This window comes from Panicum virgatum, chromosome 3N (assembly GCF_016808335.1).
Source record: "Panicum virgatum strain AP13 chromosome 3N, P.virgatum_v5, whole genome shotgun sequence".
NCBI classification, from domain to species: domain Eukaryota; kingdom Viridiplantae; phylum Streptophyta; class Magnoliopsida; order Poales; family Poaceae; genus Panicum; species Panicum virgatum.
Genome location: NC_053147.1, coordinates 15,136,115 through 15,274,282, shown reverse-complemented (window position 1 = coordinate 15,274,282; position 138,168 = coordinate 15,136,115). Strand labels below are relative to the sequence as shown.

Genomic DNA, 138,168 nt, shown 5'->3' with positions numbered 1-138,168 from the left:
AAGATCTCCAATTGTTGTAGTCACATAGACATAGTGCATATGGAAAAGATAATATGCTTAAAAGAAATTGGCTGGGAGACCCAGCTTGTTACTTTTGCTCTTCTCCTGAGTCTCGAGATCATCTGTTTTTTCAGTGCCCAATCTCCAAAGTGGTTTGGGGTGTGATTGGCACATTCTTGGGTGCCTATAATATTCCACGAGATATAACTCAATATGATGGCTAGATTAAGAAATGGTTACCTGGAGGTGCTTCTGTTCACACCTTTGGCCTAGCAGCAATTTGCTGGGCCATATGGAAAAGCAGAAACAGAGCATGCTTTGATAAGAAAATGATTAAGAGTCCGATTGACATTCTAATACAAGCTTGTGCATTTATGAAACACTGGGCAGGTCTTTACAAAGCAGAGTTCCTGGAGAAACTATTGGAGGGTGTGCAGATGCTGCTTTCCTGCGCTCACAGAGTCATGCAGCAAGGCCCGGTGGCTCCGGTGCTTCAACTTCCTGCTCCTTTAGAAGATCCTAATGACAGCGAGGAGGCAGAAGACTGAATGAAGAAGCTGGGTCTGATCCATCGTAGATGTTGCTTTCTGGAGCTCGTTTGTTGAACTTGTCTAATGGTTCTCTTTTCTATTTAGCTGTTCAGTCCTTAGACTTGTCTTGTGGCTGCGGACAAACTATGTTGGCTCTCTGGGTCCTGGGAATCCCGGGTCCTTGTCTGTTCTTAGGCTCGCAGGCGTGGCCAAGGCCAGTTTCGATCTAGAACTCCTGTTCGTTTCGTTTGGCTTTTCTGCCCCCTCTTCTCATGTATCCCCTTCTGGGAGTGAACGTTTGTATTTCCGTTTTGCTAATGGAAATGGGGTAAAGCCTCGATTCGAAAAAAAAACATAGACATAGTGCATGACGTTCGTATGGTTTTTCTTCCCCAAAGCTCTACATAAATTTTTCAACCCAATCCAGTATCTGGTTCTGACCCTCCCAGACTAACAGTCTCCACAACAAAATCTCAAGTTTAACATAATTTTCTAGAGAGATATGGAGCCATCAACCCGTCCTTCAAAAACGTCTCGCACTCTCGCTGCTCAGGCCCCTGCGAGCGTGTTTCGCCGAACCAATCGAATCAACAGCAGAGTGAAAAAAAAACGTTGGGAAGGAATTGGGGGCAGATCGCCATCGGAAGCGGGCAGCTCACCTGCGCATTGGGATCGGCGGTTAGGATTTGGTCCAGGATGGGGATTTGGTCGTGCCGCGTGCCAAGGGTTCGGATCTGGAGGGGGTGAGTTTTTTTTATTTTTATATTATTTATTTTTTGATTTTTTAAAAATATATATCTCAACTTTTTTTTACAGATCGGGCCTCCTGTCGCCAGTTCAACGGGTGGTAAGAGCATACCGCCGGATGAACCGGTGGCAGGGGCATTGTAGCGATGTTACCGCCGGTTCATCCGGTGGAATTTTTCTGACCTTGACAGCTTATTTTTAAAAAATCATAGTTAATTTATATGAATTTGGATGGAGATAAATTTTATATGAAAATTGTAGATCTCGACAAGATCTACAACTTTGTAGTTCAAACTTTTTTCATTTGGAGCCATCTTGGTGCTCAAATAATCGATAAATGCTCCAGATCTAAAATTTAATTTTGGATCTGAAGCTTGTGATAATTATTTGAGCACCAAGATGGCTTCTAATGAAATAATTTTGAACTACAAAGTTGTACATCTTGTTGATTTCTACAATTTCTATATAAAGTTTATCTCCATATGAGTTCATATAAATTAATTATAATTTTTTAATGGTGTGCTGTTCAGACCAAAATTTAAATTTTAGATCTGAAATTTGTATCGATTATTTGAGCATCAAGATGGCTCCAAATGGAAAAAGTTTGAACTACAAAGTTGTAGATCTCGTCGATATATACAATTTTTATATAAAGTTTATCTCCATCCAAATTTGTATAAATTAGTTATGATTTTTTAAAGAGCTGCCCAGGTCAGAAAAATTCCGTCAAATGAACCGGCGGTAACATCGCTACAGTGCCCCTACCGCCGGTTCATCCGGCGGTATGCTCTTACCGCCAGTTGAACTGGCGACAGGAGGCCAGATCTGCAAAAAAAAAATCTTGAGGTATATATTTTTGAAAAATCAAAAAATAAATAATATAAAAATAAAAATAAACTCGGAGGGGGTGGGAGCAGGAGCGGAGCCGCCCGGATGTAGGCCCCCCTTGCAAGTTGCAACGAGGGGAAAATGAAGAGATTTTAGATGATTCTTTCGAAAATTGCAAGAAAGGATTATAGACCTGTTCATAGATAGAATAATAAGGCTATGTGTGGATCCACCCAATTAAAATTTAGTCCTCCATTTTAGTCATTTTTTATACCAAATGTGTTTAGTTTCTTCGCTAAAATCTTTTTGAAAGGGAATCTTGTTATTAACGAGTATTAAATAAAAGCTGTTTACAAAGTTTTTTTGCACGGATGGGTTGTAAATCACGAGATGAATCTTATGAGTCTAATTAATACATGATTAGCGGATGGTTACTGTAGCATCAATGTTGCAAATCATCAATTAAGTAGGCTTATTGGATTCGTATCGCGATTTACAATTCATCCATGCAATAAAAAATTGTAAACAGATTTTATTTAATACTCCTAAATAGAAAGATTCCCTTTGATGTGATGTGTGTAAAATTTTTAGGAAGGGAACTAAGCATAAGGGGACTAAAAGCCTCACTTTTCCATCTCCTACCCCTTTTAGTGCATTAAATATGGGCAATATGGTATTTGTGCAGCTATAGTAATGATCTTTAATCCCTTCCAAACAGAATAGGAGTTTAGTCCCTAGACTAAAATTTAGTCTAAGGGCTAAAGGCATCCAAATTTAGTCTAAGGACTAAAGACATCCAAAGCCAGCCAGCACACTCGTAGTCTCATACCATATGAGTCCCATGCATAAGATACTCATTAGGCTGGTTGATTCATTTTCATGTAACTCATTGCAGTTGCTAGTTAAATTATCATCATAGATGAGGTACTTAATTATGTAACTACAAGAGCATGATGACAGTGCTATATTATAGCTGTTTCATCTATCGAATCTCAATCTCACAACTGCGTTTTTTTCTCCGGTATTTCGTGAAGTAGTTTGACTATTGGTCTGTGTAGAGTTTTGTCTAGCTTAGTGGACGAGAATTTTGTTGGGAAAATAGGGGAAACATGTTAATTGTGTGGAAATGCAAGCAAAACTGTTGATGACCATCACATTGTTGTAAATCAACTCATAATAAAAAGGACACGTTGTTTCATATCAAACTTAACCCCGTTGTATTTAGATTAGGACTGTATATAAATGAGAGAGGAGCGCACTTACATGGTAAAAGGACACATGGTAGCGGATGTGATCTTTGTTTTAATAAAGAAAAAAAAAGTTTTCTCTACACCTTGTGTTTGTGGTTGTTGAAACGTACTAGAAAATAATATATATATATATATATAGTTTCTAGTTGCAAACTAACGTGCAAGGGTCATAGCTCAGTGGTAGAGCAATTGACTGCAGATCAATAGGTCTCCGGTTCGAACCCGGATGGGCCCTTCAACTGTATTGATATTTTTTGCACATAGTTCAGGTGCACAAATGGGCTTATTGCTACTTGGAGCCAGCCGTTTTTACACATACATCCTTTACTACCCTTTGCATTTCTCAACTATCCTGAGAGCGAGGTCAACTTTGAAGTATAAATTAACGTAAAAGAACATTTCACCATCTTTCCAAGAACAACAAAGAAAAAGGAGAAAAGAACAGTTCACCGAAGGAAACTATCACGGCATCAGGAGTTTTATGTTATTGTGGCAATTATCCAAACACTTGTGAGGAAGCGATCACATATATGCCCATGCTAGTTGCTACCCTGTAAAAATGCTCTTCGACATCAACACTTGTAGTAATTGATCAGCAAAGAAAAAAAAGGTAACTGGTAAAGTCAAAATAGCACTAAGACAGAACACGCACATGATGCATTCTTCGAGAATACCAAATTTAGGATGATGAAAAAACAAACAAGCCTGAAAAAAAAACACATACAACACATGAGTTACTTTCAATTTCAATTAACTTAAAAAGTACAAAATGGAAATGAATAAAAAAAGGTGGTCTTCCAGCTAAACACTAACTGACCATCCCAAGCCTTTCTTGTTCTCGGGGAAAACGCCGGGAGCCGATAGTTGGCGGAAATGTCCGTAATTTGCGGAGCGACGGTTTTGGCGACTCCAAAGGCGATCTCGACCCCGACCTCGTCCTAGACTGCCGCCGCCGGTGATCTGGACAGCATACGCCATCGGCCATCCGGCCTCGGTGTCCAAGCCCCGTCACCAACACTGCAGTTGGTGCCGGCCACCGCAACCGTCTGTTAGCTGTTCCTGGCGCCGCCGGCCACAGATTGCCCCTAGGGTTTTGCCGCTTAGGGTCCTAGGTCGGGTTTTCTCTGGTGGCTGTGTGAGTTGAGGCACAGAGCATCATGTTGTTTCCCCCTGTTGGTCTGCCATGGCGACGACAGGTGCTGGCAATGAGGGGGACGGGTCTGCGAGCCCTAACCCGAGTGTTGTGGAGATGCTCCGGAACCTCAACCTCACGGCGGAGGAAGGAGCGGTGATGGATTTTGCCGACGATGAGGAGGAGGAAGCCCTAGCACCAACTGAGTGGCGCTGGTTGGTAAAATTCTTTCTCCATCGCCGGTTCATATTGACTCCATGCGATCGGCGATGCGACCTACTTGGGGGAATCCAGTAGGACTTAAGTTCTGATCAATTGGACAGAAAGGCGATAATCTGTTTGTAGCAAAGTTCGGTAGTGGCCGTGACAAGTAGAGGGTTCTGTTAGGCACTCCGTGGCTTTTTGGGAAGTATGTTGTTCTAATTAAGGAGTATAATGAAACCCTCAGCACCTCGGAGATTGTATTTGATCGTTTGGAATTGTGGGTTCAAATTCTCAACCTTCCCCTAGGGTGGATGAACCGCACAAAGGGTGCCAAAGCCATGGGTTTAATTGGGAATGTTTTGAAGATGGATGTTGATTCTGATGGTAAAGCCAGTGGTGCTTTCATGAGGGCGCGTGTTGCTATTGAGGTGGAAAAGCCAATCCGGCGAGGGGTTCTCCTGCGCATGAATAAACATGAAGAACCGAGGTGGTTCCATGCTTAGTATGAGAAACTTCCATACATTTGTTTTGCGTGTGGCAAGATGGGGCATTCGGAACTAGAGTGCCCGACTCCGGTGGGACGGGATGATAAAGGTAAACTCCCATACGACATTCAGCTTAGAGCACCAGATGAGCGCCGGCGAAGGATTCCGTCTTTTGCTGCTGCAGCTACTGAGTCGTTTGGCAGCGGGTCTTCTTCGGTACCAAATCCTCCAAGGCACAGCAGCCGTTCGGAGGAGAAGGGATCTAAATCCGGTTCTCGTCGGTCTGATAATCTTGTTGACGAATCGGAGGAACCGGAGGTGCAGTCCCCTCTCAAGCAGAACCTGAAGGATGATGGGATGAATATTGAGGTGATAAAGGTTCCGGGTGCAAGCAGATGTCTTAATCTTGATGGTGAGAGCGCTGGCTCTCGACAACAAGCGAGGAAAAGGAAATCAAAGGGGGCATCCCTAACCACGCAGACTCCAGACCTCAACATTCCTGTGGGGGAATCAAACGCTATCGTTCCCTCGGGCCTAGTGAGTGCTCGAGTAAATCAGCTTGGTGCAGGGGCTGAAAGCGGTGGGAAAAGTCTGAGTGAGCTCTTGAAGAAACAAAAGAGGGGCAACTCTCAAAATGACAGATCGGCGGCGGCTGCGGATGGCAGTCCCCGCCGGACACCATGAATCTCCTCAGTGTGAACTATCGGGGCTGCGGGCGTCCCGAGACAGTTCAGGAACTCCGCCACCTGGTGGAGGAGAGGAGACCCAGCGTGTTGTTCTTGATGGAAACAAAGATGGGGGAGGAACGTGCTCTTGGCTTGAAGCGTGACCTTGGTTTTCCGAATGCCATCATCGTCAAGTCGGAAGGCTTAAGTGGTGGTCTAGCGCTGTTGTGGCGCCATGATGTCACGGTGGCTGAGGTAAGCAAGTCGAGGTCGCACATTGACGTCATGTTGTTGTGTGACTGGTTGAGAATTTCGCAGCTGAGGCTTACAAGTTTCTATGGGGAACCTAGACGCGAACGGCGAAAAGAAAGTTGGTACTTGATGAGATTCCTCCAAGCACAATCGTCGGTCCCTTGGCTTTGTGTAGGGGACTTTAACGAGGTGCTGTCGGTTGAAGAACAATTTGGTGTCAATGAGAGAGAACAGTGGCAAGTGGCTGCTTTCCAGGATGCAGTAAATGATTGTGGTTTCACTGACCTAGGTTTCCATGGCCTCCCTTTCACTTGGGATAATCGCCAGGAAGGAGACCGAAATGTTAAGGTCCGGTTGGACCGTGCTCTGGGAGACAGTAGGTTCATGGCCGAGCTGGGGGACTCTGAAGTGTTCCATCTACCGCTCGCGGAATCGGACCATGTTGGTCTTCTCGTGGAGGTGAGATAGCGGGAGACGTCTGACCGCTGGAGTCGGAAACGACCCAAACCATTCAGGTATGAGAACATGTGGAAATCCCATGGTGAGTATACCGATTTTGTTAATAGTTCCTGGGATCCGGGTCCTGGACCTGCTGATCTCTCTGCAGCTGCGAGAGCCCTTACTTCTTTGCAAGCATCCTTAAAATCTTGGGATCGTGAGGTTTTTGGATCGGTTAAGAAGCAAATCATGCAGCTCAGGATGGAACTAGAGGAGGAGAGGGGGAGTACTCTGTACCGGGGGCCTACAGTCAAGGAGAGGGAGATTATGGCAACGTTGTCAGATGTCCTTGCTAGAGAAGAAACAATGGAATGGCAACGTTCGCGTATTTCTTGGCTGAGAGAGGGTGATCGGAATACATAATTTTTCCAGGCCAAAGCGAGGGCAAGAGGAAGAACCAACCGCATCAAATAGCTAACAGCTGATGATGGCTGGGTATTTACTGAACAAGAAGATTTGGAGAGGTTAACGTGTGACTTCTATCAACACTTGTTCACAGCGCAAGATGCTCTACAACCGGAGCTTATTTGTGCTCATGTGCCGAGGAAGGTCACACCTGAAATGTGTGATTCGCTCACAAGGCTGTTTACTGAAGAGGAGGTGGAGACTGCTCTCTTCCAGATGGCACCGAGCAAGGCTCCGGGGGTCGATGGTTTTAACGCCGGGTTTTTTCAGACACATTGGAACTTGGTGAGGCCTAATGTGGTGGCGGCGGTGTTGGGTTTCCTGAATGGGGGCGAGCTTCCTGAGGAGGTGAACAAGACTCTACTTGTTCTCATTCCGAAGGTGTGCAACCCACAGAACTTATCACAATACCGCCCTATTTCTTTATGTAATGTCCTCTATAAATTGTGTTCCAAGACTATGGCAAATCGTCTTCAGTTAGTATTGGATGAGGTGATATCAGCTGAACAAAGTGCCTTTGTACCTGGTCGGCTGATTACTAATAATGTATTGATTGCGTATGAATGCATCCACTACCTGAGGAACAAGAAAGGAAAAACTGGAGGATGTGCAGTTAAGCTAGATATGGCAAAAGCCTATGACCGAGTGGAATGGCGCTATTTGGAGAGTATCATGAGGGCGCTGGGGTTCCCTGAGTCTTGGTGCTCGCTTGTGATGAAGTGTGTAACTTCCATCTCCTTCTCGGTCCGGGTAAATAGTGTTTTTTCAGAGGAATTTAAACCATCGCGTGGTATTCGGCAAGGTGACCCCATATCGCCGTACTTGTTCTTGCTTTGTTCGGAGGGCTTGTCTTGTATGCTCAAGAGCATTGGTCCTCTGTATGTTTCAAGGGGCGTGCAGGTCAGTAGATACTCGCCTTGGATATCACATCTTTTGTTTGCTGATGACTGCTTGATCTTCACACAGGCTTCGAAGAGGGGTGCTGACAGGGTGGCGACTATCCTTGAGAACTATAATCGGGGGTCGGGCCAACTTGTCAACAAAGCTAAATCAGCCGTCTTCTTCAGTCCGAATTGTGATCAGCAGTGTAAAGAGCAAGTGCATGGAAGCCTTGGTATTACTACTGAAGCTTTGGGTGAGCGCTATTTGGGTCTACCCACAGCTGCTGAGGGCAATTATGTGCCGGCAAGAGTGCACGGTATGGTGGGGGGGTTGAAAAGAGCTTGAGCTGTGCAGCAAGAGAGGTTTTACTAAAGGCCAATGCGCAGTCGGTGCCCACATACCCTATGTCCTGTTTCAAGTTGCCTCCCGCGGTATGCAAGAAACTTACTTCGGCAGTGTCAAATTATTGGTGGGGAAGCTCTCTGACAATCACAAGATCCACTGGATCCGCTGGGAGAAGCTAACCAGGTCAAAGAGGGATGGAGGAATGGGTTTCCGAGATTTTGCTCTTTTCAACAATGCAATGCTCGTGGAAGCAGGGTTGGAGGTTGATCATGAGGCCGGACTCGCTATGTGCCCAGGTGCTGAAGGGGAAATATTTTCCAAACTGTGATTTCCTCTCGGCTACCAAGAAAAGGCGTTGCTCGGCCACATGGAGATCGATTTTGTTGGGGAGATATGTTCTTGCCCAGGGGCTGATCAAAAGGGTTGGACCGGGTGATATCAGTGTATGGAAGGATAACTGGATTCCTGGTGTGCGGACTCTTAAGCCCTTGGTTCGGTTATAGGGGGCAAGGGTAGAGAGCGTGCATGAGTTGTTCTTGACGGGTACTCGGATGTGGAATACAGAAGAAGTCTACAAATCATTCTTATCTCTGGAGGCTAGGGAGGTGCTAAAAGTCAAACCTAGTTCCTTCTCAGAGACGGATGTCCTGGCATGGGCTTTTGAGAAACATGGTGTATACTCGGTTAGATCGGCCTACAGTTTGTTGAAACAAGAGCAGATGGAGAAGACACTGAACACAACCAAGGAGGCCTCAGGATTAGAGGACAATCATGCCTGGAGCTCTCTTTGGAAACTTGAGGTGCCACCTAAGATACGAGTTTTCTGGTGGCGAGTCCTGAACAATTCATTGCCCTCGAAGTCGGAATTGAAGAGGAGACATGTGGCTAGGGAGAGTCACTGTGAGATGTGTGGAGGTGAAGATGAATCGTTATTTCACATTTTCTTTGATTGCCCGTTTGCGAAGTGCTTTTGGAGAGAGGTCAAGAGGATTATGGGAGTTAATGTCCCTGATTTGCACCCGGCCTCATGGGCCTCAGATATTCTCCATCCAGGTGTGTGCCCAATATCAACCGTGGCAACGGTCATCTCTAGAGCTTGGGCGCTATGGACAGGCCGCAACACTCGTCGTCACGGAAGGAGGGTGTGGGAACCGGGTGCTGCTGCTCGGTTTATCTCTTCTTTGATGGAGGATCTTATCTCGCTGAAGCAGCCGGCAACGCCGAAGGCACAGGTGTTTTTTTCGCGAACGTGCCTTAGCACGTATTTCATTAAGAGGGAAGCAGATTACAAACATAACTTGATGCTAGCCAAACAGTAGTTGACCGGCACAAGCACACAAAGGAGTAACAACAGAGAAAAAATTGAAAAGAGGCCAACGAAAACAAACAGCCACAGCACTAGCAGAACGACGACCACAGAGCAGAAGACCTCACCAACCCGCCAAGACCCATGAAACAAACTAACACAGATGAACCTACAAGAAGAACAACATCACCGAGGCCGCCAACAGACCACGAACACAACCAATGGGTGGCCAAGCATCCACCAGAAAAAGCAGCTCCACAGTGGCGAATCATCCGCCAGAGACGACCAATCAGCAGCGCAAACACGGCGGCAAAGCATCCGCCAGAGAGTAAAAAGGGCGGCAAAGTATCCGCCGGACCAAGCGAAATATGGGCGGCAAAGCATCCGCCATCACAACGATGGCAAAGCATCCGTCAAGGTAGCTGCAGCGTAAGCAGACCAAGGTGATGAAGCATCAATGGAGCACGGTAGGTAACATAAAAAAGCCGACCACCCTGAGCGTGAAAAAGTCCCAAGACGATGCCCTCAACAGGGACCATGACGCGCAAGACACCAACGTTGTCCGTCCGAGCACCGGACATGGTTTTCACCAGGGAACCAATCTCAAAGCCAGGGCGGATCGCCGCGACCGTAGCCCAAGGCATACCCGAGGACGGCAGCCGAGATGCGAAGACCAGCAGAGGAGGCATAGGAGGTGTCCATGGCGACGCCCCCAACAGGGACATGACGCACTAGGCGCCATCGTCGCCTGTCCGCAGCACGGACATGGTTTTCACCAGGAGCAAACCTCCATGCCATGCCGAGCCGGCATCCAGGCTCCACAAGGGCGGCGCAACCCCGGTCCACCAACCACCAGTGGGGCGGCGGCGGGGACACAGGCCCCCGGCCTCCCAAGCGCCAGGGGGGCGGTGGCAGCGAAAGCCGCAGGGCGGCGGCGTGGCAGCGCCCCTCGGCGCGGCCCCCTGCGGCGGCGGCGTGACCACGGGCGACCATGGGCCCCGGCGGCGGCGGCGCGACCACAGGCCGACCACCCGAGGCAGCGGCGACGCGGCACGGCCACGGGCCGGCCACCCGAGGCGGCGGCGACGCGGCGCGGCCACGGGCCGACCACCCGAGGCGGCGGAGGCGGTGCGGCCAAGGGCCCCCGCTCCGGCGACGGCGCGGCCACCGCACCCCGCCCGGCAGCAGATCCGGCCATGGAGGGCCCGGATCCGGCAAGGAGGAAGCCGGGACCAGCCCCGGCGGCGGCGAGGTCGGCGAAGTCCGGGCAGCGGGGTGAAGAAGGTAGCGGGAGAGAGAGGAGAGAGCGTGGGGGCCGAAGCCGACTTCGGCTAGGGCACGGGCCGCCGCCGCCGCCCGGACGGAAGCCGGCGGCGGCGGCGGCCACCGGAGGCGGCCGGGGGGGTGGGTGGACGGCGGCGCTCGGAGCCCCCCGAGTCGCCCAGCAGGAGCGACTCGTGGGGTTTGGATCATCCAGTCTTTGTTGTTTCAGTCCGAAGGCACAGGTGTTGAAGGCGAAGTGGGAGAGACCGGAACCGAATTGGTTTAAAGTTAACACAGATGCGAGCTTTGATCAAAGTTCATGTACGGGCAGTGTTGGTATAGTCATCCGTGACCATTCGGGCAGGGTGATTGGAGGAGCGGCAAGGTGGTTTGATGATGTGCCTGATGCCTTGACGGCGGAAACCTTGGCGGCGAAGGAGGGGCTTGAGCTTGCGGCAGAGCTTGGGCTGAACAAGATCCTTCTGGAAGTTGATTGTCAAGCTCTGTCAAATTTTCTACAGGGGCCGCAGCCGTTTACATCCTCTATTGGGGGTCTGTGCTTCGACATATTAGGGCTAGGCAAGAGTTTTGCTAGTTTCAGTAATAGATGGATTCGTAGAGATGCGAATTCGGTGGCGCACGCTTGTGCGCCTTTAGTCTCGGCCGCCGAACGAGCTTTCTTTTGGATTGATTGTATCCCGAACTGGCTAGTCATGCTAGCAGCTTCGGATTGTACTCTTGCTGGAAATTAATGAAAGCTCTGTTCTAAAAAAAAAAAAGCATTTCTTGTTCTCCCAGCGATAGAACATCTTTCCCAGTTTGGAATAGAATCCCACCTCTCTTTCTAGAAGATAGACCAGCCGGACATTATCCAGAATTTTCTCCAGGTGATCATCCAGCAGGACAGAAGCACTAGACTTGTTACCAGTATTACCATAGAGGCATACAGTTTCCAGTTATCAAGACAAATAAGAAAATAATTTGATACTTTTGACAAGTTGACCTAGCTAGCTAGTTATAATATTGTTCAGACACATAGTTCTTTATTATTCAACAGGCAGACATTTCAAAAAGTAAATGGCGCCTGCCAGATTTGTGTACTGAAAGAACTTTCAACTCTGCTTCCTCCCTTGAGAGAGGGTATATGACCCAGGCTGGTGTACAGTGGCGGAACCAGGATTGAGTTGAACCCCGGGCCGAGTTTTAAATATAGTTGTGACAAAAACCAGACGTCGACAAACTCATAGTTCAAAAGATACACGAGAACATAATGGAAGTTCAAAAGATACACGAGAACATAATGGAAAGATAGAAAACATACAACAAGTGTCATCGCGAAGTAGTATATTTATTCTTCTTCAGCAATTTTTTGGGCTTCTTCAGCAATTTTTTGGGCCGAACCCCGGGCCATGGCACGAGTGGCCCGGGGTGTACATCCGCCACTGCTGGTGTACGAATGCTGAGGAACATGAAACATTCCTTCTGAGGGCTTGGTAAGTCAAGGTACATGAAACATGTCACTACAAGTTCGCTGCTGAGCAGAATACAAATAAAGGTCACTTGTAGGAAGAGGTGTACCAGTCAGCAGAAGGCTTTTCCCTGGCACCAAATTGCATGAAAAATTGCTGGCCAACAGCTTCTGTGATGGTATTATAATGTCCACTTCATTAAAATGATTAAATTTCTTCCGAAGCTGCTATTCGAAAGGCAGGTTCAGAATAGAAAACTAAACTCTTCAAAAAAAAAAACTGCATAGCATTAGTTTATTTAGAGCACTAGAGCAGGACAGAAAGGTAACAGTGCAGCATTTCAGAAGTGCCAAACTCTACCAATAACGTGCCAGAGCAGGATGTCTTATGGTAAACAAGCTGTACAAAACTGCCAAAATATTGTTGTAGAGCAAAAATTGATGCAAACCAAGGTCAACAACTATATTTTTTTTTCGTTTTCTGCATACATAATTTCAGATAAAAAAACAATTAGCACGATAGTTATGTTATTTAAGTCCGAACCAATTGACTTACTCCTTTAAGCAGCATGTAGAAAATCCTCAAGCTCGAAGATCTGGTTAATCCCACCAGAGAGTCCAAGGAATTTCTTATGTTGCTCAAGAATGTCACCGAAGGCTATGAAGCTCTGTGACACCACTGCAGCCAAGAACCGCAAAGCATGTGCCAGCTCTCCTGTTGCACAAACTGAAGGAAACTCAGACTTCTGGGTATTCAAGATTAAAAAAATGGTTTGGATAGTAGAAGAGTTCTGATGATTAGTAACCTTGACTTGAAGTCAAAGCTCTGTCTCCCTTGTGCTCCAGAGCATATAACAGACTCGGACTCGATGTCACATTGTGAGGAAGTTGCTTTGTCACAAAATCATCAACAATACAATAAAGCCACTTTTTCCATAAAAGAATCTTTGAGTGGTCTAGTAACTTCATGAATTTAGCCTCAACCATCTGATATATGAGAAGAAATATCATAAGCAGAAAAGTCAAGTTCATTTAATCTGACAAAATGATTGTACTATAAGCTACTGGAAACATAACAAAAATTCTTGCTGAGTTCGAATTTGCAAACATAACATGCACATTGGAACAGAAAATGCAACTGGCCATGTTGAGTAGTGGCTGCATTGCTAAGAGCTAGGATATATGATCTAAGTAGTAGGCTGAAGTTTGTCAATAAGAAACAGACACAAAGGATTTCTCTCAAAGAAACAGCATCATTATAAACTAAAAAGAAAAGGCTATTTAGAGTTATGAAGCATGGAATTGGACATAATAGGAAGAACACACAGGCTTATAGCAAAAATAAATAGCAGAAAAAGGAGAATAGAGATTTATTAATTGCAAACACACAGGTAGATTCAATGGACAGAAATGAGTTAGAAAGTAAAACAGCACCTTCGTACATTGTCAATATATACCAACGGGTTACCAGAGGCGAGGGAGCAGAAGGGAGAGGCAGGTCTCGGTACATCTGGAGTGACCCAGAGAATGTCGGAGATCGGATCAAAGGCTTGCAGGAGATAGGGCATGGAATTCAGCACAGCGGAGAGAAGAGGAGGGGGCGGCGAACGCGTGCGAGCAGTGAATGCATTGGAGACTCCAGAGAATTCTAGAAGGGCTGCTTTTGTGGTAGGGTCCGCATGTCAGTGACTTAACTTAACTGTAGCCATAGGGACCCGATTGTAACACCCCTGTGTTAATCGTACTCGCTAACCACGTGTTTAATCGATAATCCTGGCTTAAGCGCGTCATTAGCGATAATCGAGTCCGCGTTTTAATCTTTGTCTTAGCCGTTTTCGATCTCGTTTTTCTCACCGATCTGAGTTCCAAATCAACTTTCGCCCGAAACGAAAGTTGTAGATCTTTTAATCCTCTACAATTTCTATTTTGACCAAATTTCATGTTCCCATATGAAATTTGAAGTTTCAACTGGTCAAACTCGAGCTAAAATCATTTAAACGAGTGAACAGAGGAACTCCTGCTCGGCACTGTGCACGCCCACGCCCATACCGGCGTCTGAACGCCGGCGAGCCACTCCACGCGTCGTTCATCCCGGCGATCCTCGTCGTCCGAGCGCCGCTCATCTCCTCGCTAGGCCGAGAAGCTTCCAGTGCAATCCATTCCGTTCCCCTTCCTCGCACCGCAGCGGAGCCGTGCAACCCTAGCACCGCCGCTCGCCGCGCCGGCGTTCGCGCCGACCATCCATCGTCACCATGCCCCGATTCCTCGCGCTCTGAGCTGCGCGACCTCGCCCCGAAGCTCCTCCATCCCTCCACGAACGCGGCCGTGCCCTACCCCCGCCGAAATCGAGCCGCAGGCGACGTCCGCCATTGCCGATCTCCGTCGAGCTTCGCCCCCACGTCGAGCTCCCCCTCCAGGCCATCCTCCGCCTCAAATCGAACCGCGGTGAGCTCCCCTACAACCTCCTCTCGCTCCCCGACCCTTTCCCTGCCGGAATCCGCCACCATCGCCGCCGATTGGTCGCCACGCCGCCGCGAACGCGCTGCTCGCCGCGCGCACCGGCCGCGAGGCAGCTCTGCTCCAGCCCGCGGGCCAACACCGCGCGCCCCACCGCCGCTTGACCTCCCTGGTGCTCGCCCCGCCGCCTGCCGGGCTGGAACGGCCGCGCGCCTCCGTTGCCATGCCTCTGCGCCGCCGCTAGCCGCGCTGCGCGCGTGCCCCCCTGCACTGCCACGGGCGCCGGCCCCGCCGGGCTGCCTGGGCCGCGGGCGGGCCAGGCCGCGCCGCCGGCGAGCCGCTGCCCGGCCAGGACGCGCCGCCGCGGCGGTGCCTGGGCGCCTCGCCGGCCACGGCCTTGGCGCGGGGCAGAGCAGAGGATGGGGGCAGCTGGGCCGGCGCCACTGGCAAGTGGGGCCCGGCTGTCAGCGCCCCCCCTTATTATCTTTTGTTTTCTTTTAATTATTTCGGCTGGTGATTCTAAATTATGTAATAAATCACAGAAAAATGCGAAAAATGCCAAACAAATTTTGTTAGGTTTATAAAATCAAGATCTTTAGAAGAAAAATAACCATGCTTGTCAAATGTCAGTTTTAGCCCTGCTAGAATTTACTTTGTGTTTGAGCTTGTCTATTTTATATCTGCAGTTCTGTTGATCTAAAAAAAATCTGAAAATAATTTAGTAGCCTCCTACTATCATGTGTAGTCCGCTGTAAAATTTTCAGGTGCTGTGTTGTGCACTTTTGTGTAGATCTAATTATGTTTCGGTTACCTTGCTAGGGTTGTTTTAATGCTTTGTTAGCAGCAATAAATGTTGGAAAATTTCTGTGGCATGCTTTATCGTTATCACGTTAAGCTGGTAAATTTCTGTTGCTAGAGCATGTATGCAAGTTAGGGTTTTGCTTAGATCTTGCCCTTAGCTATGCTCTTTTCTTTTTATAAATGTTGTTAGTTGTTTATTTCATGTATGTGTAATCTCATCAAAGCAAGAGTCTGTCCTAATCCCTGCTACCGTATAGCATTGCATCGTTTTGAATTGCATCGCATCATAAGCACTCATGCATTGCTCGGTGTCCTAATCATTGCATGGCATTCTTTCATACGTGTAGACGCCGCGAACGAAGTCGCCTACGAGTTGATCGCTGAGCCGGTCCAGGAGCCACGAGCAGAAGAGCCGCAGAAGGACGCCGTTGAGCCCGCTCCAGAAGGCCTCGTTAACCCCGCTGACCTGCAAGGCAAGCCCCGGAGCATAACCATAATTTAAATTATTCAATGTTTATTTAAGTATTTGTGCATTTATGTCTAGGAGTTGTATGGAACCATAGATGCATGTTTTCCCTAGGTACCATGAGTCCATACTAGTGTGCAGGTATCGTTAGCAATGCTCTGCTAAGTAGGATTTCGGTAGAAGTCGAGTGATCGCTGTCACTCGCGAGTTTTAGGATCTTGTTTCCTTAGCTATAGCTTTGAAATGAGTTGTTGAGTAAAGAGAAATGGAGACCGGGCGGAAATGAGTTGGATTAATGGTATAGAATGGATGAAAAGAAATCTCCGCCTGTGTCGATTGAGGACCGTTCCGTTGTTGGCAGTGCTGATCGAGGATTGAACAGTACTAACCACATACCGGAAGTAGGAGGTAGTCGAAACCGGTAAGCTGTGTACCACTTTACAACGGTGATTTGAATTCCGTCATGCTACGCTGGGCGTGGGAGTTGGCGGGTGTTGGATAGGATGCCGCCTCCGGGTTCTCCGGGAGTTCACCGCGAGGGGCCCATCACCTGGGTTTTAGCAGGCGTAGTTCAGATGCCGTGGTAATGATGGAAACAGTTGACGCGCGTGGCCCGACGGGGTTTACATGTGTCGTGTGAGTTAGGTCCACCTTGCAAGGTTAAATCGGATCGATTCGCCGTGACTCGCGGATATGAGAGCCTTGGTCACTTTGTCACATCGTAGTAAGCAAGTGGAATGAAAACGGTTTGGAAAAGGTTGGTTTGGTAGTTACTGAAAGATAAACTGTTCCACCATGTGTGCTCTAGATGATTAGGCGAATTTAGTTAATACTTGGTATACTAAATGGAGCTAAAATATTGAAAGTAAGAATTCACTTCTAGCAGCCTTTCAGCAAAAGAACTCCAGAGCCAAAAAGCTTTGCATGTCTAGGTAATGGGCTAAGTATACCCAAAGTCGGGTAAGTCTTGCTGAGTATTAGTATACTCAGGGTTGTTGTTGTAACCCTTCTAAGCAGGTTGCGTTCCCGCTGACTTCGAAGAGGTATGTGCGTCCTGGATTGGACAGCCGCTTCCTCCTGGGTGGACCGTCGAGTGGGCCCCGTCTTCCCCGTGAAGATTGGGCAGATTGGCATCACATCGGTGGGCAGGATGTGGAGCTCACCTTATATCATCGTCGTGGTTACCGTATTGTATTTCGCACTCAATTTTAAACTTCCGCTGTGCTTTTGAACTCTATCGTTTGTATTCGAACCTTTTATGTAAAACCTGTGTTGTAAATTAATTTGAAGATTTCTGTTTGCTGGTATCACCTGTGCTCGTCTTCGTACGGGTCTAAGTGCAATTGTGATCCTGGAGTACAGTAGTTTAATCGGGATTTTACCCGACAGCCTGTCAGGTTACACCGTTTTAAGTGCACAGTAACTTGATTAAGTATTAAGATGATGGTTAGTGCATTTAAGCCGGTTTAATTTGGACGGTGCTGCTACACCGATCCCCTTAGCTTTCGCCGATTCTTGGAGCTATAGTGTAGGATAGTTAAAACTAAGTGAGAATACTAAGGAATTTGAGCACAAGTGTGGCTACTGTCGTGCTTCACCAACCTAACTCAACGGGCACATGTTATCAAGACAGTTGTACCACAAATCACCAATAATCATCACATGAGCAAACCCCACCATCTATACAATGAAATCGAACGGCATCCCTTACAACTATTTTTCTGCCAGTGACAACTGATATGAGTTTGATAGCAACATGACAATCATCACATATCCTGAGGTTTTTCATAATATGGATCGTTGCTCCCTTAGGTGTGTGAATAAGACCGAAGGCTAGAGCCAATTTCTCACTGTGATACATAAGGTGCTCCTCTTTTTGTTCATCCTCAATATCATGTAGGACCACAGCAAAGTTTGGAACATATCCAATCGCTTTTATCTGGTCGATCAGCTCTTCAAGTTTTATGGCGATCTGGTCCATCTGTGGATGTACCTTGTCTTCCGATGTGACAAAATGAACATCACTTCCCACTTGAATCCAACTAACACCAGGTTCCTTCCTAACACCCATCTCTCTCATCTGCTTCCGAACCTTCACAACGCCATCCCATCGGTTCGCTTTTGCATACATGTTAGAAAGCAAAACATAGGTTCCAATATCGTTGGGCTTCCATTGAAGAATCTGTTCAGCTACGCGATGACCCAAGCCATAATTTCTATATACCTGGCATGAACTTAGCAGCGATCGCCATGCAACAACATCTGTGCCAATGCAATTATTCACTATGAACCGCTCAGCCTCATCTAGACGTCCAGCTCTGCATAACAAACCAACCATACAAGTATAATGTTCCTTTCCAGGTGTAACTCCAACTTGTTTCATCATAGTATTCAAGTAGTAGAATCCTTCATCAACAAGACCCAATTGAGCACAAGCTGACAACACTCCAATGAAAGTTACATAAGATGGAACTTCTCCTGCAGAGAGCATACAATGAAATGCTTCCATTGCTTCACTTGCAAGGCCATGATGCGCATAGCCTGTGATGATCAAATTCCAAGAGACTACATCACGTAATGGCATGGAAACGAAGACTCTCCATGCATCTTCGATGCTGCCACTCTTTGAGTACATGTTCATGAGGGCATTACAAACAACCAAATGAACCCAGTGCCCAGTCTTCAAAGCACAGGCACTAAGGGCATTACCATTTCTCAAGGCTGCAAGACCAGCACAGCTATGGAGAGCCACAGCATAAGTGAATTCGTTTGGCTTAACTTCTTCCATTTCCATGTCCAAGAACAATTGCAATGCATCTTCATACAGCTCATTTCGAGTGTAAGCAGTCATAACAGCTGTCCAAGAAACAACATTCTTTTCTGGCAAGACATCGAATGCGCATTGAGCATCATGGGCACGGTCACATTTCCCATACATATCAACAAGTGCACTCCCCACAAACACATTCAGTTCAAGCCTCCTCTTCAAAGTTTGGGCATGCACCTGACCACCAAATACCAAGTCCTTCATGCTAGCACAATGCCCAAGAACTGCAACATACGACACATGATCCCATTTCTCAACTTCTCCCACCATAGCTGTCACAATCCTAACCGAACCATCCAATTTCCCCTGATCAAGAAACCCATTTATCATTGAGTTGAACGCGAATGCATCAAAACCAGACACATTCTGGAATACCTTCACTGCATCCTCCATATGAGCACACTGACAGTACATATGCAGCACTGCGTTGCAGACATAAGCTTGTTCTGCCAGACCAGCCTTAACAGCATACCCATGGCACTGCCTCCCCATATCATAGCTCCGGACATGGGTGCTTGCAGCCACCGCTGCTGATAGAACATACTCATTCAGGCCAAAGTCAACCACCCTGAGCAGAGCAAGCGAATCCTTATGGTGCCCTGATGAAGCATAACCGGACATGAGGAGATTTCCGGACACGGCGTTCCGGAAGGGCATTGCGTCGAACACTCTGCGAGCGAGCCCGACCTGGCCGCACTTGGCGTAGAAGGAGATGAGGTTGTTGTGCAGGACGATGTGGAAATGAGCGGCTCTGATTATCTGGGCGTGGAGTGCCTTTCCCTTGGATAGGTCTCCAGCGGCGGCTGCCGCGCGAAGGACGGCCACGGCTGCGTGCCGCTGGAGCGCGGCGCCGCCGGGGCTAGCCATGGGGATTGGGCGCAGGGCTCTAGGGAGGTTTAGAGGAATTGTAAAAGGACACTACAATGGAGTAGGAGCCAGAGTTATATTCTCAATGGTTCGAGGCCGAGATGGAGGCCTAGGGCCCATGTAAGTTCGGCCAGAGTTATATTTTCAATTGTTCGAGGCCCAGCGCCCATGTAAGTCTGGAGGTTCAGCCGCATCCCTTCACTTCGTCAACTTTGTACTTATGGGCTAAAGCATAGATGGGCCGTCACCCGCAGCTACCACATTTTTTGTCGCAGCCCTCCACAAAGAAGCGGTTTTTTCTTTTTTATATTTAAAAAAAATTAGAATTTCAAAAATATATGTCCGTTTTGGAAAATTTCAAAAATATACCCCGGTCGCCCTCCCATAGGGCGACAGGCCCAAAGTGTAATTTTTTTTTTCAAATTCGCAATGAGGTCCCTGGAAAAAAAAATGCCATGTCGCCCCCCCAACGGACGACAGGGGCCTGTCGCCCAGCCCACGGGCGACCGCCGCTGGGCCCAGCCCACGGGCGCGGCAGGGGGGACCTGTCGCCCCCCCCCCCCCCCCGCGGGCGACCGGGGTATCCCCCCTTAAAAGCTCCAGCCCTCCCCTTCCCTCCTCATTTGAGCCCGAAAATTCCACCAAAAATCCAGAAAAAAAGAGAGGAGTGAGGAGAAGGAAAGCGGCGAAGCCCTGTCGGATTCAGCACTTGTGATCTGCAGGTTAGTACATTTAGATTATATATTTTTTCATTTAAGTACTCCGTATTTAAATATGAGTAATTTAAGTAGGGGTAAGTAATTTAATTTAATTAGTGCTATAGTAGAACCATTTAAGTAGGAGCTCAATGATACTTTAGTTTGTAGTTACGTATTAGTAAATTAGTTTAGAAAATTAGTTCTACGCATTTATTATTACAATTGCAGTACTATTAGAAACGTGTTTATAAATTAATTATGATTTAGAATAGAATTTGGCATATGCAGTATAGAATTTGAGTGTCATCACGTAGTTATGAATACTTATACGTTGTAGTTGAATTTCATACTTAGTTTTTACGGATTATTGAATAAGGTAGTGAAGTAAAGAGTATAACTCGATAAGTATTATGTGATATATAGATATGTCGAGGAAGATGCAGTTTCAAGTATTTTATGGTGAATACAATGTTATGTATGGGCCAAATGGAGTAGATCTTTCTGCCTTTAAGCGCACATCTAGCGGCATAGATAAACCTCTGGAAATGAGTTTTGGTTCCATATGTAAGTGGCTACAGCGTGGGTTCCATGTTGATCCGTTGACACATGTAATCACTGTCCAGTCTCTTGTTAATTGGGAGGTACAAAGTGAATTATGGGAATTGATGATGATACACAGCACTGATGACTGGCAGAAGTACATGCAAGCAGCTCTAGAGCGTGGGTGGCCTCTGGCCATTCTTGTTCAAATCCGGGAGAAGACATAAAATGAAATCCAACATTGTGCAGATCAAGGAACTCCGAGTATTCAAAGAGAGACCAATTATGTTGAGCAAGATGAGTCAGAAGAGACAGAGAACCAAAACATGGGACCATAGGGCCTTGCTGATGAGGGAGAGAGGATACATAGCATTGTGGACGAGATGGAGGCAGAAGACCAAACCGCAATAGAGATGGAAGAATATGAGGACTCATCTGATGACGAGCAGTACTCATTGCCAAAAGAGTGGAAAAAGCATGGTTTTGACAGTCATGTCGCAGAAGATGTACGAAATCAGGAGTGGGAGTACAGAGGGAACGAGGTAATGCAAGGTGCAACATATCCAAACATTGAAGCCGTAAAAGATGCTGTGAGACTATGGGCAATCTCATTGAAACGAGAATTCAGAGTCGTAAAGTCTGGCAGTAAAGAATATGAGGTGAAGTGTGTGAATGCTGGATGTCCATGGCGAGTACATGCATTCAAGGGAAAATGGAAGTCAAACTAGAAATGTTCCATTGTCACAGAGCACACTTGTTTGCTGTCAGAAGTTCTTCCCTCGCATCGCAATATATCATGCGACTTTGTTGCAAAGCAAATGTATGGGTTTATTATGAACAACCTAAATTATGAGCCAAAAATGATTGTTCGACACATTGAGCAGACTTACCAGTACACTATCAGTTATTTGAAGGCATGGCGGGCTAAACAAATGGTGTTCGAGATGCGGTTCGGCACATACAAGGCATCATATGATAACCTACCTCGTATGTTATCCCAGGTTGCTGCTAGAAATCCTGGAAGCTTTTATGACACATACCTTGTACCAGCCGTGACTAGGGGACAAAAAATTATGCAACGAGCCTTCTTTTGCATAGGTGCTTGTGTTAGAGCATTTCAGTTTTGAATTCCGGTGATCTGCATTGATGGCACATTTTTGACTGGAAGGTATAAAGGTCAGATACTCACCGCAATCGGTGTAGATTGCAACAACCAAATTGTTCCGCTCGCATTTGCATTTGTTGAGAATGAGAACATAGACAGTTGGTATTGGTTCCTTGAACGAGTGAAGATTCATGTTGTTGCTGCACGTCCAGATGTGTGCCTTATTAGTGATAGGCAGGCAGTTATCCTGCAATCAATACTGAAATTGCAACGTGGAACTGCGACAACGCCTCCATTATGGCCTGATGTCCAAAACAGGTGGTGCATTAGGCATATGGGTGCAAACTTCTATGAACCTAGAGGTGCTACGTCCTCGTCCACCCGGCGAGTCGATCTCTATACACCACGATTGGTGTGACCGGTATGTAATGAAATATTATTGTTTATCACTTTTGTATTCGTCGGTATTCCTTTGTTTCGACATTTTTTGTTTTTTTGCAGGTTACGTGAGGCCGGCCTACTGACTCTGAGCCGTCTTGTCGAGGTTGGGCCTATTCAGCTCGACCGATCCCTCCTGACGGCGCTCGTTGACAGATGGAGGCCGGAGACACACACGTTCCACCTCCCGTGTGGGGAGATGACTCCTACGCTGCAGGACGTGGCCTACCTCATCGGCCTCCCTTACCAGTTAAAACCATTAATCTTAATTGTTTATGCAGCCTGCCTTGTTGGCTGGGGATGCCGACGAATACAGTGTGACCAGATCGCTGGAGGCGTACCTACTTTGGTTGTTTGGTTACATCATGTTCAACAACACTTATGGCAACTCGGTCGATAGGATTCTCCTTCCGTATGCACGGGAGATTGCGGATGGGGACGAGAACGTACCGCCCTACAGCTGGGGTGAGGCGGTACTTGCAGCCACTTACCGTGGACTCTGCGATGGGTGCATGAAGACACATGGGAACGCTATCCTGTCAGGGTGCCCACTACTGCTACAGCTTTGGTCATACGAGAGGCTAGCCGTTGGTCGCCCCTTGGTCAGCCACGAGCCTTACCACGGGGGCATGTACGGCGACGAGGAGGACGAGAGGCCCACTATGGGAACTATCTGGATCTGGCGTCAGGTATGTTCGCAAACCTAATTTTGTTATTCATTGTTACATGATGTATTAGCGCACTTTTAATTTTACTTATTCGGAATGCAGAGGTCCTGGGCACATGCGCGGGTTAGACGCGCATATCCTGAGTTTGTTTCGGAGCTCGACATGCTGACGCCCGAGGACGTTGTCTGGGAGCCTTACAACCCAGAGGCTGTGGCTACCCGTGCACCAGCAGGCCTGTCTTCGCACTGCTCCGCGAATGCGAGCCTGTGGCTTACTTCCGCCGTCCTGGTTTATGACATCGCGGTTGAGGCATATTGCCCCTGGAGAGTCAGGAGACAGTTTGGGCAGCGCCAGGAGTTTCCGGTGCCCACCGCGTTGGAGCGTGTCAGTCGCCAGGACCACAGGTAATTATGAATGAACTTGGCTCATACATTCGTGTCGAATCTAACGATTCTTCGTGGTCCACTTTGTAGGTTGTCAAGGAGTGGCTTGCCGTGCTCTGATGATTGGCTCACCAAGATCTAGCCGTGGGTGGACCAATGGGAACAGGCAGACGACCACTTGGTCCATCCAACAGGACCACACACAGATAGCTCCTTTAGGGCTTACCTCACCTGGTACTTACCCCGGACTCGGGCTCGTCTGGTTTTTGTTGACACTCACCCGCAGCCACACCAGGCGAGGCCTCAGGATGGCTATGCCCGGCACCACGTGGAGGCACTAGCTGGCGCGGTGAGTCTCTTGATCATATTTGCATATATATATATAATCATATTCATAAGATAATTCATGTGTTTCTAACTGTACCTTTACTGAATTGATGCAGCTTCGTCTTTGCAACATGATGGAGACGGACTGCTCGACTTACTTGACGAGGGTACGTGCCGGATCCCCAATGACCCAATTTGAGCAGACAGAGGCATGGTCGAGGCAGCGTGATCAGTTGCGTCAGGTAGCGCACAACTTCGGAACCCGTGTGCAGTACGAAGACAGCCACGGGTCGTCTCAGGCCTCGTCGTCGTTCCCGTGTCCGTCGACCGTGCACGGGCCGACGTCGCAGTTCTTCCCAAGTGCAGGTAACGTACATATCTCTTTAAAATTACATCAAGTGTTCCTACATATTTACTAATATCACATACAGGATACGATCCAGCTACTGCGTTCGGCCATACTGGAATGTTTAGAGGGACAGCACCAGTTGGCGGACCGTATCCAGGGATGGTATCGGGGCCACAGATACCGGCCTACACAGGTTAGTTTATGTTTCGTATTTCGGTTTCTACATGTCATGACAAAATATACGAGCGTACGCTAACATCCACATTTTTTGCGTAGGATTCTACCCCGATGCGGGCGCCGGACCTTCTTCTTCCTCCTTTCGACCAGATAACGAGACCTTCACCTTAGACGACTTCGACAGCTTGTCTCCAGAAGAGCCTGCCGCGCAAGGTGACCCCGATGTCTTGGGGTATTCACAGCTAGGAGGAGCACCACTTGGGATCTTTCAGCAGCAGACACCGCAGCCCCTTGCGCGTCCTGAGCGACAGGTGAGGTCTCCGGATGTTCTCACCTACTCCGAGGGCCATGTCCGTGCCCAGCAGAGGGCTAAGAGGGTCCGACGCCCTAGGGGTGGTTAGATATATCTGATATTTATTTGTAATGAGATAGTTGTGGACCTCTTATTTGTATCCGATGTTTATGATTGTGCTAGTTTACTTGTCATTTATTTCTATAGATACTATTGATGTGAACTTGTTATGTTTGGGGGTTCCATAATGCTCGTTAAATAAGGGAAGTTCTTGCGATTTTTTTCCGTGATTTAATGAAGGACAAGTTAGATGCGGTAGGAGTTAGCGGCCGAGATCCCGCCGACGATGAGGACGACTACACGTTCGAATAGCTCAAAATAGGAACTATAGTGTATCTAGCTGCGAGTACGAGATCACAAGTTGCCACTGCTCAGCACGGCGATCACGGAATTCCCAAATATCGCATTCTTTGCCCAGACATATGTGACCCAATAGCAGTGCACTTCCACCATTTCAAAAAGATATGAAAACACGGCAACCACTCCAGTTTTTTTTTTTCATAATGGCGGCTAGGGCTGGTTTTTTTTCTGAATTTTTAGGCTCAAATCACAAAGGGAATGGTGTCATACGGCGGGGGAGGGGGCCCTGTCGCCCCCCCCCCCCCAACGGGCGACAGCCCCTGTCGCCCCAGGGGTGGGCGACAGGCCCCTGTCGCCCGTTGGGGGGGCGACAGGGCTTTTTTTTTCCCAGGGACCTCATTGCAAATTTGAAAAAAAAAATTACACTTTGGGCCTGTCGCCCTATGGGAGGGCGACCGGGGTATATTTTTGAAATTTTCCAAAACGGACATATATTTTTGAAATTCTAATTTTTTTTAAATATAAAAAAGAAAAAACCGCCACAAAGAACCACAAGTCTAAAACGTAGAAGTTTCACCAGAACTTTGTAGAATTTCCGTAAGTTTTGTGAAATCTTGCAATACAACTAGAACCTCAGAGAAGAATAGAAGTGCACCTGAGAAAAACTATATTCACCAGTAACTTAATCGGCACAAGAACTTTTACAAAATTTTCTGCGTGGCATCGATGTAATGCAGTCTCCGTCTCTCTGATATAGTACCCTCCATATATCTAATCAGAAGGAAAACAAAACAAGGTCCTTCAAAGGAAGACAAAAATACAGTATAGCCTATAGGCATTGGAACTATTTCCACAATGCTCATCTTTTTGTTAACTAATCTTTCCAGCCATCTTTTGTAGATCTCCTTGGAGCGAGACCTTTGGATGATGGGTTTGGGATAGGTTTGGATGTTGTCATCGGTGCTTCCTCATCATCCCAGTCATCTCCCCAGTTGTCGTCCCACTTATTGGATTGATTGGGCTCTTTCTTGCCTCCAATGGAAACCGGTAGCTCTGCTATGTCGAGCTTCTGGTATGGAAGGACACCATCTTGCTTGCGCATCCTCCGAAGCTTGACGCACACTCCCACCAAAGCAAGGAGAAGAAAGACAGGCACCAGCGTGTATGTTGAGGTAAGTGGAACTCTTATGACTCTGCCAGCTTCCCTTGCGATTGCACTGTGAATGTTAACAGCACAGGATTCTCCTGCAACTTTGAGGACTATTGCCGTGTTGTTTGCAGCGTCACTGATGGAGACGCTCACCTGTGTCTAAATAAAAACGATAAAAAGGAACACAAGATAAAGGCTTAGCAGACCATTTGAAGAAACTTGAACCAACAGCATGTGTTACTAAAAGTTGATAGCAAAACAATAGCTTCATAAAAATACATAAGCTGGTGCAACTAAATATGTATTGTTGACAACATATGGACATATTAAGACCAGAAAGTCCAATGGTATAGTTGAAAGGATAATTACTCTTATACCCCATGATGATCATTTGCTTCGACATGGACAGTATCTTCAGCTAAAGTCACATAATCTGGAGCTGTGATACTAACATCAAGTGGGTCCGTGCCTTTGTTGTCCATCAGAAGTGATAGAGATAGTGAATCTGGTTCCAACAATAAAAAGTCGAGCATAGTCAGAGTTTTAAAGGAACACAACCAGACTAAAATATGAAACAAACACCAGAACCCATATATAGAATAAATATGTTTTTTTAATCCTACTGGGGGTAAATAAGGTGACGAGTGTCGTAAATGAAACATGAATTTGTAAATTCGTTCAAAAGTTATTGGCAGCAAACTCAACTATAATGGTTCAAATACTGCTTGGATGCTAAATTTTAGCTGGACATAAGTATTTGGCCTTTAGATTTGATGCCTCTTTGGGAATTTGTTTGCAATGCCTGAATTGGAAATATTTCTCCTAGGGTCTTGCATATGAGTTCTTGGACAGATGCAAGTGCAAAGTGGAAATGACAGCTTTAGAACATCAAGTTCTGTATAATGGAAACGGTATTAGTAACTGAGATAACACAATACCAACCAGCCCTAAGATAAAGAAGTTTCAGTTAAGAAGATTAGTTCGCAATGACAAATAAGGGAGAATGCTAAACATCTGGGGGGGGGGGGAGTCACCTTCTCCAGGAACTTTTAAGCAGGCAATGAATTTCTTATTTTCAATGATACATCTATGTGATGGATCACACTCCATGATAAGAGGATCTTGCAGGAAATCTTTTGCTTGTGAAGATTTTATTGTGCTGCTATCTTTGTCCTTTGGCTGCTGTACTGAGTCATCTCTTCTGATGCTGATTTCTTCTGTTGAATTATCCTTCTTATTGTTCTCACTTGTATCATTCTTGACTCCTCCATTCTCGTCGGTCACATGCTCTTCGTTAGGATTTGTCTCATCATGGTGTTCTGAATTCTTAACACCAGACTGTGCAGTAGAGCCATCACCATTTGTTTCGACTGGTAGTGTATCAGTATTTTCCTGGATCCAAAGGGAAAACGTGTCACATTGAAAACCAATAATTGCAGCATAGTCAAATGGACCTCTGAGTCACGCGTGTACTGTGCCTATCTGAAACTTTGTGCGGTGTAGCAAGTGTTTCAGCATTGGACACACAGCACCTGAAGCTATCAGTATTCTCAGTGGCTATTTGAATTTGCAGAATCGTGCCGAGAATTGGGGAACTTATTTGGGATCGGTGAAAGCAAAAGCAATGGCTATTTATCTGGACACATAGATTTGGAACACCAACCTCGTCTACATGGTGTATTTGTGTTTGATGAAAACGCTAGATCAAAGTTAGTCCACCTCAGTGCCAAATCACGCGCGGTCTACATACGCGCTTCAAAACCATTAAAATCCGATTAAGCAGAAGTCTCCTCAGAGACAAGCACCTAAGGCAACTGGAACTGCGGTGATTAGCGCATGCCCCAGATCGCGTGAGCAGCAGTGCAGCTCACCATCCGGCCAGACAACGCGGGAGGGAAAGGGGGGCAGACCGTAGAACAGAGAAATCCGGGTCCGGGCTCACCTTTGCTACGGCGGCCACGGCGAGGACGGCCACCAGGAGCAGCGCGCCGCCCCACCGCATCACCGCGGACACCTACGCTCGCCCCAAGCGCGACGACCGAGTCCAACAGAGCCGGCCCGCGCGCCGGCGGCCGGAGATCTGGAGGGGAGCGGGCGTGGCGTCCGCCCGGCGGAAGGTGGGCGTGGGTGAATTGAAACGGAGGCGGCGGGCGACGAACGCGCAGGCAAAGTAGAGAGGCCCGGCGGAGCACGAGAGGGGGGAGTCGGGGAGACCCGAGGAGCTGGGAGGGCTGGGTGTTCCCGCTCGTGTCGTGCGACTCGTAGCCCCGCCCCCCGAGGACAGGAAGGAAGGATACACGCGAGCCAAGGGGAAGGCAGGGAAATTGAAAGAGAAACCAAACACGGGGCACGGGAAGGGTCAGGGGTTTGGCTGGGTGGCGGCGGCGGCGTATTTTATCGGCGGCCGGCTTTTGGATCCCGAATTCCAGACGTTGCAGTCGGGTGATCGGATCACCACGTGGATGTCATTGACGTCTTTTGTTTTTTGGGCTTTGTGCCTATCGATGATTCGAGGTTGCGAGTGACCTTCAAGTTTCTATCGTTGTTGGCCTCAGCTTTAGCTGCTGCCAGGGCGAAGCCAGCTCAAAACTAACCCTGGTGCAAAACGAATTTTGCACGTCGCACGAAAGTTTAGCTATCTGTTTTTAGTGGAAAAGTTTAGCTAGCTTGATTTTCGAGATTTTGCTGCGATGGCTATATATCGTCCACGTTACAAAATGCGAATCCATCGTCTGAAGGTCCAATGTAGCTCGAATTCGGCTCAATTTGATTTTCACAGCCCACGACACTGCTCTTATTCCTCCTTCGGTCTTGCACCGCCACTGCCGATTTGGGTTCGGGGTTGGGGGCTAGGGGCGGGGTCTTGCACCACCACTGCCGATTTGGGTTCGGGGTTGGGGGCTAGGGGCGGGAGGTGGGGGAGTGGCCGGCGGCAAGGTGCACCAGCTGGGGTGGTGGTTGAGGCCGACAACGAGGTTAGGGTTCCGGGGTTGCCAGGATTCGGAAGCTCCAATGACTGTTGGCGTTAGAAGAGAAGGTGGGGGAGAGAGGAGGAATCGACAAGCGGTGATGCGTGGCTAGCAGCGCGGCGGAACGCTGCCGGGCGGGGTGGTGGGTGCCGACGGCTGGGCTAGATTCCGAGTGGGGGTGTGGTGTTTGAGAGGTTAGGAGAGAGTGGGGATGGGATGACAGTGGATGGTGGGCGGACGGCGTGGTGGCAAGAGCCACCGGCCATGATGGAGGACGAGGGGGCGGAGGAGGACGGCGGTGCCGTCAGACATTGAGAACCATCAGCTGAAGAGATTTATAGACCCTGTTTGGGGTAGCCGGAGCTTTTCCAAAAGCTATTGGTCTGAGAAGCTCACCTGCTGGTCCGAAAAGCTGCTGGTCTGAGAATCTGCTGATCTGATAAGCTGGCTTGTTTGGCAACCTAGCTTTTGGATGGCTGGCTGCTGAGCTGAGGAGTGGAAAGTCTAAAATACCCTCTAGTATAACGAATACTTGATTACTTGTGAACTGTAATGATTCGTCTGAACAGCTTGGTTAATAAATATTTTGTATTATTTTTTGATAGCTTAATATTTAAGATGGCCTATTAAATCATACTATTTCAATTATTTCATTGAGTTTACACAAAAGCACATCCGAAGCATGACTAACATTTTTCAAGCCATACAAAATACCAAAGGGCTACTATTTACAAACAAAATGAGTTGTGCACCATCACAACTTGTCTACTATCTATCTGCCATCAAGGAGTTCGCAATGAAATTACGAAATGCACATATATCAACATCATCTGATGATGGACCACTATTATGCACTTCTTCTTCTTCTTCTTCTTCTTCTGATGAATCAACCTCTGGCATGTATTCTTCATCCTCATCGCACATTTGAAATAGCTCATCACTCAAAGCGCTGTCATGAATAAAGTTATGAAGTGCCATGCATGCAATGATGATCTTCTTTTGCTTCTCAACCGGGAAACTTGGCATATGAAATAAATAGGGTACCATTACATAAATGCAACTGAAATAAATAGGGTAGCATTACATAAATACAACTGAAATAAATAGGGTAGCATTACATAAACGCAGCTGAAATAAAAAAGGTAGCATTACATAAACGCAGCTGAAATAAAAAGGATATAGCACATTAGTGAGACTACTCTATTTATTTTTCCTCTCTTCATACATCTTCAGCCAAGCCACCTTTCCTTCATTTGTTTTGATGGAACGAAACACTGCACGGTTTTCACGCTTCACAAAGAGTTGGGTGGCCATAAAATGTTCTTCACTCCCTTCACTAGCCCCTGCATTGACAGCTTGATCCATGAGCTCTATGATGTCATCTTCAACCTTTTGTTCATTTTTGCTCTTACTAGTAGCCAACACATCGATAAGTCGTGACACTTGCTTAACCATAGGATTCCTACCCTTCTTCTTTGGACTAAAAGTATGGTCAACATCTCTAGCTTTGCGTTTTCCTTTTTTTTTTGCATCATGTGAAATGTATCTGTTCTCTTCATTCTCATTACTATAATCACCAACATCAATGGGAGCTGTAGTTTTTTGAACTCCCGGAATGACCGAAGATAAACCTGTGACATTGATGTGTTGAAACATAACTTCAAGCTCATCTAGGTTGTCCATAGGTGCTTCACGAAAGGCTGCATATTTCTTGTTTTGCTGAAAAAGAAGTCATATGTGTTAGTTATCAGAACTTTGTTTTCAAGGATAAAAAAATAAACAACTTTCAATTTTACTTACCGCTATCTTGTCCTCCCACCATTCATCACTTGCTGTAATTATCCCCTTTGTAACATCGAAACCAAGACCGGTTGCAGCCCTCTTCAAATCCAACCACAATTTGTACTGTGGCTTCAAAGCATCCCATTTGTTCTTCAATTTTCCATGTGGGTAGTGTCGTTTGGTGATAGCAAAAAAAATTTCCTCAAGGTTCTTGTACCCAATCGAACTCATGGTAGTCCCTGGCCTATTCCCAGCTAGAGTTTCTTCCTCACATATCTGGCAAAATATTTTGGTTGCATATGCATCCCATACTGCTTTTGGTGCCTTCACCTTTGTTTTATCCACCTATACTATCAAAATTACTCCAACAATAAGCAACATACAAGTACTCAGACCTATGCATCTACCTATGCTCATCCAAATTTCAGCCATGAACAAATCAAATCAATCTTACAAACCCTATGCAGAAATCCCTAAACTAGTGTGGGAAGGGACACGAACTAGTGTGGGAATGGAGATGTGCTTACTGTGAGCACGGGTGCAAGGCCACCGGCTACTGCCGCTTCTCTGGACCCCCTCCTCCGGCCGCGGATGGGCGAGTAGGGCGCGGGTGTAGGACCGCCGGCCGCCGCCACCGCTTCCACTAGCACCCACTCCTCCGGCTGCGGATCTGCTACGGTGGAGGCATGGCGCGCAGGGCACCGACGGATCCAGCCGGGAGTCGGGCGGATCTGCTGTGGTGGAGTCGGGCGGCGCCAGACAGGAGGGCCCAAGGGGCGCGACGAGTGGCCGCTCGGGAGGAGCCGGCGCGAGACAGGAGGGGTTGAGGGAAGCGGGCGTTCGGGAGGGGCGGCGCGAGACAGGAGGGAGGGGGGCGCGACACAGGAAGGGAGGTGGGGAACGGTAGGTTTTCGCTATATATACCAGTGGCAACAGCGGGTAAATATATGGACATTTCGTGGGGAGGTTCATGACCCTCGAGCGTAAAAGCTCAGGAAGCTCCTATCGCCGAGTTTTTCGCACCCAGGCAAAAACTGGCTTTTGCATCTCGTCGCTGGTGGGGAAAGCAACACTGTTTGGGATAGTTTCTAGCTTTTCCACCTAGTTGGAGTAGCAAAAGCTGTAGAAAGCTACCCAAACAGGGCCGTCGGGCTGCTGCTGCAAATAGGTTTGCAGCAATGGGCCGAGATGACTGCTCAATGGGCTCTGCAACAATCGGATGGGCTCGTCTGATTGATCCTCTCCACAAGCCCATCAGCGGCGAAAGCCCAAGAGCGCTTCCAGAGGAAGAAGATTCGCACGTGAGGGCGGCCGCCGGCCAGCTGCCCGCTCCCGTCGTCGTTTATCGCCGGAGTTGGTGAGCAACGAAACGACAGGTGAGGTGAGAAAGTTACACCTACCGCCTGCCGCTCTCTATTATTTATCTTTTAAAAAAGCATAAATTTTGAATATATTAAGGCTGGATGAGGCACATCGTGCCGTAAATTCGTACAGTTGGGTATCAGCATCCGTACCTAAACCCATATCCTTTTAGGTAGAATATACGCATGTAATATCCATTTCAACCATACCCATTCGTTTATACGCAGCTGCGACGCAGCGAGTGGTGTCCTCGTCGACCTTGTCGTTGCCGGCATCACCTAAGATTCGGTGGTGGAATCGGAGAGAAAATTAAATAGGGCTAGACGAATATATAGAATTTCAATTTCATTCTTAAATTTTCAGATGAAGCTCAACTTCATCCCTAGACAGTCATTTCAGTTCTCAAATTTTTCCATCCAACTCAATCTAATCCTTCATCCGACATAGCATGCCATGTTGGCACGCTAGCTTTGTCATATCTAGTCAGCTATCTTTCATAAATAAAGTTTAATATTTCTATAAATTTAATCATTATAAAAGGTTAATCTTCACTAAACTAAAATAATGCACAATTTTTAGGGAAGGGAGTTGATCTGAAATATTGATGTACAAAAGTTCCATTCGTGGTAAAATTCATATAAACACAAGTAAAAATTTTATTATCTAATCTTTTAGTATATGTGATTCAATATATGTTACTGCTAAAAAACAGAAACACTTGAATGCTGTCATAATATGCCAACCTAGAAAGCTACGTATTAGAACGAAAAACTAAATTGAGCAAAAGTTTAGAGATGGAAACTCTCAAATAAAATTTTAAGGACGAAATAGACTATTCTGCCGCGATTCAGGCCTCGCTTTTTACATTGTGCATCAACATCTAGTTTCGCTTCGAGACTACCTGCTCGTTTAAGTGGTTGCGGTTTGGTGAATGAATATTATTTTTTTGCGGGTAATGGATATTAGATTTACATCCCTGACATTATTTTTTATGTTCAGGCTATTAGTATAGGAGGTGGTGTCATCACTTACCATCTCAAGAGTAAAGCACAGCGGCATAAACACAGAAATAATGTTGAGTTTGTTAGAAATATCCCCGTTCAGAATAAAGATAAATCCTCTGCACACATCTGCAAGTTTTTTGATCTAGGGTGTGTTTAGTTGGTGAAAAAGTTTGGGTTTTGATACTGTAGCACATTTCGTTGTTATTTGACAAATAATGTCCAATTATGGGCTAATTAGACTTAAAAAATTCAGCTCGTGCTAATCAATTAGAATGTGTAATTATTATTTTTTTTAAACTGCATTTAATGCTTCATACATATGTCCGAAGATTCGATGTGATGAGTACTGTGTAAATTTTTTTTTGAAACTAAACAGAGCCCTAGTCCACCACAGTATGTGATCCTCAAAACCCACTGTTCTTGGTGTGTTTAGATCCAAAAAATTTACACAAAAAAACATCACATCGAATGTTTGGACACATATATGGAGTATTAAATAAAATCTATTTATAAATTTTTTGCACAAATGGGTTGTAAATCGTGAGATGAATCTAATAAACCTATTTAATCCATGATTGCAACAGTGATACTACAGTAACCATCCACTAATTATGGATTAATTATGAATTAATTAAACTCATTAGATTCATCTCACGATTTACAAACTCATCCATTAATTTTTTTAAATGTATTTATTTAACACTTCTAAATAGCAAGATTCTCTTTCAAAAAAAAATTACTAAAAATTTTGATGATTATGACTGGGAAAAAAATCTCCACGTCGTGCCTGTGGGTCCCACTCCGTGCCTCCATTCAAACCCTCCCATCGATCCCCCGGTCCACCTCCGTCATCTTCCTCTCCAAGACAGTCACCAATCCTACCGCGCTACCTGTCTCGCCGGCTCGCCGCCCCCGTCCCGCCCCCCTCCAGGCCGGCCATGGCGTTCAACAAGATCAAGGTCGCCAACCCCGTCGTCGAAATGGACGGTAAGCAGGGCCCCCTCACCTGTCCCCGCAACAGATCTGCTGGTCTGCGTTGCCTTGTGCAGTTGTGCTGCTCGTCCTCTCTTCCTATCGTTCTGAGCTGGCTTTAGTTGAAGCGTCGCCGGAAATATCGTAGATCTGCTAGATGTGGATCCTTCGTCCTTGGATCAGACGCTGAGCTCGCTTAGTGTCCGGGATTTGGTCCACACCGCGTACTAATTCAACTAGTCTGCTTTCGGGAACATGGCGCTCACGTTTTTGATTTGCTGAACTTGGTGGGCAGGCGATGAGATGACCAGAGTGTTCTGGAAATCTATCAAGGACAAGGTAATCGAAACACATCTGACTCCGTATTCGTTGCCCTCCGATTTGCTTCGAGCGCTGTTGGTCTTTGAGAAGACTCCCCCCTCCCCCTCCCCCTTACACTGGTTGTTGCGGATATTAATTGCGTGCAGCTGATCTTCCCGTTCTTGGACTTGGACATCAAATACTTTGACCTTGGACTTCCACACCGTGATGCTACTGATGACAAAGTCACAGTGGAAGCTGCGGAGGCCACACTCAAGTAAGATATAGAATTCCACATTACTGTCACTTAGATTTAAAAAAAAAGCGGGGAGACATGGAAACCAAAGAAAAAGCCTTTGTGCTACTCATACAATCCAGCAATCGTTTTTGGTGTTGTCAAACAAGTTAGCTTTGCATGGTGGAATATACATATTCGATTCGACCTTTTAATCTTTTTCAGCAGCCATCTAATGATTTAAGCTCTGGAAAGGAACTTCCATGAGAAAATGACGTGTTTAAGTGTTTTACTTCTACTCAGTCAGTTACTTGTCGGCTGTTACTTCAGTCCTTGGCTGTTGCGGGTGCTGACCATTTTGCTTCATAGGGCACCTATGTTTTCTATTGCTCATGCTCCTCAATTTCTGTGTAGGTACAATGTGGCTATCAAGTGTGCCACGATTACACCAGGTACATTTGGGTTATTGTTCTGCTGACACGTGCTAACCATGGTTCTTAGACTTCCTGGTTTACTGACGTTGCATCAAATCCATGACAGACGAAGCAAGGGTAAAAGAGTTTGGCTTGAAGGCCATGTGGAAGAGCCCGAATGGCACAATTAGGAACATTCTGAATGGTAAGATGCTGGTGCAGCCTGTGAATGTAATCTTTTCCAGAATCCTTGTGACTGACAGTTCTATTCCTGTGTTTACTACCTTTAGGCACTGTGTTCAGAGAACCAATCATCTGCAAAAACATCCCAAGGCTTGTTCCAGGTATCAGACAAAGACAAAAGTATTGCTACTCATTTATCTAATTTAGTCTTCTAAAACCAAACTGCTGCCAAATTCAGGGTGGACAAAACCTATTTGCATTGGAAGGCATGCATTCGGTGATCAGTACCGGGCAACTGATGCTGTTATCAAGGGACCCGGCAAGCTTAAATTAGTTTTTGGTATGTCTACAGCTACTTTCATTTGAGAACCAATGAAATGCTTTCCCTATTAAAGCTTCCTAATTGCTATTGTAATTCGTACGTGATATGACAACTTTTTAAATTTTGTTGTGCGATTTCTGTGAAGAATCTGAACGTTGTCCTTTGTTTTTCCTATTGATAGAGGGAAAAGAAGAGCAAGTCGAGCTGGAGGTGTTCAACTTTACTGGTGCTGGAGGAGTTGCATTGTCCATGTACAATACTGACGAGGTACAGTTGGTGAATCATCATCTTAGCATCTGTATAATTATGTAGTCCATCCATGCCTTTGCTGAGGCTTCCATGGCCACTGCTTATGAGAAGAAATGGCCATTGTACCTTAGCACTAAGAATACAATTTTGAAGAAATATGATGGCAGGTATGGGTGTTGTTAACCTGTTTCTCAGATTATTTTCAGTTCTTACTGATTGTGCCTTTTCCTTAGCACAGCATGCTTATTTGTACGAAGCTGTTTACAGGTTCAAGGACATTTTCCAGGAGGTGTATGAAGCTGGATGGAAATCAAAATTTGAGGCTGCCGGCATATGGTATAATTCCGGCTTCCATCTTTCTTCTAACATTGTCTGAAGCCTGAGAGCTTTTCCCTCCTTTTTGTCTTTGATGCTGTTAGGTATGAGCACCGCCTTATCGATGACATGGTAGCATACGCTCTTAAGAGTGAAGGAGGGTATGTCTGGGCTTGCAAGAATTATGATGGAGATGTGCAGAGCGATTTCTTAGCTCAAGGTTATAATTTGCCTTCTGCCAGCTTTTACAATCTGGACTCAAGTTTTGTGTAGTGCATTGCTTGCTACATGCTTGTTCTTAGTTAACATGTGTTGTATTAACCCCATGATTTTTTGCAGGTTTTGGCTCATTGGGTTTGATGACATCAGTTTTGGTAGGTCACCAAATTTGCTTTTGGTACATTGTTTCTGATAAATTCCCCTTCACTCATCAGGCATACTGTTTCTGATTTATTCAGAAGAAGAAAATGAGTGTATTTTACGTTGATGCTTCTATATGATCGAAGAGCACTGTAACTTTTGTAAACACAAGGTGCTAACCTGGTTCATGAAACCTTATCTCAGGTGTGCCCTGATGGAAAGACGATCGAAGCTGAAGCTGCCCATGGTACTGTTACCCGCCATTACCGTGTTCACCAGAAAGGGGGTGAAACCAGTACTAACAGCATTGCTTCAATCTTTGCGTGGACAAGAGGACTAGCACACAGGTATGGCTGTTAGCTACAGCTCTAGTATTGCTTTGGGAGGCATCAGTTCAGGATTCACACACAATTTGGGCCTTCAAATTCTGCACATTCCACATTCTTCAATCGTCGCTGTAACCTTCCCCTTGTGTTGTTTAGGGCAAAGCTCGATGACAATGCTAGACTGCTTGACTTCACTCAGAAGCTTGAGGCTGCCTGCATTGGAGCTGTTGAATCTGGGAAGATGACCAAGGACCTTGCCCTTCTTGTTCATGGATCTTCAAAGTATGTGGTTGCATTATCTGTCTCACAACCCCATTCACATGCATCTTCAGCCTACATTCATTTCTGGAATTTATACTCACCGGTGTCTGTTGCAGTGTCACGAGGAGCCATTACCTGAACACCGAAGAGTTCATCGACGCGGTTGCTGATGAGCTCAGATCAAGGCTGGCGGCCAACTCCAACTTATGAAATCCTTGCTGAAGCTGCAATGCTTACTTGGACAGACGATTCAAGTCATTTTTCATACATTACCATTTTCTTTCCTTGGTGCCCCAATCCTGAAGGCCTGAACTGAACGCGAATATCCCCAGCAGTGTGTCGAATCATTACCAATGAGAGATTGCTGTGGATTCCACGATTATGCAACTCATGCACTGATGTACCTGATTGCCCGTTATTTTCAATAAAAGATAAAGAACTTGTGTCCATTCAGAATGGTTTCTAGAAGTTCCCTGATCTGTACCAGGTTTGGTGTTTATTGCCGGAATGGGTTCTGCCACTTGTTTGAAGTATTCCGGCAGTGCCTGTAGTTCTTGATTTTGTGCTTTAGTACCCAATTCATTTTGCCAACTTTGGCCGCCAATGTGGTTTGGCTTGGCTACATGGCATGTTTGGGTGGAAACCAAACAGGCCCATACTTCTTGACCGTGTGATCGGACTCGGAGGGGTCACGCATCGCTAAGCACGTGGTTGGCCCATTGTTCACGATTGCTGTCGGAGAAGTCACGCATCGCTAATCACGTGGCTGGCCACACCGAGAACACGGCTGTGCACGCGAGAAGCCGGGAACTCATCACGTCTGCCGTTCGTATGTGCCCGGTTTCGTGGTCGTGTTTGGAACGAGTTGGCACCTTTTGACCAGCCGGCCGTCGTAACTCGTAGCAGCAACCCAGAGGCGGCCCAGACGGCGACGGCCTTTGACTTCTGTAGGGCGGCAGCAAACCCAACACCAAGCGGCCAAGGATTCGTCGGCCGAGTTGAGCTGCGGACGCCAGTGCCCGCGGCAAACGGCCGGGCAGATCGCTGGTAATCTCAGCTCTGGCCAGGCGGGCACGGTCGCTCACTCGCACCAAGACATGATTCAGGCCAGCTGGTTAGCCACTTAGCCTGACGGAATTGCACATCCCCAGCAGCAAATATAGGTATGAACACAACATGTTGGTCCCATAACTTCTTTTAATACTCATCCATCGATCCAGTACATGGAGAGTAGCAGTTGTTTTACAATGTACAATCAGGCGAGATGGCAGGCTCCACTACAGCTAGTTGCACATCACCGGCCCTTGTAATCATCTTAGCAAACAAACGAACAAACATAATAAGCCAGCATATCAGATAACCACTACTAATCAAACCCTAGCTAACCTGCTAATTTGCCTCTCAACGCGACAGCTTGTATGCCAAATGCTTCCTTTAAAACATCGGAACCGGCTCGCCGTGTCGCTGGAGCAAGCAGTCCTTTTCTTTAGTTGGGACTGGTAGAATTGAAGAACGCGCGCGAAGGGAGAAAGGAAAAAAAAATCAAGCAGAAACGGTAGAAGGGAAATCTCAAACAACCTGGCGCCTTGCAGCGTTGTGCTGCTAGATGGGAATGGCGCCGTTGCCGGTTGCTGGATAGTGCCCGTTCACCAGGCCCTTCAGTGGCTTTACGACGTGCCCGTTCTGGTACACTTTTAGCTTATGAGGTCCGTTGGGAAAACAGGTGCATCTGCCTGTTGGACTGAAAACGCCGCAGGGGCGTTGAAGCAGGTGATCAAGCTGACCCGATGCTGCTGCTATCAATCCTGACAACGTACAGAGGTTTTCGTTAATGCTGAAACGTTTGTGTTTCTTCCAAAAGAAAAGAACAATTATTCAAGCAAAACCAAGTGGAGATTTTGAAGATGTCTTACCTAGGAAAAGTGGAGAGGGTTTGCCAGGCCTTGACTTGAATTCAGGGTGAAATTGTGCGCCAACAAAAAACCTATGAGTTGGCAGTTCAATTATCTGCACGCAGTAAATCAAATACATTAGATCATGGACATCAATTCGTTAATTATTTTGATGAAAAATGTTTGCGATCATACCTCCATTCGTCTCCCGCTTTCGTCCCTGCCAACGAAAGAAAGCCCTGCCTTCTCAAATTCTGGGACCATATCAGGATTCACCTCGTATCTGTGGCGGTGCCTTTCATCAACATAGCTAGCGTTGCCATACCTAAGGCAGATCAGATTTCAAATCACTATCTCTGTAGTAAATAAAATGGTATAGAAGAGGAACCATATGTAAAACCGCAGCAAAATCAATGCTGGAAGATGTGGATGCTTCTTACAGCTTAGCAGATTTGCATTTATTGACCTGAAAATAGGTCCTCCTTGATCCAAGGCGCATTGTTGCACCCATATGGGTTTTGGATCCCTGCAGCACAGGCATGATTGGCACTTAAACACATGCTAATTGTCAACAGAAAGGAATTAACTAATAGACTAGCAGCTCTAGCGAAATAATTACCTCAGGCATGAAAATAACGCATGGTGTTTTTGTTGTTGGATCGAATTCTGTGCTGTTAGCACCATTCAACTTCATGATAGAACGTGCAAATTCAATCACTGCAATTTGCATGCCCAAGCAAATGCCGAGATACGGAACGTTGTTTTCCCGCGCATATTTTGCGGCCAAAATTTTCCCTTGGACTCCTCTGTCTCCGAAACCTCCTGGCACCAGCACACCATCTGCACCCTGAGGTGGAATATTCATTCAGATCTCTATTGTGGGCTAGAGGCATGTCTAAAAAGGGCGTACCCAGTGCCGTAGGCTTCCCGCACTGTGCAGGGTCTGGGGAAGGGTTGTTTTTAAGCCCCAAGCCTTACCCACACAAATGTGCTAGGCTAGAGGCATGTCTAGAGAATGAATTTTTATGCTTACCTTCAGTGACTTCCATGCTTTCTCATAGGCGTCAGGAGTCTGCAAATGAAACAAGACCCCATTTATCAGTTAATTCTCTAACATAGAAGAGCAGAACTGATTCGGTCAACGTAAATAAAACTCACCTCTTCTGCAGTAGAATCTTCAAGATCACAGGAAGGAACCCAATCCACCACAAGTTTCCTGTTCAAAGCAACTGATGCATGCAAAAGAGCCTGACGAAAGGGGAGGGAAAGATAAGGTCAACATATTTGCACATTTCGTTCAGAACTGTAACTGTGCCAAAGATATAGAAACATAATGTCACCTTTAAAACAGACAAGTATGAATCCGATAGACCAGTATATTTTCCAACCATAGCAATCCTAACCTGAAAATTTTTACACCACAATATTAAACATTGATTATTATAAACTAATGTAGTCGATTTGGTATTTATAAATAGCAGCTCAAAATTTCAAATGATCAAGAAACTAACTGGAGTTTTCATTTTGTCACATTTGCTGGCTCTATCAGTCCATTCGGCCAATTTGGGTTCTCGAGGAACATTTCCGACACTGCATGCAAGAAGAAATAATACATGTAAGTATTCCTAGAAACAAAGCCAACCAGATGAGCTTATAGTACTTTGGTCCAATGACATACCACTGAAGGTCTAAAACTTTCAGAATAACTTCATGGGCCTTCTGATCCTGTAAAGAGTATAATCATTTATGGTTAACTATGTGAAATGATAATTTGGCAGTCATGCATATAACTAATTTCATGTGACCTACCCTGAGCAACAAAGGTATATGCCAAATGTTCGTGACATCATGGAGATTAATGATATTTGGTATCTGCCAAATAAAGTAAAAGTCAGTATTGTTGTTGCATTATTCTAACTTTGTAGAACTCTTGAACATGCAAAATTTTTACCGGGACATGGCAAAATTGCGCAAGCTTCACCTTCACATGCTCTTCAAGTGGCTGCCAAAAAGCACAAGAGCATATAAAGCCACTGTCAGCATTGAATGATTCAGAGGAGGCACCGAATGAAAATACTGAGACAAGTTCTGAATGATACCTGAGTACTGCGACATGCCAAAATATCAGGAAGGAGTCCAAGTCCTCTTAGTCCTCGGACACTATGTTGGGTAGGCTTCGTTTTCTACAGAGTAAAGGAAAAATATCAGAATGTTTCCATACAGTAATAATATGTTTCAAAAAATAAAGTATCACAGTGCTAAATTTACCTGCTCACCAACTACATTTAGAACTGGTACAAGACTGACATGCACCAAGCAAAAGTTTCCAGGCCCTGACACACAAATTTCACAAGATCAGTCAGTGGGAGATTGATTCTAATAAACAAATGAACATTGAAGCAACATCCTTATGCAAAAACATATGTAATGAAGAAAGAAAATTATAGGAGTTTACAATTTCCTTACCAACACGATATGAAAATTGGCCTAATGCTTCAATGAAAGGCATTGATTCAATGTCTCCTGCATCAAGAATGCCACTGTTGTTATGCGGCGAAAATATTTTATCTCCTACACTGGAATGCTTGCAGCTATGGGAACGATTGAGCAAAATAATATGCTACTTTGCAATTGGCTGCAATGATACAGAATGGCTTTTTACCTATTGTGCCACCAAGTTCTATGACACAGACATCAGCTGGCTCTTCTGTGCCATCAACTGGATTCATTGCGACACGTTCAATCCACACTTGTATTTCATCTGTGATGTGTGGCACAACCTGATAAAGAAAATTCACTCTAATTTGTAAATTCAGTGTAAAAAATGGCACCTTTCCATCATTACAGAATGCATTGAATCATATATTCTTACAACCAGTCCTCACCTGAACAGTTTTTCCCAGGTAATCTCCTCTACGTTCTTTGTCAATAACAGACTGCAGCATGAGCATTAGTAAAGAAGTTATTACTGGTTATACTAAGAAACCAACCAGTATAGAAGTTATTTTGTATTCTAGGAAAACTATGTTCGATTAGCAGGAAACCAGGACATCTCATACAAGGTACGTGTATATTATATATAAAAGCATATATGCTCCAGTAGTTCTATGTCTGACCACAAAGTGATAGACAACAGCTTCCCTTTTGCATTTAAACTGTATATTAGTCCCATGATTCCATTACCTATTCTAAGTCACATTATGGGACCATTTCACGCTAAATTCATCTTGCACGAATTTCAACTGCTAGTAAATCTCTGCAACAACTTGCAGATACAGTAAAGGCGACACAGATTCAGTGCCGTGGCTCCTTAAAGGCACGCCTTGCCTTCTCCTATCAAATCCACCGTGAATTGAACATCCAATGGCTAAAAAGGTCTGCAGGTTAGGAATAGATGGCTGAAAAGAATGGAGTACGTCAGATTAGGAATAGATGGCTGGATATAGAGCAAAGTTACAACGTGCCTTTGCTCAACAAAGGCACTGAATCTGTGTCCCAGTAAAGGAAGCACCTAGTTCTACAATGAGTCCAAGCCTATGACTGGTGCACTATTAATCTGATGTACTTTCCACCAACCAATTGCTCCAGACAGGAGTGGCCGACTAAGGCCCAGATGATTGTCCACATGTATTATTGAAGTGCAGCAGATCTTAGGGTAAATAAAGCAACATGGAAAAAGATTTGTGGGCTCCATGAAAAATTCAGGTAAAGAAGCACCAAATCTGAGTTGTAAAAGAAAAAATCACCGAATATTCCCAGTTTGTAAATGTCAAAGTGAGCATAAACTCCAACTTTTAGCACATATACTAGCAAGTTAGCTCAAAATCTCGTGTGGACTTTTGAGATGGACTGTTTACTCCCATCACCTGGTAGATCTTTCCCGTGGTTATGTTGTTGTCACGAGTCAACTTGATGTCCAGAAACCGTTCATAATTTCCAAGGTCCAAGTCCACCTTTGACAATAAGGGTTGGAATAAATGAAGTCTCATTAGCCCAAGAAAGAAACATTGCAGAAATATAGCACAGTTCTAACACGTTGGAGGTGAGAGGAATGGACAGCAGGACAAGTGTATGAAGAGCTAGTAGTACAGACGACCAGTCCGTGACAGTTAGTTTTAAAACAGAGAGGACAATATGTGGCACTATCGTGCAGCTGCTGGAGTGTACTTTGTACTGGTCTAAGAAAAATTGATGCCTTAGAATGTCCAATTGTCTAATGTAAAACTGGGGTGGCGACTGGTATGCAGTGTCAATCGTACCTCACCACCGTCGTCCAAAACAAACACTTCGCCATGCTCGAACGGAGACATGGTTCCTGCATCGGTGTTGAGGTATGGATCTGCAGGGAAAGAAGTTCAGATATCATATCCCAAATACCCTACAGAGAAACTTCTCGACGGCATTAACTCAGTGCGTGTACGAAAGAAAAAATGGCATAGAAGATAGTAAAACAAGTTACTTCATCAGTAAAACAAGACACGTATACCAGAGAGAAGCCTGTAGTAAAACAAGTAAGGGAAGCTGCTGGGACGTGACGAGACAGCATAAAAAATGGTTCTGTAAACCGAGAGCCAAGACACCGAGAAATTTTTAGAGGTGCACAGCACTTGGCCGGGATGAAGGGACAAAACTCCCAAGCGAGGACAAAATTTTCAGAGCACGAGATGACAAATTTGACCTGTATTACTGCCCCAATAAAAAAACTGCAACACGACCGAGAAGTTCATGTGCTCCAAGGAACCGAGACAGTGACGCTGGCACAGTATATGATGCCCACTTCACCAAAGCAGCGACGAGTACTTGCGGTTTCAGAGGAAAACGAAACATGGGGCGATTATTTAAACGGAAAGCTAGAGTGAGCGGCCGGCGACTTTGCTAGCTAATTCGTGCTGGACCTCAGGAAGGAAAAAAAACAAACATGATAGCTTTGTAGTACACGGCCGAGTACGAACAGAGAAGCAAGCCAACAAGGTAATAGCGGTAGTAGCAACAATACAAGGAGGAAAAAAAAGAATTGGTTAAAAACCATGGAAAGATACAGGTGCCGAAAAGACGCCACATGAGATTAAGCCTTATCCACCCATCCCAGACCAGTAGACCATCAGAAACCCAAATCAGGCCCCCATTACGATGGAAATGCCGCTGCTACCCATGTTTGAAATGGAGTCCTAGCGACGTAGGCACCCTAGGCAAACCCCAATTTGTGATCTCGAGAGAGATGGGAGCGACTAGTTTATGCTCAACAACCAAACGGAAATGGCACACGTACGCATGAAGACTTTTTTTTAAAAAAAAGTTGGATGGCTTTTGTACGGGGAGGCCGGGTGTTCGTGCCCTGTGCGATCACGGGGCCACCATTACGAGGCGAAGCGGACGTTACTCCTCCCTTTTCTTCATTTTGACCGGGGAGAAATCAGAAGCGAACCGCGCGGAGAGCGCGGGGGTTGGGAGTTCTTTTTTTTTTCTTTAGGAAACGAACGGGGGGAGTTGGAACCGCGGCGGCGGCGGCGGCGGGCTTACCGATCTTGATGGAGGTGACGCGGAGGCCGCAGGCCTTGAGCAGGACGCCGATGCTGCTGGCCGTCACGCCCTTTCCCAGCCCGCTCACGACGCCGCCGGTCACCAGCACGTACTTCATGGTCTCGAGTCCTCGGCTCGGTCGGGTCCCGGCACCTTCTGCTCGATCTCCCCTCTCACGCGCGCGGGTTGCGAGGTCACTCACTGCAGCGGCTCGTGCGCGCGGTCGTCGCGGGTTCCCTGGTCTCTCGCCTTGGGATCGAGGAGGGAGAGGGAGAGGGAGAGGGGAGAGGAGATTGGCAGTGCCTGCCGAGGCGGAGGCGGAGGTGGGAGATGGAAGTTTTTTTTTTATTGGGGGGCGAGGGGAGGGTTGGGTCTTTGGGAGTGCGGTGGGGGATGGGTTAAATAGGCGTCGGCCCTCGGAGGCTCGGAGCGGGAAGGACCAAGAAAACTACGACCATGGCTGTAGTGCGCCTGTGCCTCTCCCAAACTGCCACCGCGGAAATTTTGCAAAACCCTCTCTCTCTCACACACACACACAAGTTTTTTGTACGGTAGTATAATTTATCTAGACAAATCTAAGCAATTGGACCACACTTGTCATTGTGCCTGTATTCTAGTGTCACCATCACTCTCACCCTCAGGGCTCAAGGCCGCAAGTTCAGGTTGAAAGTTGGGTCTGCTTGCTACTGCATCTGGTGCTTCTAAGTCGGTAGGTGTGTTTCAAAACTTTGGACAATTTTTACCCCCAAAAAATAAAAAATATAGAGTAAAAGGCTAGAATGCTACTCTTGGTCATTGAATAGAATTTAAACAGATAGAAGGTTAATTTGAACCATCTAGCAATTCATCCAATAGTTTCATTTGCGGGTAAGGAGAGGTCAGCATCATATACAGTCAAATTTTTGTGCAGATTACGTGGGTCATCTAATCAGGGCCAAGAGTGTTTTGACAAAGTCAAAAAAAATTCCATCACCATCACTCTTCTTCATCGAATCAAAACCATTTGTATGAAACAGTGTGACGGCGTGTCATGCTCTTTTCTAAATCCTTTTTTAGCATTCTCGTTTCTCACCGACCTTACGCATAACCATTTCGTAGGATTGATTGTTTGTAATCTCTCTGCTGATACGATTTCATCCTACTTTGCCAGCACGGATGCATGCTTCTATATACTCTAAAAATTACATTTCTTTTTTTGCGGTTAATTTACCTAGTAGTACGTAATGGCAAAGTAGGATCCGAAATGGTGGATCGGTGTTGTATTTCAACTCGTCCTCCTCACTTAAATTAATAGGAAAATTAGGTCCCACTGCCTGTTTCAAAGCGAAAAACAAAAGCTTCATTTGCATCTGAACTCTGAAGGACCGTGGAGAACCTGTGAAATCCACAAACAAACTCAGCCTAATACACAACCGGTGAAACCACCTAAAGTTGGCCACAAACGGTAAGATATAATATAAATTGTTCTCATATATAATTGTTGGGCCATCATCACTTGGCAACCGTAGGTTCAGATTTAGCATGCATGGCGGAGCAAGCTTCTTTCCCGTCTCTCGACTTTGGAAGACCCAGCGTACGCACCGAATCTGTTCCCCGCGGTGACCTGTTGGAGAAGTCCAATGTCTTCCGGTTGTCGGGCATTAACAAGAAATGCTTAGGTTATATTCCTCCCTAGTGACTGTCACACGCTGCGCTGTCACTTTGATCATCGAACGAACGTTAACAAATTAAGCACAAAATTAAGCTAGCGATTATTCCCTTGCTACTGATGAGCTAGCTGCTAGTACCTAATAAGTACTCATATATAAAAAGTATATAAATCGCCGTCGTCGAATCATACCATATCAGTGTGCACTCTATAGGCTTGTTCCCAAGGCGAGCATCAGATTCTAGTAAAGCACAGCCATTATGTTTCTGAGCTCTTTCTAGTACGTGTAACGGTCCTCCTTTCTGAATTCAGACAAGCCGTGTGGCGTTCAGACGCTAGCTGTCGCGCGGCCCCGCCCCGCCCCTGGAAATGAATTATCTGTTTCTTTTTCTTTTGCGAAGAAAAATGAATTACCTATCATATGGATGGATGGTATTGCCGACTAACAGTGCCGCGCTGTTCGATCGGCTTCCGCTGTCGATCGCGAGAACGACGTCGTGATCCGGTGGGGTTCCGGCCATCTCTCTTTCGTTGAATTCTCCGGCCCGGTCGATTGCCGGTCGAATCTGCGCAGGAGTTCGTGATCCGGCCGCGTACAGGCCGGCTACCTATCAGCTATGCCAGCCGTTTCACAGCTCGGATTTGCTTTGATGCTACTCTTTGATCAATCTGACACTCACGATGAGGCCCAGTCATCTGCAGGTTCTCACATCTTTTTCAGTAAGCAGAGAGCTCTTCACGCTACTTGTGCGTGCGGTCTGTGAGGCCATGATCGCCTCGAGTGAAGTTAATTAGCACAAGGAAACCTCTTTGCCGGGAGGCTGACAGGGAAGTAGGTGGAGCGATCATCGGGAGAACGAAGTGGTTATGCTCTGTTCATCATGATCCGAAAAGAAAAAGGTGGTCATCATTTGAAATTTGAAAGTTGGCGCCAAATCAAAAAGGTAGTCTGCTTGATTCGTTCTCTAACACGGATTATTAGAAAATTAATTAAAGGCTTTACCTTATATAATTTGCAAAGGTAGCTCGCTATGATTTTAAACCAATCGACCAATAACGATCTACTACCTCCGTTCCAAAATATAAGCATTTCTATGTTTGGCCAAAGTCAAATTTGTTCGACTTTAACCATCAATATTCTTATGAATAAGTTATTTTAAATATAAAAATTTACATATTATGATAGTTGCTTTCATAACAAATCTAGTAATATTATATTTATCCTATAAATTTTTATAAATTATTTACTATTTATAGTCAAAGTTGAATAAATTTGACTTTGACTAAATCTAGAAATACTTATATTCTGGAACGAAGGGAGTACAAAAAAATAGATTTAGTTTGGTGAGGAGCTATGGTTTTAAACCGACGGAGAAGAATGAATCGTATTCTCAACTATCAACTATGCTCGCTGAGATAGTAACTCACGTCTTCACTAGTGAACTAGTGTTTCACTGTCAGCACGTCTAGTCCGACAACAATGAGGGACCGAAAAGGCGACCAGAGGGGGGTGAATGGGAGCCGATAAAAATTTATCGCAATCTGAAGCTCGGCTGAAGATCCCAAGTATACACCCAACCCTAGAGTCCTAGGTGAAGTGTAGAATAGTTATAGAGGAGCTACACTAACACAAAACAACCCTAGGACAAAATGAGAAGTAGTGTGGAAGCAAACAGCGAGAAGAAGCAGCTGAACCAACGCACGATATACACACCGGTTGAACCGACGTGCACAAGGGGCACCTCGTCGGTTTAACCGATGCGCAGAGCCTGCAACAGTAAAAAGCTAGCACCGGTTGAACCGATGCAGGGGCTTAAGAAGCGTCGGATCAACCGACGTTGCAACACCGGATGATCCGATAAATTCAAATCCAATCACCGGTGCAGTTGTCCAGAGAGACTGCAAAACGACTTAGTGGTCACTAGTTAAACCAATGAGGGACAAAAAGTAATTGTCGGTGCAACAGCTCAACAACAAAACCCTAATACATGAGAATCCTACTCACCGGTTGATCCGATGAGGGTACTTTCAAAACATCGGTTCATCCGGTGATAGGAAAAACTCTGATCGTGCCCAGAAACAATTTTTCCAGCCCGCGTTCTTTTGAAAACTCGATGATCGAGTGGCCAAATCAAGTCCAAATCTCACCAAATTTTGTAGGCATGATCACAAAGGACTTGTGAACACGTCCATGGAAGGAATCGACGAATTACTCCATGGTTTGTGAGGAATCAAAGAAATACCGAGCAAGAACGGGATTTTCGGGGTTTTGTAAAAACTCAGTTCTTGAGAGCTCACGATCTACAGGAGCTTTAGCTCATGGATAAGGCAATTCAAGCCGCACAAAAAAGCCCCAAGAACCACAACAACAAGTGGATAAAACCCCAAAACGAAGAACTCAAGAAATTGGAAGATTCAAACACCGAGAGCTCCAAAAGACAAGAGATTGAATTCAATTCGAAAGCCCAGAGGGCACAAGGAGGAAAGGGCCTCCTTTCCCAATCAATCTCTGTACAAGAGTCTCAAAATTCCATCAATAAAGTCCTAGTCCTAGAGAAGAAGGAGAAGAACAGAGAAGAAGCAGGGGGGCGCCAGGAGAGAGGGAGATGAGTCTAGGCGGCTGGTCTGCTTGGTGCCTAGCGCAGGGAGAGAGGAGAGGGGTGAGGGGGTATTTAAGGTGCCCACGCAGGGGTCCAAAATACCCCCTAGACTCAAACTAGAGACTAAAACACCCGTAGGGGCTAAACCGGAAATATTTATATGATCTCATCCGACGGCCGAGATTCTTTCTTCGAAACGAAGTCTTCTCCGTGATGCCGCCATGTCGATGAAGATCCGGTTTGCAGTTTTGGAAGGTCCGCAAAACTCAGGTAGATGGCCGGTTTTGAGAAAACCGCCAAAAACTTCACGCGCGGGAAGATTCCCGCATCCACGCCATAGCCCTAGACACCGTTCCCGCCTCGGCCTTCTGACGGCCCTAGACGCCGCCCGACGCCCGTCACCTCCTCGCCCACAGTGAGGCCCTAGACGCCGTCGACGCCCGTTCCTCCGCCAGTCCCAAGACCGACGCACGTGCCTCCACGGCTTGGCGTCTTCAACCGCCGTCCGCCAACTTGGTTTTGTGGCGCAAACCAAGAAACCCGTCATCCGTCGCTGCTTGTGCCCTCGATCCAGGAGCGGACGCCACAGCTGCCGCCCGGCCTGAGCTCCTCCACGGCAACTATCCGTCGACACTCGACGCCCGTGTACCTGCAACCAAAGACCAAGCACACGATCACACCGCACGGTTGACAATTCACTCATCACAAGCAGGATAGAGTACTCCACATTCCTCAATCTCCCCCTTGATGAGTGCATTGTCAACACACTACAATCGAACCAAGAGAGAAACAAAAACAAATAAGAACAAGGAAGCAAGAGAGAACTTGAACAAGTGACAAAAGCTCGAAAGAAGCAAGAACAAGTCACTTAACCAAGCAAAGATCGATTCCCTCATATAAGGGCAATGACTCGACGCAATCGATGAAACACAGGCATGACTCCTCAAAGACAGAGGCAGGGCCCGACATAGTCATGCCAGAAGCTAAAGGAAAACCATGAGCTAAACAAAGCAGAAACTCCATGCATTTCCCCCTTACCAGTGCAACTCTCACCACATGTATGCACTCTCAAAGCCCTGTGCACAACAAGTTTTTGGAAAAATCAAACAATTTCCCTCTTGTTCGATCACTAACTTCTCCCCCTTGTTGGCACATGCACACATCAAGGCTTAGACCTAAAGCTCCCCCTGAAACTGAGACTCCCCCTGAACATATGCTATGCAATGAATGCAATGCAGGAGGTGTAAGTGAAAGCATTCAGGGATACAAGGATATGAGCAACAACTAGTCACAAGCACGTGTGCATCCAAAAACAAGACCTGCATCTAGCTCAACAGGGTATATCAAATCAGTCTAGAGCTAGGCAAGTTCAATTTAGGAGAAATAAAAACATCACCCTTGATCTAGCACTAGCAAGTAGGGAATGATAAACAGTGCTAATCAAACTCATACAGTTGAGCCAAAAACATCCAAAGCATGTTGTAAACATTCATTTTGCAATCAAATTATATCAATCAATTTTTTAATGCCAGGGGTTGAAAACTTGTCAAGCTTTACTTAGCAACGAGGCCAAGCCTATGCCAAAGGCAATCAGAAGCTTAAGACACTCGTTTCAGTCCTGCACAACCTTGCCCGGGTTCTCACAAGTGCAAAGTGAGCCGTCCCGAAAGCTCGATCAGTGCGACAAGCAATCCCACCTGGATCTTTCCATTCCATTTCAAGCACAATTCAAGCAATTTTATCAATTTTAGATCATATCAAGTATGAATTGCTGAACGAAAGGCTACACTAGCATGAATGAGATAGCAAAGCATATCAACACGTCCTAACATGCTAGTAGCCAAGACAGGGTGACTATATTTTCAAATTTTCAAATCAAAATAGCTTAACTCAAATGATGTCATATACAGAGTGGAGCAAGCTATTCATGATCACGTTTATAAACTCACACTAGCAAGCACTAGGAGATCATAGCAATGTATACAAGAATGCTAGTGCAAGTGAGGCAATGCAAAATGCAGAAATGTACAATGCATATGCACAATGCAACTACCAAACCTAGAAAACTAAGAGAAGAACAAATAAACCCTACAAAGCTAACCAAAGAAAGTCAGCGATCAAAAGGGGTAACAAACCCCAAGCTCCCCTCGCAAGCGAGCAAAGGTGTCCTGCTCAAGAGGTTTGGTTAGGATATCTGCGGTTTGCCTCTCTGAAGGGACATGAATCAAGTCTATGTGGCCTCTCTGAAGGGACATGGATCAAGTCTATGTGGCCTCTCTCATGATTGTATCGCAGGAAGTGGAACTGGATATCTATGTGATTGGTTCTGGATTGTAGAACAGGGTTCTTTGCAATGCTAATAGCGGACATGTTGTCTACAAAGATGGGAACCCTATCAAAACTCAGTCCATAATCCTGCAAGGTTTGTTCCATCCAAAGTATCTGGGAGCAACAGCTAGCAGCGGCAACATACTCAGCTTTTGTGGAAGAAAGCGCTACGCTAGCCTGCTTGCGAGAGGACCAAGACACCAAAGATGTACCGAGAAATTGATAAGTGCCGGATGTCGACTTGCGATCCAACCGAGACCCACCGAAATCGGCATCAAAAAAGCCCACCAAAACCAGAGAAGAATCCGCAGAGTACCAGAAACCAAACTCAGGGGTGAACTTCAGATACCTGAAGATGCGTTTCACCATCTGCGTGTGGGAGGTGCGCGGCGAAGCCTGATACCGCGCACAGAGGCCGACACCAAACTGAATGTCCGGCCGAGTCGCCGTCAGGTACAGGAGAGAGCCAATCATGCTCCTGTACTCCTTCTGGCCCACCGCTTCACCATCCAAGTCCTCATCAAGTGCCGTCGATGTACTGATCGGAGTTGGCTGAGGAGACAAGTCACTCATGTCGAACTTCCGCAGCAAGTCTTTGGTGTACTTTGCTTGATGAACGAACGTGCCCTGAGGAGTTTGCTTGATCTGCATCCCGAGGAAGAACTGCAACTCACCCATCATGCTCATCTCGAACTCTCTGGACATCTGCTCAGAAAACTTAGAAACAAGAGCGTGAGAAGAGCCACCAAAGATAATATCATCCACGTATATCTGAACTAATAGAAAATCAGTGTCAGACCGCATGAGGAACAAAGTTTTATCCACACATCCCATTTTAAAACCCTGAGCCAGCAAAAATGTTTTCAGTCTATCATACCAAGCTTTAGGTGCCTGTTTCAAACCATAAAGTGCTTTCTGAAGTTTATAAACACGATTTGGAAACTTGGGATTTTTGAAACTAGGGGGTTGTTTCACATAAACTTCTTTTTCGATAAAACCATTTAAGAAGGCAGATTTAACGTCAATTTGGAAAACTTTAAAACCCTTAGAAGCAGCAAATGCAAGAAAAATCCGAATCGCTTCCAAACGAGCAACATGGGCAAAAGTTTCCTCAAAATCAATCCCTTCTTTTTGGCAAAACCCCTGGGCAACAAGACGAGCCTGGTTTCGAACAACCAACCCATCCTCACCCTGTTTGTTTTTGAAAACCACTTCGTTCCGATGGGATTACAAGCAGGTGGAGGCTCGACTAAAACCCAAACTTGGTTTCTTTCAAAATTTTCGAGTTCCTCATGCATGGCATTGACCCAATTAGAATCAAAAAGAGCGTGTCCAATATCTTTGGGCTCAAAAGAGGCAACAAATATTGAATGAGCAAAGCCAGCGATACTTGTTACCTTGGACCGTGTGACTCTCTCGTTAAGGTCACCTAGCATCTGTTGAGGTGGGTGACGCCGCTGAATGTGTCGCGGTGCTTCCCTTGTCGAAGTCGCCTCCTCCTCAAACAAAGCTAGTGTCTCCTCATGTGCAGCTAGGGAAGGCTGAGTCACCAGCTCGATCGGCCCCCGGGAAGTGGATGTAGTCGGATCAGGGCCGTCATCATCGTCCGAGCTTGTGGCGGAGGCGACTGGGTCCACAGCACGCGTGGTAGCCTCAGCATCACCCTCCGCAGCTTCTTCCTCCTCATCTTCAAAGATGGGGGGTGCCGAGTTCATCATCTCCTGCAACCTCAAAGACAGAAGAATTGCACAGTGCAGTCTCGTCGAAAGCGACTTCACAAGTCTCTCTGACGATGTTAGTATCAATAATCAGCACACGGTAAGCTCTAGAGTGAGAAGCATAACCGATAAAAATACCGTCAGACAATCGAGACTCAAACTTATCAAGATTTCCTTCCTTCAGCACAAAGCACCGGCAACCAAAAACTCTGAGATGATCAACACGGGGCTGGCGTCCAAATCGCAACTCATAAGAAGTCTTATGCATGAAAGCATGCAAGAAAATACGATTGGACACATAACAAGCGGTGCTAACCGCCTCAGCCCAGTACTTTCTATGAGTCCTATGCTCATCGAGCATCGTCCTAGCCATCTCAACCAATGTTCGATTCTTCCGTTCTACAACCCCATTCTGTTGTGGAGTGTAAGCGGAAGAATACTGGTGTTCAAGACCTTGATCACTGCAAAACGTGTCAAAACGAGCATTTTTGAATTCTGTGCCATTGTCGCTGCGAATCGCTCTCATGGCCTGGGGTAGCTCGTTTTTCAACCTCAAGATCAAGTCTCGAATAAACTCGAAAGCCTCATCCTTGGTTCTCATGAAAAAAACCCAAGAATAGCGAGAAAAGTCGTCCACGATCACAAGAACGTACCACTTCCCACCAACCGACATCACCCGAGAAGGACCGACTGTGTCCATGTGTAGCAACTCTCCAGGGTGAGTGGTCATCACCTGATTAACAGGCGGATGGGAGGAGGCAACCATCTTCCCGTGGCGACACGGGTGGCAAACAAGGTCCTTGTCAAACTTCAATTTGGGCAATCCTCGGATCAGGCCAAGTGAGCTAAGTCTCGACAACAAGTCAAAGCTCAAATGTCCAAGTCTCCTATGCCACTTCCACAGATCAGAGGAAGGACCAGCCAACAAGCAGCAAGAAGGGCCAAAAGGAGTTCCAGAGAAATCGACCATGAAAACTCGGTCACGAGGAATGATCCGGCAAACTAGGTTTCCTCTGGAATCCAAAACTCGAGAACAACCCTCCTTGAAGTGAACTTCAAACCCCTCATCAAGAAGTTGCGAAACAGAGAGCAAATTAAAGCCAAGATTCGAAACCAAAGCAACCTCTCTCAGGGTGAAGCGATCAGAAACTCTAACAGTGCCAACACCACGTACCTTGCCCTTACCATTATCCCCAAATATGATGTATTCTTTGTGGCGCGTTGGGGTGAGGCTGGAGAACCATTTGTCATTCCCGGTCATATGACGCGAACAACCGGAGTCCATAATCCACATGTCCTCCAAGCCTCCAACCTGCACATCAGTAGTGAGACAAAGGGTGAGCAAATGTCTCAACACTGGGGTTAGCAAAGTGTGAAGCAAACCAGTGTCGAGCCATTTGCTCTACAGAGGGGTTAGCAAAATCAAGAAAAGCGTATCCCTCGTCCCGTCTACCGCGAGGCTGACGACCACCACCGCAAGGAAAGCGTGGTGCATCGTAAACTCCTCCAAAGCCTCGGTCCCGTGCTCCATAGCCATACTGAGGATGACCAGGAGCACGACCAACAAAGCGACCACCCGCTGGAGCACGGTAACCACCACCGTCTCCCTGTCCTCCACCTACACGGCGCGCCCCAGCATCTTGCCTACCACCACGCCGAGGAGGACCATGCACCCGAGCAGAGTACATGTCCGAGTTATGTCTCTCCTGCTCACGCCTTACAGCCCGCTTCCTCCTGAAGAAAAACTCCTCCAGGTGACCTTCTCTATCACAGTACTCGCAGTGGTACCTCACCTCTCTCTTGGGAGGTGTAGGCCTCGCCTGCGGACGAGGAGGAGCAGCCCCTTCTTCTGGGCAACCTGGGCTATGGCAGCAGGGAGCGTATCAAGGAGATTCCTCAGCTCATTGGGCTTTGGAACCCAAACCTACTTCTGTGGGGGTGCTTTTTGTGGTTCTTTCAGCACACCATCCACGGGGTCAACAAGCGAAGGCTGCGTGCTCATGCTAGCAGTGTTTAGAGCACTTGAAACTCCAGCAGCCTTGCCGATCTTATCATACAGCTTGTCAAAATCTGACTTCGTGTATGTGTAACCGACCCCAAAACCATCACCACGCTTAAACTGCTTGATCATCATGCCCAACTGCGGCTCACTGTTAGAAACCCAACTCAGAATCGCCCTAAGATATGTGTTCTCATTCTCCAAGTTGGCTTTTCCTACCGCAAGATTATCCAAATTAGAGATCAGACCAGGGCAAACATGATAATCAATAGGTGAGCTAGACTCCACGACCATAGTCTTCCCCAAAGACTTAATCAAGACGTTCTTCTCATCTAGCTCCGACCTAAGCGTGGGACAAAGCTTACACGCACCAAGCAAAACTGGCCTAGACTTCATCTCCTCTAGCTCGCACACAACAGTAGCAAATTTAGATTGCAAATCGGCTAGATCAGACTTAAAGATGGGACACTCATCACATTCAAGCACATCACTAACTATGAGAGCGTCCTTGACCAGCTCAAGCTCATGCTTGGCCTTGGCTAGCTCATGAGACACGTCAGCAAGCGAAGTCTTAGCAACATCTAAGTTAGCGACGTTCTCATCATGCTTCGCACGGAGAGCAACAAGATCATTCATGTGAGATATGCAGCCAGCGCACTCATCCTCACCAGATTTCTCTCTAGCACAAGCCAGCTCAGCCCTGAGCTTTCTACGCTCTCTAGCTGCTTCCTTAAGCAGCCTCTTTTGGTTGTCGAGAGCGGCGTACAACTCCCTAACCTCAGTATCAAGCAGGTTAATAGTGGAGTTTACCTCTAAATCACACTCGGATCCAGGAGAAGGGCCGTCGTGCGTCGGTGTAGCATGTCCACCTGGAGACGCACGAGCACCATTGGCCTCACCCGCCATGGTGCAGAAACCCTTGCGCCGACCGGCCGCCAAGCAAAGGCCGATGAAGCCGGTGGCTTCCTTGTCCCGCTTCTTCTTCTTCTTGTCATCGTCATCGGAGGTCGGTGAAGAAGAGCGGTCAGTGTCGGAGCTCTTGTCGAGGTCGCTGAGCTGCGCCAGGAAGGCCTTCTCCCGCTTCTTGGCCTTGTACTGGAAGCGCTTCTTGAGCGACTCCTTGTCGGTACCCCAGGACTGGGGTACCCCCTCTTGCTGTGTCTAGGCAAGAGCCTTGTGGTTATCCTTGACTACGTCCAAACAGCCGGACCCCTGCGGTCCGGAGCCCTGTTCACCCAACAACGGTCCCGGACCCGTCCCCCGGCTGGGAAAGGTCTGGGAGCACCACGTGTTTCGGGAGAAGCAGGCGGTCAGCCCGAACAGCCGGGGGCTCCGGACCTCCCGTGGAGGTCCGGACCCCCGCGGAGTCCCGGACCCCCCATGGGGTCCCGGACCCCCTGTATAGTAACCGGACCCCTCACTAAGGGAAGGAATCGACACCCCGCCCTGGGGAGGTCCGGAGCTGCCACGTGTCTGTAGGCACAGACACGTATATAAGGCCACTTGGTCTCCATACTAAAGGTTCACCTACCACTGCATTCATTGCGGTAGGTGGACGTCCGCATTGATATAGCAGAAGCCAAGGCGAGTCTTTGACCAGGGGACACTATTGATCGCGTATTACCAAGACGTGTAGTGGAGCCGCTGGCGCCGCCCACGCCGCGCTTGTCAGTCTGCCATGACAGATGGACACGACGGCTCTGCTTCACCCATTATGACGCCTACGTAATAGCCTCAACAGGCCACGCCGCAAGCTACGTTTTCCCAACGGGCACCTTGCTGACGGGACAAGAGAAAACCTCCCTGAGTCAGAGCGCCAGCAGGGCATGGAAGCATATCGGAGAAAAGATTCACAACTACTGTAGCCATTTAAGTACTCTGCACAGTATGCTACACAGTCACATTGGTCCCACTTGTCGGGGCCTCAACGACCAGTGTATCCGCACCCCTTGATCTATAAAGGGGGGACGCCCGCTAGAAGAAGGCTCAGGCTGAAAAAAGGCCAAGGCCCGGCAGAGGATAGGGTCATACACAACCAAGAACAATACTTCTCCCAGTGGATGTAGGGTATTACGCTTCGGCGGCCCGAACCACTCTAGATCGTGAGTTCATGTGTGCTTGCCTCCGTGCTAGATTAGCCTAACCGCCTAGTACTTCCCCGAGTCCTCCCTCACCGGGAATTGTCGAAGCGACCTCCCCGGTCACGACTGCGGTGCTTGTGGCGTCGAAGCTCCTTGTTGGAGCCTCCCTCGTCGCGGTGGCGGTGGCGGTAGTAGTCGAAGTTTTCGTTCTGGCCACCGCCGGACTTCTTGGGGCAGTCGGCGATGAAGTGGTTCAGATCGCCGTAGTGGTAGCACCCGGGGTTCTTCTTCCGCTGCCTGTTGTGGTAGACACGCTGGAACTTGTTGATGAGGAGGCACAAGTCATCGTCACCCAGCGTCTCTGACTGCTCATCTGTAACAGAAGGCAAAGAGGCAAGAGAAAAGCCAAGAGCAGAGTTAGCGTTAGAGCTCGATCCACCTGGGCCAGTCACAAGAGCGATGCTCTTGGAAGGAGGGGCACCGTTGAGCTTGGCTCGTGTCTGGTTATCCACCTCTGTGACCTTGAGCTTGCTGAAAAGCTCATTCACGGTCAGAGTCTCGTAGCCTGCAGACTCGATGATCGTGTTCACCTTGAGATCCCACACAGAGTGGTCAAGTGCGTAGAGCAACTTGAGGGCCTTCTCGTGCTCTGTGTAGTCAAGGGCATCAGCAGATCTGTTCGCACTGACTTTCTTCACAATCAATTGAAACCGACTGAACATGTCGCTAATGCTCTCACCCGGCCCCTGTGTGAAGTTCTCATATTCACGCCAGTGAGTCTCGAACAGTCTAGCCTTAACCTGAGGTGTGCCTTATGGTAGTTCTCAAGGCACGTCCAGATTTTGTGGGCTTCCTAAAAACCCTGGACGCGTGAGAACTCCGCACGAGAAACGCCAGCGAACAAGGCATTGATAGCCTTGGCGTTCGCCTCGTGCTCGGACACCAAAAGAGGACTGGTCCGAACGGCAAGCACCTCGTATGCCTGATTCTTGGTGATATCCCAGACCTCGGCTCCCATACTTTGCAAGAAGGCACGCATGCAAACCTTCCAATAAGCATAGTCCTCGCCGGAAAACACTGGGATCTTACCAAAACTCGCCATGGTCGCCAAGTGGTTTTCGAACTGGTTAAGGTACCGAAAACCTCAACCAGGCTCTGATACCAATTGAGGGACCGAAAAGGCAACCAGAGGGGGGTGAATGGGAGCCGATAAAAATTTATCGCAATCTGAAGCTCGGCTCAAGATCCCAAGTATACACCCAACCCTAGAGTCCTAGGTGAAGTGTAGAATAGCCATAGAGGATCTACACTAACACAAAACAACCCTAGGACAAATGAGAAGTAGTGTGGAAGCAAACAGCGAGAAGAAGCAGCTGAACCAACGCACGGTATACACACTGGTTGAACCAACGTGCACAAGGGGCACCTCATCGGTTTAACTGATGCGCAGAGCCTGCAGCAGTAAAAAGCTAGCACCGGTCGAACCGATGCAGAGGCTTAAGAAGCGTCGGATCAACCGACGTTGCAACACCGGATGATCCGATAAATTCAAATCCAATTGCCGGTGCAGTTGTCCAGAGGGACTGCAAAACGACTTAGTGGTCACCGGTTAAACCGATGAGGGACAAAAAGTACTCGTCGGTGCAACAGCTCAACAACAAAACCCTAATACATGAGAATCCTACTCACCGGTTGATCCGATGAGTGTACTTTCAAAACATCGGTTCATCCGGTGATAGGAAAAACTCTGATCGTGCCCAGAAATGATTTTTCCAGCCAACGTTCTTTTGAAAACTCGATGATCGAGTGGCCAAATCAAGTCCAAATCTCACCAAATTTTGTAGGCATGATCACAAAGGACTTGTGAACACTTCCACGGAAGGAATCGACGAATTACTCCATGGTTTGTGAGGAATCGAAGAAATACCGAGCAAGAACGGGGTTTTCAGGGTTTTCTAAAACCTCAATTCTTGAGAGCTCATGATCTACAGGAGCTTTAGCTCATGGATAAGGCGATTCAAGCCGCACAAAAGAGCCCCAAGAACCACAACAACAAGTGGATAAAACCCCAAAACGAAGAACTCAAGAAATTAGAAGATTCAAACACCGAGAGCTCCAAAAGACAAGAGATTGAATTCAATTCGAAAGCCCAGAGGGCACAAGGAGGAAAGGGCCTCCTTTCCCAATCAATCTCTGTACAAGAGTCTCAAAAATCCATCAACAAAGTCCTAGTCCTAGAGAAGAAGGAGAAGAACAGAGAAGGAGCAGGGGGGCGCTAGGAGAGAGGGAGATGAGTCTAGGCGGCTGGTCTGCTTGGTGCCTGGCGCAGGGAGAGAGGAGAGGGGTGAGGGGGTATTTAAGGTGCCCACGCAGGGGTCCAAAATACCCCCTAGACTCAAACTAGAGACTAAAACACCCGTAGGGCTAAACCGGAAATATTTATATGATCTCATCCGACGGCCGAGATTCTTTCTTCGAAACGAAGTCTTCTCCGTGATGCCGCCATGTCGATGAAGATCCGGTTTGCAGTTTTGGAAGGTCCGCAAAACTCAGGTAGATGGCCGGTTTTGAGAAAACCGCCAAAAACTTCACGCGCGGGAAGATTCCCGCCTCCACGCCATAGCCCTAGACGCCGTTCCCGCCTCGGCCTTCTGACGGCCCTAGACGCCACCCGACGCCCGTCACCTCCTCGCCCACAGTGAGGCCCTAGACGCCGTCGACGCCCGTTCCTCCGCCAGTCCCAAGACCGACGCACGTGCCTCCACGGCTTGGCGTCTTCAACCGCCGTCCGCCAACTTGGTTTTGTGGCGCAAACCAAGAAACCCGTCATCCGTCGCTGCTTGTGCCCTCGATCCAGGAGCGGACGCCACAGCTGCCGCCCGGCCTGAGCTCCTCCACGGCAACTATCCGTCGACACTCGACGCCCGTGTACCTGCAACCAAAGACCAAGCACACGATCACACCGCACGGTTGACAATTCACTCATCACAAGCAGGATAGAGTACTCCACATTCCTCAAACAGTTGCACCGGGAAGACGCAGGAGTCATGCTGTCAGATTCATCGTACGTCGGCTTGCAGGTGGGGCGGGTTGCGGCTGTCCACTTGCCCACTACGCTTGCCGCAAAGTAATTAAGTGGGTTTGTCCGCAAAATAATTAAGATGCTTGCTTCCATCCAACGGGCTCAGTGGGCATGTACGCGACAACCTGCAAGGTATGTTGCCACCATCGCATACAAGTAGTATTCAAAAAATGAATATAAGAAAGCAAGACTTGAATTGACAGACAAGACAAAGAAGACATCATGAGCCGAGAAAGATAAGGCAAACGACTTCATATTTAAAGATTAAGGCCGTGTTTGGGACGGCTCTGTCCGCCGCATCTCCGGCTCCGCGATACAGTAATCGGCATTGTGCTGCACTGTAGCGCGGAGCTGAGATGGGGCGCTCCGTGCTACAGCCAACGGCCGGAGGGGAGGAGCCGGTGGAGCTGGATTTCCGTGGCTTCACCGGCTCCGCACTACAGTAGACTACAGTAGCCGGAGCCGGAGCCGGCGAAGCCCGGCCAAACACGCCCTAAAGGTAAGGACGACGAACGATCCATACCAAAACCCATACATTAGTTCCGAAAGCGATCCATTACACCACACAAGAGCAAAACAGACCATTCTCTCTCAGAATTAACCAGCATTAGTCAAACAAACTATGCTCAAATAGAAGAAAAAAAACCTCGAAATGGCACAAAGAATGCAATCCACGAACCACACTCCGCAACAAGTATCAAGGGTGTTTGACTAAAGCCACACAAGCTTCTCTCTTCTCTAACTAACAACCAGCACAGAGTTAACTAGGTTGCCAAGGTTGAATGACCCAGCTTACTAATAAAGCTACTAACTGATAAATTGTGGTATGCACCACAACTCAACATGCATTACATCATCTTGATGCTGTCCACGCTACTTGATGCTGAAAGATCTCCAAGTCCTCTTTGCATGCCCATTTATTGCCCTGCATCACAATAAAATAGATGCTATCTTAGAAAATTAATCAAGGTCAATTGGAAACAACAAAAATGCTCTATAGCCATCCTACCGAATAGCAGCACCTCAGTCTTTCACAAGTGGCTGAAAGGGCAAAGAACAGGGCACTGCTTGCTATCTGAATTTTTTTTACCAAACATATATACTTTCCAGAATACCTCCCAATACCAACTACCCTTGTGCTACTAAATATGGTCTATATGGTGCAAGCATATGATGTTTGGTGCCAACCAAATTACACATCTTTTCTGGTTGTAGGGGCACCAGCAGAATAAAAATGGTATAGTTGTTTACAGCCATGTTGAAAGGAACCTGGCAGTAGGTGAGGTCAATTCGGCCCCATATAAGATTGAGATGGACCTCCCAAAAATTAAAGAACAGGGCATTGCTTGCTATCTGAATTTTTTTTACCAAGCATACTTTCCAGATTAATTAAACATTCAAGTGACCACAAGCATTGACAAGTGCTCTATGACTGGAATTGACAAGTGCTAGTTGCAGACATGAGGCAACTGATTTTCAGAAAAGCTAAACAGGACAGCAGAGAAGCAACTCTGCTGCATAATAGATTCAAGAAGAAAAATACCTGTTATTCTAACTGACCCTCTTCATCGCTGATATCACCTTCTGCAATCTTGAAATTAGTATGGCCTGAAATAAGACAAAGAGGTGAACATATATTTTAGAATTACAATCTTGAACAAGCATGCTATTAAAAATAATTAACAAAAGGTTACCTTCTGCTCTCAACCAGTCCTGGAGGCAAATTAAAGCTTCTACATTCTTACTTGTCAACCGGCTTCTATAGTCGCTAATAACTCTCCCACTAGTAGAGAACGCAGACTCAGAAGCTAGGGTTGATGTAGGTGCTGCAAATAGATCCCTTGCCATACGCGAAAGCACAGGGTATTTAGCAGAGTGCATCTGCCACCATTGTAGAATGTCGAAATCCTTTTGTCGAGGAAAAAGGTCATCTTGCAAATATACTTGAAGCTCATTTTTCACTGCGCTCTTTTTTTGTGCTGTAAGATGTTGTTCCCAATCTGCACAGGGGTCATCTTCATGGATGATGGAACTTATAGATGGAATTCAGATAGAAGAAAGCAGGTCGATCCAAATTGATCTGAGCTCCTGGCTGACCTTCGGGTGCTCAGCGAGTCTCCCCGTGCTGCTGGAAGTCGTTGGGCTTCCTGATGGTGGCCTTCTCCCTCCTCCCCGCCGGTGGCCTCGCCGGCCTCGCGCATGGCGGCGACGGGGAGGCTGAGCGCCCGTCTGTACGCGTCCGCCAGTGGCCCCGCCGGCCTTGTCGTCGGGCGCGTTGGCAGAGAGACAGGCCGCAAGGAGGAGTCCGTCACCCCACCTGGCGATAAGGAGGTAGGCGAGGTAGGGGGCGCGTTGAGCCCTGGCCGGACGGCGGAAGCGGCGGAGGGGATTGCGGCGAACCGGCGACTGCGGTGGTGGCGGCCGCCAAGCGACAGAGGGGAATGTGGCGCTGTGGTGACGGTGGCTGCCCCTAGGTTTTGCGATCCATTTGCGGGTCTTGCGGGTTCCTTCTCTTGTCCACGGTCTTCGCGGTCTGCTAAACATTGGGCCACAAAAGTGTTGCAGCTGGGCCGCATTGGCCACGAACCCGAACCCGCCCCGCCTGCAATCTGAATCGTACGTGCCTTCCTGAATTTGCTGCTCACATTTTTTTACCGAAATACATGTATACATATATAGTACATATGAAAACGCTCATAAGCATGTATATACACACACACACACACACACTCATAACGTCTTATAGAAATTATATATATTGGATCAGTATATATACCTAAAGATTGATAAAGTCACAATAGACGTTTTGTTCTCCAATGACCATTTCAACTTGAACATTGAACTAATTATTACTTAAAATGCTGGTTACGCCGCCCATAAATAAAACCTAAAACGAACAGTTGCCCTCATGTTTTTTCATTAATATAAGCCCATCCATCCTTCAAAACAACGTGTACTATTACCACCGTACCTTCCAGTAAACAAATTAGTCAATGGCGCTGAGGGCATCTCATTATCCTGATGATCGAGCCCTAATCCGTCCTGCGCACCCATGGTGGATATCGTTGCTAAAACTACGTTATCCCTTTCACACGTCGAGATCGACGAGACGATCATCCGCATCCACGTTATGGGTTATCCTTAGCCAAGGGCAGAGCCAGAAATTTATTTTTTTATTATTAGAAGAGGTCAACCATATTAATTTATAGAAAAATTTAATCAAAATTCAAATGTTCAATGGAAATTTGGGGATAATGGGGGCGGCCTGTCTACGCCCTGTCCTTAGCTCCACCACCTAATCGGACCGTTGGTTAATTCGCCTACTTGTTCATGGCAGCAGAGCAGCCGATCGATGCCCCCCCCCCCCCCCCCCCCCGGCCGGTTAGGCGGTTACTCTCGTACTGGTATCTCGTTTCGCGTCACGGTGGCAGGCCGCCTCAGATGGCCTGCGTAGCTGCATTTGCCCAGACAGATAGCTCCACGTTGCAGGTCTGCATGATCTGTCCCTCTCCCTCTCTCTCCTCGTTTCTGCATGCATGGCTTGAGAAGGCGAAGTGTGCCAAGGTGGGGGAAAAACCTTATTTTCGATACGATATAAATGCTGTGCCGGCCCCAATAATTTTAGGAGCACAGGGACAAGGCACATGCCGGGCTTGTGGGCGTAGTACTCTGCTGGACCAAAACGGTATTCATTTCTCCCTCGCAGACAAGCCACTGAATGAACGGCCCCCTCAGTCTGGACAACACGTCAACCAGGCAACCGCCAACCGGCCAAATGCAGCGATCCACAGTGCAGATTTCTTCCTTTTTTATATTGTCGTCAATTCATAAAAAAAGTTTTTAAAATTGAAAAAAGATAGATATATAATGTCTTCATAATGCTTTGGTATTTTTGCCCTCGGTTGTACTGCACCTAGACAGTTTTATACATTCCTACACCCAAGTTTTCATCGCTCTGCGCACACATGTAACGGTCTAAGGGCAGTCTCAGTAGGAGTGTCAGCGACATAGTTATCAAGACCATAAACTAGGTAATTGAGTAGAAGAAGTGTCATGGTGATGACACTCCTCTCATATTCCATGACACTCTCCATCCTCTCTTTGTAGGTAAACGGATAGGCTACGCTAGCATCACTACCGCATATACCCAAAATGATTGCGAGTAGAAGATCATAGATCGTTACCACTAGACGCGCAGCGCAGCGGAAGAAGTCGCGCGTCGATGTAGAGGAAGTAATCGATCACGTCCCACGAACCGAGCTCCTCGTACTTGATCCCAACAGCCGATCAGCGCAGCAGTCGCAGCAGCGCCTCCACGGAGTCCACACGTACGGGGATGAAATGCCGGGCGTCGGTGTGCTAGCACCGCACGCACGGCAAGGGCGGCGGCCGAGAGGGGGGGGGGGCGGCTAGGGAGGCGGTGTGGCTCACAGGGTTGTGTCGCCCCCTAGCCCCTCCCTCATATATATAGGGCGTACTAATGGGCTTCTATCTCATAGGCCCAATAGTAACCCTAATCCCTCTTGGATCAATATCTTCTTGGGCCTTTAAACCGTATTGTGATGATGGGCTCTTGGGCATATCACCAACAATCTCCCACTTGCACTAGAGACAATCATACAGGTAATCTTTCCAACATTCCAAACCCCTTAAGTGTGTGACCCGTTAGGTTCATGTGTAGGTGGTCGTGATCGGAAATCATTTCCGAATCACAAGTCAATAGCGGCACCTAGCAGGGCATAGTGATTCACAAATACACATAAAGATCATATCGGCCGAACCTTAGATATACTCATACACCGATCCCTTTGCCACACGATACCAGTCAAGCTCAAGGCGAGATGCGTGCCACCTTTGTGATAGCTCGACCATTCTCTCGATCTAATAGTGGATTCTATTCATAACTAACCTTTAGTCATCATGATTAACTCTTTAATCACTTTGGCATGGCCATGCACTTTCAAATCCAACTATCTCGAGGGGCCCATAGATATCTCTCCAGTTATCTAGGAGGGGCAAATTCCATCTTGATCCGCTCACATCTCATTCCATGTTTCATGACACACCTGTAAGCTACTTTTGTAACTACCCAGTCACGGAGTAGCGTTTAGCAGCCCCAAGATGCACCACTACACACAGTGAGAAACAATGGCGATCTCAGGTCTAAGGATCCAGTAGGTATAACACTCAAGAACAACTGATGGTACATACAGAATAACAATCCCAACATTGTCTTGGAGTGGGTCAATCCAACACCATATTCACCAACATGTGTCCACATCATTAATCCGATATCTCCATATCCATGATCCGTGAAACATGATCATCAATTAATGCATGTGCTAGTCTCAACGTCGTTGTTGTCCCACATAACGACATAAACTAGGGATAATTTAGAATCATATCATTGTCAACAAAGAGTTTCATGAACAAGTCACATACTTGATAATCAATGTAAAATAATCATCCATGGAACAAATAACAATTATTCATCATTACATAAACATACACATGACACAAAAAATCTCCCACGCACACTAGAATTACTGATGTAAGTATCTAATACCCATAGATCTCATGTGCGCCTCATGCTTTGGTTGTGGGAGAGGCTTCGTCAACGGATCAGCAACGTTTGAATCCGTGTGCACCTTGCAAACCTTCACATCACCTCTCTCAACAAAGTTACGGATGGGGTGATACTTCCGCAGTATATGTCTGGACTTCTTAGTTGTTCTAGGCTCCTTTGCTAGTGCAACGGCACCACTATTATCACAATAGAGGTCCACTGGACTGGATGCACTAGGAACAACACTCAAGTCAGAAACAAACTTTCTGAAGCAAACAACTTCTTTTGCAGCTTCGGAAGCTGCAATATACTCGGCCTCTGTCGTCGAATCAGCCACCGTATCTTGCTTGGAACTCTTCAAGCTCACTGCCCCACCATTGAGGCAGAAAACAAAACCGGATTGCGATTTGGAGTCATCTTTGTCTGTTTGAAAACTAGCATCGGTGTAACCCTTTACAAGGAGCTCATCTTCGCCTCCAAATATTAGGAACATATCCTTAGTTCTTCTAAAGTACTTAAGGATACTCTTTATAATTGTCCAGTGAGCTTCACCGAAATCTGACTGATACCTGCTCGTAACACTTAGAGCAAAGGAAACATCTGGGCGCGTGCAAAACATAGCATACATGATCGACCCTATGGCTGAAGCATAAGGAATCGTACTCATCCTCTTTTGCTCATCAGGTGTCGTAGCACTCTGACTCTTGCTTAGAGTAATGCCATGTGACATTGGCAACAAACCTTTCTTGGAATCTTGCATATTGAACTGATTCAATATCTTGTCAATGTACGTGTCTTGGCTTAATCCAATTAGCCTTTTTGATCTATCTCTATAGATCCTAATACCCAGAATGTAAGCCGCCTCTCCTAATTCCTTCATCGAAAAACTCTTTTTCAATGAGGTTTTAACGGCTTCAAGCATTGGAATATCATTTCCGATCAGTAATATGTCATCCACATATAGGACCAGAAACACAAGTGCGCTCCCACTAGCATTTTTGTAAATACAAGGCTCATCTTCATTCTTGATGAAGCCAAACCCTTTGACTACTTCATCAAAACGAATATTCCAACTCCGAGATGCTTGCTTCAATCCATAAATGGACCTCTGAAGCTTACATATTTTCCCAGCATTTTTAGGATCGACAAAACCTTCAGGCTGTGTCATATACATATCCTCACTTAGATGTCCATTAAGGAAAGCGGTTTTGACATCCATTTGCCATATCTCATAGTCATAATATGCGGCAATTGCTAGGAAAATCCAAACAGATTTTAGCATTGCGACGGGCGAAAAGGTTTCCTCATAGTCAACACCTTGAATTTGTCGGAAACCTTTCGCCACCAATCGTGCCTTATAGATGTGAACATTTCCATCCATGTCTAATTTTTTCTTAAAAATCCACTTACAGTCGACAGGTCTTACACTGTCAATTTTATCGACCAAGTTCCAAACTTGATTTTCATGCATGGATTTTAACTCGGATTCCATGGCTTCAAGCCATTTGTCGGAGTCGGGTCCCATCATTGCTTCTTTGTAGGTCAAGGGCTCATCATTTTCCATCAATAATACGTGGCGCTCCTCCGTAATAAGGAGGTTGAGCTTGTCAGTAGCGCGACGTGCCCTTATAGACCTTCGTGGGGCTGGTGCCTCAACTACGGGTTGTGCAACATCTTGCACATCCCGTGGATCTTCAGTGGCTGCTGAAATAGTTTCGGGTGTTTCCTGAATTTCTTCAAGTTGCACCTTGCTCCCACTAAATCCTTTTGAGAGAAACTCCTTTTCTAAGAAAACACCATTGCGAGCGACAAACACTTTGCCTTCCGGCTTATTGTAAAAATAATATCCTTTGGTTTCCCTAGGATACCCCACAAAGAAGCATTTGTCTGACTTTGGAGTGAGCTTATCTGACATCAAACATTTGACATAAGGCTCACATCCCCAAACTTTGAGAAAAGATAATCCGGGACGTTTCCCAGTCCATATCTCATATGGTGTCTTCTCAACAGACTTACTTGGAACCCTATTCAGTGTGAACGCAGCAGTTTCAAGAGCATAACCCCAAAATGACAATGGAAGATCAGCTTGGCTCATCATGGACCTAACCATGTCCAACAAGGTTCGGTTCCTCCGTTCGGATACCCCATTCCATTGAGGCGTTCCGGGCGGAGTTAGCTGCGGAATAATTCCACATTGCTTCAAATGATCACCAAATTCAAGGCTCAAATATTCTCCTCCACGATCAGATCGTAGAAATTTAATTGTCATGCCTAATTGATTTTGTACTTCATTCTGAAATTCTTTGAACTTTTCAAATGATTCAGACTTGTGCCTCATGAAGTAGATATAGCCACATCTACTAAAGTCATCAGTGAAAGTAATGAAGTACTGAAAACCACCTCTGGCTATTGAACTCATTGGTCCACATACATCGGTATGTACAAGTCCCAACAAGTCACTCGCCCTCGCACTATGACCAGTGAAAGGAGCTTTGGTCATCTTTCCAAGCAAACAGGACTCACATGTGTCAAATGATTCAAAATCAAATGAGCTTAACAATCCATCTTTATGGAGTTGTTCAATGTGCTTCTTATTTATATGACCTAAGCGACAATACCAAATAAAAGTGGGATTCAAATCATTTGGTCTAAGCCTCTTAGTATTAATGTTACAGACAGATTTATCCTCAAGATCAAGAACATATAATTCATTCACCAATAAACAATGAGCATAAAAAATACCATTGCAAAAAATAGAATAACGTTTGTTCTCTATTACAATCTTAAAATCATTAACTTCTTCCAAACATGAAGAATAAATAATGTTCTTGCTCAAAGCAGGAATGCAATAACAATTATTTAATTCCAAAACTAATCCGGAGGGTAGAGACAAGTGGTAGGTGCCGACCGCCAACACCGCAACATTTGCGCCATTGCCGACACGAACGTCCAACTCGCCTCTTGCAAATCTTCTAGTCTCACTTAGACCCTGCAACGATTTATAAGTGTGAATCATCGATCCAGTATCAAATACCCATGATTCACTGGAAGATAATGCAATATTAATTTCTATAACATTTATACCTGAAGTGGAAGTCTCACTTCCCTTCTTCTTCTTTTCTTCCAAGTACTTCTTGCAGTTCCTAGACCAATGTCCCTTTTCATGACAGTGGGAGCATTCATCCTTAGAAGTAGGGCCAGATTTGGCCTTAGGTGCTGGCTTTAGCTTAGAGCCCGAGGACTCACCACTGTAACTCTTTTCCTTGCCTTTACCTTTGGGGTTAGGAGGCGTCCAACGCTTCCTCTTTTTGTTCCCCTTCGGAATCATCATCACATGATTGGGATTCTTCTTAATGCTCTCCTCTGCTGTCTTTAGCATCCCATGCAACTCACTCAATGTTTTATCCAAACCATTCATCTGAAAGTTTATGATAAAAGGCTCATAGCTCGCCGGGAGCGACTAGAGAATAACATCAGTAGCCAAGTCTTGGTGAAGTTCAGAACTAAGTCTGTCCAAAGTCTCAATGTAACCAATCATTTTGATCACATGAGGACTGACTGGGCTACCTTCTGGCAGCTTGCACGCAAACAAAGACTTTGAGATATTGAACCTCTCAGTCCTGGCTTGGTTCTGAAACATCCCACGCAGCCCCTCAATCATGGTGTGAGCATCCGCATTCTCATACTGCTTCTGCAGATCAGGGGACATGGTGGCGAGCATCAGACAGCTGACATCAAGTGAGTCATTACTGTGCTTCTCATAAGCTCTGTGATCAGCAGCAGTTGCATTGTCAGGGAGATCATCAGGATATGGCTGCTCAAGAACATACTACTTTTTCTCTTGCCTGAGAACAATTCTCGGGTTGCGGTACCAATTAATAAAGTTTGTTCCATTCAACTTTTCTTTCTCAAGAACAGAACGCAAATTGAAAGCGGAATTGTTACTGGCAGACATGATCTACAACATTAAAGTAAAGCAAGATTTCAACACTAAGTTTATGTAAAGACTTTCATTAACTGATTTAACAAAAGACAACCTACTATATCAAAGTCATCTTCCCTCTAATGACATATAGTGGTTCAAGATCCATAATCACTAAAATCCTAGTGAGCTTTAGCATCACGGCTAGAAAAGTAGTGATACAGGTAAGCAACAAATTGCTAATCACATCTCTGAGCGACTCTTGTTTGTTGGGTGGCATCCAAAGCCCCGGCCCCAACCCCATGCCTTAAAGCCCAAAACTGTTTTGATAGCTTTGCTGAATAAACCAATACTATGCTTGTGAACGTCCGACATCCACCCTATACAAAAGTGATAGCTGAGGGTACTCTACTTTGGTAAACCTACCACACAACGATCAAAATTTATAGGTGCAGTTATTGGTAAAGGCATCAAAAACTCAACCTTTTCTGAGGGAAGCTATTCTATCATGATTAAAGCATCCACCATATGTAAAAGCATGAAAGAATAGTATGACAGGAAAATAAACATCACAGGCATATAATCATATTATATTGTGAATAGTATGGCCTCTTGCATCACAATGGGCTCCATCGCCATGGCTCCAAGGTGACCTCCATTGCCATCCGTCCTGTCTTGTGGTGATCATCATCGCCATCATGATTGAAGCCTCTATGAAAAGATACTAAGCTACTACATCTAATAGCTAGTGAAATAATTACATGAGGATTCAAACATCACAAGTCGACACGCAGGTCGTTATACAATAATGGTGCAACCTCAACCCGGTTGTGTTAACTTGCGACACGCAGGCCGCACAAATCATCACATACATCATCACATGACATTGAGGCCATACCATTCACATCACACCCTGCAAAAACAAGTTAGGTGTACGACGTGTTCTACCAAAGTAGCGCTTAGGAAGCCGCTATAGCGAAAAACCTCACGGAATTACACAGATCGCATCTATGGAATCCCTATGAAAATCTCATCAGAGTGATCGCGTCACCTCAAATCCGAGCCATTCATGATTCCTCAATTTTCACTAGGTCAATCACATTGATCGTGCAAACTTTGCACTTGAGAAGACTGCATCTACACATGACCTCGATCTGTTGGTTCAATCTGCTGACTATGCACACAGTTAGTCCCTGATGGTGATTCTAGCCGGTAGGGACATGTCGTATGCATAACAGAGAAATAACATGAACTAATCTTTTGTCACATGCCGCGCAACCAACTCGCTCCAGTTTTAACCCCTTATGACCAATTGATCTAATCAAACCGTGCAAAAGTAATAGATCCAATCTACTACAACAACATATCACCTATGTGCTAATGATCCAGACCAAAAACTACGCAAGATGGCTATGGTACCACTGTAGGTAAACGGGTAGGCTACGCTAGCATCACTACCGCATATACCCAAGATGCTTGCGAGTAGAAGATCATAGATCGTTACCACTAGACGCGCAGCGCAGCGGAAGAAGTCGCGCGTCGATGTAGAGGAAGTAGTCGATCACGTCCCACGAACCGAGCTCCTCGTACTTGATCCCAACAGCCGATCAGCGCAGCAGTCGCAGCAGCGCCTCCACGGAGTCCACACGTACGGGGATGAAACGCCGGGCGTCGGTGTGCTAGCACCGCACGCACGGCAAGGGCGGCGGCCGAGAGAGGGGGCGGCGGCGGCGGCTAAGGAGGTGGTGCGGCTCACAGGGTTGTGTCGCCCCCTAGCCCCTCCCTCATATATATAGGGCGTACTAATGGACTTCTATCTCATAGGCCCATTAGTAACCCTAATCCCTCTTGGATCAACATCCTATTGGGCCTTTAAATCGTATTGTGATGATGGGCTCTTGGGCATATCACCAACACTCTCTTCATAAAAATCTTAACATATCAGTAAATTTAATGCTCATGACACTGCTATGACACTTCCACTGAGACTGGCCTAATACCCACTTTTTCTTTCTCCTTGCCAGCTATTAACGCTCCTTTAACTTGCCGCTAAATGGCTTTCCCTTTAGCCACACGCTATATACTTGGATTAGTCAACAACAAAACCCCGAACCCTGATCTTAACGAAGCCGAGAAGAAGGTTCTCATCTCGAATTGATGGAGGAGGAAGTGTTAGCCAGAAAAAAAAGGGTGCGAGCTCGAGATGGCTAAACAAAAAGATGCTGGGATCAAATATAGCAACCCTACGTTTTTCTCTTAAACTACAACCGGTCTCGATTCCTTGGACGGTGGAGGGAAGCATCGTCACCAACCAATCAAGCTATAGTATCAAAGCTAGCGGTACGACGGCCGGTTGTACGTACTAACGTACGCGTCGTCGAGGCAAGCCGCTGCACGTAAGAATATGGACCGGACGTCGTCGTCGAGGCATGGCGACCCACGGGTCGCTAGTTTCGGTTGGAACTCGCGCGGTTTGTTCCATGGCCTAGCTCGGCGCGCCGCCCAAACCAAATGGCAACGCCGACGCGCGGCGAAGACCGCGGGCGCGCCCGCCTCGCTCCTCCACGTACGGGTGCCGACAGGACCCGATGAACGATTCTTTCTTCCATCCAAAGGAATTCGAGCTTTTCGGTAGTACGTTGGCCTTTTTGCTTTGTTTTGCTGTACGTTCTTTTTTTTTGTTAACCTGATCTGACACCGTGCACTAGCTTGTATACTCTCCCATGCATAGGTATAGTGGTGAGCAAAGAATCAGAGAAAGGGACCACCTTGATGTGCCCTTGTTGACTCTCCCTGCGCCAAAAGTAGAGAGAGAGATTGTTGACTCCTGCATGCATTCTCACTTGTGATGGTGCTCTGGCTAACGGAGTAACGGGTAGGGATGGCAACGGGTATATACCCGTCGGGTAGTGGCCACCCATACCCGTACCCGTTAGGATTAAATTTTACCCGTCGGGTTACCCGTACCCGCATACGGGTAAGAAAATGATTCCATACCCATACCCGCCGGGTAATTTTTACCCGTCGGGTAACCCACACCCGAAATCATACCCGAATATTACATGTAAATATTAGACATTCACATAAAAAATAAATCATTACAAGCTTCATTTCAACAAATTAATGGCTCATATGGGTTAACATGAGTTAGAGAGGGTTCAACAATATATATACTAGGAGGGTTTAATTGGATTTGAGCTAAATTCATAGGTCATATGGGCTAAAATGAGTTAGATACTTAGACTCATTTGTTTTTCCTGCGGGTATTTCTTACCCACGGGTAGGCGGGTATGGGTAGTATAAACCCGCACCCGTACCCGCCATACCCGATGGGTATAGGATTTATTCCAATAATGTACCCACGGGTAGAAAAATCATTCCATACCCGCCTTCTTATCGGGTAAAACCCGTCGGGTACTCGGGTTTCGGGTACCCATTGCCATCCCTAGTAACGGGTGATGCAAGCCCACTAGCTAGCGTCGAAAGGCACCACCCAGCTTATCCGATATGCGCGCTTTATTTTGTGCTTAGTTGCCATGCATGACCAGACCTACGTACTACGGACTGTAGTAGCTACTCCTAGCTAGTAGTGTTGGACGGTGTCCAAAAATAAAAAACCAACGTTGAATAAAATCCCATAGCATTACAATTCGTGATGTTTTTGTTTCTTTGTTCTAGTCATTTTCACGCACGAATTAACAAGCTAAGTATACTCTTCCCATAGTATATGTTGAAGAGGAGTTTTACAAGAAATAGCTAGCTAATACGCACAGCGTTAGTTAATAATAGCATGCTAGTAAACAACTTAATGATCATCTTGTGAGGAGTTTTACAAGAAATGGCCACACATATGCGTCTTTCAATGTTTTAGCTTTTTAGATACTCTTTTTTTTTGCACATCCAGATATACGAAGTAGCATGCTACGACGAATTAATTAGTTCAGCATCTTTCAAATCAGGGAAAATATTAAAATAATTCATTTTCCTTAAAAATTAAAATAATTTGAACTAGGGGCATGGAGTAATATGCAAATATTAATCAAGGGAGTGTGCTTGTCAATGGCACACTATGCATGTATACGTACTAGATTATTAAATCCAGCCTGAAGAGCTACAAATATCCTAGAAGGTTAGAACAAAAACTAACCAACTCGATACCAATAATCACCGCAAAACTCAAGGGATAATATATAAGGGCATGGGGTGACGTCCTGAACAATATATATAGATTTAAGTTGTATAATTGCATTATAATCTGCGGACCTGAATTCATTGCTTCTAGCTCTCATTATGTTTTGGTAGCTGAGTATATATGTTTCTTCGAGCTCGAAAAACCTACATTTTTGTGTGTGTGCGGATCTTTCTCATCTTTGACTGCAGGAAAACATACGACTTGGATATTTGTTTTTTCAGTCGCGCTCAAAGCAGGCAAGAAAAATCCGGCTATTTGATCAGCGAAGAGGCACCGTACAATCATCGTATATTCTGCACACGCTAGTTTCCGAAGGTAGGATGTTCGAGTCCAAAATCTCAAGTCATGGCCGGATTATTAGCATTCTGATTGGCTGTCAGGAATAAACTTGTAGAATAATGTGCCGTACACAGTAATGAAAATTTTAGGCCTTGTTTAGATCTCAAAATTTTATACCAAAAAACGTCACATCAAATATTTGGACACATGCATGGAGTACTAAATAAAATCTATTTGCAAAACTTTTTGCATGGTTGGATTGTAAATTACGAGATGAATCTAATGGACCTACTTAATTCATGGTTTGCAACAGTAATGATACAGTAACTATCCGCTAATTATAAATTAGTCATAGATTAATTAGGCTAATTAGATTTGTATCGCGATTTACAACACATCCGTGCAAAAAGTTTTTTAAATAGACTTTATTTAGTGCTTCGAAATAGTAAGATTCTCTTCCAAAAATTTACGCCAAAAAAATCTAAACACACCCTTAGTCTTTGTTTTAGCTCGATTTATGCACGGCAATAATATAAAACCTTGATGTATCAAACTAAATAAATGGGGTTGTCTCCAGTATAATACATCGACGCAGATGGCACTGTCAGCAGTGGAACTTGTGGCGCATGTGACTAGTATCAGAAATCATATATGTCCCCGGCGAAAAAATAAAAAAGTAGTAACGGGACAGGTTGTGCTCGAGAGCATGTGCCGCGTCGTGGCAACAGTGATGATGCACGGGAGGAAAGGGTGCCAAATCTGGCCAGTTTTCCCGGACGCGGGCGGGACCGCGGGAGCCGGCGTACCGTCGCTACCTGGTGCCACGTAGCAGCGGTACCCGGGGTAGGGTTGGCCCGCCCGGCGCAGCAGGTGGTTGAGCGCCGGCCGGTCCCACCACGTTGCTGCGCGGATACCGCCGACAGGCCCCGGGTAGGCCCGACCCACGTGGCCCGATCCTGGCGTCGCGGGGCCCATCACGACCGTTGCCCGTTGGTAGTTACAGGGCCGGGCTCCCGTGTCCTGTGGACCCAGTCTCTCTCTCTAGCCCGGACGGTCTATCTCTAGCGGCCGGGAGCTCTCTCTCGCTCGCTCGTGTCTGGCTTGATTTTGTTCTTGCCGTAGCTTGCCGGGTCAGCCAAGTAGCCAGTCAGCTGAGTGCTACGATTACAGGTTAGAGGTTAGGCTGGTCGTTTTCGTCTGTTGGGATCTCGTGTGTTCTAGTTTTTTTTGGTACGTGATTATTGGACACCGGGACCACGCATGCATTTGCATGTTGGTTGGAATGGCGTCGACACAAACGACGGTCGAATCTAATGTTTTGGTCGTTTGCTCCGGTTCAGCAGACCTGCACTGTGCGTTCACGAGCCCTTCCGCGTGACAGCATCCTCCACATGTGAGCCTGTTAATATATATGACGTGCCAGTAGGTTCACCAGGAGCTATATGAGTTCAATTCTAAAGCGTAAAAGTTTTAGTTTTGTTCTTAACCAATTTTTTTACGTTGATTCTGTCCAAGAAATTCACCATAAAATATGTCTGTTTGTTTGATATTGTGAACGAGCCTCTAGCTGGATTGGTTATGTGGCTCTATTATTTCTCAGGTCTGAGTCCGAATCCCCATAAGATTGAATTTCAAACTAGGGTTAAAAAATCTCACTGCTTTCTCTTAATGAAATATGGCGCGGTTGTCATACCCTAGTCGAGTTTTTTCTATTTGTTTGATATTATAGATGCTAAATTGCTAATGTAGTTTTCTATAACCTTAGAAAAAATTAACTTTGGATAAAACTAAAATATATTTGCTTTTAGACTGTAGGGGGTGGCAAAGGTGAACACCAGACCGAACAAGTTGTAAAGTTTTGTTTTCTACATTTACCTGCTCATTTTTTTTGTTTTTTTTGAGAAAACAATTATCAAAACATGACGAAAATGATTCTCGTGTTTTTTTTCGATCACTTTCATATTTCATACTTTGTAATTGAGATATCCCGCCGTGTAATTGAGAGGAAGTATGTAGTAGCGCACATGATATTGGAATCTGGACGTCCGTCGGCCATGGCATCTCGCCTTAGCATGGAGCTTGTATACGCGGACGAGGGCAATAGGGCAATGCATGCAGAATTACAGATTTACCATGCCATACGGCATACGCAATGAAGAACGCTCGTATATATGAGCACTGTTATCCAACCAATGGGTACGTCGATCAACGAGAGCTGAACTAATGACTGGACGACAAGGAACATCGTTTTAGAACGACACCACATCACTGGCTGCACGTCCAGTCAGCGTCAGCAAACTGGATACCAAAGTGAGGTCGAATCGACATCCGACCACCCCCCCCTAGCTAGCTACTAGCTATACCGGCCGGCCGGCGGCCACCGTACGTCGTCGTGTCCGCGCCGCGCGAAATATCCGCGCGCGGAGGATATATCGGAGAACGATGCGGCATGGTGCACGGCAACGATCGGCCCGTCCTGCAGATCGAGACCGGGGCGGAGTGGCGGAGCCGGGATTCAATTATAGGGGGGGTCAAGTGATAAGATAAAATGAACACGCTCGTAGTGCGACAATAAACTTTTTTTAGGACAATAGGCTCGTAGGTGGGTGAGATACCGATCCCTTGCCTGCTCGAAAAATAATTTTGGTGCAAACTCTTGTCGTGTGGAGCCAATCTTAAGTGTTGATATTATTAAGTGATGGTCATAGAAAAAGAGGTTAGGAGTGAGGGGCACTACATGGGTGCTATATTCCTAACAAAATAAGGGGACGTTGCGAGATAGGGTCATGGTGGGGCCATGTGTCGAGCGTCGGGTGGCAAGGTCTTGGGGCGTCGACGCGGGAGTAGCGGGCGGCGAAAGTAAACTAGGGTTAAATGTTTGGATATTTAGAAACCAGAGTTAAGTTGACATAAGAATATATTTATTAACTATCCATGATATCTAAAAGGTTAGGTATAAACAAATTATATCAGCTAAAAGACTAAAAATGATAATGATTACTCAAAGATCATACTTTGTGAATTATATAGTTAAAATATATTGACACAAGTAATAAATAAAAATCAATTTTATATGTCTGCACTAGATTAGTGTATTCTTTAATTTTTATATTTATACAATCATCATCATTATATATATATATATATATTATAGTGGACTTACAACAAGCATAGGGGGGGCCATGGCCCCTGCCAGCCCCCCTTGGCTCCGCCGACGGCATAATAATTCCTTGCCGCCTCGCCGTGCGCCCGTGCCAGCGCCACGTCTCTAGTTAGCTCGGCCATCCACGGGCCAGGTGGCGACGTCGTTGTCCACTCGATTCGATCGGGAAAGGCGAGAGGTACGGTGCTCGACGACTCCCACGGTTGTTGATGTGTCGTCGTCGTCCCCGCGGCGACCGTGGTGTGGTGGTCGCGGTCACGCGCGTCACGGCGTAGTCCGGCCGGGCGGCCATGTCGTGACCGGCCGTGGTGCATGGTCGGCGCTAGCGCACACGGCGGCATAGCCGCATGCGTCTACGGCCGGCGACCGGTCGATCGAGCCGGCCGCGCGCGCTGGGACAAGGCAAGGTTCCAACTTCCAAGCGACTCCCGTATCCGGCCGGCCGTGCGTGTGGATGTGGCCCAGCCAGCGACCAATCGCGGGGCGCCGCCGGCCTCCGTCGGCCCATCCCCCATGACCCATGTCACCCCCGCAGGTGTGGACGACGCGTGTGCAAGCCGCGCGCACGCGTGGGCGCCTCCGCTTGGTCCACCTGTCGCCGTCTCTCGATCCGACGATCAGCTGAGCTTCTCCGCATACACGTGGCCATCGACGACCGGACGCCCGCTAAGCTTTTTGGAACGGGAGGTTGATGGAGCGCAAGCTTTTCTCGACAGGTGATTCCAATGACCATCTTCGTAGGCACTGATGATAAAAGAATATATAAACAATGCCGGCAAATGTATCTTTTGCAGACGCGAGCGAGCGGTGGATAAGAAAAAAGTATCGCCTCGTGCGTTAAAAAATGGGTCGTGTGACGGCATGAGGTTTATTTGCGTGCATGTTTTCTTGAAAAGAAACTTTGTTAACTATCAGTCAATGTCTATCCATCTAACCCTGATGCCACTAATAAAAGTCTAAAATTAGGACGACTCTTCAACAGTTCTTTTGTCAGTGAGATGGTACGCGTGGTGAGCTCATTAAGGGTGTCACTGACACTGTCATGTCACCCTAATCCTATGCCCGAAATCACGTCGTCGCACGTGTGAACTTCCCATCGGTCCAGGGATCGGTGTACCACACCAACTAAACCGGACGCCATCACAGATTCAGAGGTACGGACGTACGGTGGTGGCGGTGCAGCTACAACCTCTGCATATGCATGTATTTCCTTCCGAAAGGAACACACCAACCATTGTGGATTTGTGGGGCGATACGATATGATTACGCGGCGCTAACTCTCGCTGATTTGCCGGGATCTGATGCTCCAGGACTCCCGGTTCGTACCTAGCAGTTATCAGCGAGACAGCGACTTCTTCCTCCGAGAGCTCTCCTGTCAGCTTGCCGGGCTTGCATTTGCAGCCTCTGGCGGGGCCTTCCTCATCGGACGGCTGAGAAGCGCCTCCATGCATGGTCCGCTCGCGCGTCCTACCTGTCAGACGAGACGAGAGTACAAGATGTGGTAATGGACCATGACCCTAATGATCTCTTCACAATCTTACTTGACCCTCATTTTTTTAGCTCAAAAAATGAATAAGATTAGAGTCCGATTTTTTTAGGACCCGACCTTTAGATTATGCAAAAAATTATAACTCTCTAAATACGAGACACATTTGGCGCCGGCGCCCGTTTCGGTACCAGTCCTAGATGGCGAGAGACAGGTTTGGTGCACATACCAGACGGTCGGCGCGGTTCACGGGCCGGCGGAGCACGCGCCGTGGCTGGCGACCTATGAAGAGTTTAAACACCCCCGTAAACGTAGAGTGCTGATCCTTATACTCCGTTCAGAATATAACTTAACTCCTAATTATTCTTTGCTCAAACAAATATATACAATATAATGAGTTCAGACCTTTTCAAACCCAATCTTTGAAATTTATAGGCTAAATTTGTAGACCCTTTAGGCCTTTACCACCTCCTTGAGTGCAAGTACCTTAATCATATCCTTATAACATGGCACCTTTATTAGTGCATCTGATAGAATAATCAGCTGATCTTGAGATTAACAAAATCACTGCAAATATCAACCTGTCGACTCGACTAGCACAAAAAAGTGCAATTTTCTCTTAATTTTCGTTTAAAAAAGCATATGTGCGAGAAAAAAAAGAATATGCTTCCTTTGCTGTTGTTATTAGGTCTGTTTGGCCAGGCAGCGATCTCAGCTCTAGGCAATCAAAATCGAACGTCTGGCCTAGACAGCTTTGGCCAGTCTCAAACCAAATACTCGCTGCCTGCCTCGCTGCCGTTGGATGATGGTTCCATGCGACCATGCTCACGGTTTGACGAAAACTATGCGCGTCCAAACTCCGAGGGCGCTCTCGGCCCATTGGCGCCGAACCGGCCGGCCGGTTTGGCGCATGTGGTGATGGCAGGTGCAACTGATACTGATAGCGCGCGCCGTCGAGAGGGAGGGCAGCTTCGTCATTGTACACTGGACTCGAAGTTTAGGCATGTTTTTAGGCGTAGAGATGTGAGACGGTGGGAGGAGAACTGCCACCCAGTACGAGAGATCGAGTATAGGAAACCTCAGGAAACTCTACCACCACCACCACCAGCAGCAGGCCGATGCCGACCTCGGACTGGGAATGGCCGAACGGATAATGCAGCAGCCAGCAGGGCCCCCCACGGCCCCACGCAACCACCTCGACGTGCTCCGCCCAACGGCCCGATCCCGATGGGCGGTCGTTGGAGCCGGCGGTTACGATGCTGTTTCTGGCCCCGACCGCGCGGCGCCGACGAGGCCCGCGGACCCGGTGACGCGCCCGTCCCCGCGGCGGTCGGTCGGCGGGGACGCCGCCGTTGAGGTGCCGTTATCCTCCCACATGGATCCGCCTCCCCCCGTTGGTCCCCCGGCGCCCTGTGCGTGTGCTTGTCCCCTGGACCCCCGGCGCCCGGGCCCTTCCCCTGCGTGCCCGCGAGTCGCGACGTGCCTCGTCGACGTCGTGGCCGATGCGAGGGGTGAATGCGATCTGGTGCTGCCCACCGGCCGCGTCTGGGCCTGGGCGTCTGGCAGGCAGGCATCAATTCATGGGGGCAAGCATGTGATGCGCAACATGGCCGGCCGGCCGGCGCCATGTCTTGCCCGAGGCAGGGCGGCACGACGGAGAAGCAGGCCAGATTGGTGCGTGCCGGACGAAAGCATATTCCCCCTGCGACCGTTGCTCCAGTGTCACCGCTGCATGCATGCACGCAGCACGGGCCGCTGGCATCAGATGATGTGTATATATATGCATGTATGCACGCACATACGCAGTATCGCACGGCGTTGCCTTTCTGCTCGTCGTGCACCGGCGTCGCTGCTTTCGAGCACCGACCGGGCTACTCTGAAGCAAGGTTTACAATTTCGGCGAAATTTCGGTATTTTTTTCGTTTTCGCTAGTTACCGGGAAGTAGAATTTCGGTAAATTTCGGTATCTTAATGTTTTCTCTTCTATGACCGCAGGTGTTGGAATCAAAATACCATCAGGGAGGGAGATAGATGGATATTAGCAGTTTCATGGATCTTTCTTTGTACCGGCAGTCATCAGCAATTCAAGATTGGATGAAGCAATCAAAGTCCAATGGAGACCCAGCATTTGATGAAGACTCAGACTTCACTAACACTCCATTGCCAAGCCAGATGTTCACTGACATAGGCTCTTCTCATGGTCACGATGAAGATGTGGAGATATGGGCCGAAGAAACAATTGGGGACACACATCTGGGAAAAAGGAAGACTAAGATTGGTCCCGAAATGAGAAAAGGGAAGAAACCACGCACTGAGGAGGAGTTAGGTAGCGACGATACCACACCTGAGCCTAGTGGTGGTGAGGACATTGGTGGTGATGATGATGATGATGATTCCAGTAACAGTGAAGGTGATGGCAATGATGGCAACGAAAGTGGTGGTTATCGTATATCTCCTACTATAAGGTTCACTGGGGAGGAGGACTTCACCCATGCAACACAAGATACAGATCATGGAACACCTACTTCACAACGACAAACAACATCGACACGTCGACATGGTCGACAGGCCCCACTTGCATATGATGAAGATAGCTCCAACTCTGTCTTCAGTGGTCAGTACTACAACCCTTACAGTACTTCTCCCCCTGCAGGGGGCTTTCTGTGGCCACCACCAGGGGTGGTGAACCCGCCACTTCCGCAGGCAGTTGCAGCATTGCCTTATTTGGATTATCACGGCTACCTACCATATGGAGCTCCACAGTTGCAATATCACCCACCTACGTACGTGTATTTGCCACCAACAGACGAGCCGTATGAGGGACCACCGGGAGAGAGATTTGAGGACTGAAGAATGCAGGTACTTATCCTATCAACAGAACTTATCTATACGTTTTGCTTCCTCTACTTATTCAATTTATTTCACATAAATATTTAAATGCAGAGAATATGCTACATGGATTATTCTGGACTATGCCTTCGCCTCTGTTGTATCTTTGGATTGTAATAATTCTAATGGATTTTGGATGTATTGTGTTCTATGTGTGGACTTTGGACATGAGTTATGTGTAATAATTCTAATGGACTTTGGATGTATTACGTTGTATGTGTGGACTTTGGACATGAGTTATGTGTTAAATGGTGTATTTGTCATTGTTTTGTGGAGTTATATATATATTATGCATTATAAACTGTCAATATACACATAATCAGGGGGAATTTTGCCAAAATTTTTAATTTTTTCATATATACACATCATTTTCTGTTAATTTGCATCATTTTACGGTGACAAAACCGAAATTTCGGTCAAAATCACCGAAATTTCGGTCAACAAAACCGAAATTTCGGTCGGAATGCAACGAAATTTCGTTTTTCGAATTCAAAATCACTTTTCGGTCGAAATTTAGCGAAATTTTACTCGAAATTCCGTTCCCGCCGGATGGCGGGATTCGGTGCAAAAACGAAAAGGAGAACCCTGCTCTGAAGCAATGGCGAAATCTTCTTCCGCGACCCTGACGACGGCAGGCAAGCTGTCGCGAAACAAGGGAGCAGTAGTGGTGGTGGAGCTGGTCCCGTGCCTGCGCCGCACCCGCTCGACAGCGCGATCCCGGGCGATGGTGATCGCTGGAGCGCCGACGCCTTCTCTGTCGGCCGCCATGGACCTCGCGGTCGTGCTGGTCGTGCGTGTGGCCGTGCGGGAAAGTAGGAACTCCCATCCAACGTCAAGCCGAGCACGTCACACGGTCACAGATTTCGTTCACCGTTGGATGATGCCCTCTTAGGATTTAGGAACAACAACAACGCTATTGGGTTTATATATTTTTTTTCTAAATGGGCCCATTTTGGTTTCTTCTTCAGCCTGGTCCAATCCCAGCCCGTTAAGGCTCGTTTGAACAGAAGCATGCCTCAGAAAAAAAAAGGAACAGCAGCATTAGAACGATGGGCCTGAATCCACACAGAAATCTGCACAAATCTACTGGGCCTTTCCCGATCAACCGGCCTCGTGGAATCTCTAAGTGACGAAACCTGCGGACGATTCTTGAGCGGGCATTGGGCCACGTCGCTCCCAAATTCTTAACCGTCAGGTCTTATATCTATGGTTAAAACTGAAACCCTCGGCCATCTTCTGGATGCTTCGTCCACACGACTTTTTCTTGCCTCGCGGCCGCCGGCACGACCGTTCTTCTCCCTCGCCGCAATTGAGAGCATCCAAGGGCAGGGCCTTCTTCCGTCAGCGTCGGCGTCACCTCGCGGCCACCAGACACCAGCACGTACGCTCCTTCCATCGGAAGGGGAGATGGCGGCGGCCGAGTGCTGAGGCTGCATGTCGACTTCAGTCAGCCCTCGAGATGGTGTGGCGGCCGCATGTTACCCCGGCGACCAGCAGAAGATGAGATTGCAAAAAATAGCTGCCTACTGCTCAAGATCGAAAAAAACCAATCAAATCCATTCTCTTCGCAGCTCCAATTTCTACTCCACGAAGATGGCTGGTGGTGCTGTGATTACTTGGCATCGAGGAGCTAGCTCATGTTAACGCAGGCGAACGCACGCGGCGGTCGCTACAGACGTAGCAGCCTACGAGTATATGCTGCCCGGCAGCCGGCAGCCGTGGGCCTGCGTGCCCATTGAGGAATCACACCGATGAACATTCAGATTCAATTCCAGAATGTGCAGATGCGTGCAGGTGCTTCCTTCAGTAGAGAAGCAGCTTGTTTGATTCGCTGGATTCGAGATTAAAGCATATTGTTTTGCGCGACAGGTCAGTAAGCAAATGCTGACTGATCCCTTTGATTGAGCTGTGCAAATCTGCACACACTTGATTGCTACACTCAAATTGGCTCAGTTATTTCCTTGATCCTGTATAAAGTTTTTTCTTTTATCATTTGGTATATATACTGTATCCGCAGCTATGTGGATATTATCTTTTAGTAGTTTCCCGAAAGTTAGTCCATGTCCTCCATCCCCTTGCCCTGCAACATAACAGTGAGATATGATCGATTAATCATTTCTTTATTTCTTTTAGCTTATTTCAAATGGATGCCAGTGTATCTACTTATACCATGCATAAGGCACTTTTGTGTCCATGGAGTTTGGGAACTTCCACACATTATGTTCTTGCATACACACCAGGATGGCTAAAATCTCTGAAGCAATAGGTCCAATGTTTGTAGGAGCACATATGCATGGGACATATCTCATAACTATATAAGTCATTTGTTGGGCAATAGTCTAATGCTACTAGGTCATGTTAAAAGGCGCGGCAACGCCGCGGCCCTATTTCTAGTCTGAAGTCTGAACAAGCGGAAAACTCTGCAGTTAGCGCTGCCTGATCTGATACATCGGTCCTGCCTCCTACGTTGCAAATTCGCACCAGCTCCGACAAGGCGACGACCTGCCTCCACGACGCGAGCTACCTCGTCGCGAGCATGGAGTCCGCGCAGCTGTTCCCGCCGCCGGACGGCCGTCGACACGCGCAGCCCGCCAGGCGCCAGCGTGTGTGCGCCGTGACCAGGCCCGCCTTAGTCTTGGCCGCGCTGCCGCCGTCTTGCACGGGCCCGACGAACTCAGGTGCTGCTGCGTCGCGCGGTGGCCTCATCGCCAGCACCGGAGCGCTGCCGCATCCCGGGAACCCTTGGTCGCCGTTTAGCAGCGGCGCGCCGACTCGCCTCGCCGGATGGAACCCCAACCCGAGAGGAGAGGAGACGGCCGCGGCAGGCGCTCGAAACCTCGCCGGACGGATTTCGAGAGCTCCGTCAAGGTTTTTGGGGTCCTCAACGGCCGGCGGGCGCTCGCCGACGAGCCCGAGCGACGCCGCGCCGCGCTCCCGCGCCCACCTGACGAGGAGGACCAAGCCGCTGACCAAAGTCTACGCTCGATCTAGACTGCTCGTGCTTGATCTAACGGACGGAAGGGCCCCAGGGGTGGACGGTGTTTCAAATACCGTCCACCCCGGACGTTGTTTCGCTCGCCGTCCACCCCTGGTCGTCGCGCCGGAGCTCCGGAGCGCCCCCAGGACCGCCGCCCCCTTCCGTCCAGCCGTCCAGGTCCCCTCCTTCCGTGACCGCTTGACGACACCAGCTCGGATCGCACCGGCGGCCATGGCCACGGGCAGCAAGCAAGGAGCGAGGGACGGAGTTCATGCCGGCCTTCAGCAGCGGCGCCCGCGGCAGGCGCGTGGCGGCGACCTCCACTGCTCGATAACGATGATGAGCCGGCAAGGTCTCCAGGGTGGGTCGTCGACGGCTGGCGGGGCCCGAGCAACGCCGCGTCGAGCTCCCGCGCTTGCTTGACGAGGGACGGGGACAAACCGAGTCGCTGACCAAAGTTCACGCCACATCTGGGTCGTCCGTGTTCGATCTAACAGATGGCAGCGACCCCAGGGGCGGACGGTAATTGAAATACCGTCCACCCCTGGTTGGTTTTCCTCCGCCGTCCACCCTGATCACGTCCGCCTTCGCTGCACGCCGGAGCTAGGGCTGCCATTGCGCCGCCGGCGATCTTGCCGGCCGTGCGATGATGCCGACGTCGTCCGCGGTACGGTGACGCGGGAGCAGGACGACGGCGCGGACGTCGTCGCGCCGACGCAGCCTGGAGAAGCTCGACGATCTGCTGAGCCAGATCCTGCCCCGCCGCACATCCACACCCTCCCTCCTTCGCCGCCGCCGCCGCAGCCTGCTCGGTAAGAAGAAGGGCAAGTTTCATGGAACCCCCTCTGTCAATTGCTAGCTTGGTTCCCTCCTTGTCCTCATCACCTGTTTTCGATTCGTTCTTCCTGTTGGATAAGATTGGTTTGCACACTGGTAACCTAAATGCAGATGGAGTAAGATTGCAGCGCAGTTCACAAAATTTGACTTGATTCTATAAGTATGTGTGCTGCTGGGTGCAGGGCTCCTGAGAGAAAAGACCCGCATGATCTTTGGGCCAATCCAAAAGTTCAGCTTGTGCAGGCCAAGAGGTTTGCGACTGGTGTCTTGGAGCATTATAACAGAAACAAGAAGGTGTGTGCTATACAATTTATTCACTTGATCGAGGCACAAGAAAAGAGAATGTTATCTATGTTGGATTGGTGATTTGCATTGGTACGACCTTTGTTAATTTCTTGTGCCCAGGTCAAATTTGAGCTCCTGGATGCCAAGCCTGTGATCAACATACCCGAGCCACGATGCTGTTAGCCTGTTACACACACATCAACTTCACCGCAAGGTTCAGCAAGGAGGATTCGCAGGAACAGCTTTTCTTCGCTGAGATTTACCACTGTGGCAAAAGGAGGGCTCCGAGTGGCTTCATCGTCACTTGCTGTGAGCCATTGGGCTCTGATTCTGCAGGTGATCAGTTCTCTTATCAGTTGAATATATTGACAGTTTCTCTGTAGAAGAATGTATACAGGTATAGAAGTACTACTAAATTTAAAATGAACATGGATGAACATGGGTTTCAGCGGTTAGTGTGTTCGCATCTTTTAGATGGATTGTTTATGATTCCAGTAATAGGTTTTGGAGGCTGGCTACTCTAGGTCTTATTGTAGGTGATCTTGAGAAAACAGGATATTTAATTGACAATGTTGTTTTGCTGAATTATTGGAAATCTTTTCTTTGACTGCTATTAGGAGGCCTTCATATCTTTTTTTTTTGGGTGGGGGCTGACAATGACATCAATGCAGTCATACCTACAGTTGCATGTGTTGTTTTTGAGGAATGCGTCGCTTTGTACGAACTTACTCGTCATTCTTTTTTTTTCTCGTGTTAGAAGAATGGAATAAGCTGGTCCGTTACTGGCTTGATCTGTCATGAACTCAGTAAAGCCTCCTTTTCTGTTGAGTAATCATTGAGACTAATGCATCGTGTGCTATAGTATCCCCTGAGTCATTTTTCTGAAGCTGCTTCTGTTTGTTTGCTGCAGCGGGACAGAAGTTTTGCAAGCCTGATGGTAGCTCGGTGGTGAGCAACAATGCTGATTTTACTTACTGCTTCGCCTGCACCGAGAGGATGTTGCATCCGAGGGGCGAAAACTATGTCGCTGGCCACTGCAGCATCCCGCGTGTTTACGACTATGTGCGTTAGCAGTGCAGTGAAGAAGCATGTGGAACTCTGTGTACTTGTGCCATTTTTGCACTTGCTGCTGGAGACTACTGACGGAGTTACCAGATCCGGGGCTTAACCTCACCTTTGCACTCTTCAAAGTGCTCGGTTGGTGATTGCCCATTATTCTGGATGTTCTTGGTTTTCTGAAATCAATTATCTGAATGAAATAATTGATTTCGCTGTAGTTGTCTGAACACTAGCAAACCCTACAATGACTGTAGGGGAAAAATAAACACATTTGTCACAATTCCAATTCTCTCATTTGAGGAGGGCATTCTGAGCTAAACATCGTCGCACTATTCAATTAGCTTGCCCATTAACCTACTTGGTCAGGTCCCTTTTGCAATCATCAGGTCCTCATTTAAGTGTCCTTGTCTGAACCTTAACATACTGTACAATGACTGTCTGTAGGAATAACGATGTATTTGATGCAACTCGCCAAGCTCTATCTTAGGGATATTTGTTTCAAAAAATGTTTCATAAAGATATTGAACATCATCGCAAATTCATATCTTGCGTAGTCACATATGTAGTACATGGCCAGGTCTTGTGCGATCAGAGTGTAGCATTCTACAGTTCCACAAGGCTGAAGACGCTTTACTCTGAAAAGAGCAGCCACCTGCCCTTCTGATGCATGCTTATACAAATTAAAAAAAAAAACAAAAGATTCAAAATTTCCAAGCTCGCATAGTCGCATTGTTGCTTTGGAGTAACAGATCAAACACTAGCAAAGACTGGAAATTTGGTAAAGCTGCTGCTATTGTTCAATTCTATCTTCCAGCACACTAACAAAGATTGCTCGGTTATTTTTTGATCTGTACCGGGTTGTGCCATATTGTTGCTTTCCCAATCTGTCCTGCTCACATGCTATTGAATGATATCACTTTGGGATGAAAAAGGGCCCAATCTCTTGGATGATACTCCAAATAACAGTCTAACACTTGGCCTAGCTCTGCATATGGTACAAGCAATACTTTGCACACACAAGTAGTACTGAATACTCTTTGCTGTCGACCTGAATTTCATTTGGTGAGTGTCGGTCACAAAAAGAGAAAAAGGTTGTGTGTTCTCTGCATTGTTATGGTTTCCACCTGGCACCAACATGTAAAGCCCCCCAGTTCTTGCAGACGTGTACAACTGACATTGCCTTTTCTCTTGAGTTCTTCTCTCTTTCCAATTTGCCATGTTTTCCTTAGTCCAATACAAAGGAATCCATTGGACAAATGGTCATGAGAATTGGCGTCCCAGTTTGTGTAAGCTAGTCCCAAACAGAAACAAAAGGCGGAGGAAACATGTCCCCCCTCCATCCTCGCCACCAACCCCCCGAAACGCGGCTCCAGATCCGGCGGCCGGTGGCGTCCTCCCCGCGCGACCACCCATCACAACCAACGGCGCTGATCTCCTCCGCCATCTCCGTCCATCTCCGTTTCCATCGCCAGGAGGTAAACCGCTGCCGCAGCAGCTTTTCCCCTCTCTTCCCTTCTCTTCCCACCCCACTCCCTCGTGGACGCCCTTCGGGTTTCGATCTCATCTCACGGGCGCCGCCATGGCGGCCAGGGTTCCGGCATGTCGGAAGCCGAGAGCGCACCGGAGACCGGCGGCGGCAGCTACGGAGGGAAGGAGCAGGATCGGTACCTGCCGATCGCCAACATTGGCCGCATCATGCGCCGCGCGGTGCCGGACAACGGCAAGATCGCCAAGGACGCCAAGGAGTCTGTCCAGGAGTGCGTCTCCGAGTTCATCAGCTTCATCACCAGCGAGTGAGTTGCCCCCCGCGGCTTCGATCCGATCCGGTTCCAACTGTCTCCGATGCTTACAGATGCGAACTTGCGAATCACTACCTCTGATCGCGTCCTCTGTGATTTCTGCAGAGCGAGTGACAAGTGCATGAAGGAGAAGCGCAAGACCATCAATGGCGATGACCTGATCTGGTCCCTGGGGACGCTCGGCTTCGAGGAATACGTCGAGCCCCTCAAGCACTACCTCAAGCTCTACCGGGAGGTACCGATCGAATCTCCCTCGTTGTCTCTCAGGGCTGTTTACTATTATTGAATTCGTTATGAGTGGAACTGCTACCCTGTTACGGGTGCAACACGTGACTTTCTGATTGCAAGGGCGATGTTGATGTCTGCTGGGAATTGCTTGTGTCTTGTTAATTTCCTGCAAAAGGATGTTGTTATTTGTGTACTGGTCAAGGGTTGACTCTAGTGTGCGTGCTTTTCTTACACCCGGGATCACATGTGTTGGCTGCATTTGTCGATGAATTAACTAGGATTTTACACTAGCGGATGTGGAAAAAACTTTCCTGGATTTCTAGGTCTAAAGCATGCCTTTGGGGTCAACGGTCTACTATGTCTTTATTAATAATGATGTCAGAAAATATGGGCTTACATAAATAAAGAAGCCCTTAGCATCTGGATGCCTGATAATTGTGAAATTGATAGATCAGCAATTAGGCTGCTGAACAAATGGACTTATTAGTTTCATTGTGGCTAAACCATAAATCTTCTGGACTTTTGTGAAGCTATTAAATTATGTGTGCACTAGTTTGTTTATCTACTCATTGGGTCAAGCAAGTACGTTCCTTGAAAAATAAGCATCCCTGGATTTCAAGATCTAAATCCTTTAGAGTGTACGCTGTCTATTGACAATGAGATGAGAAATACGAGCTTGCTCAATTAAAAACAGTCCTTATTTCCAACTGAAAGCATCTAGATTCATGTTTATTGCGAAGTTGGCAGGATTGAGGTTAAACTTTTTAACAAATGGATTACTCAGTTTCACCTTGTCTAAACTATGTATCTTGTGATTCCCGGTTTAATCTGAATACCTGATGTGTGCTTTAGTTCATTTCTTTGTCCTGCATGGCACTCTGTACTTGTAATTTCCTATTAAAAATTTAAGTTGTTTGTATTATTATTTTTCTCCTATATGCTGATGGTTTATTTTTGCTTTCTTTTTTTTTGCCATGGACAACAAACGTTGACTATTGATGATCCTTGATGACATTGAAGACGGAGGTAATCTTCGCAGTTGCTTATCTTTTGGAATGTTCATGATTTATTGTCTTTTGGCATGACAATTGACTGAACTATCTATTCCTCTTCCAACATCTTTAGGGTGACACAAAGGGTTCGAAATCTTCTGATCATACAGGAAAGAAAGAGATTGTACTCATTGGTGAACCTGGATCATCGGTAATGCTTACTTCCTTGAGCATAAATAATCTGCTTTCAAACATGGTACTTCACATCGTTTCTGTCACATATACAATATATTTTATCGATGCATAGAATAGTATTTCGTGCCCTATAAACAGGCTACCCCTCATGTCTTGCATGTTGCAGCTCGCCTGCTATGGCTCAAAAGCTGGCATGAAATATCCATATAATTTCCATGGCAAAGTTTTTGGACTCACATAAGCATTCAATTTTCGCCATAGCAAATCAACATACATCTCTATTTTGATAATTCTTGTCTTAAGGCTAGACAGTATCCGGTACAGCAGAAGGATGAAAATTTTCATTGTTTAGAAACTTGGATGTAGCTCCAATTCCCGATCAGTAGCAAATGTTACCACTAATTTGGGCTAACCAACAGTTTGCTAAACAATATTTGGTAGCAAAGTAATCCAGTGTGAGCTTGAATTTCGTAACTGATACTTATCAATCTGCATATTTGAGTAATCTTTTGGTAGACTAGCATTTGATGATGCATATCAGTTGGTAAACATTTTATGACTGATTCTGAGCATAATCATTCACTGCATTTTTATGCATTTATGCGTGGCCTTGCCAAAATGATGCAGAATTTGTTTTGACTGAGGTTTATTTCTTGACAGTTGGACGGCGTGTAGGATGGAGGGTGATAGTTAGTGACTCGTCACCGGAGAGTTATTTGGTCGAGCATGTGTCATAGTTGCTAGATGGCACCCAGGATGGTGCTCACCATCGCTGACTGCCCTCTGTGAGGATGGCGCTTCGAAGCCTGTTATTTTTGGATGTCCGGTCCTTATAGAATTATCTTTGTTAGTTGGGATGTACAAACTTTCCTTCCTAGATCATAGACTCATAGTTCAGTCGTAGCGTGCTCTATGAAATGATGAATCTGTCCAGTGATGTTGACCGTTTGACACTGCACTGCATGAACGAAATCGGAGATAACTTGCAGATACCTCTGTTCCTTGCTCCTTTCGATCTTTAACCGTATGGGGTGCACTCAGCGTAAATGTAATCGTAGAGTCCAGGTATCGCAGGGTGTATCGGACTTGCATCCTCTATTATTTGACGCTGAGAAGGTACATACAATGGGTAGAGGGATAAACAGGCGTTCTACCCTGGCTACAGGCTGCAGCCAAGAGAGTCATCCATTATCTGTGCTATGTGTTAAGAGACTGCATCTTACGGCGGGTAATAGGTGCAGTAACTAGATTAAAGTTTTCTGAGGGATCTAAGGGTGAACTTGAACGGGTCCAAATTAAGCCGCGGTTATGTACTGTGTACTCTGTGTTTAGCTCGGGTACGTTATTGACGGAGCCGCACAACAGCATTCTCTTCATGGCTGATGAACGGTTCTGACCGCGTTTACTTGTCAACTACGGGGCCCAAGGTCAGACTCAGACGCCAGCGCGACTGCTGCTGCTGCTGCTGCTGCTTGCCACTTCCCTTCATCAACTGCTGCCGTCATGTCTGCTTCGTTTCGCACAGGAAATTTGCTAGAATTTTTTACTAGGTGAGAGCTGTATTTTTCATCTTCTTTTGAATTCAAATGAGGTTCCATGACCAGTTCAAACTCGATTACTGTATTTTTTCCGGCCCCACAAGTCAGTACCAGTAGTTTTTGAGAGTCTCGGTGCAAGAAGGAACAGCTCAAGGATCGTGTTACCTTGGTCCAGGATTAGCGCCGCACGACGATTATCATTGCACGGCTCCCCCTAGTTCTTCTCCGGGCACACGCAGTCAAATTCGTATCAGTGACGGCTCGTCAGCTAGCTACTTCCGGCTACTTCTCTCTCTCGTCCTGTTCCTCCTTGAGCAAACACGAGCCTTGCCAGGACTCGAGCCACACGCAGCAATGTCGTCGAGGGAGGATGAGAACGCCAAGCCCGTGACCGTGAAGATCATCGAGACGGTGTACGTGGAAGCCGACACCGCGGACGACTTCAAGTCCGTCGTCCAGAGGCTCACCGGCAAGGGCGCCGCCGCCGAGCCGGAGCAGAGCAGCAGGCCTCCTGCATCGCAAGGTGCTCAGGGCAGGACTGGCCAAGGCCACGGCTCTCGTGGCGATCACAAGGCGGCTGGCGGCGCCTCCGGCACAAGGCAGAACGGGTGAGATCGATCGATGTGCATTTGAACACGAGAGAATTGTTCTTCCTGATTTGCCATTCGCGCAAGGTCTTCTGCTGTTGATTTCATCTCTCTTGTTCTTTTCTTTCTGTTTCCTTTTTGCAATAAGCTAACGGCATCAGTACTGCTTCATCCGAATCTTGTACTACATATTATGAAAAATTATGAACACCGGTCTTTTTTTTTCTAAAAAAAGATGAACAGCAGCCTTGCTGTAACTGGTGTGTCTATGCATGGTACAATTTTACTTCATGTTTAGATCATCATCAGCTTTCATTCAACTAGTTGTTCATCTACTGATGATTCACATAAGGGAGGATGTAGAAGTAGCACATAGCGGCGCTGAAGATTCAGTACGAACAAAAACAGAGGAAATAGAAAGATTAGACGCATTTAGCTGTTCTTTGTTGCGTGATGGTCTCCATGTTCGTTCAACGAACGAGGGAGACCAGCATATTAACTAATGGAATCCGTGCAGTAGTTGCCCGCAAGTCTATTTCACTGTCTCACCTCACAGCCTCACGCAGCAGTATCGATCCCAGCTTTATCCACTGCACGTTGAAGGAATAAAACGGCTGACGTGCGTGCCTGTCCTAGATATGATTCGTAATTCTATCCGTAAGAGCATCTCCAGCAATAGCCTCTATTTTCAATCCCTACTTTATTGAGTAGGGGTTTCTCCTATTTTTGAAGGCTATAATTTTTACTTTCAACTCTAACAATAGCACTTAAATTTCAGCCCCTACTCTCCAATAATATATGGGACTCATGCATCAGTGTCTCATCAATTTTTATTCTTTCTTTTTTTTCCTTCCCTGCGCAGGATGATGCCCCTATCCCTCTCTCGCATCTCTCTGGATGCATCTATCGCGTCTCTTTCTCGGTATCACTTTTCCATCCTCTCTCCACCCGTTCGGCCGGTGGCTCCATGGAGCCAAGAACCATCGCCGAGCTCGGCCGATTTGTCTTGGGGAAAGCCGGAAGGGCTCGAATCCATGGGCTGGTGCGCGGGCATGCAGGATCTCAGGTGCCGTGCGGGCAAATGGGCAGCGACCGTCGTGCGGAGCGGGATCTCGGCCGGCCGCTCGGGCGGAGCTCCACTGCGTGTGTGCTGCTCCATCGCCGCGCGGGTGGGAGCTCCGCCGTGTGCGAGTGGGCAAGCAAGACGTGTGCAAGCAAGATTCGTCGGTATGTGGGCGAGCGAGCTCCAACGGCACATGGCGGTGGTGGCGGCGGAGCTCCAGCTTCGCGTCATGGCTCGCGTCGCGGGTGGAGGCCGGCATGAGGAGTGCGCACGGCTCGCCGGCGAAGGCCGCCGTGCGGAGTGCGAGAGACGGAGCAACGCGGGCTCCTACTCCGGCATTGCGCTAGATCCAGCTCGAGGCTCGAGTCTCTCTCTCTCTTCACGAGGCTGGAGCCGGCGAGCTGGGCAGGGGCGCTGCTAGGTGCTGGCGAGGCCCGCGGCGCCGTGCGGGACGGCAGCACAGAGGCCTAGGCAGCGGGGAAGCTCTAGGCCTAGGCTGCAGGCCCGAGCTCCCCACCATGGCGCAAGGAGCGGGACAGCGTTGCGAGCCCGTTCGACAGCGGCGGTGCGGAGGAGCTGGCGCTGCAGACCCAGCCCACAGCGGCAGCACGCAGGAGTGGCAGCAGCGGCGACGCGCAGGAGCCTCATCTCCCACCGATGCACTTCCCGGCTCGCTGCCGCGCGCTCCTCTAGCTCACCCACCGATGCGCAAGATCCGCCTCTGCTCCGACCCGGCGGGCGGGCAGGAGCTCCGCCGCGTGCGCGTGCGGCTCCGGGAAGCGGCGCGGGCAGGATCCGCCGCGGGCGCAGACGGCTCCGGCCGGCCGGCCGGCGGGAGCTCTGCCACAAGCGCGGGCGGATCCAGTCGAGCGCGTCAGAGCTTCGTCTCGTGCCGCCAGGAGCTCCTCCACGGGCACGGGCGGCTCGGGCCAGCTGGGCGGGCGGGAGCTCCACCGCCGGCGAGACGAGGTGCGCAAGGGAGGCCGCCGGGCGGCGCACCAGAGAGGAAAAGCTGCGTATCCGGCCGCCGGTGCGGAGGTCGGGTGGCGGCCGGCGTGGAAGGGGTGGATCCGGCCGCCCGACTGCGGCAGATCCGGCCACGCGGGGGCCCGGACCAAGGCCGCCGCCGGTCCGTCGGCCTCGCCGGAGCTGTCGACGTCGTCGGTTGGTGGCGGCGCGGGAGAAGCCCGGGAGAGTGGAATAGGAGGCTCCTATTGCTGGGGGCTTGTGATTGGAATTTGGAGACCCATGCAAAATGCCAGCCAAAATAGGAGCCCTACTGGAGTTAATTTTTTTCCTCAAAACTCCTAAAAAGTAAGATGAGAGCCTGTTTAAGGGCCTCCACCGGAGTTGCTCGATCTCGTTCAACACATGCAACTGTTTCGGAAAATTCAATTCTGGGCTTCCAGAACCTGAAGGGTATATATACATAGGATATATGGTACCTAAGTAGTAGAGAGCACCGTATTTTGAATTTTTGGCTTTATTTCATCTTATTTCAAGGAAAAATTCAGACATTATCCATCAGGTACATACTATAAGCAGCTCATCTATCGTACGCGTGGTGCCCAATACACAAGCAGATTATACTTCTTAATAAAAAAGCAGATTATACTAGATGCGGTATATATGTTATAGTATATATGATTATTCAAAGATTTGCCTACTGGCCGGCGGCGAAGGCGTCGACGGGGAAGGTCTTGGTGACGCCGGCGAGGCTCTTGAAGTGGATCTTCCCGGTGGGCGGGTCGTCGACGGTCATCTCGTTGACGGGCGGCCAGAGCATGAGCTCCTTTGCCTTGACGCCCTTGAGCTTCTTGATGCCCTTGGGCTTGACGTAGGCGGTGATCTCCACGTCGTAGCTCACCTGCTTGCTGATCTTCTTGAACTGGTGCTCCACCTTCTTGCGCTGGCTGATCCACATGTACCCCGTGTCGCGCACGAACCCGACCTCGATCACGTCCTCCAGCGGCAGCAGCCCCAGCGGCAGGCCGAACTCCTCCAGCAGCGCCACCGCCATCTTCAGGCCCTCCTCGTGGCCCTTCTTCACCACCGCGCCCTCCCTCTCCGCCATGGCTGTTACGCTGTTAGTTCTTGGTGTGTTGCTGCTTTGCAGAACGGAGGTGAACGATCTTGTTGCTGCGGTGGTGTGTTCTTGGAGCGGCGGTGCATGGGGTGCTTAAATAAGGGCGAGTAGGGGCGAGCCACAAGAGCGCGGAGCCATGTCCGCCTAGGACTCGCCGTCGGTTTCGGAATCGAGCGCGGCGTTTGGACACGCAGTCGGCGTCGGGGGCTGGACCTGCGCATCGCGTCGCGGATTTGGGGTTGTCAACACCGAGGGGCCGGCGCGCACAATGGCATTCTTGCATGGTCTTAGAAGCATATGGATGTAGCTCCAGATTCATGTTTAAACTCAAACTAAGAGATGTGTTGCATGTGAGCCAGTGGTCGACGGTATAGTTAGCCATGCAGCCCGTGACCCGGTGGCCCGCCCAGAAGCCCGTTTTTTTGGCCCGGCCCGAACCCGGCCCGGCCCGGTCCATTTCGTGCCCGGGCTGGCACGGCCCGTGCCCCGTGCCCGTGACTGGGCCGGTACCCCCGCCCGTGGGCCGACCCGGCCCGGCACGGAGTTAGCAGGCCGGCCCGTTAGTGGCCCGCTAACTCCAATGCACGGGGCCTCGGGCGCGGTCGCCGGTCGGGCGCGGCCCAGCCCAGCTGGCCAGGGGAGGGGGCGGGGGAGTATATTACTCCGCCCGCTCGCCCGCGGCTCCCCGCCTCCCCCCGCCCGTAACCCTAGCCCCCAAATCCCCAATCCCATTCGCCCATTCCCTCGGTCCCTCCGCGTCCGCGGCTCCGCCTGGCCGCCGCCGCTATTTCGGACGGCGAGCGGCGACCCGCACGGCCGCACCCGCTTCCCCCGCCGGCTTCTCGTCTTCCCTTCCGTCTCCTGTGAGTAGATCTTTGGTTCCGTCGCTTCGGTGAGCAGATCTCGCGCTCCTACGCACCTAGCTGGCTCGCTCCAATACTGGCCGGAGTTCGCAGTAGTCTTTGCCGTCTAGCCGTCGTTGTCTCTCCTCTCTACGGCTCCGGGCTCCGGCTGCGCAGGTACTCCGTAACCCTAACCCTAACCCTCGTCTTCCATCTCCATTCTTTTCCCTACCCCTAACCCTCGTCTTTCATCTCTGTCTTGTCTCTTGTGCAGGTCTCGTGCACTCGGGGCCGCCGGCCGTTGAGGAACGGAGCCGCCGAGGGTTGATGCGAAGGTGGGCTGCACCCTGAGGTCGTCGTGATGGACGACATGGAGGAGTACACCGTCAACGATGACCTCAGGGCGTGTGGCCTGCCCGCGGACGACGACGACGACCTGACTGCCGGCGCTGAGGCATTGTTCGGTAACAGTGTTGCTCCGATCAATGTCGATGCCCCTGATGCCGGCGCTGGTGCTGGAGGTGATGGCGTCGGCGCGTCGGCGACTCAGACGCCGTCCTCGACGCCTACTACCTCTACTGCCAACAACATCGTGCTGAAGCGTGCCAGGTCTGGTGCCTGGAACGACTTCGAGCCGATCTTTGAGACCTTGCCCTCTGGCAAGCAGGTACGAATCGCTGCCAAGTGCCGCCACTGTAATCATGTTTTGTCTGCTCGGTCTTCTTCTGGTACTGGACATCTGCTCCGTCACCAGACGCAATGCGTCAAGAAAGCTAAGCATGCTGCTTTAGTGCAGTCCCGCATCCAGTTCAATGGTGATGGTTCAGTCACTGGTTGGCAATACAAACCTGATGTTGCTCGGAGAGAGCTGTGCCGGTTGATTTCTAGACTTGATTTGCCTCTTGGTTTTGGCTATGAAGAAGCATTTGAGGAGTACATTCGGCGTGCTCACAATCCTTGTTTTTCTAGAGTCTCTAGACAGACCACTACTAGAGATTTGGAAAAATACTTTCTTGAGCGTCGTACTTCTCTAATTGATAGCTTGTGTTCTGTTACATCTGTTTGCCTCACTTCTGACATTTGGTCGGGCAATGCTAAGGAAGACTATCTTAGTGTGGTTGCTCATTTTGTTTCTGCTGATTGGGAGTTAGAGAAGAGAGTCATTAGGCTTAGGCTCATTAATTGCTCACATAATGGTGTTAACATTGCTGAACGTGTTGAATCTGTTGTTCATGAGTTTGGTTTGACAGATAAAATCTTTGTTGTGACCCTTGATAATGCTTCTTCTAATTCCAGAGCTATGTCAAAGCTCATTCCTAAGTTTGTTGGTTATCTTGGTCCTGATCCTGCACCACTTGACAATGTTAACAGAGAAAATAATAATGCATTGCGTGGACTCTTGCACCAGCGATGCGCATGTCACATTATAAATCTCATTGTCAAATCTGGTTTGAAAAGGATCAAGTCTTATCTTGAGGCTTTTAGAACTGCAATCACTTATTTGAACTCTTCTAACCAACGCATTGGTGAATTTCATAACTATTGCATTGTTAAGGGGGTTAAACCTCGCAAGTTTGGTTTGGATATGGATGTGAGATGGAACTCTACCTATCTCATGCTTAAGCATCTCATACCATACAAGGGCACTTTCTCGACCTTTATTGCTGCTAATTATGGTTTGGTTAATGGTGAGCCACTACTCAGTGAAGGTCATTGGGCTGTTGCTGAGAAAATCATGGAGTTTCTTGGAATTTTTTATGAATCAACTGTTGCTTTGTCTGGTGTTTATTATCCAACTAGTCCTCTGATGCTGCATCATATCCTTGAAATTGCTTGTCATTTGCATGCCAGAGAGACTGATCCTTTGCTCATGAGCATTTTGACTCCTATGAAACTGAAGTTCCTCAAGTATTGGCAAAACATCCCTCTTTTGTATTCCTTTGCTTTTGTTTTGGATCCAAGGGCCAAGATGAGAGGATTTCATAATATTCTCCAGCTTCTTTCTTAGTCTGTTGGTGTTGATTATTCTAATTATTTCACTGAGGTAAGAGCTGAACTGTACAAACTGTATAACAAGTATGAAAACAAGTATGGTGCAGTTAGGTTGCAGAGGCCCTCCAACATATCAGGAACATCTGGTAAGAAAAAAAATGCTTGAGGTAAGATATATGGAGCTGCTGCTGGTACAAGTCCCTCTTCTCCTGCTCTTGCATCTACAACTTCTGCTGCTGTATCTGTGCCTCTTGTTTCAGAGTTGGCTTCCTACTTGGACAGCGACACTGTCACATGCTTTGATGATGATTTTGACATATTAATTCGGTGGCATGAGCACAAACTGACATATCCCATTCTGTCCATACTAGCAAAAGATGTTATGTCTGTTCCAGTTTCTACTGTCTCTTCGGAATCTTGCTTTAGTCTCACTGGCAGGGTGATCGAGGAGCGTCGACGACGCTTGGCGCCTCATAATGTGGAGTACTTGACCTGCGTCAAGGACTGGGAAGCTGCTGATGCAAGGACGCAGCATGATGTCGAGAAGTTGACGCAAGATTTGGAGTTAATGTTTGGCATCAAGGACAATGCTGAAGGGCAGGCTACTGGAAATGAGTAAGTGCTTCACAAATCACAAGTAATCATTGATTATGTACAGTTTCATAAATCAACTTCATTGATTCTTCTCTTGTCTGCCTTTGCTAGGTCTGTCCCAGCCAATGGCTAGTCATGAGAAGGCAAGGGGCAAGGCTGGGCCTAGGCAAGAGGCCAGCAGCATCACCAACACCAAGTAAGCAGTGCTGTTTCACTATTTTGCAATTTGATCTTCTGTTTGTAATGTGCTAATGAGTCTGCTGAACTTGAACAATGTGATGTAATTTTGAACAATTATAGAGTTGGGCTGTACTCTTTTTCCCTTCCTAGGGTTTCTCACAAGGGTGAGTTTTACCTAGGAAGGTTTTTAATGAGGCAGCAACACTTGATCACATAGATCAAGTGTTAAAACAGCTCTATAATTGTGTTATCACTTACCAGTTAAGTGATATTTTGCTATATGTCTCTGTGTATGCCTAGCTGTGATCTGTGATTTATTTTGAATTAGATTGCTTTAGATTGCTTGTTAAATTTGGAGTAGGGTGTGATGTATTTTGAATTATGGGCTTCGGGTGGCCCGGTCAGCACTATAGTGCCGGGTTCCAGCGGGCTGGCCCCGCACGAAATAGGCCCGTGGGCCCGTGCTTGGGCCGCTGGTAGAGCCCGTGGGCTGGCACGGCACGGCCCGACTTGAAATTGGGCCGGGCCAGGCACGGCACAGCTAAGAGCGGGCCAGGCCGGGCTCGTGCTAGGGCCGGGGCGGGCCAGGCGGCCCGAATGGCTATCTATAGTCGACGGACACTCGAATTAATTGTGTGGACAGCAAACTATAATATGCAAAACATGCTATGGTCGAATCATAAGCGCGAGAAAATAAGCGGCACACTATAACTGACAGATACTGAGATTGATGAAGTCATTATATGTAGTTGTCTAGTTGTCAAAGGGCACCTTGCCTGTCATCTCCTAGAGAAAATTTAGGAAAATACGAAGACTATATCGATTAATTTTTTTTATTTTCAGTTCAAATGAGCACGTTTCTTCAGAAGAAACCTAAGTTTTATACTCAATTCACTAAAGACATGGTACACTTAACAAGTTTGGTATCTTTACTTATTGCTGGGGGTGGATTTATTTTTTTCTTTTTTATTCTGTTTAGATCTATATGGATGGTTATAGTCAAAGCAAGTATGACATCACACGACATCCTTTGGATAAGTTAGATCTAATATAATGCTTTAAAAAAAGCACCTCTAGCCAGTCAAACAACCCAGTTTATAGTCCAATTTTTAACTATCCAACCCTTTTGTAAAAAATTATAAAACTCCAAACATTCTTAGTTGGCTATCAAAATATGGGCATGCTAAAATATGGGCATTACCAATTTTTTTATCAAAACCTTGTCAATTCTAGAATAACACTTAGTTAGGTGGGTCATTTTGGAATCCAACCAAAAATGTTCAAAATTATAGATTTGCCCAAGCATACGGTAGACATCAAGCATGCCCTCCGGTCCCTCCAGCTACATTTTGGCATACGATAGACATGCAAGCATGCCCTCCCTCCAGCTATTGCGGCTTATAATGAGCTGGGAGGACGTGCTCCAGCGTACAGTTAAGCAATGGCAATCAATTCCGTTTGAACCATGGTTCAGCGATCAAAATGAAAAGGGCGTTCCCGCCAAAAATAAAAAAATAAAATAAAAAACCTACCACAAGCGGCCGTCTAAAGCCAGTCTCGGTGCACATTTTAATGGCACGATTATTTAGACTGAGAACTAAATAATTGTGCTAGATAGATTTTATGGTAATGAAACTTTCCCCACATCTCATAAAACTCTATCCTTCTATCTCCTTTCTATATCAGCAAAATTGATAATATTTAATATCATAAAACTATTTTGAAACCTCCATTGAAACTGACCTAACCAAACTCAACGACCCACCAAAGCATTGCCAACACACTAATACATCTTTTGGGATACACCAGAGCTGAGATGCAGCTTAGTTATTCGGACATGCAGAGTTGACAGCCGATGTGTGCGGCCGATTTGCCTAAAGTCTCGCAACACCTTTACCCGCCTCCAGTCAGTCCAATCCTCCGGCCGCCTAGGGCCGCATGCATGACAGACTTTAGCATTAGCTTATCTAAACAGGAGGGCTAAACTTTAGCGAAAATTTAAAAACTTAAGCATATAAATGAGTGCTAATATCTGCTAAGATAATCCAAACAGACCCTTGTATGTGCTTTGAACTGGTCACACTCCGGGGAAGCAAACATCGCAACGGGTCGTCGCCGGAGAAACGGTCTATCCAAATCAGTGACCCGCCCGAGCAGCCGGCAGCCCGCGGCTTTCATACGATGACTTCGTGCGCCGCGGCGGTGGCGGCGGCGCACTTTCGACGGCCTCAGCCGGCCGCTTTCGCCCCGCCGGTCGCCGGTTGTGCGCGGCGTACAGTTCGGTTTGGTAAGCCAAGGTGGGTGCACGGGCGCGCGGGTTTTGAGGCAATCAATAATCCACGGCTTTCCCGTGCGCTTGCACCGGCGCCACGACCATCTCACCCTTTCCTTTGGTCGCGTTAGGCGGGGCGGAGCGCTTACTGTGGGGAATCCCAGCGCGGAAGTGTTGGGCCGCACACCTCAGTTTCCGGCCTGCGTTAAACTAATGGGCACCATTTGGAGATACAAGATGGGCCTCGCCGGGGCCGGACGAGAACAGGGCCCACTATGGTTGTCCCAATATTCTCTCCCTGGGCCATTCAAAGTTGCTACACAGTACACACCATTTCGAGGTATTCTGCCACAATCAGCCTCATTCTGTATCAGAGTATACAAATGCCAGGCATCGATGATCAGACGCAACCCATGCGAAGCAAGATCACTTATTCAGTCCATACTTTCACACAGATCTTTTCTTACAAAACTTTCACACAGACCCTCCCCCATGCTATTCGATGAAGGGCCTATTTTATTCCGGAAACAAATACCCAAACTTCCTCAGGTCTAGCAGCTCACACACGTTCAGGACTTCAAGCAGTCGCTCAACACATACACCACCCACTCTTAACTCCGGAGGCAAACTTTCTCTCTTTCTCTCTGCGCACCACCTCAATCTAGGAAGACTGCCGGAGCTCCGGGCGCACAAAGTCTGCGTTGGCAGGGACGGAGATGTCAACGGTGGGCCTCAGCTCTGCGCAGACCTCAATGGCACCGTGCACGGGGTCGGACATGAAGTTGCTGATGAGGTCCTGGTTGATCGGGGCATCCTTGTCCACCGTCACAAAGGCCTGCTGCGTCAGGATGTAGTCGAAGCGCGGCGCCCACTTCCTGGATCCTAGGCGAGCCGTCGTGGAGCAGTTGTCCACCATGAAGGCCACGCCGCGGGCATGCATGAAGGGGTTCAGCGAATCCACTGACTCGATCACGCTCTCGTTGATGATCTCCGAGTAGGAGTGCCCCTTCTTCCTCAGGATCTCAATCTACAGACATTTCACAGCAGCCAATGGGTAAGGTACAGTCCATTGACAACATGGGGTTACCATAGGTTGCCGTGTGAGAAGAGGTGGAAGAACCTTACCTGAGCCATCATCAGAGCAATGTACACTCCAGCAGTGAAGGGATGCAGTGGGCCAAGATCGCCCTCTGGACGTGTCGAGCGCACCTTTTCACCAACCTTCCACATGCGAGTTTGATCAATGTTGCCCATTGGAAATGCTGGTAGTCCCTCTTTCTCCTGTGGAAACATAATTATTTTATCTTAACTTGCGTCGAATCTGTTAACATTGCCTTGAACACAACCAACATTAGAAATGACAGTTTAGTGTAACAGAACTCACATAAAACCTCCGCCCAGCCAACACCACGCTCCGGATTTCACTTCCGGAGGCCACATCTTCATAGCACTCGAAGAGTATATCCATGCAAGGATAAAATGAGGCACTGTAAGCCTTGTTGAACTCCTTCTTACCTTCCTCGCTCAAAGAGTTGTAGACTTCAAGCATCCCCTAGGGTAAAACCAGGAAAGTGGATCACACTATAATAAGCAAAAGACTGAAAACAGTGCCGCAAGGATGAATAATAGCTTCGGTCAAAAACAAAAAAAGGATGAATAATAGCATACCTTCTTTGAGATTGTTTTCGAGATAATCCCAGTAATGCCCTCGACAGTGTTTTTGTAGGCTGACTCTTCATCCATTCCCTGTTCAGTGTACCTCCTAAACAGAGCCTCCACAATGCCATGTACAGCACCCAGCAAAATGCCTGTAATTTAAATGGTTAGTTACAGAGTTACAGTACAATCATTAGAGGCAACATGAAGAGTTTACAGTTTAGTAGGCTCACCCCGCTCTCCAAAGATATCACTCTTGTACTCCTGTTCCAAAGTGGTAGCAAATGTGAAGGGAGAGCCAAGTGCAATTGACCATGCTAGAGCAACATCAGTTGCCCTTCCATCAACGTCCTACACAATGAAACAGCATAAGTAAAGCATATCTCCTCACAATATGCATTCTGATATGATTTTCAACGGATCAAAAAAGTACAGTAGAACAATGGAAAGCAGAGCATTGATAAGTGCAGTGAAGCTCCAGAAATACTACATTAAACATACCTGGTGCACGGCAAAGCTAGAGTTGATGCCAGCTCCATTTACTTCCTTGCCCTGAACATAAAGCCTACGGACGGATGGACCCATTCCCTTGGGGCATACAGCAATCACACTGATGTTCTTTGGGAAATCAAGCCCAAGCGATTGCAAATGTCCCAGAAGAAATCCATGAGATAAACCAAGAATGCTATTTGGTTTCATGTAAGAGAAGATCTTCTCATAGTTGTCTGCCTGTAGAAAGTAAAATACAACTTTATAAGGATTAATAAGACTGGAGAAGTGTCACACAGAAGGATGCACATGAAGCCACACAGCTAGTGAGCATGAAGCAAACCTGTGCAGCATCTGATATCAACAATAACACGAGATCGCTGCCTGAAACAGTCTCCCAAATATCGCCCAAGGTTCCACTCTCTTCGGTGAATCCAGCAGCACGTGCTTCCTCAAAAGATTTGGAACCTTTCCGGAGACCAATCTGAAAGCAAAGAAGCAGCAGCATGTTGGACTGACAGGATAGTGCCGTATATACCAAAGGAGGCAGAATATATGAGGACTCATAATTGCCATGTCCAAGTTGCACAGAATAAAGAATGATACACTGCCTCCGCTCCAAGTTAACAATTACAAGAAAATAGTTCAGAGGAATATAAAATTAGAAACTGGATACTTCAGTGAAGCCCCACTCCAAATTAACAGTGTATTGTGTTTTGTAAACCCAAAATGTAAAGATAATTCAGTCAACGTGATTTCCGTATCAAAAGAAACCCCATGTCCCCATGTATCAAAAGAAACCTCAAGTGAAGAACTAAACTAACCTTCACAACAATGTCTGACTTTGCTTCGGCCAGTGAATCTCTCAGGTTCTGGGCTTGTGCAGGACCCTGCAAAACGAACATCGATCTGTTACGAGCCAGAACACAGACATGTAATTAGAATTGATTTCCTTGCCCTGAACCCAATTAGCAGTAGAAATCCATGTGAATTAGGTGCCATCTAGACATATGACCACATTGATGTGCCGAATCAAGCCAATAGTCTCTCAGTCCACAATCATAGCTACATATTCTGAACATACACATATGACCATCTACATGGTTGCGGAAGCGAAAAGTGTTTATGAGTATCCAACACAAGGTGGCATATCTGTGTCGAACCTGCGAGCCCCATCCAATGACACCGATCTGCTTGACCCCCTTGAACGCCTCCGGGAGCAGCGGGAACAGGTTCCTCCCGCCCCTGACAATATACTGCACCACAAAAATTGGACACGAGTTGAACAGCCCGTAACAAAACAGAGAGATTCCCCACCGGCCACCGGATAACAAAGACGATGGTAACGGGGAGCGCACCTCCTCGTGGCCGGCGAGCGAGACCTTCTCCTTCTTGAAGACGGTGGTCTCGAAGTCGAGCGACGGCATGGCGGTGCCGACGGCCGGCGGCGCCGAGACCATGGCGGCGACATCCCGGCGGCGGGCGGCGGACGCGGAGAGGAGGCACGCCGGCTGGGTGGCCGGGAAGGAGACGGAGGCCGCGGCCGGCAGGATTTTGGGCACCGCGGCGGCGGCTAGGGTTTTGTGGTGCCCGAAGGCAAGGGTCGAGGCCGCCGAAGTTTGCGCTGCCATGTCTCGAAGTCGCAGCCGCAGGGGAGCAGATGGCGAGCGGCGGGGTGGCGAAGTGGTTGGTGGGGAGGGCGTGTCAGGGCTAATCAAGGTGGGTTTATTATACGGCTAAGCCAGCCGTGTGAGGAGGCCGTCGCCGGCTGCGACCACCGTGCACCAGCACCACCACTCACGTGCGCGCCGCCGGGGCCTGCGCGAGTCTTGGCAGGATGCGCCTGGCCTGGAGATGCGCGATCGCCCCGCGCGGCTCAGCACTCGACGGCGTCCTTTCTTAGCGTCCCGGCGCTCTTGTACGCACACCCATGCCATGCCGAGTGCCGACTGCCGAGAGCGGGAGACACGCGCAAGCCAAGCCGACTCCTTTCGGGCCTGCCTTTCGCGTGAGATCGTACGATAGGCAGCGTTGTTCATCTTGTTCAGGGTTACTTGCCGCATTATGCCCCCTTTTTTTTTCTTGAGCTTGTTGGTGAGGCTGTTGTCCTGTTGATTGAGAGTACTATCATTTTCGAGTATTATTGTACAACTTGAATTTTGTATTTTGGTTTATAGGTAAGTACTTGGTTCTATTATTAACTGTGCTCGTAGTGGCTTAGCACATGACTGGCTCTGTTTAATTCCAAAAAAATTTGCACAGTATTCATCATATTGAATCTTCGGACACATTCATGGAGAATTAAATGGAGTTGAAAAAATAATTATTTACACAGTCTAACTGATTAGCACGAACTGAATCTTTTAAGTCTAATTAGTCTATAATTAGATATTATTTGTCAAATAACAACGAAATGTGACACAGTATCAAAATTTAATTTTTTTCACCAACTAAACACACCCTTAAATAAGATTGAGCTGTACATCACAACATATGCGTGTGCGGCAGCCGAATCAGCACCGAAAACGACGCCAGCGAGGCTCCGTCTGATCTGGTGACGTGGCTGCGACAACAGATAGGATAAGCGTCCTGCGGGCAGCCCAATGGGCCAAGGGTCGGGGCAGGCTTAGAAATGCACGAATTCGGAACCCAGTGACGCTAAATCCAATTTGGGCTGGGGCCGAAATGAACTCGGGCTAACATAAGTAAGGACTATAGAAGAGAAGGAATTTGAGAGAGACAGAAGGGGGGGGAAAAATCTGAACAGTGTAGTTCTATTCAACAATCTCTGAAAATATAGTTTTAAAAAAAAACAATCTCTGAAAATAATCATTCAAGAAAAAATCTGAAAAGAAGGCAGCTATGGCTGCTGGGTATATTACTATACAGGTAGTTTTCAGTCTCCGTAGTACAGTACGTAGCCACGGGGATAATGGGTGTCGACTGTGGATGATCTCCAACGCTTTTCTGTAATGCTCCACCATTTCTATCCGAGGCAGCCGACCCACCATGCATGCCGCCACCACTCAATCACCTTTCTGGGATCGAACGAGTAGCATCTGCACGAGCTAGCCGCCCAAAGCTCAGCAAAATATTTGCCCCGATCGATCATGTGTGCCCCCTCACTCCCTAGGCACATCTAGAGGCTGGAATTCAAGAGTGATTTTTGCTGATGTACAAAGGATTTGCATCTGAAAACTGAATTTACTGATCAAGCAGCAGAAACTTACCGATGCAGTACCCAAAACTCAAAAGTGAGTTCGTCCACATCAGTGCCAAATAAAATAAAGTGCGAAACCTAGACCAGGAAAGCCTTTTCCCATGCCTGAGTGCCTAACAAGTAGTAACATCTCATCATCGTGTATTCGTGTGTACACGACTACACTACACGAGGACCCGTATGCACAGAAGCTAATAAGGAAACGATCACGCAGCCAGACTTCGGGGAACACCAGCCGATTCCGGCCGGGATGCTACCCAAAATAATCCAATCTCTGTAGTTCTGACAATCAAGCATGTTTTTGTCACGCGATGACGAAAGAAATTCATCCTAAAAGAGTTTGGCAGTTTCATGTTATGTAGGTTTTTTTTTTTTGCTCCTGCATCTACGTGCGGGCGGTCACAAGAGGCCCGATGCCGGTCGAGGCGGCTCACCGGCCGGCCCCCAACTCAAAGCCTTTGCAGCCCCCGGGCGGCCGGTGATGGTGCCACACGGTGCCACCAGTACCACCACGTCAAGACTCCCGCACCCCAAAGTGCTCCACACGCCAGCCGAGAACCGAATGAAACCACGAAATCCAGACCACTTTCCCCACAAAACGCCCGTGCCGTGCCGTGCAGTGCCGTGACGAGCCGGGAGGCCCCGCAACCCCAAGTCCCCAACCCAACAGCCCGCCTCGGCGTCGCCGCGCGAAGACGACGCACACCACCACCTCGGCATCGTACGTGCGCATGCACCGGCTCCACCTCCACCTCCACCGTGCTATGCTAGAGCGAGGCTGCTAGCGCTAGGCGCGCATCGTCTACCAATCGGCATGGGGGCGGTGGATGGCGGGCCGGCGGAGATGAGGGCCGCGGTGAGGCGGCTCAGCTTCGGCGCGCCGGAGGAGAAGCGGGAGGCCGCGGGGGAGGTCGCGGCGCTGGCGCGGTCGGACGAGCGCATGAAGCGGCTGCTGCCGGAGCTCGGCGTCGTGCCGCCGCTCGTGGCCATGCTGGCCGACGCGCGGGGCGGCGCGGCCGCGCGGCTGGCTGCGGCGGGGGCGCTGCTGGAGCTCGCCAGAGGGACGCACAGGTTAGTCAGTGGGGTCTCTGGGTGTTGCGGGGGGCCTGTTGGTTGTTTGCATGCGTGCTGTTCTCCGATTCTGCTTGTGCTGGTGCTGTTCTAGATATGCTGTTACGAGCAACTCCAGCTGGGAGAACAAATGTGCTTTCAAATGAAAATTTAATTGGTGGAAATCAAAAATCAATCTCCAGCAGAGGGAATAATGTGCTTTCAAATGAAAATTTAATTGGTAGAAATCAAAAATCAATCTCCAGCAGAGGGAATAAATGGGCTGCTACTTTAGAGGCCCTCTCAAATTTCTCCCCCCACCCCCTAATTTAATTTGGTGGCTTTCTATTTAGACTGCCAATATGTGGGCCCCACCAATTCTTTTTTTTCTTCATTTCCTGCCGATCTCCATCAGCCCCCGCTCCGGCCCGCCGAGATCTCCGCCCTGCTACCACCGCCCCGCCGCCGCTACGCCGCCGACCGCCCTAGCCGCCGTGCGGCCCTGCCGGCCGAGGCGCCGCCGCTTCCTACTATCATCCTGCTTCATCCACTTCGGCCTCCCCGCACCCTGTTCCGCGAAAGGAGCCACCTTTCTCCTCTTCGCCGCCCTGCCGCCATCCTCCCCCATCGGAGCCTTGGCGGCCATGAGCCGGCCGTCCTTGCCGGCGGGTGCAGCCGCGCCGGTTCCCTCCTCCTCGCGGCCGAAGCCCGGCGGGATCTCGAGCTCGCCGCGTAGGTGCTCCGGGTCCAGCGGCCGCACGTGCTCGAGGTTGTCTTCCGTGTCAGGGTACGCCGCCCGCCGACGTGCTCTCGTTCGACACCTTCAACAGTGGCGTGCTGTGGTGAGCGCGGATGCGCACAACGGCGAGCGTTGCGGGCTGTGGCGCGCGCGGGCGTGGGCGTGGCGGCCGGTGGGCGCGAGCGCCGGCTCCCACGAGCGCGCGACGCCTACCCCCGGCGAGCAGCCGCTCCAGCCGCCGGCCACAGACCGCGCCACACATGCCGGCCGTCTCGCAGCACTTGCGGCGACCCTCCTCCGCGCGCTCGCTCCGGTCAATCCCCGCGCCTGCGCTCGGCGTGCCTCTTGCTCCCGCAGCCCACCCCTCCATTCCCCATGTCGCGGGCCGCCGTTGCTACACCGGAGTTGGCCAGGCTGCGTCGCGCCAACGCTGGTGCGGGCTCTGCACCGCCTACGCCGCCGGGGCTGGCCACGCCGACGAATGGAAGGCCCGGCCGGAAGCGGCGGAGGTAGGCGGTGGCGGCCAGGGAAGATAGGGAGGTGGCGCCGGCAGGGGAGGCGGGACGTGCGGGGTAGAGGCGGCGGGTGGACGCCGAGCGGGCGGCGGCCCCGGAAGGTGGCGGTGGCACGCGCGTCGGCGGCGCAGGAGTAGAGTGCGCACTGGGCTCGGACGGGGAGAGGACAGAAAAGAGAATGACAGGTGGGGCCCAGAATTCAGTTGGAAAAATGGAAGCCCAATTTACTCAGCCTACTGGAGTGGATGTCCATATTTGGGTGAGTAAAATTTAGAAGTGAGTTTCTAAATGGATATTTGCTCATCTAAATTTGGCAGTCCTACTGGAGTTGCTCTAAGACTCAGATTTTCAGAGCTCATAGGATTTTCTTCTTGGGGAAAAAAAAACACAACCAATGGTATGGTATTAGTATCGCCTTCTTCATGAGATTTGAAATTTGGGAGAATTCAGCCAAGAGTAGCCATGCATGTCCATGTTTGGTTACCCTTGACAGATATGTCCCTTGCACGACCTTGCTCTGACGAATCCTCTCAAATTGTTCTGAACTTTTGAGCAACATTTGTTGAAGTCCTTCCAGAAGACCACGCACACCCACCATATCCTGCTTTCCACAGCCATTAGGTGCGCACTGGCCAACTTCTGCTAGTCCCCTCACGCCATTCCTGTCTGACAAAACAATCGATCGGGACCAAAATGTCAGCGCTTTACCGGACTCAAAGATTTCTGCCAATTAAGGCGTACAATAACCTTGAGCAGGTGCATCGCCGGCAACTTTGCCGGCTATTTGACTTCGGATGCTACGGACCTTTTATTATCGTAGTACCATCCGGCCTTTCGCATTTCTGCAGAGAAACCCTACCTGAATGCACCTAACCATGTGTTATATCTTGCTTGTTCAACCATGTAGACGAGAAGAACAATCAGAAAGTCATTTGCACTTTTTTTAGCTTCACACCATATTGGTATGTGGATATGGACATATGGTTATGGGTCCCATGTAGTGACAAGCTTATACATGGTGCGCCAAGGAAAGATAGGCATCATCGGTCACGTGCTGAGAAATTGGATACCCAGTTTTTACAGGTTTTGATGTGGACTTGCACTCAGCTCCTGAGTTGCCTGTACAACATGCTGTTGGATCGGCCACCAAATGACGACAATGGAATGAAACTGATAGCCACCACAATGGTGATTGCTCTATAGGTCAGTTGCACCCGTGAAGCACATAGAACAGACGTGTAATCCAATAGACCGTGACGCATGAATCCATGGAGGAAATTTGAAGTGCCCTTGCGCATGCTCCTAGAAGCAACAACGCTTGCTCCAACGCATGCTCCTTGCGCATGTAATCCTTTAGCTGCTTGATTGCATCCAACAGTTCACGAGTTCAGAATATTAATGAATGGATCCGGTATCACTGGATTTTTTTTTGTCGAGCTGTATGTACTAATATACTAGTAGCACCGCAGTTTTATGGAAAATTTGCAGCCGTTCTCTGAATCTCCCATTCGAGTTTGTTATACGGTGCATCTGTTGCCATTTTGGCTATCTACTGAAATTCTGATGGGATCTGCTTTTTTGTTTCAGGAACAAGGTGCACATTGTCAAGGCCGGCCTGCTCAAGAAGCTGCCGCCGCTCATGGACGACAAGGACCTGGCAAGAAGCCAGCAGCTCGCGCTGCTGGTCCTCTCCATCTCGTCGTTGGCCAACACCGACTTCCCCCTCTCAGCCTCCGAGCTCCTGCCGTTCCTCGTCGCCACCCTCAGCGCCGACCACGTCCCGGCGGACACGAAGCTGCCGTGCCTGGCCGCCCTCCGCAACCTCTCGACGAAGCTCGAGCACGTCCGGGCCGTGGTCTCCAGCGGCGCGGTGCACGCGCTGCTGTCGCTCGTCCTGGACAAGAAAACGTCGGAGGCTGCGCTGTCCATCCTCGGGGAACTAGCGGCGGCGGGCGCGGCGGGGAAGAAGGCGATGGAGGAGGACGAGGTGGCGCCCAGGGCGCTCCTGGAGGCCATGACGTGGCACGGGAGCGCGCGGTGCCAGGAGCACGCAACGTACCTGATCATGGTGCTCGCGCACGGCAGCTGGGCGCTGCGGCGGCAGATGCGCCAGCTCGGCGCCGTGCAGGCGCTCCTGGAGGTCTCGCTGCTCGGGAGCCCGCTCGCGCAGAGGAGGGCGGCGAGGGTCCTGCAGTGGTTCAAGGAGGAAGGACAGAGCAGGACCAGGGCGCATTCGGGGCCGCGCTTGGAGGGCGCGTCGTGCCACGGCGAGGGCGACGGCCAGGAGGCGGCGGATTGCCGGGACACCGTGGACAAGATAGTGAAGCAGAGCCTCGATAGGAACATGAAGTCTATACTAAGGAGGGCCACGGCGTCCGTGGACCTGACAAATGTTAAGCTGCTCGTTGCGAGCTCTAGCTCCAAGAGCTTGCCTTGCTGAACTCGATTAACCATCCAGCGCTCAGTTTTCCCTTTTATTTTGGGCGATTTAAAGTGCATTTTGTCTCGTCGCTCTGGATCCAACAGGCCGCATGTTTCAGCACGAGATTCCTCCTCGGTGCATGCTGCGGCGAGGCGTCCATTACACTCCAGCCGATGCAAATCCAAGACATGGCCACACGCCTGTTTCAGCTCATTTTAGCACGGAATATTGAAGGGACTTTTGTAGTTCCAATCTTCCTTTCCACGATTTTATCTCCGTCTACAGAATACAGATGCACCATTTTAGCACCTGATGCACGAATCTTGAAGGAATCACGGATGTAGAAAACTGAGTGTTAAATGCTTGTCGGCTTGTGACCACCGATGTGAGCTCCAGCTTCGGCCCAATCTAAACGGCCCAAGAGAGGACGGCCGCCTCGCTCCAGGAGGCCTCCTGCCAGCGAGGACGGGCGCTCCTCCTCCTCTAGTCCTCTGCTCCCCGGCGGCGTCCGGAACAAAAGGGGGATAATCCAATCCAAAGTTTTAAATTTTCGGCTATAGCTTCCGCTATCTCCGGTTATAGCTGTTTTAGAAAAATTTAGCTAAGTTTTTCATGTATAATTTAGCTCTTAGCTACCGCTATAATCCGCTATAACCGACTATAGCCTATTTTTAGACATAGATAGCTAAATGGCTTAACCTGCTGTTTAAAACTAAATGGCTTAACCTGCTGTTTAAAAAATTGATCCAATCCCGCAACCACCCGATCACCCCAACGTCTTCCTCGTCGGCTTCCCCGATTCGTCCACCAGAGCAACTCCCAAACCCTCCTCACCATGGCTGCGCCCTCTCCCTGGGCGAATCTCTCACCCGACCAAATGTCCGAGATCGCCCGCCGCGTCCCGTGCGAATGGGACCGCGCCCACATGGCCTTCGTGTGCCGCTCATGGCGCGCGGGGTTCGCAGCTTCCCCGCCCCCGCCGCTCCCGCAGCTCATCCTGCCGTCCGACGACTTCACTCGCGTATCCTGCATCCTTAGCGGCTGCAGCATCCACCAGGGGTACCACGGGTCCACGACCCCTTCGGCCTGCGCTACCTCGGCTCGTGCGACGGCGGCTACCTCTTCCTCGCCAAGCAGACTCGCCACCACCGCCTCATGGGCCTCCTCCAGGGAGGGGGGCACATCCACTTCCTCCCCGGCGTGGTCTGCCCCCGCGACTACCCGTCGGTCCAGCACGTCCACAGCATGGTCATCCTCGCCGCCACCCTCTCGTCCGCGCCGGATGTCCCAGGCTGCCTCGCCGCGGGCATCGTCACCTATCAGCGGGACGTCGGCGGCCCACGCCAGCGCCGCTGCGCGTTCTGGCGCATCGGTGATGGGGTGGCCTACGACACCATGCCTCCCTACATCACCAAACCTGTGGAGGACGTCGTGCCATTTTCTCACTGACGAGGAGCACATCCTCGCGAGCGCGCCGACCTTCTTCCAGGATGGGGACGAGCCGCTGCGGGGAGTGTCCCTATCCTCGACGTTACGCCTCTGCGTGCCCAGGGACACCAGTCATGACGGTTTCGTTCGTGTTCGCTACCTGCTGGAGTCCCGCGGCGAACTGCTGATGATCGTCAGGTTCGCTCCCGATTCTGATTCGCCGACATCGGGGTTCAAGGTGTTCAGCCGGATTGGACCGCTGGCGCTCGAGGACGATGGCAGCGGCGGCATGGTTGGGCACCCCTATATCTGGAGCGAGCTGGACACGCTGGGTGGCCGGATGCTGTTCGTGGGGCGAGGATGCTCCAGATCCTACGAAACGGCCGATTACCCGGGGTTCAAGGACGGCATCTACTACTTGGACGATCGGAGTTTCTACGACGAGCAGATCATGTTCCGCGGTGTCGATGAGAGGCAGTACCCCTGCAGCGACACCGGCAAGTGGACGCAAGGGCCGCCTCCCAGTGTCGAGGGCTTCTTCCCGGAGCAGGGCTCATCGAACCACTCTTCTCCGGCTTGGCTTCTCCCTTAGACGACGGCAGGTTTTTTGCTACGACCCTCTACCTCCATTCGATCAGTCTGTGATGTTGGAGTGCGATAGATGATGCGAGCGTTCCGTGCTGATCGAGCTAATTCCTGTGACCTTGTTCAGATGAGACGATTGCTTAAAACTTTGTGATCATTGCCGTGCCTTGCGGTTCTATAGTTTCCTGTACTTTGTGGAAATCTATCAGTTTGCGCCCCTGAATGCATAAATGGTTACTGGTTGTGACTGAGAAGTTATAGAGAAACCATTCTGATGTTTTTGTGTTTGTAGTCACAGTTTTTCCTTATGATTTCACCCTAACAATGAATTAGATTGGTATGCTTGGAATCTGAACTTGTGTGATTCAGTACCCTTAATTTGTTTACCATTTGATACCCCCATATGGTACTGATTTAGGCGAGTACCTCTGTTCTGGTTCACTAACAAGAAATGCAGGAAACAACCCAGAATGGCATACTGTTAAGTCATTTACCAGTCTTCTGAAGTGTTTGTTTTGCAAGGCTTGCTATAATCTGATGTCGCTGTGCAGTATGTGCACTTTGTTGATCATGGCTCTAAGAAATTGTTTGATTCTTTCTGCATTTATGTTTCCTGGCATAGAAATATACACATTGCTAATGTTGACTGTGAACATGTGCATGTCAGTGCTGAGTAATGACATATTTCTGATAGAATGTTTATATTTGCTCATTGCATGAAGGGGGTTTGCACGGCATTTGAACTCTGGTCATGAATCCCTTACATCCCCATGTTCATTTGGTTCTAGACTGATGACTACAAGTTTAGCAGGTGGATGCTTGTCGTTACTTAACTACTGAAGTACTATTTTGCATTTTACTCCCTCCGTTCCAAATTATAAGTCATTCCAAAAATCTTGGAGAGTCAAAATTTTCTAATTTTGACCAAATTTATACAATAAGATAATACCAATTAAGTATCATTAGATTCTTTGTTAGTTATATTTTTATAGTATACCTATTTGATGTCATAAATATTTGTGTTTCTCTCTCAAATTTTGGTCAAACTTTGAAATGGTTTGACTCTCCAAGATTTTTAGAATGACTTATAATTTGGAACAGAGGGAGTAGAGTCTTCATTAACTGACTGCTGGCATGGCTGCTCGTTTTTTCTGTTTGAAATGCCATCAAAGCTGCCTTTTGTTTTCTTTGAATGGATGGATTACTACTTGGTAAATCCTGTCGTGCATATATGCATGTATGGCTGGGCAAAATACCCAAAACCCGAAGCCCAAACCCAAAAAACCCGAGACCGAACCCGAAAAAACTGAACCCGAAAAACCCGAACCCTAATTCGGGTTCTAAGCCATGGTACCCGAAATTATTACGGATAATTCGGGTATTAGGTCACGGTACCCGAACTACCCGAAAAACAGACCAACCCATATATGTTTATTTACTCCTGGGAGTGGATTGAAATCCATGATCCAATCAGCGATGTCCAATTAAAATCCTACTGATACAGCGTTCGCATCCAATCCAATCCTAAAAAAATTAACTACTATCCAATCCAGTCCAATCCACCACCGCCAAAATCCAAATCCATCCAACCTCTGTCCATCCTAAATATATATACTAATAGAAGTATGCTGGGCGGCGTAGCTGGCTTCCGCTACCAGCTTTTCAAACAAGCAAGGTCCACAGGCAGCCAAAGTAAATGGTATTCCGGGTCATTAAAAAGTATTTCTAACGTACACAGGTGAATGGTGTTCCAGACCATTATAAAGAATCTCCCATGAATACAAGCAAAACATAAATGAGTTATGGATTGAGCTAAACCTAATAAAACAAGAATAGGCTCTAATCATAAATAAAACTTGTAGGTGGCATAGACCATCTCTGTCCACTTGCTAGGCTAAAAAACCAAGAATGTTCTCCCAGGCTGAATCCAAAACTTGCAGAATCTTGAAAAAGAGCAGTAACTCAACACCTAATCCATCAGGATCCCTGCACCAAATTACATCGATGAGGCATTGTTAAATAGTACAAACACCAAAACATTGTTAGGTTAATAGTTGAAAGTGACAGAAAAATAAATAAATCACAGAAACATTATGAGGCATCAATCACTCATTAACAAATACTAATCTACATGCTAAGCAAGAACAAGAGTAACAGTACATGCAACTAAAATGGTCCAGATATGACACAAAAATTAGATGAATAGTATTCTTCATAGTACTAACAAGCACTATGTTTTGAAGACCTATCATTAACCAAGAGAATAGCAACTAGAATTCAAATTTGCACAAAAAAATATGTTATCATCATCATCTTCATCATCTGAGAGCCTTTTAAGCCAATCTTTTGCACATATTAGTGCTTCCACCGTTTCTGAACTTAGAGAACTGCGGTATTTGTCAATTACCATGCCGGCAGTGCTGAATATTGATTCAGAGGCCACAGTTGATAATGGAATGGCCAAAAAGTCACGAGCCATCTTTGCTAGTATAGGATATTGGTCCTGATTTCTTTTCCACCACCTGAGCACATCAAATTCTTCTCCCTCCCTTAAAGGAACCAATGAATCATCTAGATAAGTATCAACTTCTGACCTTCTTGAGCGATGAGGTCTGCTTTTCTGCTTGAACAGAGCAAATTCCAGTCCTAGCTTACGTTTTCCAGAAAGCGAAGACAACATACTTGCAGAACCACCGACTTTGGGTGAGGAAGAAATGTTACTTTGGGAACTCCTTTGCAGCATACTCTCATAATGAGAATAATATTCTTTAAACCAGCTATGAGCATAATTTGCTTTTATATTAGCTCCTTCCTCTCCATACACTTTCATCAGGCAGTACTTCAAAAAAGTTAGCTTGTACCGTGGGTCTAGCAAGGATGCAACCAAAAGGACCTTGTTAGATTCATCCCAATATTTGTCAAACTTGGTCTTTATGTCATCACACAACACTTTCCACAATTTATCTCTTCTGTTTTTTTTCATCAAGAAGTACTTCCCTTATCCCCCAAACCTCCTCAACATACCTGTGAGCACTTGGAGAATTATGCTGCGAGAAGACTTTGGTTGTATCAGAGAAATTTTTCAAAAACTTGCAGACTCTTTCTGTCAGGTTCCATTGTTCAAGGTTGGGACTTTGAATGTTTTGTAGATCTGCATAGTGGGTCAATACATCCTTATACTGAATAGCTTCCTCAAGCATGTCATATGTAGAATTCCATCTTGTTGAAACATCTAAATTGAAACCCCTCTTAGGTTGAAGATTGAACTATTGTGGAATGGTATTGAAAATCTACAACCTAGAACTGGATGATGAAATATGTTTAATGACATCTCTAACGGGCTCGACGACACTCTGTATGGTTTCCATTCCATCTTGGACAACCAAGTTCAATATGTGAGCTGAGCACCTAACATGAAGATCATCACCACCAAAAGACATATGTGTCCAAAGAGTTTCCCTTAGCTTTCTCACAGCTCCATTATTAGATGTGGCATTATCTAGAGTAAAAGCAAATGCTCTATTCGACAAATCCCACTCATAAAGACAGTCCATTATATTACTATGTATTGCAGCCGCATTATGTGGGTGAGGAACTTGCTTAAAGTTGATTGTATGGTGGTGCAAATTAAAATCTCCATCTATATAATGTGCAGTCAAACAAATGTATCCAAGATTTTGGATAGATGTCCACATATCTGAGGTGAAGCTAACACAAGAATCTGTATTGGCAAAACCATTGACACGGAGGGACGCGGAGGGTCGCCTGGCGCCTTGCCGCTGCTTCCGGGTCTCGGCCAGGTACCTTTCGGCCAGGTACCTTGCCACATCCAGATCTTGGACGGGCGCCTTGCTGCGTCGAGGCTAGTTGCCTTGCAGGCACAAGAGGCACGGAGGCCGGGAGAGAGATGCGCGCGGCGGCGGCGGCGGCCGGGACTCGGGAGAGGATGTGCGTGCGGCGCGGTGGCGGTGGCCGAAACCCGAGAGAGGATGTGCATGCGGCGCGGCGGCGGCGGCGGCAGGTACCCGGAGAAGATGTGCGTGCCGCTCGGCGGCGGCGGCGGCGGCCGTGACCCGGAGAGGATGTGCATGCGGCGCGGCGGTAGCGGGGGAGATGTGCGTGCTCCCCCTCTAGTCCAACAGCATTTGGATTATTCTCTCTTTTTTTATCCAATACGATCCAATCCTAATTGATCTAATGCAATGGATATCCATATCCAATTAAATCCAAATCCAATAAAATCTATGGGCCAAAATCCAACTGAATTTGGATTTAGCCCAATCCACTTCTAGAAGTATGTTTACTCATTGCAGTCCAGCCCACCAAACCCTTAAACCTAACCCTAGGCAGCCGTCCAACCCACCCCCACTCCCCCAGCCACGCAGTCACACCGCCACTACCCGTCGCGAGTCGCCCACCAGCGCCCTCGCCCCTGTGACGGCAGGAACCGGATCCTCTGCAGTACTCAAAACGGAACAGTAAAAATGAGTCTTGTGCTACAGTGTTCCGATGTAGTACAGTATCGCCGACGTAGTACAGTAGCAAACAGCGCTAGGAACAGTACTCGAACTACTGTCCATGTTTTACTGTTTACCTACTGTTCACCACTGTATCATGCGATCCCATCCATCCATTCCAGATCGGACGGCTCTCACCCCTTTCACCTCTCTCTGCAGTGCTTTCAAAGTACTGCAGAGGATCTGAATCCGTGACGGCGGATCTAGGAGCGACGCCAAAGCCTGCACCCACAGACCGGCGGCGTCGCTGTCCTCGCCCCCGCCCATCTCAGCGAGCTGCAGCAGCGCCTCATCTTCCCCGTCGCCATCAGCATCCGGAGCCCGGCGGCGCTGCAATCAGGTGCAAGCGTGCAGGGGGCAAGGGGCTCCTCTGAATAGCAGCGCCTGCTAGCAGCTCCGGATAGGCATGCGGCTTGCCGGCTTCTAGCGCTGCAGCTTGCAGCCTTGCACCTCGTGAATTCATGACATGCATCAGCCTCTTTTGCCTTTGCTAATCCGATTACCACACGGCAACGGTGATTGATTTGGAATATTTTTATATGATTGGATCTTTGTGTGGCTACACGGAAGGAACAGCATGGTGTCTCGGTGATTGATTTTGGATTCCTTTTCATCGTATTTGGTTATTTGTTCCCTCTAAAACCTCATTCTAGAACCTAACAGCAAGCAGCTCGCCGGCTCGTTAATTTCGGGTAATTCGGGATTCAATTTTCAAAACCCGAATTTTTGAAAACTCGAAAAACCCGACCCGAATATTTCGGGTAACCCGAACGCCCACCCCTTATTGCAGGTCTGGATTACTACCTTGAATATACGGCTGGGCCAGCTGAAAATTTTCGACCCGGCGTTCTCGTGTGGTCTCTGAATTGCAGTCCGGCAGGAAGTCCCCCATACACGCCTCCTCAATCCTCATAGCTACTTCAAAGAAAATTGTAGGGGAGGCACCCATGCACAAGGACATGCCACGACACAGGAAAAACACCATGTTCACACCACTCAATAGGAAGATGAAGATGTGAAATAGCTTCTCGCTGATAAATTGAGTATTTGGCCGAGTAAATAGACATTTCGACTATCCTATAGTAATGCTGCTATAAATACATGATTTCAACTTCTGCCAGCGAGTCTTTGCTGATGCACATGTTGATTTTGAATTTCCCGTTTAGACTGGAAGGTTGAAGCCTTCTCCTTGAGATCTTGAAAGGCTCGCATTGTGTCACCATCAAAGCCACCTGCAAACTGCAAAGAACAGTAGGGTTGAGCACAGCAAACATATTTGATGATCTGAGCATATCAGTGCATGAGAAAGTGGCTTGGTTACCTGGTGTACTCTGAAGGCGAACCGGACTCCTTGGAGCATTAGCTCCTCTTCGTCAGGGCCACCTTGTATGGCCTCAAGCTCTGAAGAAACCCTTCTCAGATACTTCATTGCTAGCTTCACTGATTGTAATTTGATCTGCACATTTAGACTCAAGTTGTTATTGGAATGCCCCTTTTGTACAGACAAGCTTGTAAGCAGACAACCGTGTACACCCCTTTCAGATTATCCACAAAAATAGGCCCGCTTATGATAGTTTTGTGATTTGAAAATGTTTGTTCAAGTAACATACCAAAAAGAAAAACATTGCAATTCAATTAATAGCTTCAAGGTTGTCCAAATAATAGAGTTCATAAAGAGTCATTATTAGAGTTCAGTTCCATACTACGCAGTAATAACATAGAAGGAAACAAGCACACACAAGACTCATTTGTTTGTGATGCATGCTGATTGATGCATGATCATAATATTAGCAATCTCTGACCAACTTGATCATTTGTTTGTATTAGCAGTTGGACTGACTTAGTCTAGCTGCTAATAACATCAGCAATGATCAAGTTACCCTCTACCCAAAAGTTTGATGCTGTCACACTAGTTACAAAGTAGGCCATTTCTGAAGACTATTTTCCCTGTGAGAAGCACACGACAACCTGTGCTGAACAAGGTAACAATAAGCCCTGATGACCAAGTTTTTATCTCCATTTTCTATGTCTATCAAGGTTCAGAATAACACAAAACATCTAACATTGCGCCTGAATAACAACAACAACATAGCCTTTTTTCCCAAGCAAGTTAGGGTAGGCTAGAGATGAAACCCGAAAGAAATAAGTTCAAGGTTCAGGCACATTGATAGCTAGTCTCCAAGCGCTCCTATCCAAAGCTATCTCTTTAGAAATATTCCAATCCTTAAGGTCTCTCTTAACTGACTCATCCCACGTCAGTTTAGGTCTACCTCTACCCCTCTTTACATTAAACATTACGCCTGAACAAAATAAAAAAAATCAAGAACCATCCTTCTGAACCAAAAGTTCATAAGGGGCCATCAGAAACAAAACGGATTCACAAGAACCCCTGGCCAACACAGCATTTCACAGTACAATCAAAACAGAAGAAAGAGTTTTCTTGCTGGTCCTCAGGTTGCACATTTTTTGTGCCAGGTTTGTACGCCCAATAGTGAATTAGGCTATTTGTAAATGACGGGAAACATTAGCCTGGGCATTCCTAGTGGTCCACTGGTCCTCGAAATACCAAGTTGTCCAATTCTATTTGTTGGCAACACGGGTGTGTACCATAGTGAACTATGTTGTTTTGTCCCTGCCCCGTTCGTCTGCGAGTGCAATGAAATACACCAGCAGCATACATGTTTTTCTAACCATGAGCACAAGGAAGAATGTATAACAGTGTTGCACATTTAGGGAAAACAATTAACTCGCTGTACCTGACTAACAATTCCAGTGTCCTGCATCCACTCCCATGGGATTTGGTACCCACGGTACCGACTCATCGCACCATCACGTACACGCACGAGGCCGTACACTCCATGCTCCAACCTGACAATGACCATGTTTGAACACACGAACGAGGACAAAAGAACTGAATATCTATCACTCATACCAGAAGGTACAAGGTGCTTACTTCTCGAAGAGAGCTTGCATCTTCTTGAGAGCAGACGAGCAGGGCTGCCGGGGGTCATCAGAGAACGATGACGCCTCCGACTCGATCTTCTTCAAGTCGCGGTACCCAAACGCAGCCTCCCGCAGCGCGTCGGCCTTCCCCTCCGGCCAGTCGAAATGCTTCAGCACCGCCCTCTCATCCACCTGAAATCCCGCGGCAGCACCCAGTGAAACATTGGTTAGCTGGTCGCTGTTGCGAGGCATTCGTGACACGGACACCGAATGGATGGCTTACCAGGCGTGAGAGCTCAACGTCGAGCCACTTGACGAAGGTGACCACGTCCTCGATGTCCACAAACGCCGCGCTCTGCACCTCTTTGATCAGGAACCGGATGAAATCGCCCTGCCTCTCCACGTCCGATTTGATCTGAAATCCCCAAAACCATCAATTCAGCAGCCATTTTTTTCGATTCACAAAACGTAGCAGCGCAGCAACACAAGGCTACATTTGATTTTAAATTTTTACTTGGATCCAAGAGAACTTGGCGCGAAGCAACGGTGAAGTGGACTTGGCCTTGGCTCCAACGGCTAGATGGGCTATTCAAGGTTAGACCGTCCACAGCGATAGGAGGAAATGGAGGAGTAAATCTACTGTTTGGCACTGTAGATGTACTGTTTGGCACTGTAGACAGAGAGGGCGTGGGAAACGAGGCAAGAGCAAATTTGCTCTTGCTCTTGCCATTGTGGACAGCCTAACGGCCGGACAAGGCCGCAGCTTTTTTTCGAAAAAGTGGCAATCCCAGTCTCAGCTCATTTATTACACTCCTCTCGGTCTCAGCATTACCACCTGTGCTAGTTGAGGGCCCACGAATCAGTCTGACAAGGCCTGGTCACTTTGGTATGATCCAGCATAGGACGCTGCTTTATTTTTTGTTCCGAACTACGGATTGTCCTATCCTATTCACCACACTTCTGCTACTTGCTCTGATGATGAATCATAAAACTCCAAAGAGAAATGCATCGAGGAATTCATGGGTTTCTTGCACGTTCGGCCTTTAGTTGCGCTGTGTAAAATTTTTGAAAGGACATTTTTCTATATTTGAAGTACTAAATATAGGCTAATTACAAAATAAATTATAGAACTCGTCTGTAAATCGCGAGACGAATCTAATGAGACTAATTAATCCATCATTAGAGATTGTCTACTGTAGCATTACTGTAGTAATTTAGTGTCTAACTACAACCTAATTAGGTTCATTAGATTCGTCTCGCGATTTACAGGCAAACTGTGTAATGCGTTTTTTATTTCATCTAGATTTAATTCTTCATGTAGGTGCCGGAATTTTTTTTTGGAATTTTGAACTTTGCAACAAGGAGGAATTCATGGAGGTTGGTGAACTCGAGGGCGATGAAAGGGGAAAAAGGTGTTTGTTTGTTTCAACTGTATTTGGTGCTCGAAAAGACGACCACATTCTGGTGCTCAGTGCTCACCCCTTTTTTGGTTCATCTCTACAACAACTCAGCCATAGCTACTTCAGAACCACTCATATGTCAGTTTGTTAAAACCCTTAACTTTTGATTAAGGAGACAAAATTGTCAATGAAAGTGAGTGTGGAATGGGTCGAAAACGGCAAAAACAAGTAACATTTGTTGATCGAACAACACTTACCGCAAGAAGATGAGCGGAGCGATTCTCGATCTCGCCGATCATGTCCCTCGCCGCGGCGGCGCCCCCGCCGGCGCCTCCTTCACCGGTTGCACCGGCGTCCCTCGACCTCGAGTCTCTCCGCATCAGCGAGTGGTAAAACTCCACCACCTCTGGGACTCGCCTCACGCATGGAGCGGGCGCCGGAATCGACGCCGAAGTCACAGGGGAGGACGCTTTGGAGGTCCTCCTCGCCGCAGGTGGAGGTGGTGGCGGTGGAGCCGGTGGTCCCGCGCCTCCGCTGCTGCTGCTGCTTGAGGTCGACGGTGACGAGCTCGCGCTGCGGCGTCCGCGCGTCGGCATTGACGGTGGTGGCGGCGGCGGTGGTGGCGGGGGTGGGGCGGGTATCGGTGGGAGCTTGGATAGCTCCGGCACGTGACTTCTTGACGCCGCAGTGTCTGAAGAGTATGTCGGCGTTGATGGCGCGGACGAGGAGGAACTGGATGAGGAGTTCGCCGGCGAGGCGCGTGACGAGCCGGAGAAGTAGGACCTGGACTTGTAAGGCGCTGGCATTGGCGGCGGCGGAGGAGGAGGCGCGGGGGGAGGAAGAACCGACAACCCGGCCACGACCTTCGCTTGCATGACCGAGTTGGTCGCCGCATTGGAGCGCTCGGAATTGTCCGAGGACGCCGACGACGAGCAGTCATCGGGCTCGGCCTCCGCCTCCCGCCGCCGCTTCCTCACCTCCGCCAACTCCTTCTCCATCTCCAGAACCCTCTGCTCGTTGCTCCTCGCGGCCGCCACGGCGGCGTCGAGCTCGGCGCGCAGGCGCGCGTTCTCGGCCTCGAGCCGCGACAGCGCGTCCCGGCACCGCCCGAGCTCGCTGCTCTTGGCGGCCAGCTCGGTCTCGAGGAACGGCACGATGGCGACGGTTTCCTTGAGGATCTTGTGCTCCAGCAGCTCGGTCCGGAGCCGCGACTCCCGCTCCTGCAACTCCTCGACGAGGCGGACGAGCTCGCCGTGCTCGGGCGCCGCGCGCGCCGGCTGCACCTGCGCGGACGAGCGCGGGAAGTAGCGCGAGAAGGGCCCCGCCTTGGACCCCGACCCCGACGGCGCCGGCGAGCCGAAGGACCGCCGGCGCGGCGTCTCCGGCTGCCCGGCCGCCGAGGCCGCGGATCCAGGGAGTTGCAACGGCGCCGGCGCTGGGGCCTTGCGCGCGGACGAGGAGGAGGAGGGCCTGGGCGTCGCCGGGCTCCGCTGGAAGCCCATGGCCGCCTTGACGCGGCCGGCCACCATGGCTGGCAGGCTCGAGGCGGACGCGGTGCGTGGCTGCCGTGGAATACGAAATGGACGCCTAGGATTGCGCCTCGGACATGGCCGTGCCGAGCGCTCGTGCTGATCTCCGGGCCACCTCTCTGCCTCGCTCTGTCTCTCGCTCATAAAACGGGTCAAAAGGAAGAGGTTTCCGGATCCAGCAAAAATGCCTTACGTGCGCACTGCGCCTAGCGTTCGTCCCTCCTTGCTATCGTGTGGGTCGGGCGGGGGTTTTTAAAAGAGAGAGGAGGGTGGGGCACGGGCCCACGGCCTTCGAGGAACGGTCTTTGGCCTGGTCTGCTGGGAGTGAGCGAGGAGGGCCGGCGTGATGAGTGCTACTGTGGTGTGGAGTGAGGTAAAATACTCGCCAGCTCCGGGCTTGTTTAGTTCATTTGCATTTTATATTTTTATATATTTGGAAGAGAATTTTCAACATTTAAAATATTAAATGTAGATTAATCACAAAACTAATTACAGATCTCGTCTGTAAACTATGAGACGAATCTAATGTGCCTAATTAATTCATCATCAGAGCATGTTTACTGTAGCATTACTGTAGCAATTTAGTGTATAATCACGTCCTGGTTAGGCTCATTAGATTCGTCTCGCGATTTTACAATCTATTTGTGTAATGCGATTTATTTTTCGACTACATTTAGTACACCATGCAAGTGATTTATAGAAATTTTACATTTTACGTTTTGGATCTAAATAGCGCCGGAATATGAACGTTGGGGAAAAGGCCGGCGAGACACTGGCACGTCATCGAGACGAGATCTCCCACACCTCTTTTGCATGTACTGGATCCGGAAACCTCTTCCTTTTGACCCGTTGGCTTTCACCACTTGTTTTATCAGCTCAGCTCGGTCTCGGTGGGATCGATCGAGCCACCTCTTTAACCGACGCCTTTCTCCTGTTGGTTCAGATGATCGCATCTACACTAGCGGCGGTTCTGAAACCTGAAGGCCCTTCTTCCCACGCACGAGATTCGAAATGAGCCGAGCGTTCACCGCGCAGAGGCTCGCCTTGACTCGTGTGTCCTTGGTTGTTCATCAGATTTCCGGTTGGCCCTTATTTAGTTGCACCCAAAATTCCAAAATTGTATAAGATTTTTCATTACATCGAATCTTTAAATGCATGTATGAAGTATTAAATGTAGCTAAACAAAATAACTAATTACTCCCTCTATACCCAAAAAACCTGACGTTTAGGACAAGGTTTGAGTCAAACCTTGAGAATATAAATCATGAATAACTCTCAAGTTATTGAGTTTGAAAATGTAAAAATTATATGAATAGATTTGTCTTGAAAAATACTTTTATGAAAGTATACACATATCACTTTTTGATAAATATTTTTAGAGAAATAAGAAGTAAAAGTTGTGTTTTGGAGACAGTATCGCTGTCCTAAACGTCAGGTTTTTTGGGTATGGAGAGAGTACATAGTTTGTCTGTAATTTGCGAGACGAATCTTTTGAGCCTAGTTAACCCATAATCGGATAATAATTACCAAATACAAACAAAAGTGCTACAATACATTACATCCAAAAGTTTACACAACTAAATAAGACCCTAATGGAGCAGTGAGTTGCCAAACACTGCATCAGCGTCAGCCTGCGGCCAAATGTTTCTGAACGATGCCTCGCTGCGGCTGCCAAATCGGCTCGTGAACCTGGCGCTGGAACAGTGAGTTGCGGTCGTTCGGTAGCAGTAGCACTTGCATTCAGTTCGGTTGAAGCCCATACAGGATGAGGAATCGCCACCGTGCACACGTCGGTACATCTCCGATGGGGTGGGGGGTCCCGGCGAGAGCGACGCGCTTGGGGACCCTTCCTTCCTCCTCCGGGCCGAAGCGTGCGCCCGTGGACGTGCCGTGGAGACCGGCGCGTACCGGGGCTGGATGGACCAGGACGGAGAGAGAGCAATCGCGTCGCCGCGCTGCGGGGCCCCGCGGGGCAGCGGGTGGGTGGCGCGTCGCTGCAGGCTGTGGCCGTGCGTGCCCACGGCCGCAGGGAACTCTGCACCAGGTGCGTGCGGTGCCACGCATGGGCCGTGCCGTGCATGCCGGTGGTGACAGGTACGGCGCTCCTACTGGGCTCTGGCCGTGCGCACCCGTGCCCGGGACGGCGGTTTCGAAACGTACGTGTACCCCCATGGATGCAGAGTTGGCGAAGTCGATGAAGTCGGAGGAGCAAGAACGCCGGCGGCATAAATGGCGAGCGACAAACCGTTACCGTTGCCCACCGGGGTTTTGGATTCCGGAGCGGGCAGTCACCGCTCACTACGCTCCCTCCGCGCGGGTCCCACGTGATCTCGTTCGATCTGGTCCGTTGGATCTCGGCTGGGCGTTGAAGACGTCCTGGGTCAGAAGCTGGTTTGGCGACGCAATGCAGCCACGCCTTGCTCAGCGGAGTACTTCAGTGAGTGAGGTGCGGACAGGAAGATCTATCAGGTCGGGGTATCCAGGTTGATGGCGATTTGCCCGCATCTAACACGCTCGCCACCCATCATTAGCAGCGGTGGTTAAGGGGGATGATTAGCGGCGCCACGTCATCGGCTGTCAGGTCCCTCCACCCCGCTCCATGGTGCGTGTCATCACACTCGGGAGTAGACGATGCAGCGCTCTGCCCACTGACCCGAGACTCCGGCCGGTTCCCTTCCACGGCAGCAACCTGCCCCAGCGAGAGGCCAGAGCAATCGATGGGTGATCACTGGTAAACCCAGTGGTCTCGACCCGAAATCATGGTGCGTCCCCGCATCCCGCCACGCAACACACCGGGTGTCAGTCACGTCGTCTACCTCGCCTTCTATGCCTCTGTGAACAAAGCCTGTGTCCAAGCATGTACCAAGCAATATTCCAAAGCGTGCCGGCAGTGGCGCTCACTTTACTGATACAGGCTCAGCTCGATGAGAGAGCATAGCCTGCAACCCTGTCCCTGTGTACCTGATCCTTTCTGTAGAGCGCAGCTTCTGTCGACGATTCGCGACCAAGGAAACAAGAGGACGCATGGCATCGCCGGCGACGGCGAACAGTGCAGATCACGGGAGGAGCGACTATCGGTGGCATTACCAGGAATGTTCTTGGTTAGGGGACGCTTAGTCGGAACGTTACAGATCATATCAGCGAGGGAACGGAGTGGCATCGACGCAAAGGATCTCATGAGATCGGGAGCACTATCTAGCCTTTGTCTCCATGCTGGAATTGGCAACAACGGACGCGATGGAGCGACAGAATGCTGGTTGGTGAAAGCGATTAGTCCTCGCGTGCTCTTCACATTAAGCAACCGTCCATATTTTTTTCCCTTTTCTTGATATACTACTACTCGTCCACTACTAACTTACCAGTGCTGCGGCTCGAGTCGGCACAAGCGCAGAGCATGAACAAACGATACACGAGTAGAAAAGTCGAAAACTTGCTAATGGGTCAGGCGGGCCGGCCAGGAAGAATCTTGTACTCTGCTGGGACAGCCCAGTCCATCTCATCCGATGAGAGACGACAGGAGAACTACAGGCCCAACAAGAGGCCTTTATAACCCCGGTCTTTCTTCTTGAGGCCATGTTCCTGAATATTGCGCTGGTCTAGTCAGCAGTCTGAGCCAGGAGTCTTCTTCGAGCCTCGAAAAAAAAAGCCAGCAGTCTTCGTCACTAGGAATAGGAAGGACGATCCCCAAAGGATGCTTCAGCCATCAGAATGTCCATACACAGACGCGTCAGGCGTTCATGCCGTTCGCATTGCTTGCCACTCGGCCGACGCGTCAGGCATCACCCTGCGGGCGGGCTGTGGCGTGCGCGCCTCCGTCCTCCTGCCCAGTTGGGCCACGCTGTCGCACGCGACGCATGTCCAATTCATCATGCACACCCCCGCGCACGATGCGTGTCATGCCGCCGCCGCTCGCGCTCTCCTCGTCATCGGAAGCGAACCCGAGCACGCCAAAGCCGCTGCCACCAAGCCATCGCAGTATAAAGATCGCCTCGAGCGAGTCAGCACAGGCAAGGCAAGGCAGGAGCTAGTAGCCGTTGCTGAGCATGTCGTCCCAGCACGGCGGCCTCGGAGGCACGGCCCGGCGGTGGCGCGAGCTCCAGGGCGAGGGCGGCTGGGCGGGCCTCCTGGACCCGCTCGACCTCGACCTGCGCCGCACCGTGCTCCGCTACGGCGAGATGGCGCAGGCGACCTACGACGCCTTCAACCACGAGGCGCTCTCACCGCAGGCGGCGGCGGGGCTGTCCCGGTTCGCCAGGGCGCGCTTCTTCGACCGGGTGCGCCTGCCGGCCCACGCCGCCGCGTACCGGGTCACCAGGTTCCTGTACGCCACGTCGTCGGTGGCCGTGCCGGGCGCGTTCATCCTCAGGTCCGCGTCCCGGGAGGGGGCCCGCTGCAGGGAGTCCAACTGGATCGGCTACGTCGCCGTGGCCACGGACGAGGGGAAGGCCGCGCTGGGGCGCCGCGACATCGTCGTCGTATGGCGCGGCACGGTGCGGGTGCTGGAGTGGGTCGACGATCTCGAGTTAGCCATGGTGCCGCCGAGAGGCCTGCTCGGGGACCACGAGGGCTGCGACGCCATGGTGCACCGCGGGTGGCTGTCAATGTACACCTTCGCCGACCCGGAGTCCAGCCACAACCAAGTCAGCGCAAGAGACCAGGTAGGTAGGATAGCCTTTCTTGCGTCACTTTCAGAGGCAGCGTCACCGCACTCTCTCACATCCTGCCTGCACGCATCGATCGGCGAATTCAGGCGTTGAGCGAGGTGCGGAGCCTGGTGGCCAAGTACAAGGACGAGGAGCTCAGCATCACGGTGGCGGGCCACAGCCTCGGCGCGGCGCTCGCCACGCTGAACGCGTTCGACATCGCCGCCAACGGCTACAACGTGGCCGCGCCGGCCGCCGCCGCGTGCCCGGTCGCCGCGTTCGCGTTCGCCAGCCCGCGCGTCGGCGGCTCCGCCTTCAAGAAGCGGTTCCACAGCACCCCCGAGCTCCGGCTCCTCTGTCACAGCCCGTGGGCCGTTCGGGCCGGACCGAATGCGCGATACTGTAGCAAAACTACTGTTGCGTCGTGGTTACTGCAGCAGCAGCACAGTACTTCCCAATTTAATCCCATACGAAAACGGAACGAGAGGCAGACCAAGTTAAATAGCTGGTCGGGAGAAGCTAGTAACTCCGGATCGATCCTTTTGCGCGAAGTGAAGACGAAAACACAAGAGAGTTATTTAGCATGTGTGGTTTACTCAACGTGTAGAGTAGATCTTAGCCGTTATCCCGGGCCGGGTCGTTATAGGGGTATCAGAGATATACTCTCGCGGTTTCACGCCACGTACGCGCACTACATGAGCACGTTGTGTGCGCGTGGGAACACAGATGTCACCAGCATGTGGACGGACACACATGGGCTGCTGGCAGTGAACCCACGGACGTGGCACATGGGATCGTTAGCACTAGACGTATGGGACGTGGCCCAAGAGAGGTGATCCTGCTATTTTGTCTCGTATGGGTAAACTGGTTCGATGTCTCGACGAGGACGTCGAGTCCTCAACGGGGGGTGATTGCCTCCAATACCGGAAACGGAACGAGAGGTAGTCGGTCGCGGGGGGTGATTGCCTCCCATACCAGAAACAGAACGAGAGGTAGTCGGTCGCGAGAAGCTAGTAACTCTAGATCGATCTTTTTGCTCGAAGCGAAGATAAAAACGTAAGAGAATTATTTAGTAGGTATAATTTACTCAATATGTAGAGTAGATCTTAACCAAGACGGGTCGTTACATCCTCCGCGTCCGGAACGCCCGGGACATCGTGCCCGGTACCCGGCCGTGTTCTACCACGACGTCGGCGCCGAGCTGGCCATCGACACGGAGGCGTCCCCGTACCTGCGGAGCCCCGGGCACGAGCGCACCTGGCACAACCTCGAGGTGTCCCTGCACGACGTGGCGGGCGCGCGCGGCGGAGGGTTTGAGCTCGCGGTGGCGCGGGACGTGGCGCTGGTGAACAAGGCGTACGACGCGCTGCGGCCTGCGGGACGAGCACGGGGTGCCGCCCGGGTGGTGGGTCCCGCACAACAGGGGCATGGTGAACGGCGCCGACGGCCGCTGGTGCTTGATGGACTGCGAGGAGGAAGATGACGCCGAGTAGGGAGCAAAGCGAAAGCACCGACCACCGAGGCACCTCCATTTTCGTCGCTTATATGCGCGCGCGAAAAGCCAAAGTCACGATGGGAGGAGTATGACTTTATCCGCCTGATGAATTCAGTTCTACGACATGCGATTTCATGAAAGAAAAAAGTGTCCGCAATTCGAGCTTATTTGAATTGAAGCATGTTTAAATGAGAAAATAAATAGAACAGCCGATCATCACAGCTTCACAGATACAAACGGCAGACGCGTCGCCGTCGTCGCAGTGGCTATTTGTCCGGCCGGCGAGACCATACGCGTGGGCCGAATCTCTTCACAGAAATAGAAAAAGTCTGTTTTACCTCCTCCAACTATCATGAAAATTTAGTTTTCCTCCCGCAACTATGAAACCGGGCACTTCACCTCCCTCAACTTTTTCAAACCGTGGCATTTTTCCTCCCTCGAGTGGTTTCGAAGGCTACGTAACCACAGTTGCTACAGTAAAACAGTTTTGCCTTTTTCTTTTTAAAAAAAATTCAATTGAATCTTTGAAAAATCATTGTAAATCATAGAAAAATCATAAAATAAAAAATTCAATTTTGTTAGACTCCACATAAGAAGATCTACACATTGAACATATAATATGATATACTTTAATATAAAGTTTTTGCTACGAAGGTTTTGTCTTTGTCTCTTTTATTTATTTGGCTGAATCTATGAAAAATCATTATAAATTATAAAAAAATCATAAAATAGAAAATCTAATTTTGTTAGACTCCACATGAAATTGAATTTATAATGATTTACAAAATTAGATTCCACATGAAATTGAATCTAGCAAAATTCAATTTTGTAAATTCAATTTCATGTGGAGTCTAACAAAATTAGATTTTCTATATTATGATATTTCTAAGATTTACAATGATTTTTCATAGATTCAGTCAAATAAATAAAAAAGACAAAACCTTTGTAGCAAAAATTTTATAATAAAGCATATCATATTATATGTTCAATGTGTAGATCTTCTCATGTGGAGTCCAATAAAATTAAAATTTTCATTTTATAATTTTTTTAATAATTTAAAATGATTTTTTGAAGATTCAACTAAATTTTTTTAAAAAGAAAAGACAAAGCTATGGGTACTGTAGCAAACAGCGGTTACTGTAGCGAAACAGCCTTCAAACCACTGGAGGGAGGAAAAATGCCACAGTTTGAAAAGTTGGGGGAGGTGAAGTTTCCGGTTTCGTAGTCGTGGAAGTAAAACCAAACTTTCGTGATAGTTGGAGGAGGTAAAACATACTTTTTCCTACCGAAATTTACAGATGCGCAACAAAATCTAACGCTATCTAGAGAAATTGGGCCGTTGTTGGGCTCAGGAATGCACCCATACCTCCTCGTGGCCGCATCTCAGCCGCGTATGTCGATCCAACGGACTGGGTGGCATCTACACTGGACGGCAAATGAAATACCGTCCAGGGCGGTCGGCAAGACCGGGACCTGCGGTGCGCGCGTCGCCTCGTCGCGGGCGCGGTGCCGCGGCCACGGCTTCGCCGACGCCGGCGCCAGCGCGCTCGCCATCTCCTGTGCAGAAACCCTCATCGGCATCCCTGCCTCTGCATTCGTGGAGCTCTGCGCCGATGGTTGGAGGGCCTCGCAAATGGTGACCGCGGGCGTCCATGGCTTCGGAGGCGCGGAGGCCGGAGTTGTTCGGTGGGTTTCGTTTTCCGGTTGAAGACGAAGCTAATCTGCAAATGGGCGGAGCAAGGAACCCGAGAGACCATGGCCGTGGCGCGCGCCATGGTGTTCTGCCGTTCCCGGCGCAGGGATGATTCGCACCGTTCGGTCAGAGCCATCGTCGTCTCTGCATCGAGCTCGGCGAACGTGCCCGACGCCCAGCGGCGGCCCGCCAAGAGAGTGGACGGGAACGCCTTCTTTTCCGGTAGGCCGGAGCAATACGGTTCCGCATGCATGCATCCGCAGTCGTGAACTGAAATGGATGGTGAATACAAGATCACTTGCTCCTGAATTATTACAGCATGGCACTCCACCGAGATTGTTTACTGACTCCTGACGAAGCCGAGCCGGAATCCCTGATCGACCGACCTCCGGTCAGGCCGGTAGGAAGAGGCGAGACACAACAAGCAACCAGTTTCAAACCCAGATCGATCGAATAACAATACATGCCGTATTGTTGTCACTCACTCACTCACTCATTATTTTTAGATGAGGGATACGAAAGACACAAGGGTGCGTGCGTGCGAGCGAGAAGGAGCACCAGTCTGATGCTGATCAAATCTGCTCGAAGTCCTGGAGCGCCCAGTGGCCGTCGGCGCCCTTGGCCATGAACTTGTTCTTGGCGACCCACCAGTCGGCGGGCAACGGGTACTTGCTCTTGAGCGCGTCCTCCCCCTTGTTGGCCAGCGCCACGTCGCGGTCCACCTCCAGCTTGAACCCGCCGGCGCTGCCCTGCTCGCCGGCCACGCCGTGCAGGTAGCACTCGAGGTTGTGCCGCGTCGGGATCGTACCGGGCTGGCGCAGGTACGGCGACCTCCCCGTGTCGATGGGCAGCGGCACGGCCACGTCCACGTACCCCAGCGGCGGGTACAGCGGCACGACGTCGCCGGCGTTCTTCACGTGCAGCGCCCGCAGGTCCGGAAACGAGGCGAAGGCGCTCTTGAAGTTGCCGTCCCCGACGCGCGGGCTCGCGTACACCAGGGCCGTCACGGGGCACGGCGGCTGGGAGGAGTTGGCGGGCGCGTTCGCGCCGTTGGCGGCGAGGTCCACGGCGTTGAGCGTGGCCAGCGACGCGCCCAGGCTGTGCCCCGTGACGGTGATGCTGGTCTCCTCGTCCTTGTGCAGCGCCATTAGCCGGCGGACCTCCTCAAGAACCTGCGGACACGTTTGATGATTCACCAAAAAGCATCTGATCATCAATTCGATCGGCGGCTATTAGCTTGGCCTTTGGCGTGTGGACGTGAAACAGCTGCAATGCGGCAATAGAGTGAAATGCTCAGGACAGACGCTGAGCGACAGCGACGCACGCTATGCCATTTCAAGTAGTTAATGAAATCTAGGGCAGATAACAATTTAGATTTCATGTCTCCAACAACTATATATGGTCGTTGATCAGTGTCACTTTTTTTAAACTCATTAAGTGTCACTTCCTTGATATATATATATATATATATATATATATATATATATATATATATAAATGATAGTTAAATGAAGGTCAGATACTTGAAGAAATCAAAAGCATTATTCAAGCTGATATTGTTATCCACCATGCATGGGCATGCACGCAGTATACGTAACCAGATAACTTTGATAGTTAATAGAACTTCTTTTGATACATGTCAAGATCGAGGTGCCGTTTCCATGATCAATTTCTACTCCTATGGTTATAGTAGGGCTCAATCAAGTTCAAATCAATTAATTTTTATAAAGTGGTCTCACCCTACTTCCATATAGACGGTTTTCAGAAAAGTTATACTAATGTTAATGATTTGCTGAAGTTAGCCGGCCATTACGGATTTTTTTTCGAGGAAAGGCCATTACAGATTATTAGAACGACTAACAATATTAGTCTAGGGAAAATAGCTAGTTAAGGCTATCTTTCTCTTACCAGGTCATGACCTAACTTATTAATTAATTCACTAGCTAATTTAGCTAAGATTAGAATGACTAACAATATTCATAGGAGAGCCCTCAAAGTTGTACTGTGTAATCTAAAATGGAAGAAGAGCCCTCAAAAAAACAATACCAGTCACATCCCGAAATGGAGTATATTTTTCTTCTTGTTCTTTTTCTTTCGGATGAAGTTCAATATACCTCCATGCAACTTCCTGTACCGCTGACCACCATCAATACGGATCTTCACGCATGCACTACGAGCTTAACTCGTTGCTTGGATGCATGATTTAAGCAAAGCAGCGGCCGACAAGTGGGCCCAACTGAAGCATTCATGCAATGTGCATGCATGCTTTCGTGTGAGTTCATGTCTATCTAAACTCTACAACCATGATGCTTCATGTCCTGTTTGGAACCGAGGGATTTTTGCACAAGTTCTTTCGAAATTTAGTTTGCAGTAAACATTTAAATTCCAAGCGTGTGGCATCAGTTTCCATTTCCTCCGGTCTTGTGGTAATAATTTATCGTAGTTAAAATTTAAATACTGGGAGATGAGGTGACATCGCTAGTGGCTACTTGCCTGATCTCTGGCGCTGGACTGGTTGTACTTGGAATCCGGGTTGCTGGAACTGTACACGGACAGGAATCCCCGGTGCACCATGGCGGCCGGGTTCGCCGCCGCCGCGGAGCCCAGCACCGGCGCGGCGGACACGGGCGTGAAGTCAAAGTCGTTGACCCACTCGAGGCTCCTCATCGTCCCGCGCCACGCGACGAGGATGTCGCGCCTCCCCAGGGCCGCGACGCCGTCGTCCGTGGCGACGGCGACGTACCCCATCCAGTTGGACTCCCTGCTCCACGACTCCGGCAGCAGCTCCGGCAGCGGGAGGACCAGGAACGCCTCGGGCACGGGCAGCGCCGAGGTGGCGTAGATGAACTTGGTGACGGCGTAGCTCCCCGCCGCGGCGGCGCCCGAGCTGGCCAGCAGGTCCGCGTAGCCGAACACGCAGGCGCCGCAGTTGGGCGAGCGCTTCTCCTGGTTGAACCCGTCGTAGGTGGCCTGCGCGAGCTCACCGTAGGCGATGATATTTGCGCGCAGGTCGATGTCGAGCGGGTCGAGCAGGCCGGCCCACGAGCCCGCGCCCTGGAGCTCCCGCCACCTGTTGGCAATGCTTCCAAGCATCGGCGACGACGACGCCATGGCCGCACGTACCTGCCACTTGGTGATCAATGAACTCGATCGATCGCCTTGGCTACGGCTCTGGTTTGGCTGCTAGCTAGCTGAGTTTGGCTGAGGCTCTGCTATAGCTTGTCTGAGCTGCTTGGTGGTGTATTTATATCGCTAGCTAGATGCAGGTCGCGTCGATGTGATCGATGTGCATGGTGACCCATTTGCAGATTTCTTTCAGAGACGCGTACGCACGTCCATCTCAGTGTGCTCGAAAGGTGTCCTTTATTTCTATCCGATCCTACCTGAAACTGACCGGCGCCAACAAGTCGGCCTTGAGCATTATGCAGCAGTAAAACCGTCTCCGACAAAACGATCTTCGGCTTGTATCCTGCACGCTTCGAGCAGGAACTTGCTGGTCATGCGCTTTATAGCCTTCTTGATCGATGGCGTACTCACGTCCTGGACACGAAGGTACTGCCTCCGTCCCATACAAAGTACAATTATAAGGTTCAAAAAATAACCTACAAAAAGTGCAATCCTAACAATAACTACCTGCCTTAACAGTACTAGGTTAGTACTACTCCTTCCATCCCAAATTATTAATCGTTTTGATTTTTTTTCTTCTAAATTTATATACTTTGCTATGCATCTGGACATAATATATACGTAGATGCGCAGAAAAGTTTATTAATATAGAAAAATCAAAATGACTAATAATTTAGGATTGGGGGAGTAATAAGTACGGAGTACTAACAGTCGCACAGCGCTGGTGCTAGGGAAATGTTGACTGTGGGTTCACTGCACTTTTTCTTATGCAGTACAAAGGCGCCGAAAACTGAAAACATTTCTTGCCAGGACATCAGAAAACTGAGATCAATGTGATCGGGAATGCCCCGCTGATAGACAAATGTGCTTCTAGAATCGTTCTTCCAGAAAAGGTCTGTTGCCTATGCCTAGTGATTACAAGAGTATTGGTAGCATCTTAGATCCAGAGTTCGCCTCTTCGTGGGAGTGAATATTAGAATTTAAAGTGATATTTACGTCGACAGTGAGATATATGTGGTGACTTCGTCAATCTCGAGAATTTACCGGCTCGGTCTGATGCTCATAGAGATAAAGTTTGTCTATGTAAGTTCATAGAGGTGAGTGTATGTACGTTGCGAGTGTCTGAGTTATATTGTGTAATCTAAATATAATCATTCTTCCAGTGCGGGAACAACCGTGAAAGTTAAGGTTGAGACAGACACCTTGCTATGGGCCACGGCTGACCTGGCACTTGAATGGTGGTAACAGCCTTACAGGATTGGAGATGCAAAGTGCATGTACCACCTTATTGCGTGCAAGCCTTCGTTGCTTGTCCCGTCGAAGATCTGACCATTATCCTGCTGCATTTGTGTAACCTTTTCTTTTTTGTTCTCGAGCAAAGTTTATGACGTTGATGGTTGGCACAGCAAAGGTGGTACTGTGGTAGCTTTTAAGCGTGTACCGTAACCCTGAATAAAAATAGGACCCAACTGAGATTTACATCCTAATAAATCTTTCTATTTTGCCAAATCAGTAGTTCTTAATCCGAAGTCTTTTGCCACGGCAGTACCACTGAAGATAGTGATTGTGTGTAGTCGTATTCGGTGTTCTTGTCGCATTGCTCATGCTTAGAAAATGTTTAATCGCTTTAAACAACCGTAGCACGTCTGACGACGTGACGGGAGGCGTTGCCCCACTCTTGAATGACTGCTTAAATTAGGAGACATCATGTAGTTCTAGGCTGTTTTGTTTGGAGCACTGTTGGTGATGGGCAGACAGCTATGAGCGGCAAAATGACTTGGCTACCTGACTGAAGCGTGTAACACGAGCCCCGGCAAATGAAATGTACGTGCAGCAGAGATACGACATGCTACTATATGCTAGTAGCATGCAACTTAAACCGTAGCTTTCTGTAGGAGGGGCTTATCGAGACATAGTCACAGTGTAGGTGTCAAAACATCGATGCTTTGCACTTTGCAGCAAGCCAAACGGCCATTCATGTTTATCTATTGCAAATGTAAAGAAAATTTTTTTACCAGCACTCTCTAGCCATTGGGGTTTATACATCGCCAGATCGAAGCTCTAACCAAGCTTGCCACGCAGGACTGCAGTACCAAGCATGGGCGACAGAAAGTAGTGGCACCGCGCTTCGCCAATCACACACATGCTCGTTTCAGGCTCTCCAATTGTCGGTGCCCTGACCCGGGGTCCGGATCTCAACGTGTAAATGCTAAGTATTTCCACGTCCCAGATGTTGATGCAAGAGGCAACACAGTAACACACGGTTTATCCTGGTTCCGGCCGCGGGACCGTACGTCCAGCAAAGGGGGTGTGTGAGGGCACTGTATTATCTTGCACCCGGGGTGCTTGTAGTAGGGGGTACAAGCGAGGCGAGAGAGGGAGGGAGACTCCCAAGTCTCTGCTAGAAGTGGAGTTGAGCGTAGCGAATAGCAGTGTTGGGGCTAGAAGAGAGTGTGTGCTCTGTGAGCGATGTAATGCCTAGAGAGCCGACCGACCCAGGTGACGATGGCAGCTCACGTCCCCCTTGAAGGAAGCTCGCCTCTCCTTTTATAGCCACAAGGAGGGACGGTGTACATGCGCAGGGGAGCGTGGAAGTCGTTGTTTTCCCCCGAATCGTGGGGGTGCAGTGGTCGAACACTGTAGGAAGTACACTGTGGGGTATGGCGTCGGGCGTGGCGGTCATCCTGGGCGTCGTCCTTGACCTCGCGGAGATCGCGCCGGCGTCCTGCCAGCCCCAACAGGCGGTGTGGTCGTCGCTGTAGGGTGGCGTTCCGTGGACCCCCTGGTCGGAGTGCTGGCGTGCACTCTAGGAGGTCCGAGGGTTGCGTGGAGGTCCCGGACCCCTCGAGGGGGCAGGTCCGGGACTCCGGCTGCGTGTGATGTGCGTCCCTCTTGGAGGGGTATGTGGCGTCGCCGGACCCCTTCCTAAGCAGGAGGCGGGTCCGGGGCCATGCGTGTGATGAGGTGGAGTCCGGACGGACGGAGTTGGTAGAATAGTACGGGAGCAGTGCCGAGCCTATCTTGTCCCGCGTCGCAGGTTCCACAGTGCCACCACATCGTCCGGGATGGCGGCCTGACGCCATTTGTCCTGGGCACTGTGGAAGAGTGATTGGCACTTAATGCCTCCGTACGACGGGCGGTTGAGCGGCAGGGCCGTTTTGTCCCTTACGCCGAGGGGTGGCCTCGAGCGAGGCGGAAATGAGTTACCTGCTCAAGGGAGGTTCGCTGCCCTCGAGCGAGGCGGAGATGATTTGCCCGCTCGAGGGCAAATCCGCTACCCTCGATCGAGGCGGAGATGATTTGTCCGCTCGAGGGCAGATCCGCTACCCTCGAGCGAGGCGGAGATGCGGAGCGCAGTCGAGGGTCCCGATGGGAGCCCTCGAGTGAGGTGGAGATGATTCCCGCGGGCTTGAGAGGGGGCGAATGGGCCGCATGCTGGGTTTCTTTGAGTCATTTCCTTTCTTCCAGATTGGAAGGAGGCCGTGGGCCTACGTTTGCCCCGTTGCCTTAATACGTGTTTGCATTTTTTAGAGTGATCTTAGTACCCCGATTAGGGTGTCCCTAATCGTGGTACCTGACAGTAGCCCCCGAGGCTTTGGTCGAGTCATG

The 138,168-nt window shown here is 48.5% G+C and overlaps 13 protein-coding genes, 2 long non-coding RNA genes, 1 other non-coding gene and 2 pseudogenes across 22 annotated transcripts; 9 read left to right on the top strand and 9 right to left on the bottom strand.

Moving 5' to 3' along the window:
• The first annotated feature begins 3,519 nt into the window (after positions 1-3,519).
• On the top strand, positions 3,520-3,590 carry TRNAC-GCA. The gene has a single exon. It is a non-coding gene; the product is annotated as a tRNA-Cys (tRNA).
• An 8,646-nt stretch (positions 3,591-12,236) lies between these two features.
• LOC120664575 lies at positions 12,237-13,974 on the bottom strand. 2 transcript variants are annotated; one of them, XR_005670962.1, is made up of 5 exons: positions 13,695-13,974; positions 13,067-13,247; positions 12,817-12,975; positions 12,371-12,485; positions 12,237-12,281 (listed from the first exon to the last, which is right to left on the bottom strand). It is a non-coding gene; the product is annotated as an uncharacterized LOC120664575 (long non-coding RNA). The 2 variants fall into 2 exon arrangements; XR_005670961.1 differs by having other exon boundaries at positions 12,243-12,485.
• A 3,613-nt stretch (positions 13,975-17,587) lies between these two features.
• Positions 17,588-19,707, bottom strand: LOC120664574 (pentatricopeptide repeat-containing protein At5g39680-like). The gene has a single exon (XM_039943840.1). The coding sequence runs from the start codon at positions 19,676-19,678 to the stop codon at positions 17,630-17,632; it is 2,049 nt and encodes a 682-aa protein (XP_039799774.1). The 5' UTR covers positions 19,679-19,707; the 3' UTR covers positions 17,588-17,629.
• Positions 19,708-25,659: 5,952 nt separating this feature from the next.
• Positions 25,660-28,522, bottom strand: LOC120664572. 2 transcript variants are annotated; one of them, XM_039943839.1, is made up of 4 exons: positions 28,108-28,522; positions 27,200-27,557; positions 26,543-26,670; positions 25,660-26,318 (listed from the first exon to the last, which is right to left on the bottom strand). In XM_039943839.1, exons 1-4 carry the CDS (start codon positions 28,165-28,167, stop codon positions 25,890-25,892), a joined length of 975 nt encoding a protein of 324 aa, XP_039799773.1. In that variant the 5' UTR covers positions 28,168-28,522; the 3' UTR covers positions 25,660-25,889. The 2 variants fall into 2 exon arrangements, with proteins under 2 accessions (XP_039799773.1, XP_039799772.1); XM_039943838.1 differs by having other exon boundaries at positions 25,660-26,324; positions 28,108-28,517.
• Positions 28,523-30,334: 1,812 nt separating this feature from the next.
• Positions 30,335-31,355, bottom strand: LOC120667591 (L10-interacting MYB domain-containing protein-like). The gene is made up of 2 exons (XM_039947633.1): positions 30,935-31,355; positions 30,335-30,853 (listed from the first exon to the last, which is right to left on the bottom strand). The coding sequence occupies exons 1-2, from the start codon at positions 31,145-31,147 to the stop codon at positions 30,335-30,337; spliced, it is 732 nt and encodes a 243-aa protein (XP_039803567.1). The 5' UTR covers positions 31,148-31,355.
• A 2,749-nt stretch (positions 31,356-34,104) lies between these two features.
• LOC120664571 (isocitrate dehydrogenase [NADP]) lies at positions 34,105-37,667 on the top strand. Its single transcript, XM_039943837.1, has 15 exons — positions 34,105-34,269; positions 34,550-34,593; positions 34,722-34,831; positions 35,204-35,241; positions 35,330-35,407; positions 35,493-35,546; positions 35,624-35,725; positions 35,889-35,974; positions 36,020-36,123; positions 36,224-36,292; positions 36,376-36,491; positions 36,611-36,645; positions 36,836-36,978; positions 37,114-37,239; positions 37,335-37,667. Exons 1-15 carry the CDS (start codon positions 34,221-34,223, stop codon positions 37,426-37,428), a joined length of 1,248 nt encoding a protein of 415 aa, XP_039799771.1. The 5' UTR covers positions 34,105-34,220; the 3' UTR covers positions 37,429-37,667.
• Positions 37,668-38,384: 717 nt separating this feature from the next.
• On the bottom strand, positions 38,385-45,001 carry LOC120664570 (CTP synthase-like). Of its 2 annotated transcripts, none has more exons than XM_039943835.1 (20): positions 44,631-45,001; positions 43,370-43,449; positions 42,977-43,063; positions 41,996-42,046; positions 41,773-41,890; positions 41,577-41,681; positions 41,379-41,443; positions 41,210-41,293; positions 41,062-41,112; positions 40,920-40,982; positions 40,789-40,835; positions 40,622-40,700; positions 40,451-40,513; positions 40,269-40,358; positions 40,144-40,182; positions 39,730-39,957; positions 39,551-39,636; positions 39,306-39,435; positions 39,132-39,225; positions 38,385-39,023 (listed from the first exon to the last, which is right to left on the bottom strand). In XM_039943835.1, exons 1-20 carry the CDS (start codon positions 44,746-44,748, stop codon positions 38,821-38,823), a joined length of 1,881 nt encoding a protein of 626 aa, XP_039799769.1. In that variant the 5' UTR covers positions 44,749-45,001; the 3' UTR covers positions 38,385-38,820. The 2 variants fall into 2 exon arrangements, with proteins under 2 accessions (XP_039799769.1, XP_039799770.1); XM_039943836.1 differs by having other exon boundaries at positions 38,411-39,023; positions 41,577-41,633; positions 44,631-44,979.
• Positions 45,002-80,706: 35,705 nt separating this feature from the next.
• LOC120667376 lies at positions 80,707-81,789 on the top strand. Its single transcript, XM_039947463.1, has 2 exons — positions 80,707-81,553; positions 81,638-81,789. The coding sequence occupies exon 1, from the start codon at positions 80,726-80,728 to the stop codon at positions 81,542-81,544; it is 819 nt and encodes a 272-aa protein (XP_039803397.1). The 5' UTR covers positions 80,707-80,725; the 3' UTR covers positions 81,545-81,553; positions 81,638-81,789.
• A 3,805-nt stretch (positions 81,790-85,594) lies between these two features.
• On the top strand, positions 85,595-87,027 carry LOC120663574. Its single transcript, XR_005670539.1, has 2 exons — positions 85,595-86,018; positions 86,593-87,027. It is a non-coding gene; the product is annotated as an uncharacterized LOC120663574 (long non-coding RNA).
• Positions 87,028-88,027: 1,000 nt separating this feature from the next.
• On the top strand, positions 88,028-90,947 carry LOC120664569 (nuclear transcription factor Y subunit B-4-like). 2 transcript variants are annotated; one of them, XM_039943833.1, is made up of 6 exons: positions 88,028-88,216; positions 88,332-88,534; positions 88,646-88,775; positions 89,789-89,794; positions 89,894-89,971; positions 90,616-90,947. In XM_039943833.1, exons 1-6 carry the CDS (start codon positions 88,067-88,069, stop codon positions 90,628-90,630), a joined length of 582 nt encoding a protein of 193 aa, XP_039799767.1. In that variant the 5' UTR covers positions 88,028-88,066; the 3' UTR covers positions 90,631-90,947. The 2 variants fall into 2 exon arrangements, with proteins under 2 accessions (XP_039799767.1, XP_039799768.1); XM_039943834.1 differs by lacking the exon at positions 88,028-88,216 and having other exon boundaries at positions 88,236-88,534.
• A 3,663-nt stretch (positions 90,948-94,610) lies between these two features.
• On the bottom strand, positions 94,611-95,461 carry LOC120667411. The gene has a single exon (XM_039947491.1). The coding sequence runs from the start codon at positions 95,215-95,217 to the stop codon at positions 94,807-94,809; it is 411 nt and encodes a 136-aa protein (XP_039803425.1). The 5' UTR covers positions 95,218-95,461; the 3' UTR covers positions 94,611-94,806.
• A 639-nt stretch (positions 95,462-96,100) lies between these two features.
• Positions 96,101-99,130, top strand: LOC120664568 (zinc finger BED domain-containing protein RICESLEEPER 2-like). 3 transcript variants are annotated; one of them, XM_039943832.1, is made up of 4 exons: positions 96,101-96,248; positions 96,346-96,738; positions 96,868-98,678; positions 98,769-99,130. In XM_039943832.1, exons 2-3 carry the CDS (start codon positions 96,433-96,435, stop codon positions 98,077-98,079), a joined length of 1,518 nt encoding a protein of 505 aa, XP_039799766.1. In that variant the 5' UTR covers positions 96,101-96,248; positions 96,346-96,432; the 3' UTR covers positions 98,080-98,678; positions 98,769-99,130. The 3 variants fall into 3 exon arrangements, with proteins under 3 accessions (XP_039799766.1, XP_039799764.1, XP_039799765.1); XM_039943830.1 differs by having other exon boundaries at positions 96,346-98,678; XM_039943831.1 differs by having other exon boundaries at positions 96,102-98,678.
• Positions 99,131-101,523: 2,393 nt separating this feature from the next.
• LOC120664567 (ketol-acid reductoisomerase, chloroplastic-like) lies at positions 101,524-105,064 on the bottom strand. The gene is made up of 10 exons (XM_039943829.1): positions 104,613-105,064; positions 104,418-104,510; positions 104,079-104,144; positions 103,598-103,738; positions 103,267-103,494; positions 102,999-103,116; positions 102,778-102,917; positions 102,494-102,661; positions 102,235-102,390; positions 101,524-102,136 (listed from the first exon to the last, which is right to left on the bottom strand). The coding sequence occupies exons 1-10, from the start codon at positions 104,883-104,885 to the stop codon at positions 101,771-101,773; spliced, it is 1,749 nt and encodes a 582-aa protein (XP_039799763.1). The 5' UTR covers positions 104,886-105,064; the 3' UTR covers positions 101,524-101,770.
• A 2,044-nt stretch (positions 105,065-107,108) lies between these two features.
• Positions 107,109-111,222, top strand: LOC120664566 (U-box domain-containing protein 13-like). The gene is made up of 2 exons (XM_039943828.1): positions 107,109-107,545; positions 110,366-111,222. Exons 1-2 carry the CDS (start codon positions 107,289-107,291, stop codon positions 111,216-111,218), a joined length of 1,110 nt encoding a protein of 369 aa, XP_039799762.1. The 5' UTR covers positions 107,109-107,288; the 3' UTR covers positions 111,219-111,222.
• Positions 111,223-112,077: 855 nt separating this feature from the next.
• LOC120667589 lies at positions 112,078-113,599 on the top strand (annotated as a pseudogene).
• A 5,131-nt stretch (positions 113,600-118,730) lies between these two features.
• Positions 118,731-123,813, bottom strand: LOC120664564 (protein CHUP1, chloroplastic-like). The gene is made up of 6 exons (XM_039943827.1): positions 122,331-123,813; positions 120,957-121,088; positions 120,684-120,865; positions 120,487-120,598; positions 119,052-119,186; positions 118,731-118,969 (listed from the first exon to the last, which is right to left on the bottom strand). Exons 1-6 carry the CDS (start codon positions 123,744-123,746, stop codon positions 118,838-118,840), a joined length of 2,109 nt encoding a protein of 702 aa, XP_039799761.1. The 5' UTR covers positions 123,747-123,813; the 3' UTR covers positions 118,731-118,837.
• Positions 123,814-127,645: 3,832 nt separating this feature from the next.
• Positions 127,646-130,077, top strand: LOC120667588 (annotated as a pseudogene).
• Positions 130,078-131,736: 1,659 nt separating this feature from the next.
• On the bottom strand, positions 131,737-134,629 carry LOC120667375 (phospholipase A1-II 7-like). Its single transcript, XM_039947462.1, has 2 exons — positions 133,927-134,629; positions 131,737-132,605 (listed from the first exon to the last, which is right to left on the bottom strand). The coding sequence occupies exons 1-2, from the start codon at positions 134,542-134,544 to the stop codon at positions 132,006-132,008; spliced, it is 1,218 nt and encodes a 405-aa protein (XP_039803396.1). The 5' UTR covers positions 134,545-134,629; the 3' UTR covers positions 131,737-132,005.
• Positions 134,630-138,168: the final 3,539 nt, after the last annotated feature.

Bases quoted from the DNA above. Each gene is read 5' to 3' on its own strand.
- LOC120667376 (XM_039947463.1), top strand. From the start codon at position 80,726: ATGGATATTAGCAGTTTCATGGATCTTTCTTTGTACCGGCAGTCATCA.
- LOC120664574 (XM_039943840.1), bottom strand. From the start codon at position 19,678: ATGGCTAGCCCCGGCGGCGCCGCGCTCCAGCGGCACGCAGCCGTGGCC.
- LOC120664571 (XM_039943837.1), top strand. From the start codon at position 34,221: ATGGCGTTCAACAAGATCAAGGTCGCCAACCCCGTCGTCGAAATGGAC. The intron at 35,408-35,492 runs GTAAGATGCTGG...TACTACCTTTAG, and splicing joins AATTAGGAACATTCTGAATG to GCACTGTGTTCAGAGAACCA. The intron at 36,293-36,375 runs GTATAATTCCGG...TGATGCTGTTAG, and splicing joins TTTGAGGCTGCCGGCATATG to GTATGAGCACCGCCTTATCG.
- LOC120667591 (XM_039947633.1), bottom strand. From the start codon at position 31,147: ATGAGTTCGATTGGGTACAAGAACCTTGAGGAAATTTTTTTTGCTATC. The intron at 30,854-30,934 runs GTAAGTAAAATT...CTTCTTTTTCAG, and splicing joins GGTGGGAGGACAAGATAGCG to CAAAACAAGAAATATGCAGC.
- LOC120664566 (XM_039943828.1), top strand. From the start codon at position 107,289: ATGGGGGCGGTGGATGGCGGGCCGGCGGAGATGAGGGCCGCGGTGAGG. The intron at 107,546-110,365 runs GTTAGTCAGTGG...TTTTTGTTTCAG, and splicing joins CTCGCCAGAGGGACGCACAG to GAACAAGGTGCACATTGTCA.
- LOC120667411 (XM_039947491.1), bottom strand. From the start codon at position 95,217: ATGGCGGAGAGGGAGGGCGCGGTGGTGAAGAAGGGCCACGAGGAGGGC.
- LOC120664568 (XM_039943830.1), top strand. From the start codon at position 96,433: ATGGACGACATGGAGGAGTACACCGTCAACGATGACCTCAGGGCGTGT.
- LOC120664567 (XM_039943829.1), bottom strand. From the start codon at position 104,885: ATGGCAGCGCAAACTTCGGCGGCCTCGACCCTTGCCTTCGGGCACCAC. The intron at 104,145-104,417 runs GTTCGACACAGA...TTCGTTTTGCAG, and splicing joins TCATTGGATGGGGCTCGCAG to GGTCCTGCACAAGCCCAGAA. The intron at 103,117-103,266 runs GTATGTTTAATG...TTCATTGTGTAG, and splicing joins CTAGCTTTGCCGTGCACCAG to GACGTTGATGGAAGGGCAAC.
- LOC120667375 (XM_039947462.1), bottom strand. From the start codon at position 134,544: ATGGCGTCGTCGTCGCCGATGCTTGGAAGCATTGCCAACAGGTGGCGG. The intron at 132,606-133,926 runs GCAAGTAGCCAC...ACGTGTCCGCAG, and splicing joins AGTCCAGCGCCAGAGATCAG to GTTCTTGAGGAGGTCCGCCG.
- LOC120664569 (XM_039943833.1), top strand. From the start codon at position 88,067: ATGTCCCCCCTCCATCCTCGCCACCAACCCCCCGAAACGCGGCTCCAG. The intron at 88,217-88,331 runs GTAAACCGCTGC...CATGGCGGCCAG, and splicing joins TCCGTTTCCATCGCCAGGAG to GGTTCCGGCATGTCGGAAGC. The intron at 88,535-88,645 runs GTGAGTTGCCCC...TGATTTCTGCAG, and splicing joins ATCAGCTTCATCACCAGCGA to AGCGAGTGACAAGTGCATGA.
- LOC120664564 (XM_039943827.1), bottom strand. From the start codon at position 123,746: ATGAGCGAGAGACAGAGCGAGGCAGAGAGGTGGCCCGGAGATCAGCAC. The intron at 121,089-122,330 runs GTAAGTGTTGTT...TGGGGATTTCAG, and splicing joins GCTCCGCTCATCTTCTTGCG to ATCAAATCGGACGTGGAGAG. The intron at 120,599-120,683 runs GTAAGCACCTTG...GGTCATTGTCAG, and splicing joins ATGCAAGCTCTCTTCGAGAA to GTTGGAGCATGGAGTGTACG.
- LOC120664570 (XM_039943835.1), bottom strand. From the start codon at position 44,748: ATGAAGTACGTGCTGGTGACCGGCGGCGTCGTGAGCGGGCTGGGAAAG. The intron at 43,064-43,369 runs GTACGATTGACA...TTATTGTCAAAG, and splicing joins TTTTGGACGACGGTGGTGAG to GTGGACTTGGACCTTGGAAA. The intron at 39,637-39,729 runs GTAATTATTTCG...CCTGTGCTGCAG, and splicing joins GCGTTATTTTCATGCCTGAG to GGATCCAAAACCCATATGGG.
- LOC120664572 (XM_039943838.1), bottom strand. From the start codon at position 28,167: ATGCGGTGGGGCGGCGCGCTGCTCCTGGTGGCCGTCCTCGCCGTGGCC. The intron at 27,558-28,107 runs GTGAGCCCGGAC...CTTTGGATCCAG, and splicing joins CCGTGGCCGCCGTAGCAAAG to GAAAATACTGATACACTACC. The intron at 26,671-27,199 runs GTGACTCCCCCC...TGTTGGAACCAG, and splicing joins CTTAAAAGTTCCTGGAGAAG to ATTCACTATCTCTATCACTT.